The sequence below is a fragment of the Nelumbo lutea genome, chromosome 1 (assembly GCF_056320005.1).
Source record: "Nelumbo lutea isolate HS-2025 chromosome 1, American lotus-T2T, whole genome shotgun sequence".
NCBI lineage: Eukaryota > Viridiplantae > Streptophyta > Magnoliopsida > Proteales > Nelumbonaceae > Nelumbo > Nelumbo lutea.
The window spans coordinates 220,256,625-220,378,520 of NC_142684.1; the positions used below are offsets into that span (position 1 = coordinate 220,256,625).

At 37.4% G+C, this 121,896-nt stretch overlaps 2 protein-coding genes across 15 annotated transcripts; one reads left to right on the top strand and one right to left on the bottom strand.

Annotated features, from left to right (window-relative positions):
- Nucleotides 1-21,509: 21,509 nt before the first annotated feature.
- Nucleotides 21,510-24,209, bottom strand: LOC148881153 (caffeic acid 3-O-methyltransferase 1-like). Its single transcript, XM_088963430.1, has 4 exons — nt 23,696-24,209; nt 22,552-22,862; nt 22,248-22,312; nt 21,510-22,049 (listed from the first exon to the last, which is right to left on the bottom strand). Exons 1-4 carry the CDS (start codon nt 24,109-24,111, stop codon nt 21,747-21,749), a joined length of 1,095 nt encoding a protein of 364 aa, XP_088819556.1. The 5' UTR covers nt 24,112-24,209; the 3' UTR covers nt 21,510-21,746.
- Nucleotides 24,210-65,718: 41,509 nt separating this feature from the next.
- Nucleotides 65,719-120,211, top strand: LOC148881154 (protein LATE ELONGATED HYPOCOTYL-like). Of its 14 annotated transcripts, none has more exons than XM_088963444.1 (9): nt 65,767-66,117; nt 66,266-66,291; nt 66,519-66,696; nt 66,828-66,942; nt 67,210-67,271; nt 108,266-108,423; nt 117,589-117,819; nt 117,924-119,423; nt 119,529-120,211. In XM_088963444.1, the coding sequence occupies exons 7-9, from the start codon at nt 117,751-117,753 to the stop codon at nt 119,946-119,948; spliced, it is 1,989 nt and encodes a 662-aa protein (XP_088819570.1). In that variant the 5' UTR covers nt 65,767-66,117; nt 66,266-66,291; nt 66,519-66,696; nt 66,828-66,942; nt 67,210-67,271; nt 108,266-108,423; nt 117,589-117,750; the 3' UTR covers nt 119,949-120,211. The 14 variants fall into 14 exon arrangements, with proteins under 14 accessions (XP_088819567.1, XP_088819565.1, XP_088819557.1 ...); XM_088963440.1 differs by having other exon boundaries at nt 66,831-66,942; nt 108,261-108,423; XM_088963441.1 differs by having other exon boundaries at nt 65,719-66,117; nt 66,266-66,696; nt 108,261-108,423.
- Nucleotides 120,212-121,896: the final 1,685 nt, after the last annotated feature.

Consider the following 121,896-nt stretch of genomic DNA (forward strand, 5'->3'; position numbering starts at 1 on the left):
AAGAATGTTGGCGTGCTTCTGGCATTTGTCGCATTTCTTGATGAGCTCGAACGTAGCCATTTTCATAGTGGGCCAGTAATATCCTTGCCTAAGTACCTTTTGGGCGAGTGCCCTATCCCCCAAGTGTCCTTCACAAAGGCCTTCATAGGTCTCGTGGAGTACCCAGTCTGTTTTTGAAGGTCGTAAGCGACGTAGGAAGGGGGGCGTAAAAGATCTCCTATATAGTTGCCCGTCGATAATGACGTATCGAGCTGACTGCCGCTCTACCCTACACAGGAGCAACCTCTTCTATCCCCCCGAGAATGCTAGGATGAGGTAGGTCTTCTATGTATATCGTTCTCACGGTGTTGTCACTGGCGTTTGCTAAACGTGATAAGGCGTCGATCTTAGTGTTCTCTGACCTCGGTATTTGTCAGATAAACCAGGAGAGGAAAGTCGACAGGAATTCCCTTACCTTGGCCAAGCAAGCCACCATTGTAGGGTCCTGAGTTTCATACTCACCGTTAACTTGGTTCACAACTAGCTGGGAGTTGCTGTATTCTATAATGTGCTTCACGCTGATCTCCTTTGCTAAGTTCAGCCTGGCTATTAGTGCTTCATACTCCACCTCGTTATTCGATGCCACGAATCTGAACCGGAGAGCATACTCCAGCTTCACCTCACTTGGCCCATACAGTATAAGTCCAACACTACTTCCTCACTAATTAGACAAGCTGTCTAGGTGAAGGATCCAGGGCTCCTCGTCCTAAGTCAGAGAATCTCTACCTGGAACCGGTACCACACTAGTTAATTCCTCCGATGTGCCCACTAGCTCAACCACCTCAAGGGTCGGCATGCTGAACATGCATCCGCTCGAAACGGATGTCGTACTCACGTAGCTCGATAGCCCACTTTGTCAACATAGTTGACACCTCGGGCTTCTATAGGACGTACCTTAAGGGTTTATTGGTAAGGACAATGATTGTGTGAGCTTGGAAGTAAAGGCGTAGTTTCTGAGCTGCTATTACTAATGCATAGGCCAACTTCTCAATAACGGGATATCTGGTCTCAGCTATCTGCAACACTTTGCTCACATAGTAGATGGGTCATTGGATCCAATCTACTTTTCTAGTTAGTACCGATCTGACAACCTCATCACTCATCGAGAGGTAAAGCTTCAACTCATCTCCTTCCTTAGGTTGGGTCAGAACCGGAGGGGTACATAGGTTTTTTTTCAACTCATCAAATGCAAGCTAACACTCTTCGGTCCACTCTAAGTTTTCATTCTTTTTAATTGCCTTAAAAAAGTGTAAGCACTGACTCGCCAATTTAGACATAAATTGGTTCAGAGCGGCCACCCGGTCAGTTAGTCTTTGGACTTCCTTTACCTTCTGGGGTGGTCTCATATCTAATATTACCTTTATCTTATCCAGGTTGGCCTCGATACCACAATGGTTCACTATACAGCCAAGGAATTCGCCTGACATGACCCCAAAAATACATTTGTTCGGGATGAGCTTCATGTTAAAGTTCCTTAGAATTTGTAAAACACAATTTAATTCATCGATTAAAGAATTAGAAAATTGGGTATTCACGACCATATCGTTAATATAGCATTCTACTTTATTACCAATCAATGGTTCAAAAACTTTGTTTACAAGATGCTAGAAGGTCGTTTCAATGTTTTTTAGTCCGAAGGGCATCACTTTATAGCAATACAGCCCTATTTCTGTCACAAAAGCTATTTTGTTCGAGTCGGCTAAGTTCATCCTAATTTGGTTGTAGCCGATGTAAGCGTCCATGAAGCTTAGCAACTCATGCCCTGAGGTCAAGTCTACTGGGTGATCAATTCTGGGAAGGGAGAAGCAATCCTTTGGGCTGGCTCTGTTGAGGTCGGTGTAGTCAACACACATGCACCACGTTCTGTTGGCCTTCTTCACCAACACGAGGTTGGCCACCTATCTCAGGTATTGGACCTTTTTAACAAACTCTGCTGTGAAGAGCTTCCCGACCTCCTCATCAACTACCCTCCACCACTCCGGGGCAAGGTTTCATTTTCTTTGTTTAACTGACCTAACTGAAGGGTACACATTGAGTTTGTGAGTTATTATATCGGGGTCTATGCTGGGCATTTCTACCATAGACCAAGAAAAGACATCTAAATTATTGAGTAGGAAACTTATTAATTGTGAGCAAAGTGGTTCATTTAATAGAGCACCGATCTGGAGAGTCTTCTTGGGTTCAATATTAGAGACCGGGACCTGGACGGTTTCATGGTTTCCTCCATCGGGGCAGCTCCCCCTTCTGCATATTCGGATGGTGGCTCTAGCTCGACGTCTTCTACCAACTTTACCGTGCCCTTCAATGCAGCCACGTAGCATTTGTGTGATTTGAGCTGGTCACCCCATACTACCCCCACTCTGTAGCTTGTAGGAAACTTCATGCACAAGTAGTAGGTCAACACCACCGTATGAAGGGTGTGCAAGATGGGCCGATCTAGAATTGTGTTGTAGGAAGATGGAGTTCCGACCACCAGGAATCTGTGCTCGAAGTGTACTGAATTGGGCCATGCTCCCGCTGTGACTAGGACTGTGCTTCTCTTGAGGGGCCTAACTACTACACCGCTGAACCCAACAAAGGGTGTGTCTACTAGCTTCAACTTAGGAACAAAACATCCGCCGAACTTCGAAATCTACTAGTACCTGCTTTACCTCAAAGTCATTGATTATAAGCTTGATGACAAGGTTGTTGTCATGCGGATACTGGATCCCATGCGCATCGTCCTCAGTAAAATAGATGGACTCCCCTGCCCAAGGTCGCTTGGGCAGGTTCTCAGCCACATGTTCTAGCTCTCGAACTGAGGTTTTCTGTATTATTGTGCTAAACCCAGCAATGATGGACCCGCCAGTGATCATGTTGATAACCCTATAGATCGGTCTGTCTTCTAGTGGTGGCTATTGCCAAGGTGGCTGGTCATTCCTCTTGCTCAACTCAGGAGCTTCCCTTCTCCGATCGGTCTATCAGTCTGTTACTTCCCTATCTTCATGCTTGATGAACTTCTTCAGGTACCCATGACGAATCAACTCTTCAATCTCGTCGCAGAGGTTTCGACAATTCTATGTTGTGCCCGATGTCATGGTGAAAGAGGCAATAGACATTCAGGTTCCTGGTTGTCGGATCTTCTCGCATCCTGGGCAGCCACTTAACGTAGCTGAAGTCCTTGATTCCCATTAAGATCTCACATCGCTTTGCATTGAGGGGAATGCAGGTAGTCCTTTTGACTGGAGGGGTCCAAGATCGCCAACCTGACCCAGAATCCCAAGGTGGTGATTTACTTCTTTAATGTGGAGACTTACTTCTTCTAGGTGACTTGCTATTCTTCCGCCGATGCTTGCTGCTACTGGCTCCTTCGTCATCTCTCTTCCTTTTTCTCCTTGTTGGATTTTTGCCTTGGACCCGAGAGCCTCCTCTATCCTCATGAACTTCTCGGCATCATTGAGAAATTTCTTGATCGTCTTTGGTGGGTGCACCTCAAGGTGCCAGGAGAATTCAACGTGGTGAACTCCCTTTTGGTCTGTAGTGAGGCGTACAGCCAAGTCGAGGTCGAGTATCTATAAGCACTCTGCTTTGAAGCGCGCAACGTAGCTCCTAATTAATTCGTTCTCCCTTTGCACCACATTTAGAAGGCACGCTGTGGATTTCGGACACTTCTTACTTGTGATGAATTGGGTAGTAAATAGGTCAGAAAATTATGCCCAACTCTTGATTGAGCCCAGAGCTAAGTTCCTATACCACTATCTAGCTGGGCCTCTGAAGGTGGTAGAAAGGGATACACGAATGCTTGCCTCATCTGCTCCAGAAAACATTAGAGACTGGAAAGCGTTGATGCGCTCATTGGGATCAAACTTCCCATCGTAGGTCTCCAACGTGGGTGTCTTGAAATCTTTTGGCCTCAGGGTTGTGAGGATCTCTGGTGCCAGGGGAGGGCTGGCTCAACACAAGAGTCAGTTGTGCAGCTACCGAGCTCACTTCCTCCCTTACCTTGCTTGGCACCAGTTTCGAGCTATTCTTTACTGATGCCCGACGAGATTTGCGACGAGTCACTTTTTCATGATTTCAACGTTGGTGCTATTTACCTCAGTGTTGTTAGGCACCTCAACTCTGGTATTCTCTTGTTCTCGAACATTATTGCGAGGTGGAAGTTAGTTCTAGTTTCCTACTTCATCTCTGTTGTGGATGGTATGTTGATCGTTGTGAGGGGTAGAGGGGTCTCGGTGGGAGTCTACACCTTGTGCCCCAAGCTATTGGTTGCTTATCTGGGGTCACGGTTCCTAGGCCATGAGTGTTGTTGCGAAACGGTCCTTGCTCAATGGCTGTTCTTGGGCCGACTTCTTTGATTCACCTCATGAGATGGTGGGGGCATTCGTTGACCCTCGACTCTTTCCCAAGGTGGGGTCCAGTTCCATGGAGGTGATCGACATACGCCCTACGGGCGTTGGTTCTAGTTCTGGTCCTGGTTTTGGTTCGGCAGCGGCGGAAACTGCTAATGATACTATTGGTAAAGATAATACTACTGGAACGTATGCATTTGTTGCATCTTAAGTTGCATGACTCGAACATTCTGGACCAGCTCATCGAACTGCAAGTGCCCAACCCCAAGGGGAACTATAGAAGGCTCAGGAACAGAAGAAGCGGTGCCCACCTAGGGTAAGGGGCGTGTATTGGCTAGGTGGTAAAAGTCTATTTTTGGCATGTCTGAACCCCTGAAATGGTCAGGGTAATGGTGATTTGACCAATGGTTATTGAGGGGCCCTTGGAATAAACAACACTTGTGTCGATGCCTTTGCTGGTGTTGCTTGACAATGCCATTGAGTACGGTAAAAAGTGAAAGTAAGTAGGGACTTAGCTTTTATGTATCATTTCCAACAGACGGCGTCAATTGATTATGCACAACCTAGATGCTCCTTGCTAGAGGGTAGCTCCAATATCACTTGCTTTACTGGAGGGTCGAATTGCGAAACGAACAACTCAAAGAACCCAGGGTGGTTAACCCGACGAGGTCGCTCTGATGCTAAGTCAGTACTTTGGTTTGCAAGTTGGAAGTTGTATGCTAATAAGCTAGAGAGCAAATGATCACGCATACCAGGGCTTCGTGAGGTTGATGCCCTTATATAGCTAGGTTGTCGTAGCTCTTGCAAAACGCTCCCGAGAACCTTGGCCCAAGCTGTTGGGGTCTGTTTCCGGAAGGCGGAGATTCTTCTAAATGACAAGGGTTACTACTTCCCTCTGATTCGGACGAGGTAAAATTAATACCTACGGTTATGCGTCATGATCTCAAGAGGCTCGAAGAAAGTTGTTGGTCTTCTAGATACCCACCACGTGTCACCTTGACAAGTTTGGTCATCCCGAGATACCCGGGCCTTGGTGCAATCTGAGGTGGCCGAGATACCCAAAGTGGAATGATCTGTTGGGGCACCTCGAGGGTGTGAACCCGACCTACGGAGGTGGTTGGGGAGAAACCCGACCAGCCGAGGTGATTGAGAATGCTAAGTTAATCTGCCAGAGAGTCAAGGATGCTAAGTCATGCATCTAAGCCACGCATCCACATGTCCACTGTTTACTAGGTCTGGCCAATCACCCCTCATCAGAGCCATTGATAGTCCATCTTCATTCTTAAGCATGAACCTACATACAGGTGCAAGACCATAGAGTCTATCGACTCGTCCATCACGGTGGGCCTTAAGCGAACAATTAAGGATGGAGAAGCTGGCCAGAAGACACAGCCTACGGTGAAGTATGATATAAATGCATCCAAGGTTTAAAGTATCGACACAATATGCCTGATATAGGGCGTATCGTATCGTATCATATCTTTTAGATTAAGATACGAGATATGGTAGGAATTTGCATGTGCCATATATTATTTATTTATTTATTTATTTATTTTACATCACCCTCTGCTCTCTGCTATTAAAGCTTAACAACCCCCAATTACACATCTTAAACGATTAAAAGTTGGCATAGGCTAACAAAACCAAATCAACAAAAATTATTAATAAGATCTGTCAGTGTCACTATTCCAACCACCCACTCTCACTTTAAAATAGGGGTGTCAATAAACCGGTTTTGGGTTGGATCCCGTCCAAATCAAAAATCAATTTGGACGAACTGGATGGACCAATATAAGACACATTGAAATAGACCGGTTCAAACTATTTATTGCATTGGATCGGGTCTAATACATGCATCATAATAGATTTATATTGGATTAGACCAGATCCGGTCCAATTACACCCCTCCTACTTTAATTAAAGAGTCTGGCCATTGGCCAATCAAAATTAAGTTTGTTTACCAATTCCCTAGGTGACTAGGTCCCTTACCAGCTTTCCATGAGAACTTAAGCTGTTCATTTTGTAGTTCGACCCTCCATGAGAACTTTATCTTGATTCATTAGCACCAATAGAGCCTGATTGTGCATGACCTAGATGCTCCTAGCTGGAGGGTAGATCTAATATCACCTACTTAATTGGAGGGTGTAACTGCAAAATGAACAGCTTAGAGAACCTATGGTGGTTAATCAGGCGAGGTCGCTCCAAAGCTTAAGTCAGTACTTTGGTGTGTGAGGTAAAAGTTGTATGCTAGTAAGCCAGAGAGCAAATGATCGCGTGTAGATGGGTTTCGGGAGGTTGATGCCCTTATATAGTTGGGTTGCCGTAGGTCTCACAAAATGCTCCTGGGATCCACGACCCGATATGTTGGGGTCCATTTTTGGAAGGTGAAGATTCTGCTAACTGACAAGGGTTACAGCTTCCCTCCGATTCGGATGGGATAAGATTAATACCTACAGTTATGCATCATGATCCCAAGAGGCTTGGAGACAGTTGTTGGTCTTCCAGATACCCACCATGTGTCACCTTGACATGCTTGGTCATCCCAAGATACCCAGGCCTTGGTACAATCCGAGATGGTCGAGGTACCTGAAGTGGAACGACTTGCCGGGGCACCTCGAGGGTGTAAATCTGACCTGCAGAGGTGGTCGGGGGGAGACCTGACCAGCCAAGGTGATCGGGAATGCTAACTTAATCTACCAAAGAGTCGAGGTTGTTGAGTCACACGTCTAGTCACCTGATTGCGTCCACGTGCCCGCTATTTACTAGGTTAGGCCAAATCACCCCTCATCAGTTGCCCCCCACTCCCCGTGCCTGGTGACCTGACCTGCCGCGGGGAGGTCACAACAAGGCTAGCTTGATTTGGCTCATCTCCTTCTGGGTCAGCATCTTGGCGGTCCATTGTCAGCAACCCACCCAGTTCGACTATGTATCCAAATCATGTGTCAAGAATGTGCGGACGTCATGCGTATTCCAAAATTCTGTAGATGCCAAAATATGCATTCAGCTGTTTTCGTTTCGGGGAGCACGTGACCGGTTTGAATGGAAACCTTTGAATTCTTCAAACAAGGACCATCCATGATCGGTTATCCCGGTTATGAATAGGGGCCTTGGGGATCCCATTTTTTCGCCTTGTACGCGGAATTGTAATGTTTGGAGATCGCGCCTTGGTGTCCAGGTCGTTGATGTCCGCCTTTATGTCCGAAGTCACTTTCCTTTCTCTTCGGGGTTGCTTTTTCTTCTCCTTGGGTAAGTTCTCTTTGCTCCTATTTGCTCCTTTGTTTTAGTATGAGCGATAGTTTTTCCCTTAGTGATAGTGAGTCTGCCAGTCCGGGAAACCTCTTCGGCTAAAGAGCATGAGTGTAGGTCCTGCTTGGCCACCGTAGCCAAGGCCTTGGTGACTCTAATGGTGGTGATGGCATGAAGGTTAAGCTCGGGGAACTCGTGGCTGGTCAGCCACTGGCATAGCTTGAAGCCCTTTCTATAAGCCCTAGTACCGATTTTTATTTTCATCTCATGGAACGCCACCGAACTCTGATACTCCACAATAGTGGCCTCCCTGGCTTTATTTGAAGCAATGGAGTACTTTCCTTTTGTTCTCTAGTTCCGTGTTTACTTACGCAAACTTGTCCTCCGAGTGTAGATTATCCCAAGGTGCCAATCTGGTGAGCTAAGCGTAGGAATAATCCAGAACCAAGATAAGTCGAGGTATGTGACACTATAGGGCATGTGCCCGACCTACCCGCACATTGATGAGGCTGAACGCGAACTTGTTTCTATTTAGCCCATGCCGAAGATGAAACTATATCTTATGTAGCACCGAGATCTTTTATCAGCTTGGTGCCTTAACCTTTGGGTTCTGGGAGTGACTCATAGTCCACTCTCCCGTGTACCCTCTAACCAGCTTAGTGGTCCTCAGAACTTGATAAATTTCCATTGATGCCTAACTTACAGGCTCATATGTAATATCTCCTTAGGTTGTCAATGTTCTAAATCCAGGGTACTTGCTTTCCTTTCACCGTCTTGAGCTTGTACCAGCCTTCGCCGAAAACTCGTCTCACTCTATACGGACCTTCCCAGTTCGGACCGAACTTGCCTACACTGGGCTCAGGAACCATTACCTTCCGAAGTACTAGATCACAAACTCGGAACTAATGTCTCTTAACCCGGGCATTATAGTACCGAGCTACCCGTTGTTGGTAGGTCACAGTCCGGATATAAGCCAGGTCACATATTTCTTCGATCAAGTTGAGGTTGGTTTGCAGTTCGTTATTGTTGGCATCTTTGTTGTATGCCTCATGCCATAGGGTTGGTACTTCAACCTTAGCTAGAATCACAGCCTTCATTCCATACATCAAATTGAATGGTGTCTCTCCCATCATGGTCTTGAAAGTTGCTTTGTAGGCCCAAAGGACACTGGGCAGCTCGTCCACTGCTTTGCGGAGGATGGCCTTGTTTTTCACTTCGACCTGTCTGTTCGCCTAAGGGTGTGCCATCTAAGTGAATATTTGTTGGATCCCCATCTCGACACACCATTTTTGGAACATGATGTCCTCAAATTGCTTCTCGTTGTCCGATACCAGCACCTTGGGTAGTCCGAAGCAACAGACAATGTTCTTCCAGAATAAGTTTTGCACGTTTCAGGCTATGATCGTTACCAGTGGCTCAGCCTCCACCCACTTTGTGAAGTAGTCCACTGCCACGACTAGAAATTTTCTATGCCTGGTTACTAGCGGGAGTGGACCAAGAATATCTATCACCCATTGAACAAAGGGCCACGGGTTGGTCAAGGACTTTAGGTTGGCAACAGGTTGATGAAGGATGTTGGCGTGCTTCTGGCATTTGTCGTATTTCTTGATTAGCTCAAACGTATCCGTTTTCATGGTGGGTCAGTAATATCCTTGCCTAAGTGCCTTTTGGGCAAGTGCCCTACCACCCAATTGTCCTCCAGAAAGGCCTTCATGGATATCGTGGAGTAATCGATATGTTTCTGAAGGTTGTAAGCAAGGTAGGAAGGGGAGCGTAAAAGATCTCCTATACTGTCACCCGTCGATAATGACGTACCGAGCTTACTGCCACTCTACCCTACAAGTCGCATTACGATCTGTTGGTAAGGTCCCATGGAGCAGATAATCGACGATTGGGTCAATCCAGCTCGATTCTGTTGTCAACACAAGAGCAACCTCTTCTGCCCCCCCCCCTCCCGAGAATGCTAGGCCGAGGTAGGTCTTCTATGTATATCGTTCTCATGATGTTGTCACTGGCGTTTGCTAAACATGATAAGGCATCGGTCTTATCGTTCTTTGACTTTGGTATTTGTCGGATAAACTAGGAGACAAATGTCGACAGGAGTTCCCTTACCTTGGCCAAGCAAGCCACCATGGTAGGGTCCTAAGTTTCATACTCACTGTTCACTTGGTTCACAACTAGCTTGGAGATGTTGCATACTATAATGTGCTTCACGCTAACCTCATTTGCTAAGTTCAGCTTGGCTATTAGTGCTTCATACTCTACCTCATTATTCGATGCCTCGAATCTGAACCGAAGAGCATACTCCAACTTCACCTCGCTTGACCCGTACAGTATAAGTCTAGCACCACTTCCTCGCTGATTAGATGAGCCATCTAGGTGAAGGATCCTGGGCTTCTCATCCCAGTTTGGAGAATCTTTACCTGGAACCGGTACCGCACTAGTTAATGCCTATGATGTGCCTATTGGCTCAGCCACCTCAGGGGTCGGCGTGCTGAACGTGCATTCCGCAACGAAATCTGCCAAGTCCTGAGCTTTAATCATGGGGCTTGGCTCGAAATGGATGTCGTACTCGCTTAGCTCGATAGCCCACTTTGTCAACCTAGTTGACACCTCGGGCTTCTGTAGGATGTACCTTAAGGGTTTATTTGTAAGGACGACGATTGTGTGAGCTTGGAAGTATGGGCGTAGTTTTCAAGTTGCAATTACTAATGCATAGGCCAACTTCTCAATATTGGGATATCTGGCCTCATCTGTCTGCAACACTTTGCTCACATAGTAGATGGGTCATTAGATCTGATCTATTTCTCTAGTTAGTATCGAGCTGACAACCTCATCGCTCGTCGAGAGGTAAAGCTTACTGGTCTTCACAACCATATCATCAACATAGCATTCTACTTTATTACCAATCAATGGTTTAATAATTCTGTTTACATGACACTAGAAGGTCGTTTCAATGTTTTTTAGTCCGAAGGGCATCACTTTATAGCAGTACAGCCCTAGTTTAGTTGCAAAAGTTATTTTGTCCGAGTCAGCTAAGTTCATCCTAATCTAGTTGTAGCCGAAGTAAGCATCCATGAAGCTTAGCAACTTGTGCCCTGAGGTCGCGTCTACCAGGCGTTCAATTCTGGGAAGGGGAAGCAATCCTTTGGGCAGGCTCTGTTGAGGTCGGTGTATTCGATGCACATGCACCACTTTTTGTTGGCCTTCTACACCAATATGGGGTTGGCCACCTAGCTCAGGTATTGGACCTCTTTAACGAAGTCTACTGCGAAGAGCTTCCTGGCCTCCTCATCAACTACCCTCCACCGCTCTGGGGCGAGGTTTCATTTTCTTTGTCAAACGGGTTTGACTAAAGGGTACACATTGAGTTTGTGAGTTATTATATCAGGGTCTATGCTGGGCATTTCTACCACAGACCAAGCAAAGACATCTAAATTATTGAGTAGGAAACTTACTAATTGTGACCGAAGTGGTTCATTTAATAGAACACCAATCTGGAGAGTCCTCTTTGGTTTGGTATTAGAGACCGGGACCTGGACGATTTCCTCCAATGGGGCAGCTCGCTCTTCTGCATTTTCAGGTGGTGGCTCTAGCTCAACGTCTTCTACCAACTTCATCTTGTCCTTCAATGCAGCCACGCAACATTTGTGTGAATTGAGCTGGTCACTCCGTAGATTGTAGGAAACTTCATGCACAAGTAGTAGGTCAACACCACCATGCAAAGGGCGTGCAGGATGGGCCAATCAAGAATTGCGTTGTAGGAAGATGGAGTCGCAACCACCAGGAATGTGTGCTCGAAGTGTACTGAATTGTGCCATGCTCCCGTTGTGACCGGTACTGTGATTCTCCTGAGGGGCCTAACTACTTCACTGCTAAACCCAACTAAGGGTGTGTCTACTGGCTTCAAACTCAGGAACAAAATATCCGTCGAACTCCCGGAATCTACCAGTACCCACTTTACCTCAAAGTCATTGATTATAAGCTTGATGACAAGGGCATCGTGGTGCGGATACTGGATCCCAAAATCATCGTCCTTGGTAAAGTAGATGGACTCCCCTGCCCAAGGTCGCTTGGGCGGGTTCTCAGCCACATGTTCTAACTCTCGAACCAAGGTTTCCCTATTGTTGTGCTATACCCCGCAACGCTGGACCCGCCAATAATCATGTTGATCACCCAACAGATTGGTCTGTCCTTCGGTGGTTGCTATTTCCAAGGTGGTTGGTCATTCTTCCTGCTCGACTCTGGAGCTTCCCTTCTCCGGTCAGTCTATTGGTCTATTACTTCCCTATCTTCATGCTTGATGAACTTCTTCAGGTACCCACGACAAATCAAATCTTCGATCTCATCGCAGAGGTTTCGGCAATTCTCTATGTTGTGCCCAATGTCACAGTGAAAGTGGCAATAGACATTCGAGTTCCTAGTTTTTGGATCTCCTCGCATCCTAGGCGGCCACTTAAAGTAGCCGGAGTCCTTGATCGCCATTAAGATCTCACCTTGTTTTGCAAGGGGAATGTAGGTAGTCCTTTCGACTGGAGGGGTCCAAGAACGCCAACCTGACCCTGAATCCCGTGGTGGTGATTTACTTCTTTTATGCGGAGACTTACTTCTTCTAGGTGACTTGCTCTTCTTCCGCCGATGCTTGCTGCTACTGGCTCCTTCGTCATCTCTCTTCCTTTTTCTCCTTGTTGGATTTTTGCCTTGGACCCGAGAGCCTCCTCTGTCCTCATGAACTTCTTGGCATCGTCGAGAAATTTCTTGATCGTCTTTGGTGGGTGCACCTCGAGGTGCCAGGAGAATTCAATGTGGCGAACTCCCTTTTGGTCTGTGGTGAGGCGTACAGTGAGGTCAAGGTAAGGTATCTACAAACACTATGTTAAAGTGCACAACGTAGCTCCCAATCAATTCGTTCGCCCTTTGCACCACGTTTATAAGGCTTGCTGATTGAGCCCAAAGCTAAGTTCCTATACCACTATCTAGCTAGGCCTCTGAAGGTGGTAGAAAGGGCTACACGCATGCTTGCCTCATCTACTCCAGCAAGGAACATTTGAGAATAGAAAGCGTCGATGCACTCATTGGGATCAAACTTCCCATCGTAGGTCTCCAACGTGGGTGTCTTGAAATCTTTAGGCCTCGGGGCTGTAAGGATCTCTGGCAACAAGGGGGAGGGCCGGCTCAACACAGGAGTTAGTCGTGCAACTATCGAGCTCACCTACTCCCTTGCCTTGCTTGGCACCAGTTTCGGGCTATTCTTTACTAATGCCCGGCGAGCTTTGTGATGATGTCACTTTTTCATGGTTTCAACGTTGGTGCTATTTACCTTAGTGTTGTCAGGCACATCAACTCCGGTATGCTCTCGTTCTCAGACATTATTGCGATGTGGGAGTTGGTTCTAGTTTCCTACTTCATCTCTGTCGCAGATGGTATGCTGATCACTGTGAGGGGCAGAGGGGTCTCAGTGGGAGTCCGTACCTTGTGCCCCGAGCTAATGGTTGCTTACCCGGGGTCACGGTTCTTAGGCCATGAGTGTTGTTGCGGGTCGGTCCTTGCTCAGTGGTTGTTCTTGGGCCGATTTCTTTGATTCGCCTTTTGAGGTGGAGGGGGCGTGCATTGACCCTCGACTCTTTCACGAGGTGGGGTCTGGTTCCATGGAGGTGATTGGCATACGCCCTGCGGGCATTGATTCTAGTTCTGGTTCTGGTTCTGGTTCTAGTTTTGGTTCAACGGCGATCGAAATTGCTATTGATACTATTGGTAAAGATAATACTACTGGAACAGATGCATTTGTTGCATCTTAAGTTCCATGACTCAAACATTCTAGACCATCTCATTGAACCGCTAGTGCCCAACCCAGGGGGAACTATAGATGGCTCAGGAACAGAAGAGGCAGTGCCCACCTAGGGTAAGGGGCATATAGTGGCTGGGTGGTAAAAGTCTATGCTTGGCATGTCTAATCCCCTGAATTGGTTAGGGGAATGGTGATTTGACCAATGGTTATTTAGGGGCCCTTGGAATAAACAACACTTGTGTCGATGCCTTTGCTGGTGTTGCTTGACGATGCCATTGAGCACGGTAAAAAGTGAAAGTAGGTAGGGACTTAGCTTTTATGTGGCATTTCCCATTGACGACGCCGATTGGTTGTGCACAACCTAGATGCTCCTAGCTGGAGGATAGCTCCAATATCACCTGCTTAACTAGAGGGTCGAACTGCAAAATGAACAACTCAGAGAACCCAGGGTGGTTAACCAACGAGGCCGCTCCGATGCTAAGTTAGTACTTTGGTGTGCGAGCTAGAAGTTGTATGCTAATAAGCTAGAGAGCAAATGATCACGCATACCTGGGCTTCGAGAGGTTGATGCCCTTATATAGCTGGGTTGTCGTAGGTCTTGCAAAATGCTCCTGAGATCCTTGGCCCAAGCCGTTGGGGTTTGTTTCTAGAAGGCGGAGATTCTGCTAACTAACGAGGGTTACTACTACCCTCTGATTCGGACGAGGTAAAATTAGTACATACGATTACGTGTCGTGATCTCGAGAGGCTTGAAGAAAGTTGTTAGTCTTCTAGATACCCACCACGTGTCACCTTGACAAGTTTGATCATCCCAAGATACTGGGCCTTACTGCAATCTGAGGTGGCCGAGGTACCCAAAGTGGAACGATCTGCTGGAGCACCTCAAGGGCGTGAACCCGACCTATAGAGGTGGTCGGGGGAAACCCAACCAGCCGAGGTGACCGAGAACGCTAAGTTAATCTGCCAAAGAGTCAAGGATGCTAAGTCACTAGGTGCATCCAAGGTTCAAGGTATTGACACAATACGCTCGATACAGGGCGTATCGTATCGTATCTTTTAGATTAAGATACGAGATATGGTAGGAATTCGCATGTGCCATATCTTTTTGCCAATACGGGGCCATATTGACCGATACGGGGCAAAAGATAAATTTTTTTAACTCACAAAAGAAGGGTTGTTTCTCTCGAAAAAAGCCTTCTCTCCCACCCAAACCACTCCAAACCTCTCACAAACTTGTCTACATTGCTGGATCTGCAATAAAAACAACAAAAACGCGTCAAACTTGAAGATTTGGGAAGGTTTTTTAAGTTTTAGAAAATATTGCGAAAATAGGTGAGTTTTTCATTTTTTTTTTCATCTAATTCTTTGATTTGTTGTTTATTTCTTGTTTGAATGCTTGGAAATGCTTTAAACCTACCCGATCTACATTTCCCATCTAAAAAATCACATTTTTTTTATTATATGTGTAGATCTATGGATTTTTTATGAAGAAATATGGAAAAACAAAAATAAAGAAAAAAATTTTAAAATTGTTTGCTTTTTATTTGAATGTATGCACTTAATATGTTAGAAACCTATGGATGATCTACAATATCCATGTAAGATTTGAAAATTTTCATGTAATATTTGTTTTTTTTTTTTTGTAATTTTTGGAAATAAAAAATAAATAATTATTAATTATTAATTATTATGATTTGTCCATAAACACTGATTATATTCTTAATATATGGCTGGTATATCATATCCATGTATTATTTGACATTTATCATTCAAATATGGTTTTTTGAATTTTCTTTTCTAATTTTCAGAATTAAAAATAAATACTAATTAATTATTTTTTAATATTATTTGTCCATAACACTGAATATATTCTCAATATATGGTTGATATATCATATCCATGGATTATTTGACATTTATCATTCAAATATGATTTTTTTGAATTTTTTTGTAATTTTTAGAATTAAAAATAACTATTAATTAATTATTTTCAATATGTTTTGTCCATAAAAACTGAATATATTCTTAATATATGGCTGATCTATCATATCCATATATTATTTCACATTTATCATTCAAATATGATTTTTATAATTTTTTTGTAATTTTCTGAATTAAAAATAAATATTAATTAATTATCTTTGAATATTATTTGTCCATAAACACTGAATATATTCTTAATATATGGCTGATCTATCATATCCATGTTTTATTTGACATTTATCATTCAAATATGATTTTTTAAATTTTCTTTTGTAATTTTCAGAATTAAAAATAAATAATATTTAATTATATTTTGTTATGATATACCCCTAAGGACTGAACATATTCTTAATAATGGCTGATCTATCATATCCATAGATTATTTGGCATTTATTCAAATATGATTTTTTTTGAATTTGTTGTAATTTTCAGAATTAAAAATAAATAATATTTAATTATATTTTGTTATGATATAGCCCTAAGGACTGAATACATTCTTAATATATGGCTGATCTATCAGTTTTAAAATTAAAAATGAATATTAATTATTTATCTTTTATTGTAATTTTTTCATAAACACTGAATATGTTCTTACTATATGGCTAATTTATCATTTCCATGGATCATTTGTTTTTTTTATTTAAATTTGAATAATAATTTGGAAACGTGGATCATGAATAAATATGACATTTATATTGAATAAATATGAATATGATTATAAAGTGTTTTCTAATTTATTTTTATGGTTTACATGAATTATGAAATGCTATGTACCGAGTATTTGATATGGCACCTAAAAGGGAAGAAGACCCAGATATTAGATGGAGATATGGTACTAGAGTAAATAATAATAGACTCCATACAAAATGTAACTTTTGTGGACAGATTATGAAAGGTGGTGGTGTAACCCATTTTAAACATCATTTGGCTAGAGGGTATCCAAACATTTCTGATTATCCAAAGTGCCCAATGGAAACTTCCAAGGCAATGAAAGAACATCTCAAAGATCAGGAAATGTTGAATAAGCAAAAACAATGAGAGAAAAAAAATGATAGGAAGAACATTGAGGTCCAGAAGGGATGATGAGGATGAGAAAGAAGAAGATGATGAGGATGATGAAAAAAACATCTGAATACATTAACATGTGATGATGATGATGATGATGATGATGATGATGTAGAGCAAAGGGCATTCAATATGACTAAAATGCATCACGAGCTTCTTAATAGGAACAAGAATAATTACAAAGATTCCATAGCACTAGGTCCCAATTTAGAGAATCACAACACCAAGAGGGGGGTTCTTCACAACCACAATTATCTAAAAGCAAGAGTAGTATCTTTCGAGCAAAGAATTGGAAAGAAGCATTTAACATATTTAAGTCCTCTAAGTCCAAAAAATTAAGGTGTGTTATGACCATGGATCTAGAAATAATGCTAAAAGAGTTGTTTCAAAGTTCTTTTCTATACAATCACATTCTTGCAAATGCGGCAACATTTGCATATTATAAAATCATGATAGATGAAATTGCAAAAGCAGGAAAAAGTGTACAGGGGCCTAAACCTTATGAAATTATGGGAAGGTTCTTAGATGAAGAAGTCAAAAATATGAAAAACCATTTCAAAACATTCTTCCAAAAAACTGAAATATATAGACTTACTATTATGTGTGATGGTTGGATAGGACCAATTAAATTGTCGATCATCAATTTTATGGTGTATTGTAATGGGTAAACAATATTTCATAAATCTATTAATGCATTTATTAATCGACATAATGCACAATATTTATTTAATTTGATGAATGCAATAGTTGATGAATTTGGTGTAGAAAATGTTGTATAAGTTGTGACTGATAATAGAAGTGCTTATAAAGCAGCTAGCAGAATGTTAAAACAAAAAAGAAAGCATTTGTATTGGACACCGTGTGTAGTTCATTGCCTTGATTTAATGTTACAAGACATTGCTAAAGTTTTTATGATGTCTAGAGTGATTGAAAGGGGAAAACGATTATCAATTTCATTTATAATCACTCAATTGTTTTCAACTTGATGAGGAGCTTCACAAATAATAGGGAGTTAATACGTCCAGTGACAACTTGCTTTGTTACTTATTATATTGTTCTTGAAAGTTTAAATTCTCAAAAGATGGCATTGAGATGCATGATTGATTCAGATGAATGGAAATCACTACCACAAGCAAAAACAAAAAGGGGAGAAGAAGTTAAAAAAATTATCAATGACAACAACTTTTGGAAATTAGTTCAACAATATGCTTTAATGACTAGGTCCTTGTAAAAATGCTTCGAATTGTTAATGGTGAAAAAAGAGCAACAATGGACATTATAAACAAGAGATGGAATGCACAACCCGTTCACCATTTGCATAAAGCATGTATTTTTTATTGTATTTAATTATATGATTAATTTTCAATATTTTATACTTTTATGTTAATTGTTAAATGAGCTTTTAAGATGTCAATTAACAATATTTTTTTCCTTAAATTTCAGCATATTATTTAAGTCCAGCTTTTCAATATGATCAAGATCATGTTGTGAATGGGGATTTATTGTCATCTTTGCAAAAAGTCATTGCAAGGCTGGAGCTAGATGAAACTAGAGCTACCCTTGCCTTACAAGAGGTAAAGTGTAATTGTCTAAGTTGATAAATTATATAATAATATATTTTGATAATATGATACTAATATTTGTTATTTTCAATTTAGGCAAAAATATTCTGTGAAGCATTAAGTGGCTTTGCAGATCTTATGTCCGTTAAAGCAAGAACAAGAACTGACCTAGGTAAATTAAAATTTTAATATATTCTTGATTTTTCTATTCTTTAATGTTAATTATCAAGTTGTTTAATTAATTAATTTTATTTTTAATATTATACATTTTATATTTATATTAATATATATATATATATATATATATATATATATTGTTTTTTCAACTGAATGGTGGTTGATTTATGGCCAAGATGCACCACATCTTTGTAAAATAGTAATAAGGGTATTATTACAAACGATTTCTTCTAGTGGTTGTAAACAAAATTAGAGTACCTTCGGCCTTGTTCATACAAAGCAGAGGAATCGTCTATCCTATGACACTTTGGAGAATTTGGTATATGTCCACTATAACATGAAATTAAGAGTTAAACACCTCATTAGAGATAGAAGGCATCTAGAAGGCTACTTCTTCAACCCAATTAATCTTAATGATATATATGACAAAGAAGATCTAGTGATATCTTGGTTGAAGATAAAAACATAGAAGTAAAGGTCTTAGATGAACCAAGTAATCCTCCAAGACCTGATCTCTATATTATAAATCAAATAGAGATAAATGTTGATGATTAGGTTAGAAAACAGACAAGCAATAGTAGGACTGGTAATGGTAATGAATCTACTAATGGTGATGGTGGCGGTGATGGTGATGGTGATGGTGATGGTGGTGAATATGATAGAGGTGGCTATGATAGAACAAGTGGTCACAATGAAGGTAATGCTACTAGTAGTTTTGTCAAATATATACCACCTAGTCAAGTGCAATACCATCCAAGTCGAAAAGACATGCAATTAATGGATAGTTCTAGTTATGGTTCTTATGACTATGGAAGATCAGATGAATGAAACCAACATTATGGAATATCTATGGAAAGTAATGAGATGATGCTTGGATTAAATAGGATTAATTTGAGTTCAACTTCTAATTATGGCTACAACTCTTCTCAATATGGATATGAATCATATGACACGAGTCATACAGCTACAACCCCTAGAACTATAATGAATTATTGGATTTTTGGTGGTTTTGCTGAAGGATAATCATCAAATTATCAGACTCAACCTTATTATCAACAATGTTGTAATATGAAGCAATTTGAACATTTCAGATAGATATATACAACATCATACTCTAATAGAATGAGTTGGGGCGAATATTGCGCTTTGGTTAGAGATCAATACAATGTAGATATAAGCAATTATGAGCTTGCAATAAACTCTCTATGGTATTGAATAATTGGTTGTCATCACATGATTTCAGGTATATAAGTAAATAATTTATCAAATAATTAATTTTTATTATAAGTTTAATATTTATTTATTAATTATTTTTGAATTATATATTATATAAGTTATTAATAGACATCATCATTCATGAAGTTATATTTTACACTTTTATTACTAAATATTTTTTCTTTAATTTTAGACAATATTTTGTGTTAAATTGTGTTGTATGTGTTGAATTAAATTATTAAATGTTGATGTGATTATAATATGATGCCTTTCCTTATAAATTCTATTAAAAATATTAATTTAATATATATATATATATTATTAAAATCTTATATTTAATATTTTATATTAAAGTTTTATAATATATTTATGCGTATCTTTACATATTGCGAATTTTTATTTTTCTCTTATATGTATGGCCGACGAATGATGATATGATATGATATATCAATGCTGCTCCGCTCATATATATCTCAAATAACTACCGAGAGGCGAGAGCATCAGTCAATGTCAATGGAGTGGGTGAGGGTCCCACCTAACCCAAAATACGGAGTAGGTACTTACGTAGTTGCTCAGCTCTTTCCTCGCTCACTTTTACCCTAGTGCCAGTAGCCCGGTACCCACTCTTTTGGACTTCCGGTAGCGGTGGGCTTTCCGCGCCACCCATGAGCCATGGCAAGAGGAAAAGATTAATTAATTTGCTCTAACTAAAAAAGGTTTTTATAGTTGAGTGACTCAGTCCACCCCTAGGGTAGAGTTAACATTTTTAGGGTGGAATGAATCCACTTATCCCTTAAAAATATACATATTAGTCAATGAACTGTCTGACCTTTATCTACTCGTCCACATCGATTGGTTCAGATTTGCCACTTCTCTGACTGTCATCTAAACTCCCCGATTAATTACCATATGCCCATATGTCCTAATATTGATTATTGATCCCTTCACCGCATATATGTGTTTACATGAACGAACTAGGCAAGAGGAGAAATCAGTTACTCCCTTCACTTTCTTCATCCACGGGTGTGATTCACACGGTTTTAGCCCACTAATCAATAAGCTTATGGTGTCATGAATCAGTCAGGAAAACAAATTATATAGAAGATTGTCGTATCCCATGCATGAGATCAAGTTGGAAGTGGATTAGGTGCCGAGCTGATCAGGCTGAATTGGGGGCAAGTTAGGTATCAACCTGTCTATAAAGTAGACTGACCAGGTGCCGAACTATTTGTAAGGCACTGCATGAAATAGTTAGTAATTAATTGTCACAATGTCAATAGAGGGTCAAATCCGCCTTCATCGCTACCGAACTTTGAATTCTTAAAATCAATTGCGTAATTTAACCCTTCCAAATTTCAATATCTATTGCAGTCAAGCCTCTATGTTTGACCAAGAAAAGAGAGGTTCCACAAGTCATTTACTTTAATTTAAATAGAGACGCCAATGGCAATGGCTTCGAAAAGAAAATTCAAGATCATGTGTATAGCTGTAGTGAATTTTCTGTTTTTTTTTTTTTTTCTCGTGGGATGACGTAGTGCAGTAACTTTTTTACAGTCGAAAGATGGGAATTTAGGAAAATGACTATTCAAACCATCTCAAAAATATCAAATTTTTAAATTCACCGTACAAATAGGATGAATTCTAAGGTTTGATGTCAAAATCTCGGGCAGAAAAATGATAAATGAGTTTCTTTAATGTTTACCAGTTGTTCACAGTCCAGACAGACTTGCTGTGCCTCGGCTAAGTGTGGGTAGGTTCCTCTTCTTGTGGATAGCACATCTCTTGTGGCTTTCTGGCCTCTTTAAATTGGGGAAACTGATCAATGCTACGTGACAGCGAATATGATAAGAAATATGTAAGTTTGGTTTCCTTTGCGTACAATAGTCAAATACCCTGTTTCAGTTTTGTCATATAGTAATTAAAAAAAGTCGGTCAATACCGTAGCGCTTTCATTGTTCAACAACTCTTTGAGTAAATTCCATTTATTATGCTTATTGTTAATTTGATCCCCATTTTTTTCTTTTATTCTGTCTACTCTCGAATAGTCGAATGTATCAAGTTGGTGTTTCAGGATCGACTTACAAAAAAAATAAAAGATTGCCAGTTGGTGCTATAAGGACGTGTCACGTTACGTTTGATTTTGAAGATGGTAATTATAAGCATACATATTAGCCCTCAAATAAAGTAAGAATTACATGAAATTGATTTTTGATTTCCGTGAATATATAAAGAAACAAACAAAATGGAAAACTATACGAGATCGAGTGAGACACAAACCCACACACTGCAACCAATGGGAATGGGAACTCAAGCCAAAGCCAAAGAGACAATAGACGAGTCCTCAAGCAGATTTGTAGAATTCCATGACATAGCTGTTAAAAGCGCAACACATAACTCCAACTCCAGCGAATCCGGCGCCCTTGGCCAAGGCCTCAAAGTCTTTCTCGGTTCTCTCTTTTCCTCCAGGGTTATGTGCCAGCATGATGTTGTCAAGTTGGAACACACCGTTGGCGGAAAGACAAGTCTCGGGAGCTACCGGAAGAATGGACTCGACGACAATTATCTTTCCATTTTCCGGTAACGCTTGGTAGCAGTTCCTCAAAAATTTCAAGCAATGTGCATCGCTCCAGTCATGACATATCCACTGCAATTCATCCAACCACACAAGTGGTCAAGCAAAATATCACTATCCATAGGCATAAAAATAAACCTCCAAGTGTTTGATGGAGTCAGCAATACCAATATACAACATTAATGTTATTTATTTAATTAGTAGCTCCTATCCAGAAAGAGTGAGACTCTCTATTAGAAAGCAAAAGCAGTAGGAATTAGTGGTACTCACTTTCATGAAAATGGCATCTCCTTTAGGTACACTAACAAACATATCTCCTCCAACATGCTCCACGCCTGCTCCAAAAAATATCATTCATCAATATTATTGGGGTGGGGTGGGGTGGGGTGGAGACATATATATCATCGCCCATCAGCCATACCATGTAGCTAGTGGGACCTACTTTTCCACTACACCGATCGTTTGGCATTATGATAATTAAGATGGAGTTGATGATGGAATGAATGATAGATAATACAATAATAATAATAATAATTAATTAAGGGAGATTGAGGAGGAGGAGGAGGGGGATTACCAGGATAGGATGGGGCATCGTCAATAACGTGAGGCAAATCGAAGTTAATGCCCTTGATGGAAGGGTACTTGGAAATAATCATGTTAAGTGTAGCTCCAGTTCCCCCACCGACGTCCACCACGGAGTTGAGGCCCTCGAATCCCTTGTATGCCTCAAGAATCTTCTTCATGGTTATGGTGGAGTGATCTGACATTCCCTTGTTGAACACTTTGTTGAATCTGGGGTCTGTGCCGTGGTATTCGAATGCAGTCATGCCGTAGGCCTTGTTAAATGGAATTCCCCCATCAAGCACTGCGTCTTTCAAATGGTACCTACACAACGGAATTACCCACCCTCTTCAGTAATTACATGATGATGCCACTTTAGCATTTCCTCTCTATCCCCTAATATGTTTAAGTAAGTGACCATCGCCCCCTTTTCAATCTGTTACCTTTAACCAATCTATTACTATTACATTATTTAATTTGCCTGTTTGTTTAATTACAAATACAATTATATACTTCTCCGGAAGCAAAAGCTGATCGAAAAGCATACATAATTAATATCCAGTTTTAATTTTATTTTCAATGGACCCCCCTCTCTCACGGTCTCACCCTTAACCCTCCTTAAAATCTTTTTCTTTTTTTTTTTTTTAACAGATGAGGGTCCACTCCATGCTGATTAGCCGCCATGATCCATTCAAAGTTTCCTGATCTCGATCAAACGGTATTTTTTCTACCAAGTAAGTACCAACCCCCGCAATGGTATTTGCACTCTCAAAAGTCTCAACTCTCAACCCCACCCGGCCAAAAAGACGTGTATCTTGTGGATTGGATCCCTCAAATCAAATAGTCCAATTTGGAAGGGAAGAGAAAGGAATTAGGGATCGAAGGCGTAACAAAAGCAACCTCCGTTGCTTGCCTCTCTCGCCACTCGCCACCAACCGTTTGAGTTTTTGAGCCTATGGACGGCCGGTGTTTGACACTGCTTATCACAAAACCACTCTCGATCGCTCCTATTCTCTTCGCTCCCTCTCGTCAGAAAATTAAAAATAATAATAATAATAAAATAAAATATTTTACCTTGTTTAGATTAACCAAAAAAATTGTTAAAAGCAGAGAATAAAAGGAAAGCTGAAATTAAAGAAAAGGGGAGGCGAGGGTACCAGCTTTCCATGAGGACCTTGTCTTGATTCATGAGCACCAGTGGAGCCATCGACACTCCATCTTCGTTCTTCACCAAGAACTTACACACGGGTGCAAGGCCGTAGAGTCTCTCTACTCGTCCATCGTCGTGGGTGCGTAGGGAGCAAGTAAGAATGGAGAAGCTGGCTAGGAGACGCAGCATACGGTCGAGCATAACAGGTGCATCTGGGTTCCGCGTAGTAAGATGAGAGGCGATTTCAGAGGTCGAGATGTGAGCCCCAGCGCCTGCTTCAGCAATGATCTCCAGTACATCTAGCTCGATGGCTGCTTTCAATACCATGGGTACGACCGAAGCGCTGGCCAATTGCATGGCGTAGTTGCAAGCTTCCTCCTCTTCTTGGTCTGCAATTTTGATCTGGGTCTTGGTCGAACCCATGGTTGTTCTCTTTTTTAGGACTGCCAAAAAAAATAACGAACAGAGACCGAAGAGGATGGACGAGCCGGTGGGGGTAGGGGTGAATGGATGATTGGCACAGAGCAACGGGGAGGAAAGGATCACATATATATAGATGTTACAGACAGGATGTTAAATCATAAATCATTTACCCACCCACCAAAAAACACTGCCATCTCTCTCCCTTTCTAGAGTAGGTGAGGTGACATTCCCAGGCTGACAACTTTGGGCCCAACTTATAGGTAACTAGTGGTTAGTGAGATGACTTTTTCGGTTCACTTCATCCACACACTTTTGGTGGACCGACACTCAATGTCCTGTATTGCTCTCAGCAAGCGGGAATGATAATATGTGTCATAAAAATAGAAAGGATTACTAAACGATATGGAAATATGGATGGAGGGCTGATAGCCAGGGTCCACAATCTAACAATTGCACTGGGTGGAATTGACTTCGTAACGTAATACACACTTTTTTCTTGCAGCGAACCCCGACTCTTACCAACTACCGGGGGCGGGCCGGCGGCGGACAAGATATTCAGCCGATGACCGATCCCAACAAATGGTAGCGATTAGCGAACCGATTGAGATGATTATCCAAACTATTTTAATATTTTCTAATTTTCGAGAAAGAAATTGAAAAAAGTAAAATTTAAATGACCATTTAATACAAAGGGTTAATTACTCATAACATGTGGTTTGATCAAATTCCAAGTAAACTTGTGGTTTGCAAAAATATTCTCATCTATCTTATACAGGATGATCTATTAGTGTCAGTTTTTCAATTTTCATCCTTTGTTAATCCCACTTTTACCCATCTATATTATTAATTTTCTTCTTCAAATTATGTAACCCTAACAACCTAAATCTAATCAGGTGGGGATTTTCTTTCCTCACCTCTTCAATGAGTCTAGATAGAGGTTGAATTAAGTTTGGAGGTTTTATGAGCTTCGAAAGGAAGACCAAAGCAAGAGTAGCGATTACAATTATACTTTGAAATGTCAAGTTTAAAGTTGAATTTTCAAATTTCAAGCACTGTGAGACTAGTCATATTTTGAAAAAAAATATTTGAGCTTTGTGCCTGATGCATGTGTCCTTTTAAGCATGTTTAAGTAGTTTTTTTTATAAGCATTTACATAGTTTAGTGAAGGGCAACCACAGGATATATTAAATAATTAACGCTAAAAGAGAAAAAAAAAACACAAAGAAAGAAAAAATTAATTTAAAACAAATATTCCATCCATGATCCACCAACTTTATGAGTAACTAGGAAAGGTGATGTGAAAAGTGTTATCCAAAAACGTTGAAGACCGCTCGCTAGCTCTAACACCCGATCGTAATTATGTTTTTCCTTCTCTCTTTTTCTTTTTCTTTTTTTTTTTTTTGGGTAAGAATCATCCATCTACATGTTTGGTCTTACATATCCCCACCTCCAAGCAAAGAACAATACCTTCTGTTCTAGGATCGAAATATCAACATAAATCTCAATCGTATACTTTCAGTATCAATTGGTATTTGATGTTGCTTAGTGAGGGGCCAACATGGTTGTTAATTGTCCAAATATTTGAGCTTTGTGCCTGATGCATGTGTCCAAACGGAAGGTAGGTAACTTAGGGTTGAAGATATTGCTGCAGGATGGTTGAAATAATAAGAAAATGTGATTGGTTCTTGTAATTGAAGGATGACGTCCAATAAATACTAACAACTGTGGTTGTTTTTGTATTCATCTATGACTTTGTATAAGCTGAGTCGTTCAGGTGGAAACTATCACTGGCGCTATCAATCATATTCATGGTTTTTAAAAACGAACCGGTCAGGGGTCTGGTTATCGGTTTGAACGGTCCGACTGTTTGATACGAACAGCGGGTCTATTCTGACAAAAAAAATTAAAAATGGTCAAAATCGTTCGAATGATTCGAATGACTAACCGGCCGATTCAGTGATTTGCTGACCAAAATCAATGGTTTTGGAGGAAAATGGAACCGATCAGATGACCGATACCCAGTTTTTCCAGTCCAGTCCGATTTTGAAAACAGTGATCATAATACGTAATTAATATTTCAGTCATTCCAAATATGTTTTATTAATTGAAATTTAATATTTTGGTTACCACTCATCATCCTTTTTTTAATACCATTAATTAATTAATTAATACAATAGGATGAATATACAAAAGGGGCCTCCACCAAACAAACCACTGTTGCAGATGGCATTTTTATCTTAATCGCTACCTTGACTTCATTGTATACGAGCAAAGCAAACAAAGATTTTCGTTTTTTTTTTTTTTTTTTTTTTTTTTTGCTGGTAAGTAATCCAACCAATATTTTAGGGGAGGGAGGCGGTAAGCATCGTATACAACCTCAAGATCAGTCTAGATTTCCTACTATCCTCACTCTATTAATCAAATAAAATATTATCAGCTCTCATATGATAGCTGTTAAGCCCCTTATAAGAATCCTACCACATATAACAACAGTTAAGCCCCTTTGTTATTGTTACCGTGATTAAATGATTCTAGGAACCGGATTTTTTGTTCTGCTTGATTCTTGGGATATTTATCTAATCTTAAAGCTGCATCTTATCTTGTATAGTCTTACCTTATTTATTCTCTGTATCTTACCATCTCTACGGACTACGGGTACAAATACTTTTTTTTTTTTCTTTCAACCCTGTTATTCATCTTGGTTAATATCTTTTTCCTTTTCTTTTGGCAAGAAGAGACCACCGGTAATGATTTCATTGTTTCACCAAGTTCCAACAACAATTGCCTTCTAATTCTGATAGCATGTCACCGAGCGGGAGGTTGGAGGTTGGTGCCATCAAGCTCGAAGAAACAATTGTGCCTCCGAGTTTTCGCATGCTGTGTCGGTTACGGTGAACCTAAATGGTATTGAATGAAAAACGGAAAAAACCTGATTTCCATTAAACGGGTACAAGTGTTTGTTGTTTATATGTTCCAGGCGAAGAAGTTGATGCCCTTGAAGTCATGGGAACATATGGAGATTTCATTGGAGCCTTTTAATTTCGAGCTTCTTCTTACAGTTTCTCCAGTGAAGTTATTATCGAGCAAAATCCAATTTGCTCCAATTGGATTAGTCGACATGCTTAATACCAACGGTGCCATTCAATCATTAGAGTAGGATGATGAGACAAGTTCGGTTTAAATTGGAGTGAGGGGAACTAGAGAGATGAGGTTGTTTGCATAAAAAATAATAATAATAACAAAAAATTTGTTTAATTGATGGTGAAGAGGTTGTGGTCCAAGTTCCATGACCTACTTCTATGTTATCTATAATTGATTACCAATTTTAGAATCTGTCTTGTGCGTTGAACAGTAACTTATATTCATTTTTCACAAAACAACCAACTATGATATCGAGAAAACTTGGTAACCAATGTAAAGGAAGAACTAGTATGATAAGTGTGGAAACCTTTTTTGATCTTCTAGGGCTACCTATACAACAGCCGTGATGGCTAAATTTAACTATACAACACAACACACAAAAGGCGGGAGGGAACCAAGCCATATGAATCATGACTCTTAAAGGATATTCTCTGCAATCAGAATCATGAAGTTCAAGGTGGGAACTCAGTGAAATTGTCGCCGGTAGTCTCCTAGCAGGAAGAGGAATAGCAGGGTTGGAAGGGGAAACAGAAGAAGAAATGCTTACTGTCGTCTACCACTTGACTCTATGTCGTCAGAGCTTGGTGAAATCGCCATTGGTGGTCTCTTGCTCTTGGGTCAGGGCTCGGGTGAAAATGAAAATGGAAGAAAGGGGAATTCGAACGAATGAGAGGCAAAAAGACTTGTTTCATCTTATTTTGTCTTTTTCTAACCAGTTGAACCGGATTGACTTGCTTAACGGGAGTGTGAACCAAACTTAACGGAATTGTTGGATTCAAAAAGGGTGACATACACGCCTCCCATTGGAGGATGCACGCACCCCGTGAATTGACGGGTTCACTGGATTCGCCTTCTGGTGTAAATGGGTTGTAACATAGATTAGGCTGCCCTGCCTAAGAGTGGAAATGTTTCCAAGATATGCAGGAAAGGGACCATTGAGGAGATTCTCAATGAGGGAAAGCACCTCAAGTCTCTGTAATCGCCCAAAACTCTCTGGGATGTTGTCCAAGCTTTATTTTTAAGAGAGATTCGGCGGGAACGAACATACAAAATGCAATTACATACTTTAGATCCTTCCATCATACCCCTTGCTCTCAAGCAACCTCCTAATATAGCATGATGCTTTTAATTCCTTCAGCTTGTTAGATTTTTCAAGTGGGTGATGAGTGTAGTTTAGGTATAGCAGGGGTGTTTAAGTTTAATGTAGCTCCCTTTGATAGGAAAGAGTGGAAAGAAGATCTGATGTTTCCAATTTTATGTTTGGATCTTGAATTCCTGTTGTTATAGAAAGAGATTTTCTATCTAGTTCAGATTTGCACTATAAACAAATGGAGACTATATTTATTAAAGAAGATATGGGAATATTTTGTTCATTGGTTATATACATTAACTACATTCATCTCTTTTCATTCTCAGCCATGCATCTTTTTTATGGAGGAGAGGGTTAGCTATTAGGGGTGTAAACGGATCAAATTCAAGTCAAATCAGTTCATATCCGAATTTGAATCCGATATCCGATGGATATTGAAAGTTAATATTTGAATTTGAATTCGATCAATTAATTATTTTAGGTAATTAATAAATATATAAAATAAATATTTTATTTATATATATAAATTACCTATATAATTTAATTATTATATATATAAATTATATAAAACATTTTAATATTTTATATACTATACATAAGAATTAAATAACCGATCGAATTCAGATATTTATCGAAACGAATCACATCATATCCAAATTCGAATCCAATTAACTATTTGATATGAATAAGATATCCGAATTCGACCGGTTAGATATTGGAATCATCCAAATCCAATTCAATTATGTCGAATCTCAAATTCGAAATCGGATTTTTGAATACCATTGACACCCCTATCAGCTTTAAGAACGAAACTAGTCTGGATGGAATTAGTCTCAAATCTCAATGGAAATGGAAGCTAGGTGGAAATAGCTGAACCCACAAAAATAGAACCAAGAAATAGCTATTCAGTGAATGGTCCCTTTCAATATATAACAGGCTATAACCAAGGACTAGCTGAACCCACAAAAACTTGGGATTTGTTTCTCAACACATTGTATATAACAGTCTATATAACCAATAACAAGGGAACACACCAGTTCTGGTTTGGCACTCATATAACATAACCTTCCAAGTTCAAACCAATTGATTTAGGCATTACTTACCTCAAAATAATAAGTTGTATTGTTTTATCTTCCTATAACACCACAGGGTTATATTCTTCTGTAAGTTCATCTCTGATTTTTCTCCAAGTTAATCTACAAAGAGGGACCCGTCTAAGAGTGGTTCTGATTTAAAAAATGTCACGTGGAAACTTAGGCCTCCATATTCATAAATAAAGCTATAGCAAACTAGGTTGTTCTAATGTAGTCTAATTTAAAGCTCAAAGGCTAAAGTAATTGCATGTTCAAACCCAAGCAAGTGAGCAACACATATCCTAACAGTCACTAATGCACCATGGTACAAAATAAACATGTTCATGTAGAGCATACATGCTATATTAGAAAGTAGTATACCATATATAGAAATTATATCAAATTTTTATAATAAAAAATGCCAAATAATATGATAACTAAATTTGATTGGGAAAATGAGAAAATTGTAATAAAGAATTTTATCCAACTTCTTCTATTTTACTTAATCAATTATTTATAATTAGTGGTTATTTTTCAAAATGTAGAACTAAAGAATGTATTAAAAATATTGTTGAACAAATGAACATTAAATTTAAAAAATATTGGGAACATATTTCTCTTATATATTGTTTACCTACAATATTAAATCCTAAAATAAAATTAAAAGGTGTAAATATAATACTTAATTCATATAATCAAAATATGCAAACATATCTAGGTAGACAAAAAGAAGAAATTAAAAATCTATTACTTAGTATGTGTAATTTATATGAATCTAAAATTAAAAAAAAAAAGTGGGTTCAATGCCACCTACTGAACATAGTAATCAGAGGTAGAGCCAAGGGTGGAAGAGGGGGAGCCATGGCCCCATGGCCCCCTTTATGCCTTGAAAATCTTCATAGTCCTTATTGATGTTTCACTTATTCCTTGACCCCCTCACAGCATAAAATCCTACCTCCGCCCCTAATAGTAGTAATAGTAATACCACATCACGTAAAGCTAAGCTGTGACCCTTAATAAGTAGAGGCATTGTTTCCTCGTCTTTACATCAAGTTCATTTTTCAATGAACTTAATTTTTATTTGTAAAATAATTTTTTAAGTTTCCTCACTTCTGCGTAATAGAATTTTTTTTATATTTTAGCCTATTTGAAAGTGTAAGAAAATAATTATCATGTGCTTGCTGCCTGGCATGTGATCTACTAACCCCATCAGTGTACACAGTAGCATCAGAATCATGTTTTAAGTGCGGGAAATAGGGTGTTAGATAAGAGGAAAAGCCTAATGATAGATAAAGCAGTGAAGATGTGCATTTTTCTAGAAGATTGGTTGGATGTAGAATATAGACTACAAGATAAATGACGATATGACACATCATCCAATTTATCACCAAAAAAAGAGGAAAGTGGGACTTGAAGTTGAAGACTTTAGGAAATTTTTTAGGATTATTGTAAATTTTGAAATTATGCTTGAACTTAGTAGTTTGGAATGTGTTTTATGGTTTTTGAGAACCTGTCTTATAACTCTTCAACTCATTTCATGCTAGTTATGAGTGTCATAATGGAGTTTGGTGGTTTGACCCTCCCCTAGAAGAAAATAAAAATAAAAATATCACTTTTGCCCCTAGTAAGACAAGAGTAACCATTCCATTTGGTTCTATTTGGTAATTTTTTTTTTGTTCAAAAAAGTATTTGGGGTGCTTTTGGAATAAACAATCATGGGATCATACCCTTAAGTATTTTCCATTGTTTTAAAAATTGGATTGGACCGGATGGTTGAACCATATGACTAGGGAACCGGTCATGTATCTAGTCCATTTTTAGACTAGATCACTTTTTTCAAAAAAAAATCATTGAATTGGTCAAAAAAATACTAACCCAGACAATCAAACCGCAAAACTATTCAACCTAGGTAGAAGTTTACAGTTTAATAAAAATGTTTATTTTTTTAAGATTATTAACAAAGAAGAAAAATGAGATTGAGAGATGGGGAGGGGGCTGAGACATCCTCTTAGACTTGAGATCACTAAGATCAAAGAGAGAGAGAGAGAGAGAGAGAGAGAAAGAGAGAGGTGAGATCTCAGAGATTTAAGATCATAGAAAGAGAGAAACAAGATCTCAGATCTCAAATCTTAGATCTGAGAAAGAGATTGTCGTCATTGTTGCCTTCTTTCTTTCTTTCTTTCTTTCCTTTCCTCCTTCTTATGGGTGCAAATGGATCGGATCATGATCTTATCCAATTTGAATCCAACCCTATTTTGTCAAATTAGAATCACCCTCTATCAAATTTTCGGATCAAATCGAATTTAGATAACCCCCTATCCGAAACAAAAAGATCCAATTCAAACCAACCTATATATGTTAAACATATTTACTTATGAAAATACATGTATATATTAACATATTTTATTTATAAATAATTTTGTATTATAGTTTTTGTAATTTTTTAAAAATACATGTATATATTAATATATATGATAAAATAGTTGAAAAAAATAATTATATTATTTATTTTCTTTATATAAATTGTTATGTTTTTTCTTTTAATAATTATTAAAATTTTTAGAAATTGAATAGGATTAGATCATATTCGGATATCTGACATCCTTAAACAAATCTATATTCAAATCAACATCTGTAAGATTTGATTGGATCAGATCTTGGATATATTCTATCAAATCGGATTCAGATATACCCTTATTTGAATCCAATCTGATCTATCTAGAACCACCTAGCTCTAGCTCTCTATTTTCTCATAAAAGGAGATAGAACCCTAATATACTAGATTTCTAATCTAAAGGTCAAACTACCCAAACCATTCAACCCAGGTGGTCGAACCGCTGACCCAAAAACCAATTATCAAAGCACTTCCATTTCTGGTTAGTTTTTAAAACATTGGTATTTTCTACACAGCTTAGGTGATCATGTTATTATTTTCAGAGGGCAAAACAAACACTTCTTAGTGAAAGATAAATTAAGTAAATAGGTTGGAAGTTATAAGGGGTGTTTTAGTAAAATGAAAACTACAAGGTAGCTTTAAATAAATCTGCAAAACTATAGGGAGTGTTTTAGTATATGACCTTTCAGGTATTGATATGCTAGATTCTAGGGGTTCTAGATTTTGACCATTTTCAAGGGGTAGTCAAGTCTAAGGTTTACCCCCCGTAAAATTTTGAAAAAAAAAAATAAAAACTTAAAGAGGGAAGTATGCCTTCTCAATACAAACGTTTATGCATAACACGAGTATCAATACTTTGGACCTTGCTCCAACTATTATGGCCTCTCACTCTAGCAGTTTCTAACATGTTGCGACGGTAGCAGTTGGCACTTGGAAGCAGTAGTTTGCTCCTCAACCAGAGTTGCAACGACAATCATTGGCGACCAAACTAGAGTCCACCAACGGCGATTTTTGTGAGCTCAACACCGTCACACCACCATTATCAACAATGAAACCGTGAAGGTATTAAATGCTTACAAGAGTTTAAAACCAGTAATTTAATTGATTCTTTCAATTTTTTTGGTTACTTCTTTGCTTAATTATTTTTATTTTGCTTAATTAGTTACAGAGAATCACATACTCACATTTTCTTAATTAATTTTGCTTTATTATTATTTTTTTACTTCCTTGCATATTTTCTGGGAGGGAGTGTTGTCACATACTCACATACTCACATTTGCTTAATTAACTTTGATTTTTTTGTATTTTTTAGAATTTTTCTATACTTTTTTATATTTTCTATGTGTTATGTACTTTATTATTTTTGTATTTAGATAGTTTTATTTTCTGTGTTTTTTGAATTATTTTTGTGTTTTTCTGTACTTTTTAGATTTTTTTGTATTTTTTGTATTTTCTATGTGTTCTATACTTTATTAATTTTGTATTTAGATATTTGTTTTCTGTATTTTTTATGTATTTTATTTAATTTTATGCTATTTTATTATTTATAAATATACTTTTTATTTGTAATGGATTTATGATGTCACGAGTCAAACTATTCGACCTACACAGTTGAACCGCCGAACCGGAAAATGGTCTCTTGATCGGTTTTTTTTCCAGGTTGGTTTTAAAAACCTTGGTTCAATGGACTGAGAGAAGAAAATATCAAAATCATGGAAATAAGCATGTTAAAGCATGGTATCTCTGTTGTATTTTTTTAGTTTTGTTTGTAATTTTTAGAGTTTTTATATGTTTTCTTTATTTTTCAATACTTTTCTTTTTCTTTGTTGTATCTTTTTACAATTTTCTATTGTTGTTGCATCTTCCTCTTTGTCTTCATTTTTTTGTTGTATTTCCAGTATTTTTCATTTTTTGTTGTACTTTACCAATATCTTGAAAATGGTTTTATAAAATGACATAATTAAAAGCAGCTTGAGATTTTAAAAATGTTTAAACTCATATATGACAATCATATGAAATATCTCTTCTCAGGTTAATCATGGAATGTTAATGACGAGGGGAAAAGTGATTATATCTAAAAGTTCATTACAGATACTTCATATTTATCACAAATGAAAATTAGAGGGTTAATTAAGTATCACTACCCTAGGGTAACAATCTATGATTTACCTCTTATACACCACGAAAGCTTTTTAGTCAGGACCAAGGATCAGACAATAACATACCTAGCATGATGGAGTATCTTTTGCATTATTTGTGTACATGTAGCCTATAACCTAGACTTATTTATCAGGACCAGTCTACCCTTCAACACTAGTGAAAATAAAGGCATAACATTTTGTGACATTCAATTTTTTACAATAAGTCCGTGTTTGGAAATGATGCAAATAGAATGTAAATGTAAATATATTAAGTGCATTTTGGTCCATACAAATGTAAAGTTGAGTTAATTTTGCATTGATAAATTTACTTCTTATCAAATAACTTTTTTAACAAAAGCCCACTTTGAATGCAAATTTATTTCTTTTTCTCGATATAAAATTACATCTCATTTTTTATATAAATATGCCTTAGAAATTGTGTATATATCATTGTCAATGCATTCTTTCCAAATATTAGCAAAATTGACCAAAGTGCATATTTACATTGAACCGGCATTTACACTCTATTTGCATCGTTTCCAAATACGGTCTTTATATATATATATATATATATATATACAGACATACACACACACTAGTGGGGACTTGTGCGATGCACGGGATTTGTTAAGCAAAAGCAAATAAAAGAAACAAATGTTCTATATTTTTAACTATTAAATAATTAATAATTATTTATATTTTATATACTTCTTTCAATATGCTTTTACAATAAAAAAATAACAATAATTATATACTTCTTTTAAGTTTAAATCTTTTGAACCAACCGTCCAAACCAAAAATCGGCCCAAATTGATACAACCTGAATTGGCTAGTTTTCACTAATGATTAGTCAGTTTCAAGTGACCAACTCTCCAACTTAACCAGGTCGATTTAGTTGGCCAAACAATCTAATAAAAATACAATAATTACAAAAATTACAAAAACATAATAAATACTAAAAATATATATTAAATTAGTCAATAAACAGTTTAATCTCCAAAAATTATTGAATTTTTTCTTAACAATAAAACAAAAATAGATTTATATATAAATATTGATATATTTTTCACAAAAAACAAAAAATAATTACTAAAAATAAAATAAATATTATTTTTAGTATATATATATATATAAATATATAATAAATATCGATTGAGATTTTAAAATTATTATTAATAAATACTATTTTTTGAAAGTTATTTTCTAGAATTATTAATTGATTAAAAGTGAAATTTGTTATTTGCAATATTATTTAGTTATTTAAATAATATCACTTTTTAAATTTAAAATATTAATTATTTATTGAATTTAATAATCCATAAAATTATAATTTATGCTATTATTACATAACTTTGTTTTTAATTTGTAAAACATTAAATTATTATTAGTTTGAGTATTATGTTATATTTGTTTTTCTAATTTTAAGAAATTTTATAAATTTAATACATAAATTTGTTGTTTTGACTATTTAAAATCTAGTTATGTTAAATATTTCATTATTTAAAACATTTAGGTATTTAAATAATATGTGAAATATTTAAAATTTCTCATTATTTAAATTTTATTTATTTTAAAGTTATTACATAATATTAAATATTTTGTTATATAATTATTTATATATTTTAATATTTTGTTATTTAAGATATTTAGCTATTGAAATATTTAAATAATATTTTATTTTTTAGTGTCAATTTTTTGTTATTTGAATAGCATTTCATGATGAATTTTGTAAAATATAAAATTATTAATAATATGAATATTATTAAATCTATTATAATTATTTTTGTGTTTTTAATAAATACACTAAAGTTATTATATAATGGGATTTTTACAAAAAAAATTGATGAAGTTTGATATATTGACAAAATAAAATATGTTTAGAAGGAAATTACAGAAATAGTGAAAAGTCTAAAAATTAACTTTTTTAGATCAATTTGCCCTTAAATTCCTAATTGGAAATTTGAAAAAAGTTAAATTAGGTTGCTTCCTAAAATTTAAATCAAGTTTGTAATTAACAAAGTATTTTCTTTTTGAAAAAAAAAATCATTTAAAAACAAACATTGGTTTATGGTAATCTTTTAATGGGTCCCACCATTTGTATTTAATAGACTATGGATAAACATGTGTTGAGTTTATAAATAATTAATGTCTATTGAGAATGCTTTGGAGTGAAACTAACCACTTTTTGAATCTTATTTCTTGAATTAATAGGATGCCACATGTCTCAATGGTGGTAGCGGATTATGTAGGCTTTAGCAGCAAATTCTCAGAAAATGCCACAAGTCTAGCTTTCCAAAAAAAAATGAGAAGGTCACATGTCTAAATGATGGGAGGTTGTAGCTTGGTAATGGGCTACGAGCTTTAGCAAAAATTTTTCAAAAATTGCCATGTGTCCAGCTTTATAGAAAATGAGAAGGCCACTTATCTAAATGGAGGTAATGGATTGTAGGCTTTAACAACAACTTCTAAAAAAATGTCACGTGTCTGAATGGTGGGAGGGTTGTAGCTAGAAGACTTTCCTTTAAATATATACTAATGAGTGATCCCGTACTAAGTATAGGGAATTAGTAATGTTAAATTTAGATTATGGAATCAATACTATTAATTTTATATTTATTAATATTTTAAATAATTATTAAAATTTTAGGAAATATTTATTTCAAAAAATAGCTTTTCAATAATTATTAAAATATGGATAGTTTTCTTTTGTTATGATAAGTAGAGGGTTAATGATTAACTGAGATTGATAGAATGTTGGTAAAAGTAGTTGTGGATAACCACTTTTGCATTTTTTGCATTCTTTCTAGGAATGGATTGAAAATGGTGGTTGTGGGTTGTGGGCTTTAGCAATAACTTTTTAGAAAATGCCACGTGTCTAGCTTTCCAAAAAAATGAGAAGGCCATGTCTTTGAATGGTGGAGAGTTGTAGCCTAGTAATGGGTTGTGGGCTCATGTCTAGCTTTCTAGAAAATGAGAACGCCACTTCACCACTTGTCTAAATGGTGGTAATGGGCTATGGGCTTTAACAACTTTTCCAAAAATGTCATGTGTCTAAATTTGAAAAAGCCACATGTCTGAATGGTAAGGATTGTAGTCTAATATATATAGATATATATATATATATATATATATATATAGAGTAAGTTCATTCCATTTTTAAATTGGTTAACACCACTTATATATTTAAAGTCTCTTTATTCAGACAAGTGGCACACTAAGACAAGTGTCACACGTTTAATTATTAGGAATGTTTAGACTGCAATCCCCCTGAAATCTAATTTATAGGCCCCTCCTAGTCTACTAGTAGCCCCCTCCCTATAAACTGTGTGCTACCCATGAATTTGGCATCAATCCATGAGCAGATTCAGTCCACCCCTGGTCTATTAGTAGCTCCACCTAAGGGTGAACTAAATGATAAAAACCCCTAATAACTAATCTAAAAAATCTGAGAAGTGGGTACCTCCCATTTTTAGAGTAAGTTCATCCACTCCTAAAAAACTGTCAAAGTTGTTAATAAACTGATTGATTTACTTTCTCATGTCTTCTTTGCTTCTGATTGAATTGGAGTTAACCGATTCAACTCCACAATGAACAGGGGCTATTCAAACTTCAACTCCACATTCCACCCCTATTGCCTTAATTGGAAAATTGACTTTTGCTGCATCCTTAATCTAAAAAAATATTTTGGCATAATTAGCACAAAAATCAATTCCTCTCTTCAACTAAATGTCTAATCTCAAAATCCTCTTGGACTCACCAAAGCGATGAGACGAGAAGAGTGGAATTGTGAGGAATTGAACTTCATCCCATAGGGCTCTTGCGCCACATTTGAAAGTTACTCTTCCCCACACCAATTCTGTTTGTCATTGGTGGTGGTACACTTGCTCTCAAGTGGCGCACGGTCATAGCCTGTTGTCAACAGCAAGATATTGCTCACGCAATGATCCAAAACACTGCTGAGAAATAGCTAATCGGTCATGTTCGTATTGTTTATTTATTTACATAATCCGTCTCTCTTTGATTATGTGGATGTTGAGGATTGAACTAGATGAGAGGCCCACATCAGGATGACTTAACACGTAGTGATAACGTGGCAATTGATATAGCTTGAAACCGTTAGAAACAATCAAGACAATCATGTATTACCATTGCAAATTCTGTTATGATTTTCTTCCTATTGTATTTTACTTTTCCAAACATCGTTGTAACAGCCATCAGCCTATTTAAACACCTGCAGATTACCTTAAGAATCATCAATCATTATCTTATTTTTCCCAATTTCCTTCTATAGGATAACCAGCACCCTGTGAGTCGTGCTTTGTCATCATAGCTTGGGGGAAAGCTACCCTCTTAGCTCGCCAGCTAAGGAGGTTCGCAGCATTCTGGTATTAGAGTAGGTTGGACCTCTTAGGACGACAATGGCAGATGTTGATGAAAGATTGAGTAGTATTGAAAAGAGACAAGATGAGATGCAGCATACTGTAAGTAAATAGTGGTTATTAAAATAAATTGCCAAATCAATACTATACGGATGATTGTGATAAATCAACAATCCATCTCACTATTACGATAAACTCATACCTAGAATAAATTGCAATTAACTTTGATTAACATGATTCTACAATAAAATTAAGACAGATGTGGGTTTGTGATGAAACACATGGATTTTTTTATAAACCCGAATACCTGCAAAACTACAATGAATTCAACACCATCACAGTAGAACAGAAAATATGCCAACCAAACAGTATCGTCACCTACGCCATATCATTGCAATAAAGTCACACATAGGGAGAAAATCTGAAAATGATAGAATTCTTTAATAATGATCCGTTAATGAGACTTTTATTCCTAACAATAAAAATTCTCTTTCCTAACGTAAAAAAGCTCTAAAAGGGAAAAACAATTCTTCCCAATAAAATACAACATAATCCTGACTAGGGTTTCTGAGGGACTCTCCCTTCTCTCCTCTCTTCCCCATATCACTTTCAGAGACCAGCAGTATGCGAGAAGTCTACGATGATTACATGAATCTCTGTTCTAGTTCCGATATCTGGAGAAGGCAACAGGACGAAGAATTGTTTCATTGATTGGAATTTCATCATAAACAACATTGTCACCACTGGAATCAATGGAGTTCTCCATCCGCTCCGTCTGTTTACTCTAGAATCCTTCCATCGCAGTTTTAGGGGGAGCTCTTTTTATAACCGACCCATCCATTCCTCTCCATTGAAGAATAGTGGGCGTCCTACGCATAGAAAGACGGTTCATGTTAAACGTCGCAACTCATTTTCCAAATTGGATCAAGGTAATCGGTTAACTCAGATCGGACCCGTCAACATATAACAAAAAATCACACCCTAGACGAAATCACCACCCGCATCAAACGAGAATCGCAGGAAAAGAACAATTCCTCTTCCCATTATCGGAAGCCCATTCGAACATACTTACAAAGTTCATAGATCATGGGGTTTAGCAGCACAAAGGAAGCGTACCCATCGCCATGCGCTTTTCATTCCCTCTCAAGGTGCGCCGATCTCCAGGTATGTTTTACATCGCCAGTTTTTTTTCCAGAAGGCGTGCCCATCGCCACCGCCATGTCGTCTCCGATCGCCTCCCCTATTTCCGTTCTTCTCCGTCACTGCCGTTACAGTTCTTAGCGGCGGTGAATCTCTCCTGCCAATCTCCCTTGTTTCCTTCTTACCCTCTTACCTCATGCTCTCAACCTAACCGGAAACTTCCCCTGTTTACCATCCCGTCACTGTCTCCACCCATAGCTGCACCGACGTTCGTCTCGCCTATTCGCAGTCGTACAAATCCCATGTTCACTTTAGTTTTAGGTTGTTATTTTCACTGTCATCCTCCACCTTTTTCTGTTGCTTCGCTCATTACCGTGACCTGGGTCTCGCCCATCATCTTCCCTGATCGATTGTTATGAAGCCGACTGGGCGTCTAGGAGTATCATCGTGACCTGTTACCCAAACCGTGGGAGCTGTTACCCAGACCATAGGTCGGATTCTCTTCATGAGATCAGCTTCACCCCAGGCTCCCCTGCACTGCTTCAACAAATCGTTTAACAATTGACAAATTAGCAGTCCGCTGTCTTCGCCATCGGTATTATCAAAAGTTCCCGAATTCCTTTCTTGAATGTGACTCATCCGATATAGCTTGTCCGAACCCAGTTGAAGTAAATTCACTTCGATATGTGTAGTGTCCACCGTAGCAAATCCAAAATCAAAGGAAACACCTGGCATAACAGCCTCGTCACATACTGTCTTTAATACCTATCCATATTCCCTTTTGACCCCGATTTGTCTTGGTGGTCGGTGTTGGATTGCTTCAAGATGTGGTTCTCGTTTCATGGTTTCGTTCTTTTCGGTCGTATCTGGTTAGCCGTGTGTTTAGGCTTGTTCTAATTTCTGATTTTATAATTTCTGGTTTTAATTTCGTGATTTCTAGTTTTAATTCTGTTCTTTCGTCAACTGGGTAGGCAGACTGTATGAAAAGGTACTGCATATACTTGTAAAATAATAGAGAAAGGAAATTATAAAACCACTTGGTAGTGCTCGCACAAACAGTATGCGTATAACAGAGAAAGGAAACTTGTAAAATAATAGAATAGACAATGATACTGAAAGTTTGTAAATAATGAAAAGGTAAGGCCTAATGTATCAAGGCATAATAGTTTATAAGTAATGAAAGAATATATGAAAAACTTGTAAAATAATAGGACTGACGATGATTCATAAAATATGAAATAGAAATCTATATAAGTAACATATTCCAGAATCCAGACTTCTAACATTCAATAAACTAATAATTAATCAACTAGCAGCCATTAAACTTTTATACTTCAGTTTCAAAAGCCAAATTTCTTAGTGTTCAAGGGAAAGGATCATATATTTATCAAAAATTGCGCACCCATCATCCAAGTTTCCATCATTAATGAGATCGCATTACCTATATAATTGATGTTGGATTTCTGGTTATCCAAAAGCTAAACAATTTAATTGGTTTAATTTATGCAACGAAAATATAAAAGGAAAAGAAACCCATTAGGAAGAGAATTGGGAAGAAACATTTGAGTAGATAGGATTTTCGAGTAGAGAAAATAAAAAAAAATGAAATGAAAATTTAAGGAAATCAGATTTCTAACCACTCAAGAAGAAATAACTAAAAAATCCCGCTTGATCTAACAAGGAATGAGGAGAGAATAATTAAGATTCTATTTGGCCCTTATTATTAACTCCTTTGAGACCCTATGAGAAACTAGGAATTGTATTTGCCCTATTATCTTTTTATTTGTCCCATAGTTATCAAGTGCATGCCCTTTCCATCTTTTTTGTTTATTTTCCATTATCTATATATTGTAGAGCCGACTAATAGAGTTACTTCCCAAATAATAAGTCAAAATAACAGACTCTCTATGACTAAAAATTGTGGATCAGTAATTAATTGATGATTCTTTTTATTTTTTTATTTTTTGTTATAAAATAATACTCGGGATCCCTTTGATATTGATTAATGCCTTTTATTATTATCATATTCAATTAATTCATTTACTTAGGTGCTTTCATGTTGTTTAAACCCTCTTAGTCTTTCGTTAGTTAGGGACTATGATCTTAGATTATTGTTTTAGGTAATCCTTTATCTATGTCAATGATTAACTCTCAAACAGCCCTGAGATAAATGATTATTAGTTTGTTCTTTTATTTCCTCGTATTATCAAAATGTTTCCTTAGGATGTGGAACAACTCTTTTTATCACGAGTCTCTCATGACCAATCCACCAACATACACATGATTTTCAAAAAAACATGCTTTTAATGCCATCTTCCAAAATATGTAAATATGTTATTATTTAACTCTGAAATTTTATCGCTATTTTTCAAAAGTGTGGTTTTAGGACATGATTTTTCTTTTTTTACAATAAAGAAATATGATAATATGATTGGAGTTAAGTTAACAAATTCTGAGTTTTTATGCATTCATTACATATCTTGCAATGTATTCAGAGTCTTGCGATGACGTCATGATATACCGATACATTTTGAATAGTATGTTATAACTGTTGCTAATGGATTTATTTCGATTGGTGCGATGAATATGGACCATGCCTCTTATACATATATATACATACATATATATACATATGCACACTCATACCCTAGTCGGTTCCAAGATGTTGTGGCCGGTTCCACGATGCCGCATACTCCATGCGAATGCCCTAGCAACCCCAGGCGCACACTCATACCCTGGCCGGTTTTGCGGTGCCGTGGCCGGTTCCACGATGCCGCTGAAGGGATAGGAAATCCATCACATGGACGCTCAGAGATTGCGGAATAAGGGGGCGAATTTCAAAAATTTTTCTCTCCCTTCAATTAGGAATCGAATTCCCTATTTAGAAAATCATATTTTCAATGATCATTCTTGAACCATAAACTGAACCAGTTCTGAACCAAAAGGAATAGGGAGAGATAATACCTGATACAGAGAAGTAGTATCTCCCAATGGAGGTGTTCACGCCCAAGGAATGATCCAAAATTTGCTCCCACTGAAGATGACGCAGTGCAGGGTGGAGCAGAATCAGCAGTGTTCTTCCAAAAGAACTTGATCCTTCTCAAGAATCACCTGGACGGCTTGTGAATACAACTCTTACCAATCTTTTCTCCAAAAGATTGGAATCAAGATCCAATCTTGATTTCTCCCGAGAACTGGAGATCGAACTACTATAGGCGGCGGCTGCAGGAAGGAGGCGGCAAAAGAGTATTTGCAGGATGCAAAATTCTTTCTTCTGTGATTTCAACTCTAAAGACAAGACTATCTATTGCTTGCTTGTGATGTCTAAAGGCTGCCGCCCCCTCTTCCTTTTATAGACTTAAAGGAATCAGTTCCTAATCCCATTAGGAGTTGCTAACCCAAATCATATCTGAATTAGAAGTCCCTTTAAAATAAAGGATAACCCTTATCTTATCTGCAGATTAGATCAGCCATCTCCTAATCTAATTAGGAAGTTTCCAGATCTAAATCTCATTTAGATCTTGGACTCTCTAAGTGGATAGGGTGTGGGCTCATTCCTATCAGCTGATCCATCTCAAAATCCGCCCCTTAAGTGACTAATCAAATTAGCTCAGTTCAAAATGGGCTTAAGGCCCATTTAAGGTTATGTATTCATTTAGCATTCCAAACTGCTGCCCAGTTAGGCTTCCTTGTATGGCGTGGGACCCAAACATTGATCTACACATCAGTCACATGGGTTCAGCCCAGCCTTTGTTACAAGTCCTGGCCGAATACACTGTTAAGGACAGTGCACCCCCTGAAACCCATCAGATGTGCTCTATGGGCCCAACACTTATCCTCAGTGGTCCCTGGGCCAAGCCACCTTGTATCACCCAGGGACTGTGGGCAGATGCAAGATTAGCCCATCAGGTATTATCCTCAATGGTCTTACACTTAACCTCTCAGCCCATAATGATCATACACTGCCCGACAAGATAGAACATCTCCCTCGGCTGCAAGGAACAGTGCTGCACTCTCTACTTATATGGATCCCGAGAATTAAAACATTTTGCAAAACATTTTGAAACCATAATTTATATACTTTTATATCTCATATAAAATATATTTTGCAAAACAAATCTCAAAGATTAAAATCGGTTGTCGGTAGTCTTGGTTTCCATCAGTGAGAATGCATCCCCGATCATTACTTCTGTCCGACAAAGGGGCTGATCATGTCACTATGATCACCCTTTCAGATGAATTCTCAGACTGTCCCAACATACCCAGGTTTTGACCCCCGCTAAGGATCTCATTGATTGGTACATCAAAGACAGCCCAATCCGACACTTAGTGCAGTATCATAATCGAGTCTAGGGGTCGGGTGTAATTTTTCAGTTTTGCCCATCAATCTCCAAGGTCCAAGGCAATACTGGAAATCTGGTCCAATTCAAAGATTCAATTAATCCTACATTGTATGTGCCTAGGGTCTCACCCCAGTAGCTGAGACAAGCCACCCCAACCGACTTGGTGGCACCACAGTGTCAGCCTTGTCAGGATAGGTCTCCCCAGACTAACCCACTAGCTGTGAACATTCTAAACTAACACAAGTCTCATTAAGTGTCCAATTTAAGGGTATTACACAGAAACATACCAAGGGAACATGAATCAAATATGCACTTTTATTCATTTACAATAAACTCATAAAGTACATCATTTTGATTGAAGCTAAGGGCATACAAAACTGTCTAACAGCCGCATGCTCCATACAAAGGCTCTAGCAATCCTAGGCTTACACTCATACCCTAGCCGATTCCAGGATGTCGCGACCGGTTCCATGATGTCGTAGTCGGTTCCACGATGCCACATGCTCCATGCAAAGGACCTGGCAACCCCAGGCGCACACTCATACCCTAGCCGGTTCCAGGATGTCGTAGCCGATTCCGCGATGTCGTGACCGGTTCCACGATGTCGCATGCTCCATGCAATTCAAAGCCCTGAACACCCCGAACACCTCAACGATAAGCCCCGACCCCCCAGGCATCTCTACAAATCCCTGGACACCCCAGGCACAGATAAAGCCCTAATAACCCCAGGCACAAACAAGCATTGGCAATCCTAGGCACACACATATCCGTGAAACTATTGGGGGGCTCCGTTGATAAGAAATATGACCCCTACCACAATAAAATCTGGGAAGACAAACTTCACCCACCCAATATTAGCAATAACACTCCACTTGCAAACAACACTCAACCCTTCCAAGGTTTGGTTGCGATAGACTGAATGCCCATTGCATAGCTCATGAAGTACCCCACTCCTCTAAGGTATGGCAACACGTAGTCCTAGAAAGGCTAACAAAACTACATTAGTGTTCCTTCACCCACAAAAGGCATAAGTTTATTTCTAGGCATCAATGCACATCCCACACTTTGACTCTTTCGCTTGGTGTTCTCTCGCACTTGACAATGTTTCAATACACGCGCAACCCTCTTGCTTAGTTACTTAAGTCATAAAAGATTATCTAAGTCAACTCCTCCTGATTGCGCCTCAGAAGACAAAATCCACATTGATCATCTCCTTTAATGAATTGCGACAAAATCACAACATATTTGCACTCGATCACGATGAAACCCAACGGAGGGCTTGTTAGCCAACACTTACAAAGTAACATCCTATGAACAAGTTTTCCCTTATATTTACAATAGGATCAAATTTCAACTGTATCGCCCATTAAGGGCCCCTACAGACTTCAAACACAACAAACGTTGCAACACTATGCAAATCCCTCTCTATGAACACATTAACTATTTACTCATTTTATGTAACTTTATTGCACACAATAGTACTTCGTATACTGGAATAACACTACTCGATCTGTGATTAAGTTCACTATGTCTGTGCCAATACTCAATTACAATAGAATCCAATGGGCTCTCAACCCAGAAATACTTAACCCTGCCACCTTGACATTTCCTACAAACCTGCAAAGCACTTTCCAATATTAATGAACGTTCGCAAGTTTCTTTCTCAACAACATTTAACACTTGCGTCGAGCCTCCAAACTAAGGAGAACGTACGATTTATTTTAGTTCACAATTAATTGCTGATTACACTCGCAATGATGTTCGATTGCGATTAACTCCTATAATACTTATGAAAAGTACTTATTTGCGACAGAGTGCACAAAGTGGCCAACTTTAAATGATTTGATCACCATTTAACATATGTGCTAATACAAGTCGTGACAAAAATTCACAAACCATGCAACTTCCAATCCGCTTTACACACGAATTTGATTCAAACTCTTCCCTGCAAGCTAATATGCAATAAAGTTTTTTTACAAGATCAAAAATTTCGGACGAGTGATAACATGTTAAGAATAATATTTGTTCCGGTGTTTTTTCTCATGTTTTGACAAAACTTTATCGCAAAAGGTAACGAGGGACTCAGTCTCGAGCCCTAACCATATTGCACACATAGAGACTCATTTTCTTGAGGCACAACAACATTTATCTCATTCTGTGTGAGATGTTCAAATCCCCTTTCCTACCCGTGTACAAAGATTATTTGCATTATAAAGACCACTCTATCGCGCTTAGCAATGTTTTGGGAATTGGAGCAACACTCGGTATTCTTCTTTCTCTACATGCGTAAGGCATTCACTCACGTTGACAACCACACTCCTCCATGAGGGCTTCCAGCCTCTTAGTAGACTTCGAGAGATCGACCTTGACCACTCTAGGACGAATGCCACACACCTAGCGAAACCTCACCTGAGTGTATCTTGATAGAAGACATTCTATCAAGATACAGAGGTTGCGCCCGCCAAAGTACCAACGAGATCACCTATAGCCACCTCCCCTTCCTACCAACGGTTAGAGGAGCTAAAATCCAAAAAACACACCACACAAACCCAACCACTACCAGAAAAAGACAATACATATTACACTTTCATACGCTCTCTCGCTACCCCCTCCCATTGTCAATGGCCATGAGGGCTGAGATACGGAAACTCAGCACTAGCTCGTCCGCTGCTAGGAAGGAGAAGCACACATAGTAATTTCCAGTGTCTTTTGCTAATTTCCTTCCCATCAATAGTCAAGGGAGCTGAAACGCACAAATAAGGTGTATCATTGACCATTGACAAGAAGGAAATCACCAAAAGATAGGGGGGCTAAATCGTAGAATGTAGGGAGTCCCCATCACAAACACAAGATGCATACCAACTCACCCCAAGATCTAAAAACAAATAGGAAGGTAAAGTGCTTATCAATAAGCTCCCACTTACCCATATCCTCTTGCATCCCCATTGCCTTCTTCGGACTTTCGGAGACTGACCGACTACCAAGAGTCTATGATGATTACACATACCATGCAGGTACCAACTCTCAGGGAGTAAAAGGAGGACAAGCGTCCCATGAGAGCCTGGTGGGGTTATAGAGAACAGTGAAGCTAGATCTTCCAAAGTTTAATGAAAGAAACCTCAATGGTTGGTTGCTATTGATCCGACAATACCTAGAGTTGAATGAAATTCTTGAAGAATATTGGATGAACAATGTTTTTTCCCTATTCGAATAGATTACGACAATTGGGATTGGAGGAAGAAGAAGATGAAGAGAGAGAGAGAAATCGGCCACCGCTGGGTTCGGTGTTCGCTCAAAATAGAAACAATGTATTATTTTAGAATGAAAACTTAGCTGTAGGGTTAAGGGCATTTTGGTAAATTTGGGGAAATTTAGGGGTATTCTAGTAATTTTGAAAAGTTGGGTCAAATCACGTTTCATTCAATGATGAGAATTTTTGGGTCGACGATCAGAGGGTTGAGATGGCCCTGACCGTAGAGAGTGGTTTTGTGTGTGTGGGCCTTTAAGATTAGTCAAAATGGAATTTTTTTAGATGGATAAGCAAATGGGGATATTTTTTACTGAAATTTGAAATGCTAGGATTTTCGGACATTCTAAGTTGATTGGTGGGGTTGGATTGGGCCAACTGGGCCCTAATTGGGCAAATTTGAAAAGGGCTTGATTCGACCAATCTAGAGCCTCGAAATAGAATCTTGGTGCAATTGAGGAATAAACAAAGAGCAATTTTAGGTGAATTCATAGGGTAGGGTTTTTGGGTATTCTAAGGTGATTGGTAAGGTCAGATTGGGCTAGGTGAGCTTAGATTGAAAGGATTTGGAATCCAATCAATCAAGAGTCTTAAAATGGAATCTAGTTGCAATGGAGGGGTAAACGGAGGTGTTTTGAGCTGAAATTTTACAAGTGGTTATTTGGAGGTGTCTGGGATATGATGGTGATGTCTTATTAATCTTAGAGGGCTAAGATTGTAGGAATTTGGGTCAAATGGATGTTTTAGAACAAAATCTTGGTTTGATGAAAGGGCAAATGAGGGGTTGAAACTTCATGGGTAGGTGTTTTGATGTATTCGAAGTTTAATGGTGTGGTCTGATCAGTTCAGGTGTATTAAGATCAAGGGGATCTAGGTTGTGTGTGTTTCAAGCTAATGTGAGGAGTTGAAATGGAATCTCTATTTGATGGGAAAATAAATGGAGGAATTTTGATTTGAGATTTGTCAGTAGGTATTTTGTGAGGTCTTGAGTTTAATGGTGGTGACTGATCTGAGGATTGAGGTGTAAATGAGCTTGATCGAGGCCATCGGAATGGTATTGGGCATATTTAATGGTGGATTTGAGGGCTTTAAGGCTAAAAGTTGGGACTTTGGGGTATTTGGGTGTTTCGGAGAGGTCGAATGGGTCTAATCAGGTGTTTGGGGTAAATTGGAGGTCCAGGTGACAGGTCGAGCAAAAATCGGGTACTGACAACACTCTATACATGTTTGTAATTAGTTATGTAAGTCATTATACACGCTTGTCTTAAGCAAAGATGAAGTCAAAAGTCAAAACTATCTCCTCATTTCAGGTATGATTAAAAAAAGGGAAAATTCTAAATTAAATACTGTATACTTTAGGGGTAGTGTCAAGTTAGTACCTGAACTTCAATCGTGTCACTATAATACCTAAACTTTCAAAAACTATCAATTTAGTCCCTACCGCTAGTGGTCTGTCAGTGATCTTATCACGTGATGACATGTTATCATTCAAAAGAGGACATTGTTCATTGTCTTCTACCTTAAGACTGAACCATAATAGACACTATTGATTGTTTCCATCCGCATATTTGCTCACTCTACTGTGAATCACTACATAAGTGGCGCCATGCCGATGTATGGAACACTGGTGTGTTTACTGAGAAAACTGAGTTTCCTTAATTCATTTTTAAAGTAAGGAAAATCATAAGCCATGGCTGAGGTTGTTGACAAGTTTGCCCTACAACTGATCTCCAAGAACTGCACACAGACCAAGATGGTGTTTGATATCGATGTAGCTTTTCGAAGAAATGGTGTTATCTCAGCATTGGAGATGCGTTTAACAAAAAAATGCCTAAAAAGTTATTTGGTTGAGTTGTTTATTTGATAAACGGCTCTCTCGAAAATCATGTGAACCATTTATTAAAAAACACCAAATTTGATGTTATTCATTTTCAAAACCGAATTATCACTTTTTTGGCTTATATGGTGCCTAATGTTGTCTAGTGACACCTAATGGCGCTGAGGTGTAAAAAATTCATACAAAATATTTAAAGCACATTTATCTCGTTTTTCAAGATAAAATTGTACAAAATGCTTATTTATAAACGTCATCGATACCAAACAAGAAGTTGCTAACAACTCGAGCCTGCAACTGTCTCCGGTAGCTGAACACGGACCCTACCTAATTGAATCAAATCCTTGGAGCTGTACACGGACCCAGTTGCTGACAAGTCCACCCTGTAACTAATCTCTAGTATCAGACCACTTCCTCATTTGGATTGCTAGGGGTAGGACTCGAATATTTGTGCCGGTGCGGCAGACATGGACAAGCAGTGGAGAAGGAAGGAAAAGAGGGGAGACACAAACAGTAAACAAATTTTGGGTTATGCGGTTTCAATAAACTAAAATGTAAAAAAAAACAAAACATTTTTGTTATTTTTTAATTTGTTTGGGTCTCAAACGTCTCCTAAACACACACAAAATCTGAATAGGTATTCGGCAATGTGTCATCCTTTAGATTGTTTCATTTCTACATGTGAAAGTTGCAGAATTTTCCCTTTTTTCTCATCCGCCAGCATTGACGAGGTGTCCCTTCTATATATTTCTCAGTTTAGTTTTCTAACACATCTGTCCCTCTCTTCTCTTCATACTCTTTTACTTTTTGTTCCGTCTCTCTCCTTTTTCTCCGGTCTTACTTCTAGAGCTATAGTTCTCATTTCCTCATTCTTCCATTTGTGCTCACAGTAGAAAAGCCCTAAATTGACTACGGTCCTTTCCACCCCAATGGGAAGAGAGCTATCCAACCCTCCCTCCTATGGCATTTCCAACCTTTGCTTCTCCAATCACAGCGATAATCTCCTCGTTTCGTCATGGGACAGGGTACATGTTCTGCTCTCCGGAAAGAAAGAAGTGCTAATTTTTGTGCTAATGGGTTTTTCTTGTCAATTTATTTGTCTTAATATGATTATGTGTTTGCTTGGTTAGACTGTTGGATTATATGACACCAGAGCAAATGTGTTGAGGGGCAAATTTTATGCAACCAAGCATAAAATTTAGCAGTTGAGCCGGCCAAAACGTAACACAGTCCTTCACATTGCTGTGAGCTTTGACAGTAACACAGTCCTTTGCATCAACAACATTGAAGATGGAAGGATGTGAATGTTCGACTCAGAGCACCAAATATAAAGGGAAAGAAAATTAGGTGATAGGTGAAGGACATTTTTGTCCTTTATATGACACTTAATGTCTATTGATAGTTTTGGACCAACTTGATAGTTTTTGAAAGTTTAAGTACTACAGTGACAGGATTTGAAGTTCAGGTACTAATTTGACACTATCCATAAAGTACTTAACAACAATTAGAGATGACAACGGGGTGGAGTTGAGAGTGGTGGCAAGACAATTCGGGTACTAACCTTAAACCCAAGGTTACGTTTGGTTTAAGTAAAAGGTAGAAAAAGGGAAAGAAATGAAGGGAAAAACCTACCCCATTTGGGGGCAAGGGAATTAAGGGCCCTAGTTTTATGAGCTCAGCTTGGGAAGAGAACAAATACAAATATCTACAGTACAAATGCATACAAAATAATATAAAATGCAATGTTTTGTATTCTTCAAATTTGTATTTATTCTCCTTCTAAAGTGAGCCATGGGAAAAATTATCATCTCTAAAAACAAACTAGACACATTTTTTATTCGCTTTTTAAAAAAAGGCAAGTCTTCATTTCTTAGGCCATGTTTGGGAGTGTTTATGTTAAAATTAAAATAAGTGTTTATTGAATAAGTGATTAAAAACAAGTGCTTATTCAAGTAAGCACATATTTGAATTTGGCACCCAGCTTTTTTAAGTGCTTGTTTTAAAAAAGCACATATTTTATATTGGGTGTTTTGTGGTCTTTGTCCTTTATTTTCTTTCAGATTTTCAAAATATCCAATCCAAAGTGAATAAAGTGCTTTCATAAAATGCTTTCATGAAAGTATTTTTGTGAAAGTACTTTCATAAAAATGTTTTTATAAAAAGTACTTTTACAAAAATGCTTTCATAAAAGTGCTTTTATGAAAGTATTTTCATAAATATGCTTTTGTAAAAGTACTTTACTTTCCTAAAATTAAAAATATTGTTGCTAAAAGTAACAATAGTAAAAGGGCATTTGGATACACACGAAAAAGAGACACCTCTTTGTATCACCTTCGGAAGTACTTCTTTGCAACATTTCAAAGAGAAGTAATTCTGAAAAATAACTCAGCCTTTGCATCGAATTCTCATTAATTGTACTAGAATCAGAGAATGAAATTTATGAAATTACCGAAACAATACCTCTAAGGGGAAAAAAAAAGAAAAAATAGAAATTATGATAATGAGAGACATTGGAGAATAATTGGCTTAAAAGGCTTGATGAATTGGCATTAACTAAAACTAAAATGGAGATATAGGATGTACCAATTTATAATCTTGGTTATAAGATCCCAAACTTTGAGAAAAGCCTATGTAATCCATGATTCAAACTAAGGCTGCATTTGGCATTCCTTTTTTTAAGGGCTTACCTCCTTTTTGCAGCTAAACAGTCCCTATGAATATTGAATTTTTAACTGCAAAAAGGAGATATGCCTTTAAAATAAGAATGCCAAATGCAGTCTGAGAAGTCCCAATTAACTTTGTTATAGGCCTTTGCAACATCAACTTTATAGCATAAAAAGCCCCCTACCCTGCATCAATTATTTGGGATAATAATTCAGTTGCCAGATATTTGACAATTTTGGGACAAAGGTGCTTTGATTTGTCGAGGTGAGTTTATCAAGAAAAAGCGAGAAGCTGAATTTTGTTAGCAATCACCTTCGCAATGAACTCATTATGTTGTATTACGAGGCCCAATGGGCTTAAAGTTTGCTGGGCTTTCAGGAGTCTTTTTTTTTTTTTTGTGGAATTAGTGCTGTGTGGGTGCAATTGAGAAATTAATGGAACAAGCCGCTAGTAACTACCTTACAGAGGTAAGGCTTAGTTCGGGAAGAATGCAAATATAAATATTTACAGTAAAAATATACAAAAAATAATTATAAAAATACAAGGTTTTGCACTTTACATATATTTGTATTTGTATTCCTTCCAAGATTCAATTTGGAAAGAATACAAGTATAAACATGTACAGTGCAAATACAGATTTAGAAATATAAAATACAAGGCTTTGCAGTGTACATATTTATATTTATACTCTTACTAAACTAAGCTAAAACTAAATGAAAGTAGAGGATGTACCAATGCATAATCTTATGAGATCTCAAAATTTGAGAAAAACCCATATAATTGAGTAAGTGAAGTTCCAATTGACTTGTTAAATCAAGACCAACTTTTACATAAGGCTGTGTTTGGTTGAAGGAAAAGGTAACGAAAAGAAAGGAAAGGCAGGGAAACCTATATAAGGTTTGTACATATTTCCTTTCCTTTCCCTACCTTTTACTTTAAACCAAGCATAGCCTAAAAAGCTCTCCTTACCTGTTTTATATGCCTTATATGGTCCACCAGTTCTTGGAAAATAGTTGAGATGTCAAAGTTTTGACGATTTGGAGCAAAGGCGTTTTGCTTTGTGGAGATAAGCTTATCAAGAAGAGGCTGATTTTTGTTAGCAACTAACAATCATATACGCGTTATATCTTATATGTTGTATTTATTGTAAAGCCCAATGAGCCTAAAGTCCACTGGGCTTTCAAGAGGATATCCTTTAGTGTGATATTCCAATAGATTGAGAAAAGATAGGAGATAAGCCATTTGAGTCCGGGGGTTTAAGTGGGCCCATACTAAATAGCATCTCCTTTTAGTTTTATCTCATTCGGGGAGGAGTACAACAAATAAGCTCATTATCAAAATGACAACTATTTAAGGTAATTGAAGCTTTCACAAGTCGTAGACACCTCATGAACTCAAACTAAGGTTATGAATCAAAATAAAGACATCCAAGTTGTGTGAAAAACTAGGAGATGAATGTTTGTAAATGTAAATTAAAACCAATTAGCCGTGTAGCTATAAGCTGAACCACACATCTAGCTTTTGGACTGGCTATCCTAAATAGCCTAAAAACTTTTTTTTTTAGCCCTCTATTTAAAACTTTAATTTTCAAACTTTTTGTTACAGGATATCTCTATATAAATTCACAATCCAGCTAAAATCTACCAAAATAATTACTAGGTCGGACAAAGAAGAATATAGGGTATATACGTTGCTTCCCTAGAAAAGATGCTACCATTTTTCATACCATTATTTTCTTTATATATTTACCTAACAAAGTAAAATGCAATTTTTTTCTCTTGTTTTACCATTTTATTCCGGGATCATGTAAGATTATTATCAGTGGACTTGAATAGTATAGGTTCTCTTGATCAATCATCCGAGCTTTGCTTTGAGGAAAAAAATATTAGAATTGAGTAAATGGAAAGCAAACCCATGCAATGCATGGGGTTTGGGTCCAAGCTAAAATTCCTATTTAGGATTAGTCTTGGGTTAAATCCTTAACCATAATCCAATTCATCTAATTTACATGGCTACTATATTAGAGAGAAGCAAAGGGTACAAAAAGGCCCACAACACCGAAACTTCATAGCTAAGAGAATACCAAAATTGCTCGGCCCATACCCTCTAAACACCCTAAAGCGTACCCAAGATCAAAGTAAAACAAACCATAAAACAAAAGACCCATGGACCTGTGCTAAGTGGGTACATAATTCAATTTGCTTTGCTCCACTATTGGAGAAAAGTCTTTCATGTTTCTTCAAATGCTCCTTGATTGCTTTATAGGACTGTCAATCGACTTTGAAAGTCTGATACATGACAAGGGAGAACTCTCAGCCCCTCTCATTTTAGCCTTTCTTACTCCCCCACGAAGCCACCTCATCACTCTCTTTTCCCTCTCTCATAATGACACCCCATAATGCTTGGCCCACCCCTCTTTTCTCTATGTTTATCCCTTCCTAAAACTGTTCCTAAAGTCTCCCTCTACCAAAATCTAATATAATCTAATCTAGCCAAGTGGCACCACTATCCCCTTCTTTTTCCTAAATCATTTATAATTCCAATTTATCTTCTAAATTATCTCTAATTTAGTAGAGATTCTCTCCTAAGTTATCTCTAATTCCTATTTATCATATCCTCCACTTTTCATCTATATCTATCAACAGAAAGTTTGAATTAAAAAACTAAGAATTATTTCAATATTATAATAAAATTATGTAATAACTTTAGAATATTTATTAAAAACACCAAAAATATCATAGATTTAATAATATTCGTATTATTAATAATTTTATACTTTTAAGAAGTTCATAATGAAATTGTGTACTACCAATATAAATTATAATTTTATGAATTATTCAATTTAAATATTATTCAAATAATAATAATTAAAATTAAAATTTTATTATTTAAAATTTTCAATAATTAAATATTAAAAATATTGTATAGCAAAATATTTAATATTATGTAATGACTTTAAAATAAATAAAATTTAAATAATAAAATTATGTAATAAATTTTAAATAGTTAAAATAACTAAATAACGAAAATTTAAACATTTAAAATAATGAAAATATGTAATAAACTTAATTTTTAAAAGTAGAAAATCGTTACAATAGATTTCATAATTTTTGAATTAATAATAATTTTATATTTTACAAAATTAATAACAAAATTATGTAACAATAGTATAACCTATAATTCTATAGATTATGAAATTCAATAAAGAAGTAATATTGAAATAACTAAATTGTGATATTATTTAAATGGATGAATAATATTGTAAATAACTAATTTTAAATATTTTAGATATTAAAATAATTAATAACTAAATCATATTCTAAATATTATTCAAAAACAAATAAAATAGATTAAATAAATAAATTTTGTAATAATCTTAAACATTTCATCAAAAACATAAAAATAATTATAATAGATTTAATAATATTGATAATAAGATATATAATATAATAATTTAAAATTTTTAAATATTATTGAAATAATGAAAAATAGATTAAATAATTTAGAGGTATTAAATATAACAAATGTAGGTAATAACTTTCGAATAAGCTTTTAATAGATATTAAAAAATAGAATAATAATTGCAATCGTTAATGTATTAATAATAAAAACATTATTTTACACATGTCAATTAATAATTCTAGAAAATTAACTTTCAGAAAATTGATATTTATTAATAATAATTTTGAATTCTTAATGTTTATTTATTATATATTTATATGTACAATAATTTATATCTATTGTACTTTTATTACTTATTTATTGTATTTTTCTAATAAATATATTTTCAATATTTATTTAATTTATTTAATTAATAACCAGTATTGATTAACATTATTTTATGATATTTCTTTAATAATTTAATTTGTTTAATTAATCAACAGTATTAGCAATACATTATTTAACAGTATTTATTAATTAATTACAGTATTTATTTAATTAAATATCATAATTAATAAAATATTCTATTACAAAAAATACATCTAATATTGTTACATAATTAAATAAATACCGCAATTAATAAAAATATTGTTAATTAATGAATTACTAATTAATTATATCAAAATATCATTAATTAATTAATTAATAGTATTTTCATAAATATTGTTCATTAATTATATAAATTAAATAATTAAAATAAATACCATAATTAATAACAAAAGTATCATTAAAAATACTATAATTAATTATGGTATTCATTTATTTATTTTAGGTATTTTGGTAAGCTTGGGGGGTATTTTAGTTAATTCGGGTCTAAGGAGGCCAAAACAAAATTCTAATTTAATGGTGGGTATTTTGGGTTAAAAAATGAAGGGTGGGGATGAATTTGAGTATATACAGTGGTTATGTGTGTACGGGCCAATGAGATTGACCAAATTGGAATGTTTTTATATGGAGCGTAAACAAGGGTATTTTTTGTTGAAATTTTATAGGGTGTGGTTTTTAGGCTTTTTGAACCGATTGGTGGGGTCAAGTTGGCCTAAATAGGCTTAAATTAGGCAAATTTAAAGGTATAGTGATTTGGTTAATTTATTAACTTTGAAACCAAATCTTGGTGTGATGGAGGGGAAAATAAGGGAATTTTTTATGAAATTTGCTAGGGTGATATTTTTTTAGCATTATGGGTTGATTTGTAGGGTCAGATTGGCTCAATTATGCTGAAATCAAGCAGATTCAGAAATGACTTGATCCAGTCAATGTGTAGCTTTCAAATGAAATCTTGGTGTAACTGAAGGGAAAATAAAAATATTTTGGGCTGAATTTTTATGGGTAGGGTTTTTAGAGTGTCTATGATCTTATGGAAACATCTAATTGATTTTGGAGGAACAAAATTAAAGAAATTTGGGTCAATGAGAACATCCGCAATGGAATATTTATTTGATAATGGGGTAAATAAGAGAATTTTAGGTTGACAATTTATGGGTAGATGTTTTTGGTGTGTCTAGGGTTCAATTGTATTGTCTAATTGATGCAGAGGTGTTAGGATCAAGGAGATTTGGGGTTGTGGGTGCTTCAGGCTAACAGGAGGGTTCAAAAGGGAATCTTAGTTTAATGAAAGAATAAACAGAGGGAATCTTGGGTTGAAATTTCGAGGGTAGATATCTTAAGAGGTCCTACATTTGATGACAGTGTTCATGGATTTTTAGGTACTTCTGAAGGATCAAAAATGGTGTCTAGGGTAAATTGGGGTTTCGACGAAAAATTGAGCAAAATCAGGTGCTGACAATGGGGTTTCTAGAGGCATTGGTCTCTTGGATCATTTGGTGGGGTTTATTTGGTCCATAAATAGTATGATCAAGGGCATTTAAGAAATGAATATATTTGCTAATGAGATAGCCCAAATTAAAATCTTAATGTGATGAAGGGTTAAATGGAGGATATCTGCAATGAAATTTTGTGGTAAGGGGTTTATAAGTATTTAGGGCTCTTTAAAAGTCCATTAACTTTAATTTGCAATTCGGTTAGAAAATCCCATGCATTGCATATTCCAACTAGTATATATACTAAAACACAACAGTCTAGAAATTTTCTCTTTTTTCTCTTTTTTATTTTTCATTCCATGTCATTTTTTGAACAACTAATGAGATGCTTTCCTTTCCCATAAAAATTATCTTCTCTCTCTCTCTCTCCCCCCCCCCCACTACACACACACACGTTCCCAATATCCTAAATAATATCCTCTCCTAAAATTTCTCCTAAACTACCACCCCCACTATCCCTCACTTTCTCCTAAATTATCTCTAATTCCTATTTATCTCCTAAATTATCTCTTTTTCTCAATTCCTATTTATCCACTCCCCCACTTTTTATCTACATCTATTTAAAGAAAGTTTTAATTAAAAAAAATAGAATTATTTAAATATTATAATAAATTTATAATATTTATTCAAAACAAAAAATAATAATTATAATAGATTTAATAATATTGATAATATTAATAATTCTATATTTTTACAAAATTCATCATGAAAGTATGTAGTAACAATATAAATTATAATTTTATGAAGTATACAACTTAAATGTTATTCAAATAATAAATTTAAAATTAAAAAATAAAACATTATTTAAATATTTAACTACCTAAAAATCTTAAATAACAAATTATTAAAAATATCTAAATAATTATATAACAAAATATTTAATATTACATAATAACTTTAAAATAAATAAAATTCAAATAATTTAATTTTTTTATTTTACATATTACTTAAATATTTAAATAAGTTAATTGTGTAATAAATTTAAAAGTTTTATTAAAATAGAAAAATAATTATAATAGATTTTGTAATATCTATATTAATAATAATTTAATATTTTACAAAAAATAATAACGAATTATGTAATAATAGTACTAATTATAATTTTATGGATTATTAAATTTATTATATAATAAATATCATAAGAATTTAAAGAATAATATTTTTTAAATAACTAAATAATATTGTAAATAACTAATTTCACTTATATCAATTATAAATTTATTTTCAATAATTGTGTATTTTTGCTATAACTTTTCAATAATTATTGGAGATTAAACCGTTGTTATTTATTAGAGATTAGACTATTAATTTAGTTGAAATTAGGAGTGCTCAAGGATTGGTTCGGTTTGGTTGCAAGTTGTTTCGCCAACCAAATTGACTTGGTTCATTATAAATTTATTTTCAATAATTGTGTCTTTTTGCTATAATTTTTCAATAATTATTGGAAATTAAACTATTAATTTAGCTAAAATTAGGAGTGTTTAAGGATTGGTTCAGTTTGGTTGCAAGTTGTTCTGCCAACCAAATCGACCTGATCAAGTTGGGAGTTTTTCATCCAAAATCAACTAACCATTAGTGAAAACCCGTCAACTCCGGTTGTATCGATTTGGGTCTATTTTCAGTTTGGTTTGTTTATTCAAATTATTTATACTTAATAAATTACAATGGTATTATTAAAAAGATCCTTAAGTTCAGTCATCCTATGAAGGCCCAAGGATAATGGACTTAAATAAGATAAAGTCTATTAGGTAATCAATCATGTAATGGTCTCTTGCACTTACCTCTCGGCCCATAATGATCAAATGTTGCCCGACAATGAAGGACCTCTCCCTTGGCTGCAAAATGTAGTGTCACACTCCATATTTAGATGGATCCTAGGAATTAAAACCTTTTACAAACATTTTTCATAAAACATTAATCTATATATATATATATATATATATATATATCATAAATATATTTTACAAAATCGGATTTCAAACACAGTTGAAATTCACTACCTTCATTATCAGCCACATAGGTCTGTCTAGTGCTAATTTATTGATTTTTCAAAGACCGATGAGGCCTTATATTTTAGGATGAAACACGACACGTGATGGAGTTTACAAATGATGGGTTAAAAGGCTCAAATAATAATTAATATAGGAATCATATGTTTGGATCATATCTTTAGAAATTTAATTCAAGTGCTACTCTCGTCATCATATTTTCATCCTCTTTTTCTTTTCTTTCTGTTTTTCTCTCTCTTTTTTTTTTTTTCTTTTCATTAAGGCTCCCCTTATAGATACTCAATTTTTGTGCCCCGTAGTCTTTCTATATTATTTTGAGCTTCAAGCATGCTTCATCTACCTTGCCCGATGTGTCATTTTGACGTTGGACATCATTTCACACCAAATCAGAAAACCACATGTACGTAGAAGCCAAAAATCCAAATCCAACGACACCAAGATCACCTAAATCCAATATCGTTTACCCCTTCATCTTATCACCCGATACCAGAAATCTTGAACCTCATTTCACATCAAATCAGAAATCCAAAATTATAGGTATGTAAAGCCCAAAAATCCAAATCCAATGACATCAAGATAGCCCAAATCCAACACCGTTTACCCCTTCCTCCTAAGACCCAAAGCCAAAATCGATTACGATCGTTTGATTATAGTCATTTTGATCTTGAACCTCATTTTACATCAAATCCAAAATCTAAGAAAATAGGTACGTAAAGCCCCAAAATTCAAATCCAATAACACCAAGATCACCTGGGTTTGACATTGTTTACCCCATCATCTTAAGACCCAAAGCTGGAATCAATTCTGATTATCTGGTTAGAATCACCTTGATCCTGAATCTCATTTCACATTAAATCAGAAATCCAAAACCATAGGTACATAGATACAAAATACCCAAATACGATAATATCAAGATCACCCAAATCCGATACCATTCACCCCTTCATCTCAAGATCCAAAACTAGAATTGATTCCAATCGAGATCATTTTTTTATCCTGAACCCTATGCCACATGAAATTTGAAATCCAACCTTATACATGGATAGATCTTGAAATCCTGAGTCCAACGGTACCAAGATCATCCAACTCTAACACTGTTAACCGCTCCATCTTGAGACCCAAAGTGAGATTCAATCCAAGCCCTCTAGTTGGAATCCTCTTTACTACAACTTTAATTTTTGTCTTTTATATCCTTAAGCATGACTTAAAAAACATCATCTTCAATTATTTCTTCTTCTTTACTAGCATCGATCAAATTAGTAGCTAATCTCATTTCATCCCCTGCATATGTATTAGGTCAAATTAGAATTCGTTGCATATTGTCCATTTCTATTTGTTTTTAAATTATTATTTGTGGTTTCCTACCTTAGAATTTGTGCGCCAAAATTATCATTTGAATTTTCTAGCTAATTAGTGAGGTGTTCTTTCATTGTTTAATGCTTATTAACTATTATTCTCCTCTTAATTGTTAGATCATTGTTAGCTTTTCTCTCTTGTTTAATTTAGTATAATATAGTTTTTTTGGTCAATTTAGTGTGTTATCTATCACTTTATTTCAAGCTCAAATGTTCTGAAAATTTCCTTGGAACATTGATGAAGCAGAGGTCAATGCAATTGAGCATGTGTGGGGTGCCTAACACCTTCCCACACCGTACCTTGGTCTTTGGACTTTGAGAATCTCATTTTCGTCGGATTACGAATTTGAAAGAAAACTAAAACATTTTTCTTGAAATTTTTTGGGTTTTCCTAAATTCCCAAATTCCCAAAAATTTAGGTTAAGGGTGTTCACGAGTCGGGTTGGGTCAGTTTATTGGGGTTTTACCAACTAACCCGACCTGGTCGGGTTACCTGAGGTGGAAACCGAAACTGACCCACTGATAGGCCAAACCAACCTAGTCGGTTTGAGTCGAGTTGGGTCGGTTTCGATTTTGCTCCTGTACAAAAGGACACCTAATTGAATTCTAATTATAATTGCCCAATGGGTTGCCTATTTGGTATAAAAGACTATAGAAAGTTAGAAACTATGATAGATTGCTTATTCTAATTGTAATTGCCTAATGGACCTTCTAGTTCTAGTAGAAAACTAGTTATAGTTAAGTAGGAAACTACTCAAACTAGGAACTACCGAACTAGTCTACTAGTTCGGTTACGGTCGGTTTGGTTTTGGTTTTCACACAAGAAAACCAAAATCGACCCGATATATCGGTTTATATATTTTCCCAACCCGAAACTGACCAGTACTGATGAAAATCCGACCGACTCAAGTTGGGTCGGTCTGGGTTGGTCGGTTTGGTCGGGTTGGGCATTCTTATGAACAGCCCTAATTTAGGTGGTGACTCCATATTCCATTCGGTCCCCCCTCCGGGTCGAGTAGCCACACCCCTCATAGCCATATGGATGGAAATTGTTTTTCATATTCTTCATCAACAAGAATTTTGCCTTCTTATTAATCAGAGATGACTTTATTTTGGGATGAAATGTAGCGCGTAGATGTCATCACGAATGATCCCATGGCGATAAAATTACCTTAACTGCTCCAGTTTCTTCTAATTATTTCTTGATTCTCCATTTTGCCAATGCATTAATCTTCCTTGATAATTGCCTGACTTTCCTTGATTATTTCATTCTCAACAAAATTGTCAAAAGTTCATTCCTTTTTTCCTTTCTTCTTTCTCTTCTTGTTTTTTATTTTTACTCTTCTCCTCCTTTCATTTTCATTTTCTCCTTTTTTATTTGATCTCTTGCTCGATTACTCTAATTGCACTCTGCTTATTTAGATGCCCACTTGCCTGGGAGTGTTTATTATGAAAAAAAAAAGGTTGACATAAAAGCTCAAAGGGCCAAGTAGAGGACTTTGCTTTATATCACAAGGATTGAATGTACAAGGTCAAACAAGTGGCCAATGATGGCCTCCCTTCATCACATTATCGATTGCACGTCACATATTGAAGAAGCACATGTTGAACATAATATATGCCAAGCAAAAACCCCTAAAGTACTCTCATTCTTCTCTCTTTTTTTCCTTCTCCTCTCTTTTCTACTCTATTTTTCTTTCATCATTTTTTTAGCCCTTTGATGATCCCTGAGGTGTATCCTATGGATTTTGCTAGTTTGCTAAAAAATGGTCTAATGCATATGCTCAACTAGTTAATTAGTGACTCTTGTGAATTCATGGGATCATCGAGGAAAGATAAATAACTGAGGATAACTTCCAATCCCTTCTTTGATTAATCAACAAAGCACTAAGTTAGGATGATATGCCGAATCAAGCATTATTCATAGGGAATTTACTTTGCTTCACCAACTACTATTTTGGCCCAATTTGGACAAGAAGGATGGCTTTACTATGGGTTAGGAGGTCCAAAGGAAATTTGACTATAGAACCCTTGATCAACAACTTACGTTTCTTAAGTATGCTTTTGGAATTTCGAGAGGGAACAAACCCTGCCTTCTTCTATAGGTAAACGACCCTGAATGGACTAATCACTATCTTATAGGTAAGCACCTCAGGTAAGGGAAAGAGAAATAGGGAAAAAATGTTTTATTTATGAAAGTTTGCTATGAAAGTGTTAAGTCTCACATGAAGTTCATCCAATTGTTAGTAGAATTGGAGCTCTTTTAACCAAGTAATCAATTTAACATTTAAATGTTAAGATTGATGCTATATTAATTAGTTGTAAATTTTAATTTAATATTTTGTGACTTGTAAAAAAAAATAGATCCACGCTAAAAGAAGGAACCATCTACAACAAAAGAGACTTAACTCATTGTATATCATGTATAATCTCAAGTTGAGACAAAGAGAAGCAAGGAAGAAAACAATAGAGGATCCACTTTGTTTAGATGAAATATAATCCGATGATAAGTGGATAACTGAAAATGATGCATTAAATGCCCAAGAACAATTTCCTACTTTTGAATCACTTCTTCATGATGTTGGGATTGATCAAAATTATATTGATGAGGTGATGGAGGAAGATAAATCATCCTCCAAGAGAAAGAGAAATGCAAATAAAAATTCAAAGGCCAAAAGGGAGTCTTTCTCCATAATCCATATTACTTTCTTATATACTATTTTGAAAATATATATAGTATTCATATGATCCTATGGATGAAGCCAATTATGATGATGGAAGCTTTTTGATAATTTAAATAATTTGAGATTTTGGGGATTTGAAAGCTGAAATGTAAACGGTTAATGATTTCTTTTGATAGGTTTGAAAAAGATGAATCTCATGGAAAATGTTTATTTTTTAATTTTTTTTTATGAAACCATGGGAGAAGTTTATAACTTTTTTGATAGGTTTGAAAAGGTGAATCCCATGGGAAAGGTTTTTTTCTTTTGTGAAACCATGGGAGAAGTTTATGATTCTTTTATAGGATTGAAAAGGTGAGATCCATGGGAAAGGTATTTTTTTTGATGAAACCATGGAAAAGGTTTATGTTTTCTTGATAGGTTGCAAAAGGTGAATCCCATGGAGAAGATTTCTTTTATGAAACCTTGGGATATGCATATGATACTAAGGCCCTATTCGCTTTTCGGTAAGTTACTTACTCGGGTAAGTGTTTCCTAGAAAAGACTTACTTGGAAATGCATTTACCCATGTTCTTTTATTTCTCATGTAAATAAGGAAATGACCATTTTGTCCATAAAAATTCAAGTGTTGGCAACTTTCCCCCTAGGTTGGAAAGTTATTTACCAGGTAAGTGATACCTAAGAAAATAAACTTTCCTTAATGCCCACATAAATTTGATAAAAGAACATGAGTTTCTTGGTCAATGGGAATCAAAATCCGATTGACCAACTTTTCTGCCTCTCAAAATCCGAAAAAAGAACACCCCCTAAAAGAATGAAGATGACATGATGTTTGGACTTATTGGTTATATAAACTATAAAATTTCAGTTTTATGGAATTTAGATGTTTGTATCCTATTCTTTTTCATTTTATCTTGGTTTTCATAGATTAATTTTACCATGTATAAACTGTAATTATTTTTTTTTAAGGCTTACGCCTCACCTTTTAGGAATATAGCACCTCAACTACGCCTTTAGTCATTTAAAACCTTGAATAGAGGTATAGGGTCAAATGAGAGGTGCACTTTTTGTGGTGGATCCAATGAAAGCATCCTTCATGCTCTCTTAGACTCTGTAATCATGCCGGAGCTCCATGGTTTGGTGGTAGACTCAATCTCTAGTTTACCAACTTAGATTTTGCTTCATCCTTTGCAGAATGGTGGGGCTAGTGGATAGCTTAGTTAGACTCATATCCATCCTTTGTGCACTTTGCTTTGGAGTACTCAGCTATAATGCTTTGGCTAATTTGGAAGGTGAGGAATGATTTTGTTTTCAATAGTGTAATCCCTAATGTTGTCTTCACTATCTTGTCTGCTAACAGTTTGATGAGGAAAGTAGAGAAAGCTTCCCAACAAGAATTAGCAGATTGTTTGCATCATAGTTCTCCTCAAGCTCAAGCTGCAGTACAACAATCTTTTTTGGGTTCTCTTTGTAAAGCCTATATAGATGGAAGGTTCTCAAACCCGGTATCTAGTGGTTTTGGTTTTGTAGTGAGAGATGACTCTGGTTCTTTTTTGTTTGCTACTTGTGGGCCCCGTAAGGCCAAATCAATAACTAAACCGGTGGTCAAGGCCGCCTGTCCCAGCGGTTTGGACTGCCACCGTGCATTTGGACGGTTCTCTAAACACCGCTAGCAAATGAATGGTTGGACTAGGTCCCTAGGATGGCGGTGTCTTTGTCTTCTAGACTAGCGTCCATGACCTAGGGCGGCGCAACCATAGAAGGCGACCACTGAACCACCAGCTCATATCTATGCCGGCGGTTTAATAAGCGCCAACCTAGCTCATTTTTCTTGTAGTGAAAGAATGGTGCTACTTTGCTACTAAGTATTTTGATCTTTTGTGATTCCAAAACTATAGTTAATCTTATCAATGAGAAGTCTTTGGATTTCCCACCTGAGGCTTGGCCGATTCTGAATGACATTTATAGCTTAGCAGATCTGCATTGTAGACTTGTCTAGGTTAACAGGAACTTTATCAATGAGAAGTCTTTTGTGATGGAGGTTTTTGTTTCTCTTTTTAGTAGTTCTTACGACTCAATTTGGGAAGTAGTAAAAATACAAATATGTAGTGTAAAAGCAAAATCTTGTATACAATATTTCTAAATCATTTATTTGCACTATCCCCAAACTAAGCTTGTGGCTTTAAATGACTTTCTAATGAACTCGTTTATAAGTTCCGCATGGCCCAATTATGGGTCATTTGACAATTTTTATATCATAAATTTCAACACTTGGTAGACAATATAACCTATTAACCTCTAACACTTATTTATGCTATTATCTAAACAACTTCCCGTAAAAACAATATTCACCAAATTACAAAACGATACAGTAAAAACACCAAGCAAACTTTATGCTTGTTTGTTTTTGTTGTTCGGAAAACAGTCAAATACGAAGCAGAAGCTTATCCAAATATAACCATAATTATTATTAATTAATTAAAAAAAAAAAGAATAGTAAGCACATGGAACGGCGGTATAGAGAACCCGTACTCAGACACAGAATGAGATGACCGGATACCGACAGTTTCCTTCATCCGCCACGTGGCTGTAATGTTCCTGTAGGAATAGAAGATACGCTTTTACGGGCTCGCTGGAGCCTGGAAGAGGTATCCCGAGGGCCCAGCTTGTGGGTGTTTGTGGATGAGGATTGACAACGGCTCTACTGTCTACGCCTTTTCTCTCTCCTGCAGGAAAAGCGCGAGGTGCTCTTGTCAAGTTAGCATTCCGCCACTACGGTGATGCCACTTGTCACCATCTTGTGAACTCCTTCCTCTTGACATCCCCATCTCCCTAGCTGGTTACCTTTCCTTCCATGCCAGCCTCAAATAAATTCCCCATTTTTTCTTGCAAAAATAAATTCACAACAAATTGTAGTGGCTGAGGTTGCGTCTCAGTGTTTTGTCTCTGTGAGCCAAGGGCGTCTTTGGTTTTAACTCTCTCTGAAACGCCTGACTCCAAACTCCAAACTACTACTGCTTTGTTTCTCGCTCGCTCGCTCTCCTTCTCTTTCTCTCTCCCCCCTCTTTGCTACTGTCCTATCAGCTAGGGCCCTCCTTCCCCGACTAACTGGTTCAGATTCCGATCCATCGCTGCCGGAGTATCTTTGTTTTCCAACCAGCGAACCTCCGATGAACTCACTCTATTCATGATCAGACCTCAGGGACCAGGTCAGAGCACCGGCAGTCTAAGCATTCAATGGCTGTCTCGGAAGGTGAGTTTTGGATTTTTTTAGTTCTTTTTATTTCTTTTTTCTTTTGAGACTTCCTCACTTTTCTGATTTTGATGAGGACGTCTAACTGATGATGGCTCGTTTTACGGGTCGTTGTTGATTACTGATTCATCTCCTTTTACGTTCTAAGGTTCCGGCGTCATCCGGTTCGTTTTGGTGAGGATTGTGATAAAGGGAATTTTCTTTTAGTGGATTTGTTAAAGTTGTTTCGGATTCAGAAAAGCGTCTCTGCTGCGGTGGATTCTGAAAAAGAAAAAAAAAATGGGATTTTCTTTTTTATTTTGGTTCTTCTTTTAGTGGATCAGTATTATTATCTTGTAGTAGCTTTTGTTGTTAGTTGCGGAGACGGATCTCTATCGCGGTGTTTTGTTGCTCTTTTGCAGTAGAATTAAGTTATGAGGTTACGTTTGCGGCAGCACGACTAGTTTCGAGCATACAACATCGAGAGAGATGGAAGAACGAGGATTCATCACTTGCTTGTAGAGAAGATTTGAAGCAGCGATTAGCTGCAGACGTCCTGTAATGGACGTCTATTCTTCTGGTGAAGACTTGATCATAAAGGTGATTACTGTTAGTGAAAAATTCATATCCCCCTTTTCATAGTCCCTTTCTTTCCTCCTTCTGATAATATCAACTATCAAATTAGACCATTATCTTGCTCAGGATCCTGAATTTTGATTTTTCCCCAATAGTAGACGAGGAAGCCGTATACAATAACTAAACAACGAGAGAGATGGACAGAGGAGGAGCACAACAAGTTCCTAGAAGCATTGAGACTGTATGGGCGAGCATGGCAGCGTATAGAAGGTTCTGTTTTGTTCAGTCTTTTATTCCTTGTGTTGGTTTAGTTTACAAAGTTAAATTCAGGTTACTTCCTTGCATACAGCTGCAGAAGAATTGTTCCTTTTGCCTTGAGGTGGCTGCCATGATCAGTTCTTTTTGTTGTTTTGAGCCATGGATTTGGATCCATTTATATTTCGTGTTAGGAATTACCCAAAACGCTCTGTTGATCTGTATTTTCGCTTACTTGGAGATCTGTTCCTTCTCTTCTGTTTTTATTTTTGTGGTATGCAGACCATATTGGAACAAAGACTGCCGTGCAGATAAGAAGTCACGCACAAAAGTTCTTTTCAAAGGTCTACTTTTACCTTCTTGCTGCTATGCTTGTTATGGGAATATTATATCTACATAAGATTTCTTAGTCCATAAATCATAGCTGGTACTTTTATCTGCAATACAACTTTTTCCACAACTATGCTGATGGTTGTCAATCTTGATACCCTAAGTTCTGTAAGGACTCTGCATTGGTGTGTGCAAGTTGTGGAATTTCAAAAAGTCACTTTACATTTTTATGGGTTTATCAAGCCCGATCATATTAATCTTGGACAATTCCAGTTAAAACTTGCATTTGATAAGAAGCTTTGGCATCTCTAATTAGTTTAATATACTAATTCTTGAATTGTTTTATAACCTACTCCTCCAAAGTTCTATTAGTTGATTAGTGCTTCTTTTTGGAGGAGTCTTGCCAATGAACAATTCAAACAGGCATACTTTTGGTGTTTCACTATTTTTATTAGCTTTTATCTCAAGTATGATTAGAATTTAATCAGATGGTCATAATGTTTTAACATCTTTCATCTTTCCTTTTTGCATTTACAATTATTTTTAATAATCAACCGAGGTATTTGTATTAAGTGCCTTAAAAAAAAAATGTCCCTGGGCTGTCTAGGCTAGACAGTAGAGACTATACAAAACACAGCATTGACCTGGCCATACAATGAATAGAAGACAGCTAGAAAATTACACATCGATCCCAGGTCTGGGCATGCTCCATATACGCTCCATATACACCCTTGTCTTGTTACTCCTGCTCTGGCTAAGCCGTTAGCTAGAGTGTTGGCTGGTTTGGTAATTCACCTGAACGAGCAGTTCAGGCTTCTTCCAATTGCTTTAGCTTCTCTAGCCATTGCTTTGAACCTCCAGGGTGGTTCCTCTAAATTTAGCTAGGATATATGATAACTTGATAGTCTCCCTCAATAATTATAGCACTCCAACTCTGTTGTTCTCAATGTTTTAAAAGGTGTGGGAGGTGTACACCTCCAAGTGAGCTGCCCCCAAAACGCCTTGAGGCATATGCAAAAGGCATTGGTGCCTTTGGGGCATACACTTCATGAGCTTTTTGCATGAGGAATGCTAGAGGCGTAAGCCTCATGTGCCTCATACAAAAAAGATAGATAGAAAAAAGAAAGAAGAAAAGGGAAAGGAAAAAAAAAGAATGAAAGAGAAGAAAAAAGAGAAAAATCTCATATGGGGCCATGAATTCTCATGTAGGGGTGACCAAAACAACTATACTTGTTTATGTGGGACATCATCATTCAATTAGCAATCGATCGTTTTTTTATTTTATTTTATTTTTTTCAACCATCGTGGAATCTTCAACCGTAAGCTACATTCCATTTTGTAGTCTCCCTTGATGATCACAACATTCCAACTTTGTGCTCAAGGTGTCGTGCCCCTAAAGTGCTTCAAGGAGTACCACCTCTAGGCGAGGTGCCCCCAAAACGCTAGTGATTTAAAAGGCATGCCTGGGGCCTATGTGCCATGAATTCTCATGTAGGGGTGACCAAAACAACTATACTTGTTTATGTGGGACATCATCATTTAATTAGCACTCGATCATTTTTTTATTTTATTTTATTTTTTTCAACCATCGTGGAATCTTCAACCGTAAGCTACATTCCATTTGGTAGTCTCCCTTGATGATCACAACATTCCAACTGTGCTCAAGGTGTTGTGCCCCTAAGGTGCTTCGAGGAGCACCTCAAAGCTAGTGATTTAAAAGGCATGCCTGGGGCCTATGTGCCTCACCTAGGCCCCACGAGTAGCACTTTTAAAGGTGCATGCCTGGTGCTTTTTGCGCCTGGGGCTATGTGCTCACCGAAGTGTGTGCCTTTTTGAAATTTGTGGATTTTGCTCTAAGAACCCTTATTTGCTAATGTTGTTCATTTGTTCATCCTAATAAATGATATTTTTAAAGGATAATTAAAATTATAAAATCATTTTTGTAGGGATTAAGACTTTAAGACCCTAACATGGACTTGTTTGGGATTGCCTCAAGGGGCTTGGTACAAAGGCAGCTTGTAAATTTAGGAACAGAAGATGTTTAACATCACATTAGTTATTTGAAATAATGTGATTGGGAAATAAATAAAGTTTGATATGATTAAATATGTTTTATATGCTACTTTTTATTTTATTTTTGCATTTTCACTTTGAATATGTTTTTATGTATTTTAATTTAAGTTAATAGGCTTTTTAAAACATTTAGTTTAAAATTAAATCTTGATTTTTTAATTAATACTACTTATAATATTTTCTTAATTTATTTTGAATTTTTATATTACATGTTTTTTTTTTTTTTTAAATTTGCACGTTGCTTCAGAAAGGTTTGTGGCCTACCTTGTGCCTTGTGCCTTTGGTGCAAAATGGCTTGTATGTTTTTTTTGTGCCTTGTGCTTTTAAAACACTATCAAAAGCGTTTATGCCTTAAGGGCGTATATCTCATATGCCTTTTGCATGAGGTATGCTAGAGGCGTACACTTCATGTGCCTCGTGCATGCTTCATACAAAAAAGACAGAATGATAAAATAAGAAAGAAAAAATAAAAGAAAGGAAGGAAAGGAAAAGAAAAGAAAGAAAGAAAGAAAGAGATGAATAAAAGAGAAAAGATAAGGAGCTTATCAAAAAAAAAAAAAAAACAAAAAAAAGAGAAAAGGAAAGGGAAGGGAAGGAAAGAAAAGGGAAAGAAAGTTTGGGTCAGGGGCGAAGCCCTCAGACCCCATTGGCTTGGGGGCTTTGCCCCCTAGACCCCTCAGCTACTGTTATGCATCTTCATTCTTCTTAATACAAGATATCTTTCATAAGATAGAATAAAAGAATGATGAGATCCTCCTTCCTCTTCTTCTTCCTCCTCATCCCCCTCCTCTTAAGGAGGTTTATGCCTCTTACGTTCTGAACTATGCCTCATGCCTCCAGGTAGTGGAGCACCTTGTTTCATGCTCCCATGTTTTAAAACATTGGTATTTGTACTATCAATTTGCAGCCTTGAATAATAGCTAGCATTCTGCTCTCAAGGAATTGCAAAAACCTACAGCCCCTGAAAAGTTTAGTGATATGCTTCCTCTATCATCTTTTACTACCCCTCCAACTCCTGGCTCTCCTGGATTGCCTGACCAGCACCCATCAAAAACCTACCCTGGATTGCCTAAACAGCACAACTTAGTTTTTGAAAGTGTTGAATTACTTCACAACTTGAAAATTGTTTCATCACAAATAGTTTATGTAAGTTGATTTGTTTTGGTTTGAAAATTGTGGAAACTTATACGGAAAGCACTCATCCTATCAAAATCTTATCTGGCTATGGAGTTCGCCTATCTTCTTTCTCAATAAAGAGCGAAGACATGTAAATGTGACTCAAACCTCTCTCTCTCTCTCTCTCTCTCTCTCTCTCTCTCTCTTCTGACCAGCAACAGTGAAAACTTTATTAATTGCAAAAATGTTAATGCACATAGTAGTATCAAGATGGTGAAACTTGAGTAACCATCCTTGTGGTATTGATCACTTTATGTGAGGTATTTCCTCACCCTACATATAATTTCTTACAACAGATTACCCCAAAGCATCTATGCACCGTTCATCCCTTTCCTAGCCATTGCATCAGTGTTCATTTGCTGATATGTAAGTCCAAGTGAACCTTGCAATTACTTTTTCTTTTCATAACCTTGCAATTACTTAACCTGCCAACTTTCTAAGCTCCTTCAACTGATACCAATATTGCCAAGGGGCTTGCCTGTTTTGTTGAAGCCATTAAACCACGTTTGAATCCCCCTCTACTACGACATTTCTCAAATTTAGAGACATTATCATTCTTAGACCATGCAATACTTCTAGAAGTTATGCTTTATTTAGTTTTCCACCCCAATAGGTCCTGAAAATGGTGCCATGATGCTTTCCTTTTGATCTCTAATGCCCCAACCTATACCAGATTCTCCTGGGTTACCCAAACTACATCTATCAAAGTTTAACTCCACCAGCTGCTAGGGGAGACCAACTCAATGATATCACATCTTTTTGGAGAGGGTGGCTGCTATTACACTCATATTCCTTGGCAGATTGTCACTTGGAAAATGGAGTTCCTCAATCTTATGATTCAACGTATGGCTGTGATTTGTATACTTTTATTCACCATTTCAATGGTTCATTTCTTTTCTTTGATAACCTGTTGTTTATTTCCTTCCATATCACCCAAAAGGCTGCTCCCCTCAAGCACTTCCATATCATCCTGGCTCTCCTAGAGGCTACCAGGAAGAAAGAGTTGTTAAAGAGGGACTCAACGTCGATTGGCTATCTCCTATGTCCAAAAGTGTCAAAGATCCTTGGTGCTACACCATACACCTCCCAACAAAAAGTCTAATTTTGGAAGGAATAGGTTTAGCCCAGATTTCCTTAACTAAAAGGCTATGAATGAGAGGTAAAGAGGAAGCGATGATATGAAAAAAAGGAAGCGCAAGAGAATACACCAGAAGAGGAGGCAATCCAAATTCTGAATCAGGTAGAAGGATTTTGAAAGAAAAACTCTAAGGAACTAATCAAATCCAAGACAGCCAGAGAGGAGGATGTAGAAGAAAAAATAGGTCTGCCTTTGAGAGAGGAGATAGAGTAAAGATCAAGTTAACTTTCTTGAGTGGTTTGTCTCCCCACCATTAATCCTCCCAAAAAGTGACCTTATTCCTAGAGTTGACAAAAAGCTGGGTATGGTTATGGAAATGAAGAAGCAATAGAATCACAAATTTCCAAGGGGAGAAAGAAGATGCCCTTGCATTTAAACTAGCATACCAACCATTTGAGTGTCTCCATGATTACTTGCTACCACATTATGCTAAAGCTTTCCGGAGTCTATTGGAAATCTCCATAACCATTTCCTTAGAAATGTTGAATTCCTATCCCTCAACCTTTGCACATAATACTCCAGTCTAAAAGGTGATCCCTCTTGGAGTCTCCTCGCTCCTATAAAAAATCCCTCGTGATCTTCTCCACTCTTGGCTATTACACTTGGCATCCTGAACATAAGGAAGTATGCTGGTAGGTTTACTAAAGTTGAGTTGATCAAGGTTATGCTACTGCCTAGTGAAAAATACCCCTCTCCCAAGTTGACAATTTCTTTGTACACGTTTCCACAATTGGATCCCAAAATCCACTGCTTCTTGGATTTCCTCCTAGGGGGAGACCAAGATATTTCATTTGCCACCCACTGCAATCCTTCCTAGTTCCTCTTTGTTCATGCTTATTCTAGCTACACAGCTTTTTTCAATCTTCACCTTCAGATTTGAGACCAATCCAAAACATTTTATCAAGGATTTTACATTCTCTGCCCCTTCCACCCCAACATCCTCACTGGACAACACTATATCATGAGCAAATTGCAGATGTGTTAACATAGTTTCCTCTTTTCTCACCTTCCAGCCTTAAAATAGTCTTGCCCCTATGGCTTTAATAGCGAGTCTCCCTAACACATCAGTAATAATGACAAAAAGAAATGGGGATAGTGGGTCCCTTGTCTTAATCCCTGTTTCTTGGTGTTGTCTTTGTATGTCCAAATTACTGCATCCAGGTCCAAAAACCTCCTTATTCAAACTCTTTAGCCTTGACTTCAATAGTTGTAAACTTGTAATTTTTTTATAAATCTATACTTCTTCCATCTTCCACTCACATTTTCAGTCCACCAAGATCTTATATTGCAGAAGATGAGTGTGTCATCCACATTTTCTCAAACTCAAAAGGGGAGGGGCCTCTAGAGAATATCTCTTGGGTTAATAGAATTGGATGGTGATCTCATATTGTTATTGGCAATGCTTTGCAGATTAAGCTTCCCCAAAGGGATTCCTAGTCCACTGAAAAAAGGAGCTTGTCTAACTTTGAGAAAATAGGGTTGGCTTGAAAACTGAACCAAGTAAAAGATATTCAGAGCAAAGGTGGTTCTTTCAGTTTACAAGAACCTATGAACGAATTAAACTTTCTCATACTGGTATTTAGCCTTTGGTTGGGCTCTGTTGTTTCATGCATATATCTCAACACATTGATATCACCTCCCAAGCACCACGGTCCTTGTCATAATCCTCTCACTGCCTACAACTCCCCCTTTCTTTGTACTTTGTGGGTCCACAAATATTCATTACCACCCATTCAAATCCTTCTTCCTTATTCCTTAGTTTCATTGACATCGAGAATTTATCCACAAATTCCTCCAAACATTCATAAAGGTCCATGTTTACATAGCTATAATACCTCTAGAAGCCCCCCAAGAAGGGGCATAGGACCATTCTTGTCTTTCTTCGACCTCCTAGGCCTCTTAGATTCCAACATACAATCTTCATCTTTACATTCTTTCTTCCCTTTCCCTTTCTTTTTCTTTCCTTGTAATCTTTTACCTCTCCCTGTTTTCCTTTTTCTATCACTTGTGACTCAATCATAATCAATACTCTCTCTCTCTCTCTCACTCACTCACTCACTCACTCACTCACTCTAAGAAAGATAAATATCAATAGAAATTCTTTTGTAAATTAACTCAAATAATTAATATCATATGTTCTTATTGGTGATAAAGAGCATATAATAATTATGATTTAATTTTGGAAATTATATAAAATTTTCCTTACATTTATAAATGGTTATAAGGCTAGAAATTTTGTAGGGAGCAGGGCAGCCAAGAAATATGTCCAAAAAATTTATTGTAGTAGAAATGTGGAGATGGGTGCAAAAGCTAGAAGAGATAGGATGAGAAATGATCATATTTGTAAGAATCTAGGAATTGCCCCGATAAGTGATAGAATGAAGAATAGTAGTTTAAGATGGCTTTGTCGCATGCAGAGCTTGGGGTAGGCTAAAAGGCATATGGGTTGAAATAGTGAGAAATTATTCTAGGACCCATAATTTAACAATGGATATAGCAATTAACAAAGTGGAATGGTGGAAGTGTTGGACAGAACTCATGTAGTCAACCCAATATGGTTGTATTTGAGTTGAGTTAATTTTGTAAGTTAACTCAAATAATTGATATAATATGTTCTTATATGATAACAAAGTTTTTTATATAAAAACAATAGTTCTTTGTTTCTGTTTCACTTAACTGTTTAGATATATGAAGTTTTATTCATGAATTATTATGGCTTTGGTTGCATCTAAACATGTAAGGAAAGTATAGTAATTTCAAGTTTAAGTGCCTAGAAGAGCTTGGGGCAGGCTAAAAAGGACATGCCTAGAAGTTCTTTGTTTTTGTTTCAAAAGGCCATTTCAATATATGTAATTATTCATGAATTACTGGGTTCTAGTTGTATCTAAACATGTAAGAGACCTATTATTCTCTTATTACTAAATAAAATATCATACTCTTCTTCTTTGTCATTTCTAATAGGACTAGAAAGGAGATGAGTAGTCAGACAAGAGAGAGAAAAGTGTGGAGAATCCAATGATCGGGTGTGGTGGCACCGACAAGAGTGTCAAATAAAAGTGTCAAATTACAATAATACCCTTACACCTAGAAATACATATAAACTGTTTCCTATGACACTCCCCCTCAAGTTGGGTCATATATGTCATACATACCTAACTTGTTACAAAACTCAGTGGCACAAGGTAATAACATTCTTAGTAAACACACTTGCAATTTGCTTATTAGAATTAATAAAGGTATGCAAAATTCCCTTGCTTTCTACTCTTTCATAGATGAAATGTTTGTCAACTTCTATATGCTTGGTTCTTTCATGAAGAACTAAATTGTGTGTAATGCTAATGGCTTCCTTGTCGCAATACAAGAAATAAAACTTGGTGTTTAAAATCCCAATTCAGCAAGGAGATTTCTTAGCCATAGGACCTTTGCAAATCCTTGAGCCATGGCCCTATATTCAGCTTCTGCACTTGTTTATTATCCATGTAACTAGATTTCCTCCTACAAATATGCAATATCCAGTGGTGGACCTTTTGTCATCCATAGATCCTGCCTAATTTGCATTACCATACCCTTCCACCTTAATATGTCCCTACTTAGAGAAGAGACTCCCTTTTCCTGGGTTAGGGTGCAACTTGGGTGGGTTTAGGTTGGGAAATTCTCAAAATTTCAATGGAACCCATCCCAAAAGCCTGGGCCCAATGCAGTGTAAATACTTCAATTTGGGTAGCAATTTACACCCCTAGCATGTTGTCTCTTTAAGTAACTAAGGCTCAGTTTGGAAAGAGTTCAAATACAAATATGTATAGTACAAAAACGTACAAAATACAAGGTTTTCACTCTACATATTTGTATTTTTACCCCTTCCAAACTGAGCCTAAGGAACTGTTCAGCAATAGCAATGTGAGAGGTCTTGTTAGGTGAGTGCATGTACTAGCTTGGGACACTCATTGCAAATGTCTGGCCAAGTCATAGATTGGTAATGCCTTTGATACTACTGAGGGTTAGGTAATGCCTCTCCAGTATTATCACCGAGTTTATGTTAACATCCATAGAGGTATTAGTCGATTTACAGCCTAGTTTTTAAGTAGATACTATGAGAGATGAATTTATCAGAAAATAAATATATATAGTTTGAAAGATGAAAATACTCTTCTCTGACCTGGCCACATCAATGCCAAGGAAGTAGTTTATAGGACCAAGATCTTTAACTTCAAACTGAGATGCAAGGAAATCTTTCAGCTTTTTAATCTCTTCCTTCCAATTTTCAGTGGTGACCATGTCATCCACATACACAATCAAGATAGCAACAAGGTCGCCCTTTCTCTTTATAAATATCGTAAGATCTACTTGTCACTACTTAAAACCAACTTACTGAACCACTTTGTTGAATCTCCCAAACCACACCGTAGGAGATTGAACCACTTTGGTGGTTAGATCATATATATTTCCTCCATGTCACCATTCAAGAATGTATTCTTCACATCCAATTGGTGTAGTGGCCAAGAAAAATTTGCAACCAGGACAAGAGAATTCTTATAGTGTTTATCTTAACAACAGGGGCAAAAGTCTTTGTATAATCAATCCATACATCTAAGAAAATCCCTTCATAGACTATACCTGCTTGCAACCTATAGGCTTCTTTCCCTTTGGAAGAACAACAAGATCTTATGTGATTCTTATGAAGGGCATAGGCTTATTGCATTGCATTCTTCCACTTAGGTAGTTCTAAAGCCTTTGCAACATTTTTGGGAATAGATACACTGCAATAAAAGTGGTTTTTGCCCCATTCCTTTTTGGGATCAAGGCAATAAAAGTGGAATTTACTCCAGGGGGGGGATCTCCCCTTTGTGGAAAAAAACATTAAAGACTTCCAAGAGGTCTGTTTTCAAAAAATCCCAACATTTCCGGTAGAAAGCCATTGAAAAACCATTTGGTCCCGGGGCTTTTGATCTCTCCATCGAGAAAATTGCTTCCTCAATCTCTTCCAATGAAAATCTCCTTTCCAAAAATTGTACTTGGTCCACTGTCACTCTATCCCAGTCCAAATCCGGTAGCCTTGTACTTCCCCCAATTGGGCCTGCAAAAGGGCTTTAAAATGATTTACAAAGATCCTTGTTATCTCCTGACCCTCCACATGCACACTGTGAATGGTATTTTTCTTTCTTCTCTCATTTTCCATTTGCCTAGAGTGAAAAAACTTTGTGTTCCCATCCCCATCCAACAACCATTTGCACCTATATTTTTGCCTATAGCAAATCTCTTCTTTCCTTAATAACTCTTCTAGCGATTGCTTTAGTTTCCACCTTTCTGCCCTTCCATCTTCAGCTAGAGTTTGTTGAGCCTCGTTTTTTGTCCAACTCTTCAATTCTCAAAGTTATCTTCTCCTTGGTTTCCTCTACTCTTCCAAAAAATTCTTTGTTCCAAGCTTTAATTCTCTCCTTTAGTCTCCTAAAGTTTCTGCTGAAACACACTAATTTATCACTTCCTAAGGATCTGACTTCTCCCCACCAAAACTTCAATCTTTCCTTGAAAGAATAGTCTTCAAACCACATATTTTCAAATTTAAATGGTATGGACCTCCTCCAAAATGCTCCTTTTCAAGGCTAATGGAACAATGATCCCAAGTCACTCTAGGCAAGGCTTTTGGAGATTAGGGTACCCCACATTTCCTCCCTGTCAATAGAGAAAAGAAATCTATCCAACTTGGTACAAGTAGGGGGGGACTGGAAGTTTGACCACATAAAGTCTGCTTGCAATAAGGGAAGCTCTTTTAGCTCAAGGGTGTCCACTAAAGCATTAAATTTTTTCATACTAGTAGTGATCCCTTGGTTAGGATTATTTGTTTCCCTCGAGAATCTGATAACATTAAAATCTCCCCATATGCACCTAGGGCTTTCCTGTAAACCCCTGATAGCAAATAACTTTTCCCAGAATAGAGGCTAAAAAGCTGTACTTCTCTTTTCTTCTTTCCAAGCTGTACTTCTCTTTTCTTCTTTCCAAATTTTAATAAAATCTTTTTTTCTACCGGTAAAAAAAACAAAGGCATAGTAGGAAGGAGACAAAGTAGCAGTGGAAGTGAAATGAGAAATAGGATGTTTGGTACAAGACGTCACACCCTTACAGATTGCAATAGGTAAATTAAGATCATTAGGGGTGGGTTCAGGAATACCTAGTTGAGGAAAGGGCTGATGTGCAGATCTGCCTCATGACATTTTGCTGGCATTCAAAGCACCACCTCCAATTCCTTGCTTGAATTTGATGATTGATTCTTGTGGTGACAGGAATGAATGTAGACTTGCTTCAAAGGTTGAGGAGGTTGAGACATCTATGACAAAGGTGAAGTCTGTGAAGAATGAGTGATAGGAATGGAAAGAGAGAGACTCACCTCACTATTACCTTGAGGTGAGGTAGGGAAGAGGGATGACACTCAAAGAACATTACATCTATACAAATACACACCGTTTTAGACACAGGGTCATAACATTTGTATTCCTTTTGTGTAGATAGGTAACCAAGGAAAATACAGGGTATAGACCGAGGATCTGATTTACCTGAGGAAGGAGACAAGTTTTGAACATAATATTGATAATGAAAATCACAAAGAGGGACAATGGAAGGCCTATGTACAAAGGAAAAGAAGAGGAAGAGTGGGTGTGGGTTATCACCAGGTTTGAAAAGCAATGCAAAAGCTTGATATAGTTCATGTTTAGTGGAAGTCGTGAGTGATCCTAGTAAGAACGTTTCCTAACTTGCATCAGCTGTAGACAACTGATAGTAGGTGCAATGGTGGGTTCCAACGTGGCACGGAAAAAGCTTTTGACAAGCATATTTGTTTGGAGATGAGCACATCCTTTCCTTGTTTCATCAATGGTAGGTTCTTGGGTGGTGAAGAGGAAGGAAATCATTGGTGATGCAAGTGAGTGTGGTTAGGTAGGTTTAACCTCAACTTGTAGTGATTCTCTCCAAACTGTTCTCAAAATGGTGACCATCCCATAGAGGGTCATAAAGGTGTTGTGTATGAGGTTAGAATTGTTGATCGGGAGGGGAGTTTGCTTTCTATCTGGTTGAAGTTCTAGAGAAAGAGGAGTTGGTAGGAGGTGAAGCTGAAGGCTAGCAATTTGAAGTTGACAGGAAGGAGTTAGTCTCTTGCCCTGTGGTGAACCTCATTCTAGTCTCTAAGATAAGGAAGGAAGATGAGGCTAGGGCAACTGGAAAGTCAAAGATGGCAACCTCAGAAGATGAAGTTGTTTTGATAGAACTAGCAATTGTAAGTGGTGAGAAGATTTGTGAAAATTACAAGGGGGGTGGGAATGAGGTTTCGCCTATTAAAGGAGAATTTGTTGATGTGATAGTTGGGAGATTGGGTGGTGATTCGGGAAGGAAGAGGTTGGAGGTTGGTAAGGGTTAAGTGTTTAAGGAGGACAGAACCAATTGCAAAGTTCTGCTGAATCCAAAAAGGTTAAAGGGACCAAATAATGCTCGGTTGGTCCATCTTGGGAAGGTCTTCTCCAGTTTGAAATATTTGTGGATCAGGTCCTTGTAATAAACTTAAGAGGTTGTACTGGAGGAAGAAAGTGAAATCCAAAGACAAGAATAAAAGGGGGATAAAAAGGATTACCAACTAATCAGAATCAAGTGATCTTGGAGGTGGGGGGTTTTGACACTTTCAATTCTATCTAAGGAGTCAGATAGGGTCTTGTTTTTGCGGGTTAGGAGGATTTTGCAAGGAAGGACTTTTATGGAATAAGTTGGATCATGAAGGTGGAATGGATGGGAAGTAAGGGTGCTTTGTTGCTTGGGGTGTGGATAGGTTTTATGCTATTTGTTAAGTTGGAGATGATGTGGCTTGGCAATTCTTGATGGGGGGAGGGTGGGTTTGAGTTGGTATTTGTTGTTTTGTTTCCTATTGTTGCTTTTAGGTGATGTCTAATCAGCTGGAGTTGTAAGGTTGCTGATTTTTTTCTTGAGTTTAATGAATTGTCCTTTTTTTTTATTTATCTTCAAAAAACTAGGGACAAAAACAACATAGAGGCAGGGAAGAGAAATTGATGTGGGGCCTTAAATTACAATATGCAAGATGACATGTTGTTTATTAGGTAGGCATCAGTAAGAACATCATCAGCCCATAAACACTTTGAAACATTCATCTAGAATGAAAGATTGCAGGCAACCTCCGGAGATGTTTATTCTTCCACTCAACAACACCATTTTGTTGTGGTGTGTGAGGGCAAGAACTTTGATGTAGTACACCATTACTTCCCAAGTACTCAATAACTTCTTTTCTAAAATACTCCTTTGCATTATATGAATGTAATATTTGAGTGTCGACATGAAACTGTGTAAATATCATGTGATGAAAGTTCTTTATAGCTTGTGGAACTTTATCCCTGAACATGCTTTTCTTGATCTCTTTTCTATTTCTGATTTCAAGGGGGAAATTGTTTCTAGATTGGGAACTTTTGGTCCAATTGGCTTAAATTGTAACCTGGGTTATAGACGAGGATTAAGGGAAAATGAACGTTCTTCCTTGATCCAGCTACTGGATTTGCTAGGTCAAGTTTTGCTGGACCCGTCCCTTGTGGACTCTAAAATTTGGTTAGGCTCACTAGACAGTCTTTCCTCTCGCTCCTCTTTTTTCAAACTCCTCGTCTCACTTAACCCCTAATTAGTGGACTTCCCTGTGAAAGAAATATGGAGTAAGCCTGTCCCACCTGAAGTTCAAGCTCTCTATTGGGAAATGTTCCTTGGCAAGGTAAAACTAGTGATATGCTGCAGAGAAGAGGGCCTTTTGCTTGAATTTCTCCTCACATGTGCTCCTTACGCAAGGAAAGTAGTGAGACCTTATCTTATTTATTGTTCTTCTGTGCTTTTGTGCTTCGAGTTTGGGAGTTTTTCTGTTCTCTTTTTAGTTGCAGGTGGACCCCCCTCAAGATGTAGTGGGCATTGGGAACAGAAAAACTGGTGAGTAAAAAGAGAGCCTATCTTTTCTCTACAAGAGGTGAGTAAAAATTATTGGGACACATTGGGACTGGTGCTCAGGGTTTGTTTAACTCATCAATGCAGAAGTTTCTGGAGTGACTGGTGTGAATGCCTATCTTTTCTCCCTTGCCCCATTAGCACCCATGTTAGAGCAGATTGAACTTGAAGGGTGCTCTAATTCCAAGATGAGCCGTAATCAATCAAATGATTATTATGTGTTTTCCGTGAGAAATCAAACAGAAAAGATAGGAAGAGAAAATGGGTTGAGAATCTAACTTGATTATCATGCCCTAAAAGATGGAAAGTTACTTAACTGCCCATCATTAAGCACCCTATTTACTCTGATTAGCTACAATGAATAAACTGTCCTTTAGGGTGACTTGAATACTTAAATAGATCCAACAATAAATAATGGATATCCTGGATTTGCTACATTCTACTGAGTAGAATAAGGGGGGGGGGAGGGGAGAGGTTCTACAAATCCTATAAGAACCAGAAACTCTCTACCCTGTCAAATTCTGACATACTTGGTTTGATAAACTTAAATCTCTCTTGAACAAAGGGGGCTGGTTTGACCAAGCAGTAATGCTGTTTGGTCAAACCAGCCCCTTTTTTTTTGCAGTCTTAATACAAGCATGCAATTTTACAAACTAGTGCTTAATTCTCTTAGATGTTTCTAATGCATGAGTTATGTTTAAGTCAAATTAGCACCTAACTGTCTCTCAATGATATTGAAGGTAATATAAAAATATTATATTAGGTGATAATTAAATAGTTTTTAGGTTATGGTAATCTAAAACAGCCCATTCTGTATACAGTTTAACATGCGTAAAACTGGTTAAACAGTATTAGATAAATATCCTATTTTTTGTGTCTGCAAAAGAAAGGATAAAAAAACCTTGTTTTTTAACAGTGTGGAGAATGGAAGCACAACTCTCCTAGAATCCTAGATTTTAAAAATTTCAGATTTTCTTGAGTGGTAACAAGCATGAATTTTATTTATTGTGATAAAAGATTGATATACAAAATTTGATGTTGTCTAAAAAATTTAGGTTTTCTTTAACAATGTTTAAAAATGTGGAGGCAAGATGCTAGGATCAAGGACCTTGAGATGTGCGAGGTATAACCATCAATTCATATGCATGGGTTTCCATTTTTTTAATAAAATTATCAAACTGGTATGAAGAAAAGTATATAAATATCCAAAGAAAGGAGTATAGTTATGTCTAAGAAAAATGTACAAATTAATAAATGATCATACAAATAAATGAGTTGAGAATATTAAGAGCTTTAGAGAAAGGCATATCATAACCATTAAGAAGCTCTAAATGTTAAATAGCATTGCAAAATCACTTTAAATATGTTAAAGAAGAGGTACAAGCTCATTATGTGCATTCACATATATAAACACAAAAAATAAAGGCACCTATAGGTGTCATGAATGTGCTTTATACCTTTAGGCATGAGCTTTAAGGTTGATCTTTGAGGTCCTTTTTCGTAAGCCTTTATTGTTTTTTAAAATACTATTCATTACAAAGCAGATTGTTCAGCCTTTTATGTAAGACATACTAAAAACCCTAGAAGACTTCATTGCCCTGTATATTTTTACATCCTAAACTTGCCTACAAAATTTCATTAAGATTTCCAACTCTACAGTCGACATCTATTTTTCCTCAATAAAAACTTTTCATAGTTCTAGGACAGACTTGTAGTTCAGCCCCAAGGCCCTTCTTAACCTAATCTATCTTATCCATTCACCAATTATATCCATTCACTCCAATTACATGCATATCATCAAGGATCATTTGGTTATTTTCTTCCATGGGTGGCTACCGCTATTTTCTTTTGTTCGTGGATGGCTACACTCGATATTCTTAGATGTATTTGATGAGATCGCACGATGAGGTACCTACTTTGGTACGACAGTTCCATCAAATGGTTCTCACACAGTTTGGAGTGAGGACTAGGATTTTTAGATGAGACAATGCTAGAGAGTACTTTGAAAAGGATCTAGCCACATTTTTTAGAGCATGGAGTGATTCATCAGAGCAATTGTGTTTATACATCACATTAGAATAGGGTAGCAAAGAGGAAGAATAGACACATTGTGGAGGTGGCAAAAAATCTTATGGTGTGCTTAATTTCTAGTTCGATTTTGGGGTAATGTAGTTACCATAGCTGTTTACTCGATCAATCATGTACCTTCACACATTCTTGGGTTTATGGTGCCATATAGTCTTTTGTTTCCAAAGGATGAGATATTTCACATACCTTTGAGAGTTTTTGGGTGTGTTTGTTTTGTTCACATTCTTGGTCATCATCATAGAAAGTTGGACCCTAAGGCCAAGAAATGTGTCTTCCTTGGATATGCTCAAAAGCAGAAGGGATACTGTTGTTATGACCTAATGTCAGGGAGCAGGTTTGTCACTATAGATGTTACATTCTTTAAGTCTATATATTTTTTCTTTGGTGGTTCTCTTTAGTGGGAGTGTTTTGAGGAAGAGAGTTTACAGTCTATTCCTCTTCCTATTCCTTTTGTTCCACAAGCTCCACCACCAATTACACCATCAGTTTCATCTATTGCTCCACCATCAAATATGTACAACGTAAATACATACAAAATATAAGGTTTTGCACTCTACATATTTGCATTTGTACTCCTTCCAAACTCAGCCTTAGTGTCACTACCTGACCCATTACGACTTGGCACTCAGTTTTTTCAACACCAATGCAAGAGGGATGATTCCATATGCTCCAACAAGGGAACCCACACCACTCTCCATCAGATCATCTAAGCTTCCAGGTTCAACTAATACAGTTCTAGGCATAGTTTTCAAGGCACCAAGGTGAGGCTAGGCAATGGATTTTTTCTGTAGAAAACATAGATCCTAGGGTAGTTCCCTGGGTACCATAACCATATTTCCTTAATAATTATTCATAATTTTCATAAGAAAAGTATAGAGTTCATGTTAAAATATAGAAAATCAACATATTCATAAGAAGAAAAAGAAGGAAAAGAAAATTCAAAAAAATGTAGAGGCTGATCCCTTATTTGTAGTAGTAGAAAATGTGTTGATTAGACAAAATTTTAAGTTCTTCCTTACTTATTGGTTCAAGTTTTAAAGTCTTTGGGGGTTCAATGTTAACAATGTTTATATTGATTAAACCCTAACAAATAAGAAAAATAATAAAAAGAAATTAGTATATAAACACAAAATGAATATTTTAGTTTAATAGTGCCTATTTTATAATTATAATGCCAAAAAATAAAAAATAAAAAAGTATCTTGTAATACATAGTATAAACCTGATTGGCGATTAGGCGAGACGAGCCTCAAAGGGTGCCTTGTCGCCTAGGCGTTGCCTTGACAACTATGGTTCTAGGTGTTCCCTTGAGCCTATTATTGTTTCTAATCCTATTGATGATATTCTTGTACCTAACACTGATGTTGCGGTTGATCTTGATCTTCTTATTGCCCTCTGCAAGGGAAAGAGAAAGTGTTTAGTATAATTATAATGCCAAAAAATAAAGAATAAAAAAGTATTTTGTAATACATAGTATAAAACCGCTTGGCGGTTAGGCGAGGCGAGACTCAAAGGGTGCCTTGTCGCCTAGGTGTCGCCTTGACAACTATGGTTCTAGGTATTCCCTTGAGCCTATTATTGTTTCTAATCCTATTGATGATATTCTTGTACCTAACACTGATGTTGCGGTTGATCTTGATCTTCTCATTGCCCTCCGCAAGGGAAAGAGAAAATGTACAACCCATTGCATTCCACACCATCTTTCCGACAGTGGCTTATCTCTCTCCTACCATGCCTTCATTTCTTCCCTAGATTCTATGCCTATACTTAGGAATGTCAATGGGGCTCTCCCTAAACTTGAGCGGAGAACAACTATGTAAGAAGCAATGGAATCTTTGATTAAGAATTAGACATGGGAAATAGTTGATCTTCCTGCAGAGGAGACATTTGGATGGAGATGGGTGTCTACTGTGAAGTATAGGGTTGATGGCAGTATAGAGAGGTACAAGGCAATGTTGGTTGCAAAAGGGTATACACAAACCTATGGAATAGATTATCCGGAGACGTTTGCACTAGTGGCTAAGATGAGTTTAGTTCGGATTCTTTTATCTCTAGCATCTACTAACTCATGGCCACTCTTCTAGCTTGATATCAAAAATGCTTTCCTTAACTATGATTTGCAAGTGGAGGTGTATATGGACCTTCTAGCTAGTTTTTATAAGGAGGTTGGTAAAGTAAAGGTTTGTAGGCTAAAGAAATCTTTATATGGTTTAAAGAAATTACCTAGAGCATGGTTTGACAGATTTAGGGGGGCACTGATCCATTTTAGATACACATAGACCTAGTTGGATCACAGTCTCTTTGTGAAGAGGAGAAGATCATTTGTGTCAATTTTGGTTGTGTATGTGGATGATATGTTACAGGGAATGGTCTGAGTGAAATTGATGCACTCAAGAAGTCATTACAACAAGAATTTGAAATTAAAGACATAGGTGAACTGAAGTATTTTTTGGGAATTGAGGTTGCAAGGTCCAAGCATGGGATATTCATCTCTCAAAGTATCTGTTAAACTTACTATAGGAAATAGGGAAGCTAGGATTTAAACCAATTGATACTCATATTGACCAAAGCCATAGATTTAAATGGTGAGTTGGTTAAGGATGTAGGGAGATATCAGAGAATGGTAGCCCAACTACTATATTTGTGCATAATACATCCAGACATTTCTTATGTTGTCAGTGTTGTGAGCTAATATATGCATGCTCCTTGGGTTCAGCATTGAGAGGCTATTGATAGGATAACCTAAAGAAAGATCCTAGTAGAGGAATTTTATTTGCTAATCATAGGAACTTGAAACTGGAGGCTTACACAAATGCGGACTGGGCAGGTTGCCTAGATGATAAGAGATCTACATCAAGGGCATGCACCTTTATGGGAGGAAATATGGTTTCATGAAAAAGTAAAAAAATAATCAATGGTGGCAAGATCAAGTAAAGAAGCCGAGTATAGATCTATGGCAGGTGGTGTCTCAGAACTGCTTTTGGATTAGGTCCTTGTTGAGTGAGATTGGGATTGACGCAAAGGAGCCTATAATGTTATACCATGACAATCAAGCAACAATCAACATTGCCCACAACCCAATTCAGCATGATAGGACAGCATATTGATGTTTCTTCTGACTTACAGTTGGTTGACGTCTTTACCAAGGGGGTTGCAAAGAGCAAGCTAAAACATGACCTACGTAAGTGGGGACCACAACCCATTATTTGGAAGTTGTTAGAATGACAACTTTTATGTTTCTTTTAAGTTATTTGCATAAGTCTCCCCTTTAATGGCATATCTATCATTGTACATACTTTTTATTAAAGTATAAATATTAATGGAAGAGGGAGGCCAGATTAGATTGCCTTCTCTTCCATTCTCCATTCTTTCTCTCCTCTTCTCTCACAAAAATCTACTTATCTTTCACTTCTTTCTACAGTTTTTTATTTTTCAGCCGATTTCTACTCCATTGGTAGTAAATAGATCTTCTCAGTCAAGCTGAAGTTAGATGGAAGTATTGAGAGACACAAATCTTGCCTAGTTACTCGAAGACACACCCAAGAACATAGCATTGCTTATGAGGTCACCTTTTCCCCTGTCATGACCATTGTTTATCTCATCCTTGCTTTGTTTGCCATTCATCATTGGCCAATATTCTAGATGGACATAACTATTGCATTTCCTGATGGTATTTGGAAGGAAACTGTTTACATGAAACCTCCACCTAAATATCTGATCAAGCTGCCCTTGCTGACACTATCACTAACCATTGTCTCTTGTTGGCATTATCATGCTTCCTCATATCTTCCAAACTTCAGCTTGTTGACCTCCTTACCAAGTGTATAACACATGTTCATCATGAGTGACTTGTGAAGCTTATGGCAAAGTTACAATGGATGGAAATCTAAGCAAAAATAAGTGATATGAGGTGGTGGAAAGAAAGTAGGAATGGTGTTTTCTTGATAAAACCTTTTTACAATGATTTGGAAAGAAGTTAGGCGGGGAAGTCTGATGGTAAGGGGGTTTAGGGAAATTCGGTGTAGGATTTTGCTTGGTTGGTGGCATTGGATAGCATTCTTACTCAAGAGTCAAGACCATATTAAAATTAAGGAAATTCAGTTGGCTTGGAGATACTATCTATGTTTGTCTGAAGAGAGCGTGATGCATTTGTTTTTGCTTGCCACTTCTCAAAGTATGGGTTTAGGGAAATCTGGTGCAAGATTTTGCTTGGTTGGTGGCACTGGATAGCATTCTTACTCAAGAGTCGAGACCATATTAAAATTAAGGAAATTCAGTTGGCTTGGAGATACTATCTATGTTTGTTTGAAGAGAGCGTGATGCATTTGTTTTTGCTTGCCACTTCTCAAAGTATTAATGGGGTTACTTATTTAGCCTTTTTAACCTTGACATGTGGAATCCAAGATCGCCTACAAAAAGATTTGATAACTAGCCTATATTGAGGGGAAATAGGATGCAAAGATTATTTGGAGCCGCATTCCTTTTGCTATTTTCTAGGAATTTTGGAAGAAAATGAAGAATCATTGATGACCAATAAGCGTAAGGATCGAGTTGTTTTCTTGAATGCAAAGTGATTTAGGTGTTGGGCCTTGATATTACTAGAATTTGAAGGTGTTTCAAAGGAAGGCTTTGAAAATAATTTTTGGTCTTCATTAGAGTTAGAATTTGGGAGGTCATATTTTTGTAATTTGTGCTTTTATTTGGTGATTCTTCATCACCTCTTGGGGATGTATTCTTTAATTTTGATTTTAATAAATTTTTTCTTTTTTATTTATTACCAAAAAATGTTTACCCCGCATTAGTTTGAAGAGAAGTGTGTTACAAAACTTGTATTTAAAATATGTTATTTCTTGGTGTCCTATTGTATCCAATCGTATCTTGTATTTGTATATAGCCCAATAGGAGCATGTTTCTAATTGTATATGTCAAGTACCCTCTAATAAAGCTTGCCTTTTAAAGGCCGGGGTATTCATTCTAATACACCTCCTAGTCGTTATTTCCTGGAGTTTGCACAAAACCCTACTTAGCTAATAGCTTCCTGTCTACCCAACACTCTACTCCATATAGCCTTGCTAACCTTACAGCTACTTTATAGAATTTTCATTTTAACCTCAGTTGTTATTCTCTCCCTTGTTATGACTTATTAAACCAAGGTAAGAGAAGTGGTTACATTAAGTTATCTTTCAATCTCCAATTCTAAGTTTACCCTGATTTGCAATCCTTTTATTATTAAAATTACATAGCATATATTCTATTTTAACCCTACTTATTTTAAAACCTTATTGGAGGCCCTACACCCTTTAGATTTGAGAATATGTTGCTGGAAGTTCCAAACTTTTTGCAAAAGGTAAAAGATGGGTGGTTAGAAGGTGGGATTAGAGCTAGAGAGAGGGGTGAAATTCATAAAGAAGTTGAAAAGATGGAACAGAGAAGAATTTGGAAAACTCGAGGTCATAAAGGAGGAATTAGCTAGGAAAATAGAGAAATTGGACCAAAAGGAAGCTCGTAAAGAGGAGATCCTAAGGAAGGAAGAAATTTCTTGCAGGCAAAAATCAAGGTGTAAATGGCTTCTGGAGGGGGACGGAAACACCAAAATTTTCCATTCACTAGCAAATGGGAGAAGAAAAAATCAAATCTCTAGCATTGAGGTGGAGGGAAGAGCAATAAACTCAAAGGAAGAAATTGAAAGGTGCTTTGTGGATCATTTCAAATCAATGCTTGCCTCCTCAGTTGAAAGCAATTTGGAATTGGAAGAATCACATTGGGATAGAGTGTTGGAATCCAAAGCTGCCTTGTTAGAAAGAGTTTTTAGTGTAGAGGTCTGTTGTGAGAAATGGCCGAATGGGCCTTAGTGTTCTTTATTTCTTTTAAGTAGTATTTAAAAGTTATGTTTCTTAGTTATGGTCCTTTTATTTTCTTTACTTATTTCTTTAGTTCTGGCCACCCCATTAAGGGCATCCAAGTAATTGTACTCAGACTCAAAATTATAATAAAAGTGATGAAAAGGGGCTAGAGAGAGAGTTTCAAATTCTTCTTTTCTCTCCCTTTCTTTTCTTCGTCCACAGCCTATTGCTGAAACTTCTTGTTTCTCTTTCTCTCTTTTCTTCTTTTCTTGCATTACTTGAATTACTGTAGGTGTAATTTTCAACTTGGTATCAAAGCGGGTTCTCACTTTCGCCTTTTTTCTCCTTTCTTTACCCATACATAATGTACTTATACAGCATAGTTAGGAATGTTTTTGGAGAGTTTTGTAGAGGTTTTTCATCCTTAGTTGAAGCCTAGGGCAAGTTATTGGAGTTTTTTCCCGAAAACCCTAGATAACAGGAGAAACCTTGTTACAGGTCGTAGAGACAGTTCGAACCAGGCTCTTGGGGATCAGAGGCAAGCCTTTTGATTTCTATTAGGGGTGGTTTTGGTTGGATTGAATTCTAGTACCTCTAGAAGGGGCGGTTGAAGTTTCTCTCTTTCTCCCCATCCCGTAGGACTCTATGAAACCCTAATTTTTGGGGGGTTGAAAGGTTGTTCTTTGCTTAGAACAGTAAATCTAGCCTAGTAAAGCTCTAATTTGATTTTCATTTGCATCCGTTTACTCAGCGGAGCAAACTAGAGGAGAGACCAAATATTCCATAGATTTCGGGTTTGGACATGGGGGTCAGTGGAGAATCTTTTTGGGGTTGTGACTATTGTGAAGCTAGATGGGACTAATTATTTAGCTTGGTCTCAATCTATTAAGATACAAGTGTGTAGTAGAGAAAATTGGGGTTATATTACCGGGAGCAAGAAGAAACCGGAGGAGGATGATCCTACCTATGAAAGGTGGATGTAGGAAAACTACACATTAGTGGGTTGGTTAGTGAATTCTATACAACTACACATTAGTCAGCATTACCTGTGGATAGAAACTGCTGAGCTACAGGTTGATCACTATGCTAATGATGGGATGAAGCCAAAGGTTAGCATTGGGAAGAAAGATGTTATTTGTAAATACTGCAAGAAGCCTAAACACACTAAAGACACATGTTGGAAGCTGCATCAAAAGCTCGTTCCCATTAGTGTCACCCGGTTTGTTTCCATGGATGCCACCTTTGTAGAGTCAATTCCTTTTGATAGCCATTCTTTTGAGGGGGAGAGATCTTTTGAGTTGTTTTCTTCATCCCTTCCTTTGCCAACTCCAATTAAGTCTTGTGTCGAGCCCTCCACAGTTACTCCCATTCCCATGGAGGGATCCTTTCCTTTGAGGTCTTCCACTCGTACTCCTCCTCCTCCTGCTAGTCCTCTAGTTGTTTCCACTCATCCTATTCTCCAGAGGTGGTACCAACGGCAAAGGCCAAGGCAAACACAGGTTGATCCCACCAACACCCCCTACTCATTGCTTTGAGAAAAGGTAAGAGGAAATGTACAACTCATTGTATTTCCAAACACCTTTCCTATAGCTTGCTACCCCCATCCTACTATGCCTTTCTAGCCTCCATTTCCTCTCAATCCATCCCAAAGTTTGTTTCAGAAGACTTAGCCACACTAGATTGGAGGGATGCTATGAGTACTGAAATAAAAGCCCTTCATAAAAACAATACCTGGGATATTGTTGACTTGCGAGCTGGGAAGGAACCTGTTGGGTGCAAGTGGGTTTTCACTATCAAGTATTGCGCAGATAGGTCAATTGAGAGGTATAAGGCTTGGCTTGTTGCCAAGGGATATACCCAAGTATATGGAATAGATTACACTAAGACCTTTTCTCCAGTTGTTAAGATGACTTTAGTGAAAGTTCTTTTATCCTTAGTAGTGAGCTATGATTGGCCTCTGTATCAATTTGATGTTAAGAAAGCATTCCTGAATGGTGATCTCACTAAAAAGGTATATATGTCCCTTCCTCCAAGTATATATGGTAAGGAAATGCAGGGTAAGGTGTGTAGATTGAAGAAATCTCTTTATGGCCTGAAGCAATCTCCACATGCTTGGTTTCACAGGTTTAGGGATGCTCTTGTCCAATTCGGTTACAATTAGACTCAATCAGATCATACCCTCTTTGTTAAGAGAAAAGGCACTCTAGTGACATTTCTTATAGTTTATGTAGATGATATTGTGGTTACTAGCAGTGATACAAAAGAAGTTAGTTCTCTCAAGAAGTTCCTCAGTTCCGAATTTGAAATTAAAGATTTAGGGGAGTTGTGGTATTTTCTAGGCATTGAGGTTGCTAGGTCCAAGTAAGGTATATTTATTTCTCAATGGAAGTATGTGCTAGACCTTTTGATTGAGACTAGAAAACTTGGTGCTAAACCCACCTCTACCCCTATTGATGTGAATCATAAACTCTCAGCTGACAGGGGAGTGTTTCAAAGATTACTAGGGAAACTTCTTTATCTATGTATGATTCATCCAGACATTTCATGTGTTGTGAGTGTCACCAGCCAGTTCATGCATGCTCCCAGAGACACACATATGGCCGTTGCAGAAAGGGTGTTATGCTTCCTTAAGGGAACCCCTAGGAAGGGTATATTATTTGCTAAACATGGACACATGAAGGTAGAAGCATATACAGATGCTGATTGGACAACAAATGTGGATGACAAGAGATCCACATCAGGATATTGTGCTATGGTAGCCGGAAATATTGTTTCCTGGAGAAGCAAAAAAGCAATCAGTGGTTGCTAGATCTTCAGTTGAGGCAGAGTATAAAGCTATGGCCCATGGTGTTTTTGAGTGTTATGGTTTAGATCTCTCCTTAATGAGATGGGTGTTTCATGTGACGAACCACTAATGTTGTATTGTGATAACCAAGCTGCTATTAACATTGCTCACAACCCAATTCAACATAATAGAACTAAGCACATTGAGGTAGACAAACACTTTATACGGGAGAGAGTGGCTTCAGGAGTGGTGTGCCTACCTTTCATTGCATCAGAAGAGCAACTAGTAGATTTTCTAACTAAGGGAGTCCCAAAGGCAAAGCTTCAACATTATGTAAGCAAGCTAGTCATGATTGACATCTATGCGCAGCTTGAGGGGGAGTGTAGTGAGAATGGGCCGAATGGGCCTTACTGTTCGTTATTTCTTTTAAGTAGTATTTAAAAGTTATGTTTCTTAGTTATGGGCCTTCTTTTATTTTCTTTAATTATTTCCTTAGTGCTGGTCACCCCATTAAGGGCATCCGAGTAATTGTACTCAGACTTAGAATTATTAATAAAAGTGATTAAAGGGGGCTAGAGATAGGTTCAAATTCTTCTTTTCTCTCTTCCCTTCTTTTCTTCTTCTACAACCTATTGCTGAAACTTCTTTTTTCTTCTTTCTCTTCCTCTCCTTTCAACTAGGTCCATGGAGCAATTTTCTTGATGGATAGATCCAAAGCTCCAGGGCCGGATGGTTTCTCAATGGCTTTCTATCAAGATTGTTGGGAATCTTAAGAGATGATTTAATGGATGTCTTTGTTGAGTTCCATCAAAAAGGGGAAATCTCTCCAGGAGCAAATGCAACTTTTATTGCTCTAGTGCCTAAAAAGAAAGGCCAAAACCCCTAAGGGCAACAAACCAATAAGTCTCGTGGGTAGCATGTATAAGATCATTGCATAAGTTCTGGTTGGTTGACTGAAGATTGTGTTGCCATTTGTCATTTCTCAGAACCAAGGAGCTTTTGTAGAGGGGAGACAAATAGTGAATAAAATCTTAATGGCAAATGAATGTGTGGCAGTGAAAAAAAAACAAGGTGGCAAAGGCTTGATTTGTAAATTGGACCTAGAGAAAGCCTATGATATGGTGGATTGGTTTTTCTTATTGAATCTATTGGAAAAAATGGATTTGGGTGAAAGATGGAGATTATGGATTAAAAGATGTATTAGCTCAGCTCGGGTAGCAAAGGACTTCTTCCCGACCAAAAGAGGACTGAAACAAGGTGACCCCTTATCCCCTTCTTGTTTACCTTTGTTGCTGAGGGTTTGAGTAGACAAATAATCAAGGCTGACCAAGAAAATCAGTTTAAAGGTTGGAGGATTGGCAGATCAGAGGTGGTGGTGTCTCACCTGCAATTTGTAGATGATGCTATCATTTTCTGTGAGTGTTGTGATGAACCTAGTTTGAGGAATCTGAAAATTTGGTGGATAAGTTTCAATAGGTCTCAAAACTAAAAGTGAATTGAGGAAAAAGTTGTGTAGTTGGATTAAACTTAGAAGAGGGTGATATCCAAGCCATGGCAAATTTACTAGGTTGTGAAGTGAAAAGCTGGCATCTAGAATACCTAGGTATGCCCTTGGGGGGAAATCCGAAAGCTTCTAGAAACCACTTTTAGAGAGATTCACTAAGAAGTTGGAAATGTGTGAGAGAAGTTATATTTCCTTGGGGGGGAAGAATAACCTTGATAAAATCCACCCTAGCAAATCTGCCCACTTATTTCATCTCCACCTTTAGAATCCTGGTGAAAATAGCCAAGAAGTTAGAAAAGATAATGAGGGATTTTTTGTGGGAACCCGGTGATGAAAAGAAGGATCATTTAGTGAAGTGGGAACATGTCTACAAACCTAAGGAGCAAAGTGGCCTAGGTATAGGGAACATCTTCAAGAAAAATACTACCCTCCTAGGGAAATGGTTGTGGAGATTCCCTTGTGAAGAAGATAAGTTGTGGCACATGGGCATTAAAAGCATTCATGGTGAAGCAGAAAACGGCTGAGATGCAAAACTAGCCTCCAACGCAGCTCCAAACTCCCCTTGGAAGGCAATCTTTGTGGTACTACCAACCTTTCTTCACTTTATCCACTTTGATGTTGGGTGCGGCAATAAAGTGTTATTCTGGGAAGATCTGTGGGTAGGGGATTTGTCCTTTAGTGTTAAATTCCCTGACCTCTACTCCTTGTCAAACCTTAAAAACAAACATGTTGCTACGGTTGGCATGCTTTCAAACTCAAGTCTCTCTTGGGAATTTGGCTTTAGAAGGGGTTTGAGGGAAAATGAATGTGCTTCCTTATTTCTCTTGATCTCAACCTTAGAGATTGTCCACTTAGACCAAAATACAGCTGATAGCACAATCTGGTCCCCAACCCCTGACGACTTATTCTCTTGTGCCTCTTTCTTTAGTCTGCTCACTCATTCTGAATTTTTGGGGGTGAATTTCCTGATGATAGAAATCTGGTGCAAACCGGTCCCTCCTAAAGTACAAGCCTTCTGTTGGGAAGTATTCCTGTGGAAGGTAAGCACCTATGATGTACTACAGAAAAAAAGGTCAAACAAATGCCTCTCTCCTCATGTGTGTGTCCTTTGTAAGGCTTGTGGTGAAACCCCACCCCATTTACTCTTATCCTTCTCTTTTGTTTATTGTTTGTTCTCTCTTTGGATGTAGATGGGCTCCCTCGCATGATGTAGTAAGTCTATTCATCCCCTCTTTCCTGAGGCAACAAAAGAAGATAGGAAAGTGCTTATGGAAGGATGCAAGAGATGCTATTCAAAAACCTCTCCACGAATGACATTCTAAGAGCTTGACTGAGGTGGCACAAACAGATGTACCCAAAGAAATTGTGAAAGTGGAGTGGAAGCCACCTGCACTAAATAAACTAAAACTAAACTTTGATGGGAGTTCCTTTGGCAACTCGGGAAGGGTAGGTATAGGGGGTGTGCTTAGAAATCATCAAGGAGAAGTTGTGGCACTTTTTCAGGACCAATAGGTATTGGTGACTCAATTCAAGCTGAATCTCTTGCTCTCCTACAAGGATTAAAGCTGGCTGAGCAGATTGGAGTAACAGATTTAGAAATTGAAGGAGACTCACTATTGGTCATTTTTTGGGCTAAACAGATCACATCAGAACCTTGGTAGCTTAGATTTATCTATAGGGAAATTGACATACTTGCAAGGAGGTTCAACTCGCACTTTGGTTGGGTAAAAAGGACTGCAAATGGTTTGGCGGATACCCTAGCAAAACAGGGGCAAATAGATCTACCTTGTTCTAGGCAGAACTGTAACTATTTGTATGTGTTTGTAGCTTAGGTGATTGCGATGCTGAAACCAAACTCATGTAATTCAATATATTTCTGATCTTAATAAAAGTCTTATTTGCTGATAAAAAAATACTATTTCTTTAGCAAATTATAAGCACCATGCAGCCTCCTTTTTTTTTTCAAAATCAACCACATTATCTCTCTTGGTTCTCTATCATATGCTCTTTTCATATCAATAAACATCATATGAAAATCTCTCTTCTTCTCTCTAAACTTTAATTGTGAACCATCTCAGAAGAAAATTAGATTTCATGATTGATCTCAATTAAAGTACTCAAGAAGGAGAAGAAGAGGAGGAAGAAGAAAGGGTTTTGTCAAATCTTAGGTGTGTTACTATTCACACCTTGGAGAATGCCTTTTCTTAACATTTGAAGAAAATTACAAATGGGCCCTTGAAGGGGTGCCCAAATACAAAAAGCATGAAATAAATGCCGTACTCTCAACACTCCCCCTCAAGTTGAGCATAGATATTTGTCATGCCCAGGTTGTTTAAATTATTGTCAAGCTTTGATTTAGAGACCCCTTTAGTAAGACAATCGACCAATTGATCTTCAGACCTCACTAAAGGTAAACAAATCTCTACTAGATCGAGCCACAACTGATTGTTTTCTTACTTCTCCAAAATACAACATTACCACCCATCAAGGTACAATAGCTAGAAGTAGACCGCCTATCATCAATAGAACCTGCCCAGTCAACATCAAAATAAGCCTCTACCTTGAAATGCCCATGATTAGAATACAACATCTCTTTTCCTGGACATCCTTTTAAATAGGCAAGTATTCTATTCACTGCTTGCATATGAGATGACCTAGACTTGTGCATATATTGGCTAACCACACTCACAGCATATGATATATCAGGTCTAGTCAACACAAGTAGAGAAGGCGACCGACAAGTCTTTGATACAGAGCTTTGTCAGGAAGGACATCTCCATCGTCAACTCCTAACTTATGATTGGGATCAATTGGAGTTTCAGCTGGTTTACAATCCAATTTCCCTAATTTCTGAAGTAGATCAATGGCGTATTTCCTCAAAGAAATATAAATGCCCTTCTTTGACCTTGCAACCTCAATCCCTAGGAAATACCAAAGATTTCCAAGATCTTTAATTTCAAATTTAGTAGCAAGAAAAGACATTAGTTCAGCAATTCCAGAGATATCATCCCCTGTGATAACAATGTCATCAACATATACTATAAACATATTCACTTTTCCATTTGCTCTCTTGATAAACAAGGTATGGTCAGCTTGAGATTGAGAAAAACCAAATTTTAAGATAGCTTTTCTGAATCTATCAAACCAAGCTCTAGGGAACTGTCTAAGGCCATAAAGGGATTTTTTTCAAACGAAAAACCTTTCCTTCACTCCCAGGGATGTTCACTCTAGGAGGAAGTTCCATGTAAACTTCTTCTTGAAGCTTGCCATTAAGGCAGACATTCTTAACATTCATTTGGTACAAGGGCCAAGAATAATGGGCAACAAGAGACATGATAACTTGAATTGAATTCATCTTGGCTATTGAAGCAAAGGTTTCTAGATAATCAATGCCGTAAGATTGAGTGTACCCTTCTGCCACAAGCCGAGCTTTATACCTTTCAATTGAGCCATCAGCTTTATGCTTTACTGTGTAAACCCACTTACATCCAATAGGAACTTTGCCCACTGGAAGAAGAATTATTTCCCATGTCTGATTTTTCTCAAGCGCCTCCATTTCCTGGTTCATAGCATCCTTCCAATGAGAGAATTGCACTACCTCAGTAACACTGTGAGGGATAAAAACAGAAGCAATGGAAGAGATATAGGCATAATAAGTGGGAGATAAGGTATCATAGGAGACATAATTTGAGATAGGATATTTAGCACGTCCTTTTTGCTTTATGAACTGCAATGGGAAGGTTAAGGTAAAAAACCACACTAGGAGGCTTAGTAACAGGTTCACCGCAAGTATAAAAAACAAAAGGAGGTTCAGAATCCAGATTATCTTAGTCTGGGAAATCGGATTGTAATAAACATTCAATCTCTGGAGTCATCCTCTTTTTCCGTCTAACGAACCACTAGTGACAAGTCCGATCTTCACTACCATTCTCCCCCTGATGAGAAGGACGAGAAGAGGAAAAGAAGGGAGTAGACTCAAAGAATGTGATATCTTTCGACACACAACTTCGTCCAAAGCGAGGGTCATAACAACGGTACCCTTTTTGGGCTAAAGAATATCCCAAGAAGACACACTTAATAGACTTTGGATCAAGTTTCAACCTAGGACTCATGTCATGGACGAAATAGACGCACCCAAAGACCTTAGGAGGAAGATAGAAGGTATCCTCATTAGGAAAAAAGAAGCTGATGAGGATTGAGGAGACTGAAGATAAAGGGTCTGCGAAGGAAGCCTATTAATAAGATATACGTTGTTTGTGCAGCATCCCCCCATCAAGTTGGGACATACATTCCTGGAATAACAATCCCCTAGCAATTTCAACCACATGTCTGTTTTTCCTCTCTGATACCCCATCTTGTTGGGGGGTATGAGGACATGAACTTTGGTGAATTGCTCATTTCTCTTCAAGGAAAGTTTGTAAGTGCTCCTCAAATTATTCTTTGGCATTATCAGATCTTATAATCTTAATCTTCTTTTCAAATTGTATCTCCACCATATTAAAAAAGCCTTTTATAATTGAAGGAACATTATCTCGGCTCTTCATCAAGTACAACCAGGTATACCGCAAGTAGTCATCAAGAAAGAGAATGAAATATTTATAACCACCAATACATGGAATAGAATAAGGTCCCCAAACATCATTATGTATTAAATGGAAAGCAACATTACTTCTCTTGTTACTTGCAAAATATGTGGTTCTACATTGCTTTGATAGTTGACAGACTTCACATTGTAGACTAGAACTAAACAAGGACTTAAACAAACTAGGAAACAAAAACTTCAATGAACCAAAAGACACATGCCCAAGACGGTGATGCCACAATTTCAATTGACTTAGTTTTTCATCATGATAGGTCAGACTGACACATTAACCCAAACTTTGGAGATTGATCAAGAAAAACTCCATCGGCTTCATGTCCACTACCAATCGTCTTCCCTGTTCTCAGATCTTGGAAGACACAATAAGATGGAAAGAAGGTTACAGAACAATTATGAGACTTTGTAAGTGAGCTAACAAATAAGAGATTTCTATGCAGTTGTGGGACATGGAGAACTAATTTTAGAGAAAGGTTGTTGGTAAGTTCACCCAAACCTGAGTTTGGGGTCTGAGATCCATCAGCAACAATAAACTTACATTTCCCTAAAAAAAGTTTATATGTGGTAAAGTAGGAAGGCATACCAATCATATGATCACTGGTTCCTGTGTCAATTATCCAAGAGCTAGAGGATAAGGCATGGCACGCAAGTGCAGTACCTGATTTTGCCAAGGCACTAGAAGGCGTATGTGAACCAACAAATGTAGGCAACCCACTCTTTTCAAGATGGAGCAAGTTGTCTATCAATTTTTCCATCACATCAGAGGTGTCATAAGTAGATGCCTGAGCAGAAGAATTTCCCTCAAGTACATGAGTCTGAGAATCACGACTAGCTATAGCAACATCAGCATTTACCTTCTTTCCAGTTTTAAACTTCTCAGGCTTTAGGTGGGGATTTAGTTTGCAACAACCATCCTTGATGTGCCTTGGCTTCTTGCAATATCCACAAACTACCGCTTCAGGTTTATCAGAACTCTGTTTGGGTTTTGTAGACACAAGAGTTGTGTGCTCACTGATAGGAACTTGTGTCATGACAATCCTCCTACTCTCTTCATTTTGCACCAAAGAATATGCTGTGGAGAGTGCAAAGTATCAGCACTAAGGATGTGTTGCCTGGTGAAATCATAATTGGCATTTAGTCCAGCAAGGAAATCAAAAACTTGTTTTTTCTCAATGCACTTCCTGTATTGTTCAGCATCAATAGGATCCTTCCACTATATATTGTAGCCGAAGTAGTAGAAGAGAAGAGAAGACCAAGAGGTGCCGAGAATGTCGAACTGCATAACCCAGTTGGCAGTACTAACATATATATTATATTACAGTATAGTGTTACAGGAAATGTCTGGAATGCCCCTGATTAGTGATGGGACACCCAGACTACTTAAAACACCAAATACACTTAGGTCCATTAACACAGGCCTAGTACATAACAACTGAAACACAAATACAGGCTAATAAGAACACTTATCAGCCGAACCATCAATACATAAAACCCTTCAACCTAACACTCCCCCTCAAGCTAAGCATGGATGTCAATCATGTTTAGCTTGCCAAGAAGCTCTACGAATTTTGCTATAGCCAACCCTTTAGTCATTTCATCTGCAATTTGCATATCAGATGGAGTATAAGGAATGCAGAGTTCTCTCGAGACTATTCTCTCTCTAACAAAATGTCGATCGATCTCAATATGTTTTGTCCTGTCATGTTGCACAGGGTTATTTGCAATGTTGATGGCAGTCTTGTTGTCACAATACAGTCTGAGAGGCCCTCAGCTTTAATGCCAAGCTCATAAGAAGAGTCCTAAGCCATAGGAGTTTAGCAACCTCGTGAGCCATAGCTCGATATTCAGCTTCAACACTTGATCTAGCAACTACATTCTGCTTTTTACTGCGCCATGTAACCAGGTTCCCTCCCACAAATGTACAATATCCTGAAGTTGATTTTCTGTCCCCAACAAAACCGGCCCAATCTGCAACAGTATAAGCTTCAATTTCAATTTTATTGTTTTTTTCTTAATATAATTCCCTTTCCTGGGCAAGTCTTCAAGTACCTGAGAATCCTTTCAACTGCTTTCATATGAGGGATCTTTGGAGAATGCATGAACTGACTGACAACATGCACAACATAAGCAATATCTGGTCGAATGAGAGATAAATATATCAACTTCCCTACCAATTTTTGGTATCTCTCTATCACAATAGTCCTCTCCTACTGATTCCTGTAGGCCATGATTCTGTTCTATTGGAGTATCTGCTGGTCTACACCCTATCATGCATGTCTCCTCTAGGAGGTCAAGAACATACTTCCACTGACATATGTAGATCCCCTCTCTTGACCTAGCAACTTCAAATCTAAGAAAATATCTCAAATGCCCCAAGTCTTTGATCTCAAATTCAGAAGTTAAAAACTCCTTCAGTCTTTTGATCTCTTCCAAGTCATTCCCGGTAATCACCATATCATCCGCATAAACAATGAGTGTTGTAAGTTTGCTATCCTGTCTCCTTATGAACAAGGTATGGTCTGCACCACTCTGAGTGTACCCCACTTTCTTCATGGCCCCACAAAGCCTCTCAAACCATGCACAAGGAGGTTGTTTTAAACCATATAATGCTTTCCTCAGTTTACACACCTTCTATCAAAGTCATAGCCTGGTGGAGGTTCCATAAATACCTCTTCATGAAAGTCACCATTTAGGAAGGCATTCTTCACATCCAGCTGATGAAGTTCCCATGAAAAATTTGCTGCCAATGACAATAGGACCCGAATTGTGTTGAGCTTTGCTAATGGGGCAAATGTTTCTTTGTAGTCAATCCCTTCTTTGAGTAAACCCCTTTGCCACAAGCTTGGCCTTGTACCTCTCAATTGACCCGTCCTCCCTATGCTTTATAGTAAACACCCACTTGCACCCGACAGTGATCTTCCCCTCTGGTAGATCCACTAATTCCCAAGTTCTTGCTTTCATTAGGGCTTTTATCCCTTCATTCATAGCTTCTTTCCACCTTGGATCAGACACGACCTCTGAGTACCTAGAAGGAACATGAACAGAGGAAAGAGCAGACACAAAGGAGTGATAGGCTGGAAAATGTGAGTAAGAAACAAAATCAGCAATCCGAGTGGTGCAAGAACGGATAGGCTTACGGTGAGTAATAGGAAGATCCAAATCAGAAGTATTTGTGTTGGAATTACCTTGGATTGCAGAGACAGATTGATCCGAGTCCAACTGGTTGTTGTCATGAGTTTGATGGCCCTTTTTCCTTCTGTTGTAGGTGATTCATATCTCTTTCTGTTCCCTATTGGAGCCTTAAGGGATATCTGCAGTATCAGGAGAGGTAACCAGCACAAAGAGAGTCTCACTAGGTTGACCCGGGATGCCACAACTAGGAGCAGAAGAAGAGGATGGAAGGCCCGAGGTAGATAAGGGAACAAAAAACGAGGGAGAATGAGAATCCTCTTCCATCCCACTAGTCTCCCCCTAAAGAGGATTCTGAGAAGATTGAAAATAGGGTTGAGACTCAAAAAAGACCACATCTCTGGTGACATACTTTCTCTTGGAGACATGATTATAACACTTGTAACCCTTTTGTGTAGGAGAATACCCCAAAAATATTCCTTTCGTAGCCCTAGGATCCAACTTGGACTTCTTTGGATCCTTCACATGTATAAAACATATACAACCAAAGACCCGTGGAGGAAGAGGAAAGTTTGGAAGAGTAGGATACATAACAGAGAAAAGGGTTTTTATACCCAACACCTTAAATGGCATCCGATTTATGATATGATGCAGTAAGTACAACTTGAGACCAGTATTGCTTGGGAACCTTGTGCTGGAATAGTAAGGCTCAAGCTATCTCCAATAGATGTCTATTCTTGTGCTCAGCAACCCCATTTTGCCGAGGGGTATTAGCATAGGATGATTGATGTAACATGCTGGCATCTTCCATGAATAAGTTCAAGGATTTTTCAAAATATTCAGCAGCATTATCTGACCGGAATTGCTTAATCCTATTATCAAATTGTGTTTCAACCATTTTGCAAAATGCCATAGTTATCCGTGGCACTTCATCTCTTCCTTTTAACAGGTAGATCCATGTGCATCGAGAGTAGTGGTCAATAAAATTGATAAAGTAACGAAAGGCATCAATAGAAACAATAGGTGAAGGGCCCCAAACATCAGAATGGACCAAATCAAAAGGAGCTCGAATTTCATTATTGGAAATTGGATAAACAGTTCTACATTGTTTTGACATTTGACATACTTCATAGACTAAACTTTGACTTGAAATGCCCTTAAACAATTCGGGAAACAATATTTCTAATGAAGAGAAAGGTAAATGACCTAGCTTAGCATGCCACAGATGCAATCTAGCTATTGACTCCACACTCTCCGGACTACTAGCAGTAGATGTTTGTAAGGCTGAACCGATGTCTGCATCAAAATAGTTGATGCCTCTATACTCATGACCGCTCCTAATCGTTCTCCTCGTCAATCTATCTTGAAAGACACAATGAGTAGGAAAAAAGGTTATACTACAGTTCAAATTTTTTGTAAGTTTTGAAATAGACAAAAGATTTGAGGTGAGACTGGGAATATGTAGAACTAATTTAAGAGAGAGGTCCTTGCTTAGGTCAACCACCCATTTTGCAGAGATGGTGGAGAAAGACTCGTCACAATTGATATGAAGAGAATAAGGAGGACATATGTGTCATGCGGTCAGTTGCATCGGAATCAATAACCCAAGAAGTAGAGTCAATAGAAATAGTTGCACTAAAGGCAGAGACTATACCTGATCTGGCAAGAGAGGTGGAAGCAAAAGAATATGATATAACATTCTCACAAGCCTGATCTCCTTTCTCTTGACTTTCTTTGTTTTTAACCATGCAAGCCTGTAAGGGTGAGGGTGTAGTAGAGTTTTCAGGTTCAACTTGTGGACGACTTCTTCTGCTATAACATTCTCACAATTCCCACTATCAATTACAAGGCTTGTTATCTTTCCACCCATAATACACGTGATGTGGAAGATATTATTTTTAGCCAATCCGACAATTCATCCCTAAGAGTTAGGAATAATCGTTGCATCACCAAGGCCTCTTCCACATCTGCATACATCAGTTCTCACTCTAAGGTTTCTTCATTATAATAAGAGTCAAATACAAGTGAGGTTGAATAGTCAAATGCTTCCATTTGGGGTTCACTTTTGCCTTATACAAACATTTCCCCTTTTCTTTTATCTCTGCTTGAGCATTCAATAGATTTATGGCTTGGTTCACTACACTTAAAACACTTTGGTTCAGGTAAACCAACCTGATTTTGATTAGGTCCACGACCCTGATTTTGGTTCAGCCCACCGGACTACGACTGGTAGTTAGATTTAGATGTGGATGTAGGTTACTATATGGGGGTGTTCTGGCCACATTAGTTTGGGTTTGGCCCAATTGGTTAGGTCTGTTGCTTTGCTTTTCTATGGTCAAATCATGTTGGTGTGCCATAGAGACATCATAGCAGTCAAATAGGTCTAATACATCCCAAATATATGGTCTCAACCCACCTATATACCTAGCCACCAAATGGTCTCCATTTTCATCTAACTCATTCTGTGCCACCAATAGATGAATTTTCATTTTATATTCATCTACTATATCAGTTCTTTGCCTTAGATTTTTTTTATCTCTTGATAAAATAAACGAATATAATTATATTCATGAAATGATTGAAATATCGATACAATACGTCTGATACGGGGCGTATCATATTGGTATCGTTAGTGTCCGGCACAGGATACGCTACGACTAGATATGTATCGTGCCAGTCATGTGTATCCCGCTGATACGGGTGTGTATCGGTCTGTATCGGACTGCATCGGCCGATACATATTGATACGGACTGATATAGAACAATATGCCACCCGCAAGACGCGAATGTGCATATTCTTCTGAAAAAGAAGGGTGGAGGGAATCGAACTCTCGTCAAAAGCTGGGAGAGCTCAACGTCCGCACCTATAAACCAACATACCACTATATATATATTAATTTACATTACATAAAATCATACTCGTTATTTAGGAAATAAACAAATTGTTTACAAAATACTCAAGAATATAATCTTAAATTGAACCTATCAAATCTACTAATCTACATTTATACCAAACAAAGATTTTTAATTAGAAAATTATAGGAATAAAAATATAATAATGGATTAATCATTTTAAAAGTAAAAAATTGTGAATTTGCATATGATATGTATCTTAGAATTTTTAATAGATTTGATATATTTTGTGTTGAGATTATACAATTTATAAATTGAATTTAATATTTGGTTGACCTTTTTGTTAATGTAATAAAGTAAAAATAGTAAAACCGAAAATAATTGATATAATAATTAAAATATAATAGGAAAATATGTTTTGCATTTTGGACTCTCGATTGATGCATTATCAATAAAATTGTATGATATCTATGCATCATATATTAATTGTAATATATTTTTTTCATATACACTATTAAAATATACATTTTCTATATATTTACACATTATTTATGATTATTTAACCTTAAATTTAATATTTATTAATTTATTATAAAATTTTTATGTGTTACCTTAGCGTATCCATGTGTTTCCAAAGCGTATTCGTATTTGTATCCATATCTAAGTTGTCCAATACGATACTCGATACCAATACTTCAATAATTGTATTCATATACTATATCAATTTCAACCCTTGAGTTCCTCCCATGTCTTAATATTTTCCTTGCCTCTTTTCTGTCGCATAACCTTCATTCGATGCCACCATGCTGCTACTTGTCCTCTAAACCGAGAGGTTATTAAGGATACAATCTTATTTTCTGGAACTTCCTTGAATTCAGGGACTTCTTCTACCACGAAGAGCTAGTCCATGAATTATTTTGGAGTATACATCCATGGAATTTCAAGATCTTAGTCTTGAGATCGGTTTTCCACTATCTCTGGTCACCACCTGCAACTACAGCCGATCTAGTTACTTGCCTTGATGATGGAAAGGAACAAGTGGAGATACTTGCGTCGGAGTTGTTGCCCCTGTTCCAAACAAAAATGCAATGATTTCAACTCCTAAGCAAGGGCCTCAACTTGTCTTTTTAGTTATGCCATCTCTTCTTGTGTTTTGTTGTTGAGTTCCTGCTCCATGATGTGAGTCACTTGTTTCTTCTTAAGATTCACCATCTAAAGAATGATCAAACTTGAGCTTTGATACCAAATGGCATAGAAAATAAACCACATTTAGAGAAACTTCAAAGAAAAGAGAAAATGCCGAAATGAATAGGAAGAAGAATTCTTCACTGAATAGTTAAGAGAAAATCAACCAAAAATTGTCATAGCTTTGCCCTAGCTACTCTTTATATAGACCAACACCCTTATGGCTTCTACAAGAAAGTTTCCTAATCTATGATAACACTCCTTAATAGAATCCTACTAAAACTCCTCAAAAAAAGTCCTGATTGAATAAAAATTTGGAAATCACGATGTAACAGTAACTTGGTAATTACGAACTACGGTAAAAGTTTTGCGTTAGAGCTAACTTGGTAAATTTAAACTAAGATAGAAATTCCGTTTTGGTGCTAACTTGGTAACTGTCTACTCGATTGGATCAATAACATCATCTCAACTTCTTATATGTCTTGGACTGGTCCCAACATGCATAGAACTTATTGGCCTTCTCCTATATTACATTAGACTGGCCCATGTCTCAACTTGACATTAAAAATGCCTTCCTGCATTGTGATCTTAGTGAAGAAGTGTATATGGAGTAACCATCAAGGTTTGTTGCTCAAGGGGAGGATGGTAAGGTGAACAAACTTAAAAAGGCAATTTACAGATTGAAACAATCTCCGTATGCCTAGTTTGGTAGACTTAGTCAGGTAGTTAAAGATTTCGGTATGAAGCAATAATAGGTTGATCATTTGGTGTTCAGCTATGATTTTGAAGCAGGAAAGGTTCTGTTGGTGGTTTATGTAGATGACATTGTCATTACAGGTAGTGATAAGTTGGGGATTGATAAAAGGCTTTTCTGCATGATCACTTTCAAACAAAAGATCTTGGCAAATTGAAATACTTCCTAGACATAGAAGTTGCAAGGTCAAAGCATGGCATAAATTTGTGTCAGACCAACCAAAACACCTATGGAGCCCAACCTCTAATTAAGCACTGATGTAGGTGAAGAATTCGATGATCCTGGGAGGTACAGGAGGTTAGTGGGTAAGTTGAATTATTTGACTATTACCCGGCTAGACATTTCCTTTGTAGTAGTGAGTGTAATAAGCCAATTTATGCAAAGCCCTGGGTTCCCCATTGGAATGTAGTTCTAAGAATTATACAGTATTTGAAAGGGGCTCCAGGTCATGGATTATTATACAAATCAAGAGGAAGTCTTGAAATAGAGGGTTATACAGATGCAGATTGGGCCGACTCAATATTTGATAGGTCTACTACAAGATATTGTACTTTTTTTGGAGGAAAATTGGTAACGTGGAAGAGCAAGAAACAAACAATTCTACCAAGAAGAACTGTTGAAGCTGAATATAGATCCATGGCACACACAACTTGTGAGTTAGTGTGGTTAAAGAACCCCCTCCATGAGATTGGGTATTACACTCAACAATTCAATGAGGTTGTACTGTGACAACTAAGCTGCAGTTCATATCGCATCTAATTCAGTCTTCCATAAGAGAACAAAATACATAGAAGTTGACTATCATTTTGTAAGAGACACAAGGAGTTAGTGGGCTGATCTGTTTATAAAAGGGTTGAGTTGGGGAAAAGTGAATTATATATGTAACAAGCTGGGATTATATGATATATACAGACCAACTTGAGGGGGAGTATTTAGAATCAACTGTCCAATGGTGTTTAAGTCATTCCATAATGTTTTACCTTAAGTTGTTTTGTCTATTGTGTTTGAGATTGAAGTGTCCCCTACATAAAGAGGGGCACAAAGGTCTTTGTACTTAAAAGTTAGAAATCTATATATATTATTATGGTTGGCTAGGAGACTGATTTTTTTTTCCTCTCTTCTAGAGACCAGCCGAATCATCTCTTCCTCTCTTCCTCTCTTCTTTTCCTTCTTCCTCCCTTCTTCTTCTCTCTTTCCTTTTTATTTCAGGAAGTAAATCAAGTCTGATCAAATAATTTACAGACTCAAAGGGCACATCCATAGATATGTAGATTCTCTAGGACACTGAATCATCGTCATCATCCAAGCCTTATCCCAACTATACTGGGTCAGCTACATGAATCTTGTCCATCATTCCATTCAATTTAGTGCCATATCCATTGTTAAATTATGAATGCCTAAATCATTTCTTAAATACAACCCATTTCCTTTTTGGTCAATCCCTAGCCCTTCTAGCCCCTTAACTTACAATGGATTGCTTATTCTTGTGGGTGTTGTAGATCAGTAGATGATCTTCCATTCACGTGAGCAGACCATCTTAGTCTATTGTCTCTCACTTTATCACTTATTGGAGGTACCCCCATGTTCCTTTAAATGACTTCATTTTGTACCCTATCCTTTCTAGTTTTTCCACTCATCCATCTTAGCATATGCATTTCTACCATGCTAATTTTTTGGACATGTTGCACCCTACTCCATATGGCATTGATGGCAGTACAACTATTTTATAAATGTTCCTTTCAACATAAGTAGTATTCACCTATCACACAAACTCTAGAGGCACCCCTCCATATTGTCCATCCTACTAATTCTATGGAAACATTCTCCTTATTAACCCTTATAACCCTTTTAAATGGATGGATACCCAATTTGTGAACAAAACAATGATAAAACTGAATAAAAGGTTGGGAATAGGAAACAACAATTGATGGGGCCCTATGTTGTAGAACCTGAGAATGGTTGATCAACTAGCAGCTATAAGGACTGCATTGGCCCAAAACTTATTAGGAACATGCATCTGAAGCATCAAGCCACAGATGACCACCAAAAGATTCTTGTTCTTCCTCTCAATAACACCATTTTGTTGAGGTGTTTTGGGCAAAAGCTTTGATGAACGGTGCCACACGTAGCAAAGAATTGATTCATACACTAGATGTGGTTGAATCCTCCATTTCCATGAAATAGCTAACTTGTAACACCCAGTGTTTAGAAAACCAAACTGGACTAGCCGATCAAACTGATTGAATCGTGACCCCAAGCACTAACCGGTTCAATCATACCCTAGAAACTGGAATTGATAAAAAATTGGTCAAAACCAGTTGACTGAATGGTTAACCGAAGAACCGGTGAACTAGTCCCAGTTTCATGAAACCACCCGAGTCACTAAATAATTGAAATTTCAAAATGCCTATGGAAAGACTTGAACCCATGACTTCTAATTTATGTATATTGCTCAATTACCACCAATCCATTTCTTTGTGTTAATTAATAACTCTTTAATTTTATTGTATATATTACTTTATTACACGTATTTCAAAGAAAAAGTGAGCTAAGAGGCTTGAACCCTGGCTATTTTCTTTAAAAAATAAGGAACTTGCCATCCATCCACCACAATCAAGTATAATATAATTTGTAAAATATATTATATATATAGTAGTATTTATGACATGCAGTATATATCATATATGCTGTGAAGAGTCCTGATGTTATATTGTACTATCATAGTCCCTGTTGTACCTTACATATTCTTTATTTCTTTCTTTTCTCTTTCTTTAGCCTTGTAAGGGTATTGTACATATCTTTATATATATAAAGGACTCTTTGGGGTGGGGTTGATTCATTCTATTGACACCCCCGAACTGTTTGTTTTCTCTCTTGTTCAATTCACCAAGTTGACATGGTATCAGAGTAGGTGATTCACTCAGCAATGAAAGAAGTTTGATTCATTGGTTTTGAAGAGTGTTTCAAGAGCTTTTTATTCCATCTTTGATTGCTGGATTGAGAGATCTTTGGAGATTGTTTTGATCAGTCCAAGAAGCTGCTGTTCCACCTGGAGAAGACGCCTAGCAGGTTGGTTTTTTATTGTTTTTTCTCAAACAGCTGATCCAATCAGCCTAGGATTTCAGATCTGGTGTTGCCCTAGGGTTATCTATCATATCTATTGTTTGGCTTAAGTGTGGATACTTTTTCAAGGGTTTTTGATCCCTCCTTTGGATCAGCAGTCCTGTAACTTTCCTTTTTTGGAATATCATCATTGCAAAATTGTTGCTAAGGATTTTTTTCCTTGAAGAATCCTTTTCTTTTTCAGTGGTTGGTATTCCCCAAGTGTCTAGATTGAACCCTGATCAGTTTTGATTGGTAGTTTACTAGTTTTCTTGGTTTTCTCAGTTTTAGTATCAATTTCAGTGTTGTTTCCTCCCTCCAGACTGTGTTTATTTCTTGAAGATGGCTGAAAAAATGGATGTCATACTTGTGAAGTTTGATGGAACTAATTAAAGCATGTGGATATTCTATTTCAACTTCTTTGTTAAAGGAAAAGGATTAGAGGGTTACTTGAATGGGACTGTTACTAAACCAGATGAAACTGAAGTGAAAGCTTTTCAGCAATGGAAGCTTAACAATAGGAAACTACTCTCTTGGATCCTTAGTTCTATTGTGACTCATGTTGTTGTACCTATGAGGAGAATGAGTACAGCTTATGAGATGTATACTTACCTGAAGAAAGTTTATCATTAGTCAAATAGAATCTGAAATCTTTGCTTATTCTCAAGGAGATAAGTGGATATAATAGTACTATGTTGGCTTCCTTGACTTGTGGGCTGAATATGAATTAGTTGACATTGTTCCTTCTGACTCTTCTAAGTGTGTTAAGTACCTTCAGAAACGTTTTGAGAAGAGAAAGGTGAACCAGCTCCCTATGAGGTTTCAACCTGAATATGAAATAATAAGGTCTAACATTTTGAGTAAGGGCACACTTCCAGACTTGGATTCGGTAATGGGGGAGCTGCTAAGAGAAGAGACTAAGACTTACAACTGCTACAAACATTGATGGAAAACTGATGGATTCAGGGGCTGATACAGTCTTTATTCCACAAGGGAGTAAGAAATCTGTTGTCAAGGATTTTTCTTAAACCCAGTGTTATGAGTGTAAAGTGTTTGGACACACTACTTATTGCAAGAAAAAGAATGTCTGTACTTATTGTAAACAACATGGTCATATTATTCCAGATCGCCTTGCTCTCCACCCAAGGGAACTCAAAAGAAGAATCGGCCACGTGCATATCAGGCGATTGAGGGATAGAGTGATTATTGATGCTTCTGCTACCAAAGGTGAATCTTCTATTTCTATGGATAGGGAAAAAATATGACAACTGTTATCCTTTACCATCTCTTCCACCTTGAACCTTCAAGTAAATTTTCTAAGACCCACCATAAACACATTGTTACTACCTCTTATCAACAATAAAGGAAGAAAACAGAGATGAAGAGAGGGAGAGAAGAGAGAGAGAGAAGAGAGGAAAAGAGAAAAGAATGAGGGCCAAAAGTGTTAGCTAGCAAAACCTCTATTAATATATATAGCAGGATGACAATACATCTAATAAAAAGAATGTAAAAAGATAGCAATGCCCCTACGACATAGTTATAAGTACATAACAGTCCCCCTCAAGTTGGGACATAGATATCTATCATTTTTTTAAGGATAAAAGAAAATTTCATTAAAAGGGGAAAAAAGTAATAATAGGAAGGTGACAAGATACCACCCAAGAGAAGAACACAACAAACGGACCCAACAAACAAACAACAAGACCTTTAACCCACCTAGATATGCAACCATGCAATTTACAAACTAAAGACTTGATAGAAAGACTCGAGCAAAGCACAAAAAGCCTTGAAAAACAAGGGCTTAGTCTTCATCCATGAACTCAACTTCCTGGTCTAAAAAATCCTCGTTCCAAGCCTCGACTCCTCTCCCCAATGCTTTTCTATTCATCTTCTCTTCCAAATTTTCCTCTCAAACTCCTCAAAGGCCCTCCTAGCAAACTCCTCACCACCACAAACAAACAAACCCAAACTTTTTCCAATCGTGACCTCCTTGTTGACTAACTTCTGAAGAGTCATGCATCCCAAGACACTATCCTTGATATCATTACTTTGCACCTTCAAAATTGTTTTAGAATCGGGGCCAACACCACTCTCCTTACTGTCTTGAATCTCCTTCCCCAGGTGGGATTCCGAAGGTTGATCCTTCATTACCATCTCCCTAGAATCGGCTCCAAAAGTCATAATGCCTCTCTTGCCTCTTCTCCTATAAACCCATTTGTAGTTTTTAGTAGGTCCTACCTCCACTAGACCAAGCTTTAACCTAGAGAAGATTTTCGTTACATGCACACCATTAGGATTTTTAAGTTACAGGGTTTCTTGCAAGTCTCTCTGTTATACAGCTCCTTCTCTTCAGTCTTGCCCCTTTGACCCAAATCAACACCTAATTTTCCAACCTTCACCTCCTCGAAACAAAAGAAGTCACCAACATTATCCTCTTATTTCCATTTTTTATCAAACTCGACAATCACCCAAACCCACTTTTCCACCCTTTTCTCAATTGAGCCACCCTTTTTCTGATTTATTTTAGTTGTCTTCAGTTGTGTCCTAACCACTTTGTGGTTTTCCAAATTATGTTCGCTACCACCAGCATTATGGCCTCTCGAAATAGCCCTTTTAGTTTTTCTTAAATTACCATGAATGCTCTCGCCGTGTTCCTCTATCTCTCCCTTCACTTTCCACTTCTCACTCTATTCACCAGAGCAGACTGCTCTCTTACAGTTAGGCTCCTCCCAGTCTTGGATTCCCTTCCCTTCTTTGAAGTGACATAGATATCTATCATGCCCAAACTTGTCACAAAGATCATTATGTCGCAAGTAGCAAAGATCCATTGTAAGTACATTGGCCAACTAATCTTCAGAACTGACATAAGGTGTACACACCTCCCCACTTTCAAGCTTCTTTCTATTAAAATGTTTATCCACTTCTATGTGCTTAGTTCTATCATGTAGGACTAGATTAGCTGCAATGTTAATGGCAGATTTGTTGTCACAATAGAGTGGCATAGGACCATTGACATCAAAGCCCAATTCTTTCAACATATTCTTTATTCACAGAATCTCAACAACTCCATGGGACATGGGAAGTAGAGAACCTTCAATACAGGAGGTGTATGCCTTGGTTTAATCTAATGAAAGTAGAAAAAATCTAATGAATGTTTCTGAGGAGCAGTCAGTTACCCTAGCTGCAAAAAAGGGTAAAACTAGAATGGAAAATGGAGAATCAAGGAAAAATGATGACAAGGATAAATTGCGGTGCACTCACTACCAAAGGCCTAGACACACTCGTGAAACCTGTTGGGGGTTAGTGGGGAAGCCCAAGTGGACAACCAAAAATCAAGATACATCAAAGAAGCCTACTCAGAAGAAATTTTACCTCTGCAAATCTGGCTGCACAAGATTCTCAACCAAATAATTTGACTACTGGTACTTCCCAAGAGCATTCTATTGGTTCTGACCCTAAGGAAGACATCACTTGGAACTATATGGTAGCACCCTTGGACAGATGGATAGGTCGGCTTCTATCCCTTCTACCTCTTTTGCTTCTACATTAGGTAAAAGTGCTTCTGCATTTCATGTGTCTGACTCTATTCCAGATTCCCCTTGGATCATTGACTCAAGGGAATCAAATCATATGACTGATAAGTCAAATTTATTTTAGACTTACACTCTTCTCTCTAGTAGGGACAAAGTGAGCCGAGTTGATGGGTCCTTCTCCACTATTTCTGGTCAAGCATATGTATCATTTCCGGATGGACTTGTTTTATCCCTTGTCCTTCATGTTCCCAAACTTCCTATAAACTTCTTGTCCATTAGTAGTATTGCCCAATCCTTAAACTGTTGTGTAACTTTTTTTTCCTCGTTCCTATGTTTTTCAGGATTTGGCCTCAGGAAGGACAATTAGTAAAGGAGATATGGTCGATGGCCTCTACATCTTAGAGAATAAAGCTGGTCCTACGGCATAAGCTCTTGTGAGTCTTATGAGTCGGTTAGTGAGTCAGTCTACTAAAAGTCAAATGTGGTTGTGGCATAATCGCCTTGGTCATTTGTCTTTTGAGTCTTTGAAAGTTATGTTTCTTGAACTTTTTAAGTCTATGTCTATTATTGGATTGCAATGTTAAACATGTCAATTGAGCAAGCATTTTAGAACAAATTTTCCTTCAAGTAATACAAGATCTGTTTTGCCTTTCCATGTCTTTTATGATGTTTGGGGCCCAGTGAACATACGCACTAAGGGCAGGTACAAGTATTTTTATCAACTTCATTGATGATTATTCCAGATACACTTAGATATATCCTATGTGTTCTAGAGAAGAGGTACCTAGAATTGTGGAAGACTTTCACCACATAGTTTTTACTCAATTCCATGTTGAAGTTCAAATTTTCTAATCAGATAATGTGAAATAATACTTTCATCATGATTTAGCTGATTTGTTTTTTTCATCTCACCAATCTCTTCATAGAAGCTCTTGTGCCAAAACACCACAATAAAATGGTGTTGCTGAAACGAAGAATCGACATCTTCTCGAAGTTACCCGTAGTATGATGCTACGCATTAATGTTCCCAAACGATTCTGGGTTGATGCTATGATGGTCATGGCTTATGTTGTCAATCATATGCCATCACGTCTCTTAAAATACGAGGCCCAACATCAACTCCTTTTTCCTCAATCTCCTATATTTTCTATCCCTTTATGTGTGTTTGGCTGTAAGTGCTTTGTTCATGACTTATCTCCCAACCGGGGTAAGTTGGACCCCAAGTCTATTCCTTGTATTTTTTTGGGTTATCCATCTTCCTAAAAGGACTACACATGCTTTAATGTTTAATCCTGTCACATATAAGTATTTTGTATCAATGGATGTGTCCTTTTTTGAGTCTAAATCTTTCTTCTAGGCCTCTGCTTAGGAGGAGAATAGTGTGGAAGAGAGGCAAGTTCCTCAGGTTTCTCTCCCTTTTATTCTTGACTCATCACCATTTAGTGTTTTCCTGAGGCACCGTAAGGGACAGCTAAGTTCAAAGGGTGTGGAGCAACCAGAAACTATACATCCAGCATCATTTGATCCCTTAGAGGAGAACCCAGGTACCCTTGTTCCCCTTGATGTCACTAAACGTATTGCTATTGATGATTCTACCAATAATCTTGATGTCCCAATTGCTCACAGGAAGGGTGTTAGATCATGTATTACTAAGCACCTCATTACCCACTTCTTGTCCTATGAAAACATCTCACTCTCATTTTGTGTTTTTTCTAACTGTCATTGATTGTGTTTCCATTCCCAAAAGTGTTGCAGAAGCCTTATCTATATCTGAATGGACAAATGCAATGAAGAAATTTGTGCTCTGCATAAAAATCAACGCCTAGGAGTTAGTGGATCTTCCTAAAGGCAAGGAACCAGTGGGGTATAAATGAGTATTCACAATAAAGCACAAAACAGATGGGACAGTTGAGACATATAGGGCTAGGTTAGTTGCAAAAGGGTACACACACGTGTGGAGTTGACTATACAGAAACATTTGCCCCATTTGCTAAAATGAACACTATTCGGATCATGTTATCCTTGGTTGTTAACTTTGACTGGGAACTTCACCAATTGGAGAGAGAGAGGAGGAGAGGGAGCTCTGTTAGTGGTGGCGGTAGTAGTTGGTGGCGTCGGTGACCGATGGGAGGAAGGAAAAATTTTCATTAGTTGGGTTTTATTTTGAAAATTTGAGGAATAGTGGAGGGAAAATTCGACATTTCATTTTTTTCATTAGCACTTGACAACAATGTCAATTGTTAGAAATAGTAGGGGTACTTTAAGACAATATGTAAATAGTAAGGGTAGAGTTAGTCAATTAGCTAAACCATAAGGGTACTTTAAGAAATTTGCCCTTTTAATAAAATTTTCATTTTTATTTATTTTTAAAACAAGTAATCCTATTTAACATGATATAACATAACGATTGAGGTAGATAGACACTATATATAGGAGAGAGTTGCATCTAAATAAGTTTGTCCACCAATCATTACATCTAAGGAACAACTAGCCAATGTATTGGCTAAGGGAGTTCCAAAGCCCAAATTGCAATAGTATATTAGCAACCTGGGCATGATTGACATCTATGCTCAGGTTGAGGGGGAGTGTTGAGCTATTGGGATATGAATGCCTTTCAGTTCTTTATCTTTTCCTTATTTTATTACACTAATGGGCCTTAGGTGTAATTGGCCTAAAATTCATTTTATGTGTTTACTCTTACCACCACCCTATTGGGGGAATTCTTGTAATTCTACTATTAATTGTGTTTAGATCTAAGGAAATACGATTAGGAGGCTGGGAGACTGCCAAGATCCTTCTTCTCCAAACCCTCTCTTCTTCTCTTTTCTCTTATTGGTCTAAATCCTTTTTCTACTTTTTATTAAATCTTAATCATACTGCAAGGTTTCTACAGTTTTTCTATTCTTCCAGGTTTCTAGGACTAGTCCTTGAAATGAAGTAAAATAGCTTCTTCCAATGATGAACCAAATCCTGGACTGATGATAACACTAAACTATTTTACTATTCAAATGACTTAAATCAAACTGAATGGTGAGAGCTATGTTCATTGGGACAAGTCTATAGAAGTTGTCCTAACAACAAAAAGAAAACTCCAATATATTCGTGATCCTCAGCCATTACTTGGTTCTAGTGGATACACTAAGGAGATCCAAGCAAATGCCCAAATTATAACATGGCTGTGGAATAGTATGGACACTAAAATAAACATCAATCTTATGTTTTGGACATAACAAAAGAGATGTAGAAACATGTACTATATTCTGGATGGAACAATGTTAGTAAGGTATATCAATATTCAGTTGTATCAAGACCTTTTTTATCAATAATTATACCAAAATTATTTCACTTCAACAAGGTGACAAAAGTATCTAGGACTAACAATGCTACCCTCCAAAATCTTTGGAGTGACTTAAATGTTCACCAACCCATTATAATTGATTAAAAAATACAGCAACAACAAAGAGAATAGTTGGATGTAGCCCAATCGATATCCAGACTCAAGCTAGAATATAAAACCTTTTCATGCCAAAATCCTAGGTAGTGGCCTTCTTCCCTTAGTTGAGATTTTCTCTAGACTATTTCCATAATATACAAGGATTGACCCCTTAATGGTGGATCATTCTACTCTTGTAGTTACTAAAGGTAAGGTGGAGGATGTAGAACATGAGGGGTGGATGTGGTCAATGTTTTAAAAATTGACAGAGGCTCAACTGTTTTTTCCTCTAGATTTTGGGTCAGTCCATGGCATGTATGAAATATGCATATATCAATGTTTTAAAATATGTACATATCAATAAAATAATGCATAATTCTTTTCTACATGTAAAATATGTATACATATGGTTTATGTTAAAATCAGTTAGCTTTTATGTTATTTTTTCTCTGTTTTTCCTATTCTTTGTGCCACAGTGGCATACTTGAACTTCTATTCTTTTTTATTATTAAGTTGGGTTGCCCTAATATGGTGGGTTTTTTGGCAAAAATAGTGGGGAAAGGCACCTTGGGAACATGTAGATCTTGAAAAAAAAAAAAAATCACCCCAATCCAATAACCAAGCACAAAGTTATGGCCCTTGGAAGTTTCAATATGTTTTAATATATAACTCGTGACCCAATGACTAGGTTGAACTGGTTAATGGATCAACCGCCTAGGTCAAATGATTTTTGGTCAATTCCGAATATTAGGAAAATCATACCCGGAAATTGGACTAGGTGACAGTTCAAATAGTTTGACTATTTGGGTCAACGGTAGGTTGAAAACATGGGATGTGGTAACATGAAGACATGCTACTCCAAAAATGGTAGTTGGACATGGTGACTGAGAGCTAGCAGATGTCGTAGAAGAGGGGGCGTGGTGGTCCTAGGAAATGCACCTATTGTGGCCTTCATGGGTATACAATTATTTTTTGTTATGATCTTTATGGTCCACCTTCCAATTTGGCAAATCATGGCACGCTTTCTAAGGATGCAGTTGCTAACATGGATCCATAGTCAAAGACTATAGTGCCTAGCTCTGGTACTACTATAGGGAAAGAGATGACGTATCTAATGCTCTAGTCTGTTCCCTCCAATAACATTGTCACTTTACCCAGGACAGGTATGGCTTGTCTGTCTTCTCAAAGGTCCCAACCTTCCACTTAGGTCATTAATTCCAAGGCTTTTGGTTATATGACTAGATCTCCAATGTGTGTTTTCCTCATCTCATTTATTGAAATCCCAATCTGTTGCCCTTGCTAATGGTACTACATATTCAATGTCTAGTATTTCTAATGTGTCTTTCATGCCATCCTTTTCTTTAACATCTTTATTGTATGACACGGGCTGGTCATACATAGCTGGTGTTGACAAGGGCTTGAGCAATTCAGATGGTCACCTAACTTGTCAATGATATGGACTCATCATTCCATATTTCCATGTGACAAAAAAAAGAGAAACTTGTTTAGGAATGAGAAAAGAATAACCCACCTATAAAAGGTTTCCTTGCTCAAGTAATTTGTTAGTCTAGACCAAAAGGCAAGTTATAGTTCTACCATATTAATTCTGCACAATTAAAGTAACATTTGATTCATCCATACATGCAATTGCCTTTACATTTAAGAAAGTAATATAGTTTAATGTATACATGAGCCTTCTTGTTCTTATATTTAATATGGCCTAGTGGTTTGATTAGTGAGTTCATATACTGGTAATAAATAGCATATTCGTCATTTCTTAATAATCTCTGTTAGATTGGCATTGATCAAGAGATATATCTCCTTGTTACTCAAGATTACTTGATAACTAGTTCTTTGATTTAAAGGGTAGTTTGATTAGTTGAAGAGCACATAAGGTTTTTGTTCAAAAAAAAAGTAGAAAAAGAAAAGATGTTATTGGATATGGATATGGTTATGAGCAGGTTATCTGTTGTCCATATGTGTCAATATCAAAGTCAGTTATCTTTTCTCATTCAGATTATTGTGATAGTTCCTAAATCATTTGTACATGCATAGGACACTAATATATGTGCACATATCCAGTAATTATCATCAACTTTCTTATCTCCATCTATTTGTAATTGAATAGTAAATGAAGCTCCACTGTTAACAAACACTTTCCTACAGTTAGAAAAAGAGGCTCTTTCTAAAGGCATACCTCTAGGGCAAGCTATTGACATAGATATACCTCCTCCACGCCCTAAAAGGAAGCCAAGCAATCCATACCCTCGGAAAACTGGTACAAGTGCACCTACATCTTCTCCAGCTGGAGTAAAAGATCCAAAACAAATGACATCAGGATCTTCTTTGTACCCTGGTAAACAAATGCTGGACTTGGAGAGTGACCCGCAACCAGAGGTTATACCTCAATTCTTTATTGTCTCCAGTTTTTGTTACATTTTCTTCTTTAATTTCATAACTGTTTTTTTTTTTTTTAATTTTTGTCATGGCATGTTCATCAGAGAGCTGCTGAAGCTGAAAAATCAGCTAGATCAAAAAAAACTATGAATGAAGAAAATTTCTCAGAAATGATTACTCTTTTTCAAGAGGCTCCTTGTGTTTCAATGACTTCGTCAAGCAAAAGTTCCATAGCAGCACCTTTGGTTCTCAGTCAACCATGTACCTTAAGGGAGTCTACGCCTTCAATGAAAGAGATGAAAGACCGGGGTGTAACAGAAGAATCATATTTGACTGTCAAAGCCAAAAATAATAAAAAACCGGGCACAGCAGATGCAGACCATACAGATCTTAATGGTGTAAGTGAGCCTCCAAACACGGGGGAATCCTGCCTAAATTCAGAAGATCAACCGGTAAAAGGAGAGAGGAAAGATGAACGAAAGGAGTCAGAAAAACTTGATCCACAGTCAAAAAATGAGATGCAGACCAATCAAAACTACCCAAGGCATGTGCCCGTGCATGTTGTAGATGGAATCTCAGGACCATGCATGCAAATTCCGTCCCCTGACATGACGTATCCAGCATTTATCATTCATCAATTGGGAGGAATTCATGGAAATCCAGCATCTTTCATTCATCAAGTGGGAGGAGCTCATGGAAATCCAAAGTTCATGGATCCAACGGCCTCTATAATTAATGAACGTCAAAGCAATGCCTCAAGGTCTTCCTTTCATCAACCATTGCCTACTTTTCCGCCTCCCTTCACCCCACTCTGCAACAACCAGGATAGTTACCGGCCGTTTATCAACATCTCCACTTTTTCAAGCCTTGTTGTATCTACTTTGCTGCAAAACCCAGCAGCTCATGCTGCAGCAAGCCTTGCGGCATCATTCTGGCCCTGCACCAATGCCGATGCTCCTCTGGAATCTCCTGGTACTGTCGGAGAATTTCAAGCCAGGCACATGAGCCCATCTCCTAGTTTGGCAGCAATTGCTGCTGCTACAGTGGCAGCTGCTTCTGCATGGTGGGCAGCCCATGGATTGCTGCCTCTGTGCCCTCCTCTTCACCCTGGGTTTACATGCATTCCTCCATACACAGCTGCAACCCCATCGACAGATACCGTCCAACCTCCGGTTATCAACAAAGAAAAAATGGAAAATACTCTTCAAGATCCTCCATGGAAAGCTCAACAGCTGGATCCAGAATTCTCTGAGGCTTTGGAAACACGACGCTTAGATTCCAAATCACCACCTCTGTCATCTTCCGACTCTGAGAGTGGTGGTGTAAGGTCAAACAACGAGTTAAAAGTCCAGGTGCAGAAGCCAGTACTGGTCAATGGGTTCCTTGACTCCAAGATAAAGACCAGAAAACAAGTTGATCGTTCTTCATGCGGCTCTAATACACCGTCCGGCAGTGAAGTAGAGACAGATGCATTGAAAAAGCATGAGAAAGAAGAGGAAGATTCAAAAGAACCAGATTTAAGCCATCCATCTGCAGAGCCTAATAATCGTCGCAGTAGAAACACCAGCAACACGAATGAATCCTGGAAGGAGGTCTCGGAGGAGGTAGTGATTGAATGGTTTCTTTAAAAATGGCATTTTTATTGTATTCATTTTCAATGCTCATATCTTCTCCGCTTATTATGATTTTTTTCCTTCTCACTTCGTTAGGGACGGCTAGCCTTTCAAGCACTATTCTCCAGAGAAGTGCTGCCGCAGAGCTTTTCACCACCACATGATAGCAAAGAACCTCCAAAATGCACCAATGAAAAAGAAAAGCAGAAGTCGGACGAGAAAGATAAAGATGACAAGTTGCAGTTAGACCTGTGCTGTAAGACATGGGAGGCTTCTCCGGAACGTCCAGGGACGAAAAAGAACGAGTTACTGATAAGCAGCGGCAGTACTACTGAAACAGGACTTCTCATTACCGAGCTTGGACATGCAAAGCTCAAGTCTCGGAGGACAGGATTTAAACCTTATAAAAGGTGTTCAGTTGAAGCCAAAGAGAACAGAGTGGCAAATGCCTACAGCCAAGGTGAGGAGAAGGGTCCTAAGAGGATACGTTTGGAAGGGGAAGCTTCAACGTTATAAGGCATGCAATCATGCAAAGAAAACCTTTGCTTCTTGCATGTGATTCTTTGTCTCCCTTTTTCTGAAGTAATTAATTTTAGGTCCTAAAGCTAAATCTCACGAAACTTATCGTGTACGTGTGTAGTATATATCCCTACATTTGCTTGATTCTCGTATGACTTGAACAGTTGGACCCTGCAAATTCACTTTGGTAAATGCAAAAGGACTACATGAACATTTGAAAAGACTACCTAATAAAGCATTAATAAAAATTTAAGCCCTAATTTGTCTTTTCTCCATAATCATGGTGACGGTTCGTCAACTATCATCTACTTTATAAGAAATAAGGAAAACTTTTTTTTTTCAAAGGCGAATAGACTAGACAAGAGAGAGCGGCCCACCCCAAATTCCTACATTCCCAACCCTATCGCCTTCCACGTTCCACTTCCAGCAACAATGTCCCTGGCTGGTCGTAGCGGGGATTTGGAATTTTGGGATTCAATCCCGCCGTCGTCAATGGGGTCGAGAGTATTGGGGTTTCGGGGAGGGGCGATCCCGTAAAAAAAAGGGTGAATTTTTTAAACTACCCATATAATTTATCTAATTGACTAACTGTACCCTTAGTGTTTGAAATTTGATTGAGGCTACTCTCTACCCTTTTTACAATTGATTGACTCTATTCTTACCGTTAACTTCCGTCAAAATCCGTGCAAAATGCCTAAATTGCCTTGCAACTTAAAAAATACAGAGTTCTAAGACAACCCTGCAACTCCCACCACTGGGTGGAGTTACAAGGCAGTGCTGCCATTGTCGCCCAAAGGAAGAAGAGAGATATTAGAGTTCAGAGGCAAATATTGTTGTCCTCGCCCAAAGGAAGAAGAGAGAGATTGGAGTTCAGAGGTGAATGTTGCCGCCATTGCCCAGAGGAAGAAGAGAGAGAAAGAAAGATCGGACTCCAAAGGGGTTGTTGCTGCCGCCGTCACCCAAAGGAAGAAGAGAGAGAGAGAAAGAGATCGGACTTCAAAGGGGTTACCACCGTTGTCGATTAGAGGAAGAAGAGAGAGAGAAAGAAAGATTGAACTTTAGAGGGGTTTTTACTGTCGTCGCCCAGAGGAAGAAGAGAGAGAAAGATCGGACTTTAGAGGGGGTTGTCGTCGCCATCGTTGCTTGGAGGAAGAAGAGAGAGAGAAAGATCGGACTTTAGAGGGGGTTGTCGTCGCCATCGTTGCTTGGAGGAAGAAGAGAGAGAGAAAGATCGGACTTTCGCCATCGTTACCCCTATTCAGTTTGCTCATACCACTTCCGTTGCTACCATTGCCGCCCCTATTCGGTTCATTCGTTCTCTACTTCTTCAACAAAACACCTCCATTATTAAAGAAGAAAGAGGATGACGTGCTCTTTTGTGTGTTTGAGCCCTCTCGACAACACATTTCCAGTGAAATTCAAAGAATGAATTTAGAGATGGTTCATAAACGTAAGGATGCATTAGCTCGAAAGAATATACCATATCCTGGAATTTTCTTTCACCCTCCTTGTATTCATCCTTCAGTTTCAGATGAGCTTCCCAAATTTTGTTAGGTGTAGCACAATGGTGATTCATTTTTCTCATCCCATGTGCAAAGTGATTGCGAGCATGAGGCATCTCAGTACACAGGACAAAGCCAATGTTTAATGTCTGAGATTGTGGCTTTGTCCTGTGCATACGGTGTGGATACGATGCAGTTCTCTCCGGTGATCTGGTGTTGATGGAGACTGTGGGAAGAAGATAGAGGGAAGAGAAAGAAGTCGGACGAGGAAGGGTGTGCTGGGTCAAAAGGAAGGGACAAGAGTAGTATTGGGTTTTAAAAAATTTTAAAGGTCACGTGTATGGGTTTTAACGGAATATTAACAGATGTTAATGATAAGGGTAGAGCTAGTCAATTGTCAAAAATAGTGGGGTAATGTTAGTCAATTTTCAAACAGCAAGGTT

What these genes read in the sequence shown, in the direction of transcription:
- LOC148881154 (XM_088963431.1), top strand. Translation starts at nt 66,658, where the DNA reads ATGGACGTCTATTCTTCTGGTGAAGACTTGATCATAAAG. An exon ending in AGCATGGCAGCGTATAGAAG is followed by an intron (nt 66,943 to 67,209) that starts GTTCTGTTTTGT and finishes TGTGGTATGCAG; the next exon opens with ACCATATTGGAACAAAGACT. An exon ending in GGAAGGAGGTCTCGGAGGAG is followed by an intron (nt 119,424 to 119,528) that starts GTAGTGATTGAA and finishes TCACTTCGTTAG; the next exon opens with GGACGGCTAGCCTTTCAAGC.
- LOC148881153 (XM_088963430.1), bottom strand. Translation starts at nt 24,111, where the DNA reads ATGGGTTCGACCAAGACCCAGATCAAAATTGCAGACCAAGAAGAGGAG. An exon ending in AAGGTCCTCATGGAAAGCTG is followed by an intron (nt 22,863 to 23,695) that starts GTACCCTCGCCT and finishes TCCGTTGTGTAG; the next exon opens with GTACCATTTGAAAGACGCAG. An exon ending in GAGATGCCATTTTCATGAAA is followed by an intron (nt 22,050 to 22,247) that starts GTGAGTACCACT and finishes GATGAATTGCAG; the next exon opens with TGGATATGTCATGACTGGAG.